At 38.2% G+C, this 139355-nt stretch overlaps 5 protein-coding genes across 15 annotated transcripts; 2 read left to right on the forward strand and 3 right to left on the reverse strand.

Moving 5' to 3' along the window:
- Positions 1-18327: 18327 nt before the first annotated feature.
- LOC149932388 (metalloprotease TIKI1-like) lies at positions 18328-93151 on the reverse strand. 2 transcript variants are annotated; one of them, XM_090155411.1, is made up of 8 exons: positions 92687-93151; positions 92148-92213; positions 55289-55885; positions 19895-20285; positions 19726-19816; positions 19494-19654; positions 19182-19404; positions 18328-19054 (listed from the first exon to the last, which is right to left on the reverse strand). In XM_090155411.1, exons 1-8 carry the CDS (start codon positions 92738-92740, stop codon positions 18853-18855), a joined length of 1785 nt encoding a protein of 594 aa, XP_090011537.1. In that variant the 5' UTR covers positions 92741-93151; the 3' UTR covers positions 18328-18852. The 2 variants fall into 2 exon arrangements, with proteins under 2 accessions (XP_090011537.1, XP_090011536.1); XM_090155410.1 differs by having other exon boundaries at positions 19494-19657.
- On the reverse strand, positions 74721-77076 carry LOC149932389 (uncharacterized). Its single transcript, XM_090156448.1, has 4 exons — positions 76916-77076; positions 76727-76841; positions 74856-76665; positions 74721-74785 (listed from the first exon to the last, which is right to left on the reverse strand). Exons 1-4 carry the CDS (start codon positions 77074-77076, stop codon positions 74721-74723), a joined length of 2151 nt encoding a protein of 716 aa, XP_090012574.1.
- Positions 79203-80488, forward strand: LOC149932390 (uncharacterized). Its single transcript, XM_090156449.1, has 3 exons — positions 79203-79266; positions 79550-79769; positions 80328-80488. Exons 1-3 carry the CDS (start codon positions 79264-79266, stop codon positions 80486-80488), a joined length of 384 nt encoding a protein of 127 aa, XP_090012575.1. The 5' UTR covers positions 79203-79263.
- An 11972-nt stretch (positions 93152-105123) lies between the features above and the next one.
- On the forward strand, positions 105124-122927 carry LOC149932391 (uncharacterized). 9 transcript variants are annotated; one of them, XR_016473131.1, is made up of 18 exons: positions 105125-105586; positions 109000-109943; positions 110489-110687; positions 110919-111063; positions 111158-111297; positions 111369-111530; positions 111598-111669; positions 115539-115625; positions 115688-115773; positions 115834-116115; positions 116186-116342; positions 116415-116592; positions 117515-117630; positions 117705-117887; positions 117961-118210; positions 118343-118416; positions 118886-119250; positions 119315-122927. XR_016473131.1 is itself a non-coding variant. In XM_090157031.1 (18 exons), the coding sequence occupies exons 2-18, from the start codon at positions 109153-109155 to the stop codon at positions 119078-119080; spliced, it is 3051 nt and encodes a 1016-aa protein (XP_090013157.1). In that variant the 5' UTR covers positions 105127-105586; positions 109000-109152; the 3' UTR covers positions 119081-122927. The 9 variants fall into 9 exon arrangements, 8 of the variants coding, with proteins under 8 accessions (XP_090013156.1, XP_090013150.1, XP_090013154.1 ...); XM_090157031.1 differs by having other exon boundaries at positions 105127-105586; positions 115834-115994; positions 116061-116115; positions 118886-122927; XM_090157032.1 differs by having other exon boundaries at positions 105127-105586; positions 110507-110687; positions 115834-115994; positions 116061-116115; positions 118886-122927.
- A 21-nt stretch (positions 122928-122948) lies between these two features.
- Rh50 (Rhesus blood group-associated glycoprotein Rh50) lies at positions 122949-132743 on the reverse strand. Of its 2 annotated transcripts, none has more exons than XM_090157033.1 (11): positions 132399-132743; positions 129118-129304; positions 128352-128502; positions 127394-127538; positions 127162-127325; positions 125771-125847; positions 125509-125569; positions 125290-125423; positions 124532-124710; positions 124332-124465; positions 122949-123963 (listed from the first exon to the last, which is right to left on the reverse strand). In XM_090157033.1, the coding sequence occupies exons 1-11, from the start codon at positions 132559-132561 to the stop codon at positions 123910-123912; spliced, it is 1449 nt and encodes a 482-aa protein (XP_090013159.1). In that variant the 5' UTR covers positions 132562-132743; the 3' UTR covers positions 122949-123909. The 2 variants fall into 2 exon arrangements, with proteins under 2 accessions (XP_090013159.1, XP_090013160.1); XM_090157034.1 differs by lacking the exon at positions 132399-132743 and adding an exon at positions 129420-129454.
- Positions 132744-139355: the final 6612 nt, after the last annotated feature.

Below are 139355 nucleotides of genomic sequence, written 5' to 3' on the forward strand. Positions count from 1 at the left end.
CCCGGGGTTTGGGGTTTGTGTCTAGGGGATGATAGGTTTCAGTGAGTAAAGAACTTAACGATCGGGTGTCCAAACCATATATTTAAATTATCAATATTAATGTAATACACAATAAAACAAGTAATGACGCTTAAAACAATACAAACAACAATATTAAATTTTCATGCAAATCATGCAATATACACTAAAATAATATAATTTTCATGTCGCCGGCTTATATTTAAAATGGGGGGGGGGGGGGGTTCTCTCTCTCTCTCTCTCTCTCTCTCTATCTCTCTCTCGGTAGATAAACAGTAGCACCATAAACGTTTAATAGCTCACCCTGTCGGTGGTCGTGCGCGTGATTTGGCTTTGACGGTGGTCCACTCGGATAATCGTGGTCTAAGAAACTTTCGCCTAATTGTACCTCTAGGTATCTTTTTCTCAGGACTTATCCGTCTCTACTCTTATTTTCCTAACTTTAGCTCCTCGCACTCGCTGTCCAAACGTCTTCCTTGACACTCGTCCTTCGACTCTTGGTTTTCTCAACAGTCGCCCTCGTGTCCCGGGTTTTTCTTCTGGGTCGAGTTTTGTTTATATTTTTTTGATTGGATAAAGTTGAAAGAACGGTATAGTAAAGATGGTTAAAGCTCTGTTGATTGGTGGGAAAATAGTGGTATGACGAAAAGCGTAGAGTTGGAAGTCGAGAGACTATGAGCTCCTTGGAGAAATATATATATTGTCGGTGGAGGACCATTTATGGGTTTTATGTTGGAAAGGCGTAAGAGTTTCTTTGAGGAAGCCGAATGTTCGACGGATATTGAGAGAGAGAGCGAGAGAGAGAATAGTTCTTTTTATAAAGTAACGTGGCCTTCTTGTTGAAATGTTGCTCTTACGTCACAGTCTCTTACTTTGACAAGCCTACGAGCGCGCGCTACAGTCGCGAGGAATATAGCTTTTTCTAGAGCGCGTGCAAATGGCTCGTGCGAGAAATACACTAATAAAGCTGGGTCTTGTGACGTAAGAGCAACATTTTAACAAGTTGGGCAAGACCACTTTTTATTTTATAAAATCAACTATTCTTTCGCGTCCAGTAGCGCAAATTGGGAGCGGGGAATTCAAATACAATGAGGGGGTACAATAAACATAGAATGCGATGGTTTGGCGTAGACACCCGCGAGGAGATGAGAAAATACAAGTGTGTGTTAACATTTAAAAATGCGATACGGGAGAACGAGAATCTTCTTTTACAGCTGGTGACTTAAAGGGAATATAACCTGCAAAGCAATCTTTATGGAAGACCCCTTCAATTTTTCAAATTTCGCTGTACAGTGGCGCCAAACATTTTTAAAGCGAAAGGCAAGAGCGGTCAGAGCTGCAAGCGTTGGTGTTCCGCACCAAATACCTGAGGTTATATTCCCTTTAATTAGGGGGGAGAGTGGGGAATGACGGACCGTGGCCTTTGGTCCTCCAAGCCACTCTTAAGGGCGACTCTGCGAAAGACCTAGGGGGCGTTATTTGCAGAGTTGGGGTCGTAAACCTGACAACCGTCATGCAGAGCGTCCAGCGCTCATACATGACGATTGATAGTTTCAAGTCGAAAATTGAGAACAAACGTTTTATTGTATTTTACTGTTTTCTTGTTATATGGTTCCGAAAATAAAAATTGCTTTAAAATTATAAAGAAAGATTTCGAAAATAAAAAATCATCGAGAAATAGAAAATTACAGTTAAACTGAAATAAAAAATAAATGCGAATAAGCTAATTAAATTGGTCCATTAAAAAAATATATATTCAATAAATGTCAACGTGACATCCAAGGGACTATTTTAAATGCGATAAATTTTTAAATGTGACAAATCCCCCGATGTATAAAATATATTTTAAATATTAAATTTAAATTTGAACCCATTTTCAATCATCTTGTACGTTAACTTAATAAAACCAAGAGGAATTGGTCGAAAATTAATATTCCTAGTTACCTGGTTTTGGAAATAAGGTAACGAAACGCAAAAACGTTAATTTAAATTAAATTTTAGACAAAACGAATTTTTCGAGTTACCTGGTTTGGAAAATAATGTAGCAAAACGCGAACGCGTTAAACTTAAGTTAATTTTTAGGCAAACTGAATTTTTCGACTTACCTGGTTTTGGAAATAATGTAGCAATGTTTTTTGGAGTTAGATGGCGCCTGTATCAATAGGTACGAAATTAAAATATCACAATAGTGCGTACGCGGGCTATGAGGTCCCGCGTATTGGCCAGAAATCTCACTTAAAATTAAAATTTCTTAATACAACCGAAAACGTAGTTCAGAAATGATCAGTACTAACTTAAAGGGGAACGGTCAAGCTTTAACCAGTTAGATATCCCTATAGCCCATTAAAAACTAAAATTTATGGCGAAAACCGCATCAAAAAATATTGAGTGGTTAATTTTTAATAAAATAAAGAAATTTCGGGAAATCGAAAAGCGCGCGTCCGCCGCGACACCTGCTGGAGACGCGAAAAATATGTTTTGCACGCACGGCGCGTTCCAGTTATAAGAGACCTAAGCCAAATTGCGCGATTTTAAAAGTTAGGATAGTTCGCAAATCACTCATACGAGGTTAGGGGCGCTGGCGGCAGCCCCTAAGATGGCGGCGAAAATTCATAACGGGCTACCAAGGGCATGATATTTCCTTTCGATTAAGATATCCCTGGCCCTTCTAAGCCTAATTCTTGGAAGGTTATGTGAAATACGGCGGCATCGGCTACACTGTACGTAGGCCCAGTACACACAAATCCCTTAGGTTGTGTGTAAAAAGGGCGCGCTCGAAGGCTCGGAATAGGGGCGAGATTTCAAGTTACACACTCCCATTTTACTTAACGATAATGTTTTGGTAGATTTACGTAAATGGCGCATTTATGCGGAATGATGGTTTTCTGGGGTTTTTCGTACCGGAATCACGTTTCAGGGGTTGAATAAATAATAAAAGAAACATTTAACGTGAGATTTCTATAAAACAATAAAAAAGTTTTTTTTCTACTCGTTCTTACCAGATCTTTAATTTATTAAAAAATTACTTCTGTATATTTTATTTTTAAACGAAAATATGTAGATGGTGTTATATTCCACTATCTGTTCATTTTGAAAAGCCTAAAATTTTAAACAGAAAATAAACACTATTTTCTACCTTAGTTTCAAAACCAGGTAACTCTATTTTTTGCAAATAGTATTACAACATTTGTTTCTAATAAAAATACGAAAAATTGCTCCAATATAGTTTTAAAGTTACCAGTTTTTTTAAACCATTTTTGAAAGCATTTAGTTGTTTGAGATACCTGATTTTAGAACTAATGTAGCTCATTGTGTTTCATTGTTACGTTTTCTTACTTGGAAAATCCTTACAGTTGAGACATAAAAATGTTATTTGCTAAATGAAAGGTTCTTTTTGCAATTTCGAGTTTTTACACTCAAAAGAATAAATCTAAGCCATAATTTGATTAAAAAAAATACTTATTATCAGTTGCAAAATAAAAATTCCTCGTCAAAACTTTAAAATCTAAAAACAACACAAATCCTCTGGGGAAATAGTTAGAATTTTCTTTAAATTTAATTTTCAATAATAGCATAAGTAACATACACACAATGTTTTAAGTTAATCATAGTTTATCACAGAGCGATCCGAAGATTTAAAAAGGAAATTCGTCACTCCGTATTGGCAGGACAGTTTCAAGTTTTGGTCCCAAATTCCAAAATAACTATACTTACAGAATAGTCAATTTTATGTTTCAAATTAATAATTCATTTCATTCTCAATTTCAATTCTCAATAGGCCTTGGTGATTTCTCAGCGAGGGGATAAAAGCTACCTTCAAATCTGAATATAGCCTTTGGTAATGCCAAATCAGTAATCAGTTACGTCATCACTTTAGTACTATCAAAGCTACTGGCTTGTACACTGATAACGGAGGAGTATCAATTCCACAGACTCGTAACAAATCAGTCGTTAGCCACGTTATGATTTATATGGTCATTGTCAAGATAAAACTATCATTTAAAAAATTTACCTTTGAAGAAAAATGATACTTATCGCTTTATGTTACTTATGATAATAAGTTTACTCTAGAAATTATATACGTAAGTTTTGCGTTTATTTTCTTGAATATAATTGTCTTATCGTTCATAGGGTTGGAAGAACAATTAATGTCAAACTTATAGATTTAAATTACTTATGATAATAATTATATTTTAGAAACTATAAAAGTAAATCTTACGTTCATTTTCTGAAATGCAATTGTCTTATTGCTTAAGCAATTAAACGAGGTAAGAGAAGTGCCAACAATGTATCGCTAGCTCATTGGTATTCCTATCTCATATTTTCAAAAATACTTTTTGAAGTTTATGGTTTAGGAAAAGTGTCACGTCAAATAACTAAATAAAATAACTAATTTTATCAATGAATTGAGTATTATCAGATGTATATAATATATTTCTTACGAGAGAAGAATCCGTCTCCTTTTTGTGCTAATGTTATTCGCTTGAAACAGGTACCTTCGCAGACTCTCGTTGATTTTTCAAAATAATTTTCTGAAAACAAATATATTGACGTATTTTATTCATGTTAAAAAGATACTTAAAGGGGAACGTTCAAGCTTTAACCAGTTAGATAGCCCTATAGCCCATTAAAAACTAAAATTTATGGCGAAAACCGCATCAAAAAATATTGAGTGGTTAATTTTTAATAAAATAAAGAAATTTCGGGAAATCGAAAAACGCGCTTCCGCCGCGACACCTGGTGAGAAATTGGTGAGACAGAAAAACAACGTAAAAGCGCGCGCTGCTGAAGACGCAAAAAATTTGTTTTTTACGCGCGGCGCGTTCCAGAGACTTAAGCCTAAATTGCGCGATTTTAAAAGTTAGGATAGTTCGCAAATCGCTCATACTGGGTTAGGGGCGCTGGCGGCAGCCCCTAAGATGGCGGCGAAAATTCAAACCCAAACCCCTGGCGTTATTTTTCGTTTCAACTTTTTGGGCCAAAAGCTATTTTTTCAAGACAAAAAAAGGTACGTGTTAGTATATTGAACGTCTTGTTAATCTTTTGATACGGAAATAAGGCCATATTTGGAAAAGCTTGGCCGTTCCCCTTTAATAATAAATAACTAAAATTATAGAAAATGCATGACGTTGAAAGTGTTTTTATTTAAAAATTATTAAAATTTACATCGTATAAATACTTTGTCAATTGTAAAAACAGAAATTTAATCTAGCCTATTTATTCACAATTCAAATTAAGAATAAAAGAGTATGACTAATGACGTTACGTTTCTTAGACGTTTTTAGAGAATAAATCTTACGTATACAACGACGTGGTCAAGCACATTTTTGATATTCCATATGAGTTAAAGCTAACCTTAATTGTCTATACATAACTTACCGAATTTTAAAATGATAATCTTTCGTCTATTTTACGTTTTATAAGTATGTTTTTCATTATACAGGGTGTTAACTAAAAAACGATACAGAGCCAATTACTCAAAATGTGTTTTATGTAAGAATTTGAAATTTGCAGGTTACATAGAGGGTGCAGGGGGACAAATGTCAATGAAAATTTTATCTCGAGAATCGTTAAGATTAGAAGAATGGTTCCAATTAGAAATGTGTTCTACGTTTAATATTAAGTCTAAACAGCTTTGACTCGATCTAATTTGACTAATGGGAAGCCGAGAAATATTAGACCGAAAACCATGAGGTCGTGTGTTGTATTCTAACTAAGGGCTTATAAATCGAAAACTACCAGATCTAATGGATCAAAATTGTCGTGAAACTCTAAACTGAGTTTTCATAGCACGTTGCTCAGTTAAGCGAGATTAAACTATCCTAAGCATTTCGCTAATGCACGTGTCTGAACATATACTACATAAGATAAAATAATTTTAACGTTAAGAGATTTCTGTGATTTTAGTTATTTATTATTAAACATTGACATAATAAAACCATTAAGGAGGGGGAAATACTTTATAAATCAGTAAATATCCCTAAGTAGTTTATTTCCTAGATGTTAAGAGGCTTGTAAATATTTAGTTGGGATACTGCGTAAACATCCCAGGTTTGCCGCGGAAATCACTCTCATTGAAAACTGCCTCGAGCTTAATTTTTATAGCCTAGATAAATGCTTCGCTCTCTGGTACTACTAATTTATTTATAACCACTTTGTTAAAACTAGGAGCCACAAACACAGCACCCCACACGAGGAAAACGCCACCCGTCAAAAGTCGTAGATTTTCTTATGTACATTTTTCATTGGTTAGACGCTTTAGCGCCTGCTGCCGTCGGAAGGGGAAAATTTGGAAATTGTCTTCCTCCTTTCCATAAAACGTTCAGCGTAAAAGTTCGTCCAATGAAATTTGTACACAACACTGCGTTAGCGTGCTTAAAGGATAGCTGCGTTCTCCTTGTGTTTGTTGCTCCTAGGTTAAAGTTTCAAAAGTTTTAGACACGAGGTAAATTTAACAAAGTTGTAAAATATTATTATTTATATACAAGCATATGGACCTACATTCTAATTAATAACTAAATCATTAATATTCATTATTTATTTATTAATTAATTACATTTCTTATAACAAATTGCGTATCGTACCCGAAACTCCCTTAATCTTTACCCCAAGGCTGGCACTAAATTTTCACCCTCATTTACATTTCCCCCTTAATTTTATACGCATTGTAAATCCCCTTGGATGAATTTCTCATTACTCTACTGACGTACACAGTTTTCAACCATCCTTTAAGCAACGCTTAAAATCGACAAAATAAATTTACATAGACCCGAGATAAATAACTGAAAAATTATTTTTGTCCCCAAAGGAAGACGGCACTCAGAATTAAAAACAACACATCTAAACGACTCGAGGAATTCGGAGTATTCTAAATTCTTTACTTTTGAGTTATAAATTCGTTATATTTCACCGCTAATGTTCCAAGTATATATATTCACGTGATGCCAGAGCGGTTAGATAGAAATTCCCTAAATACAACGAAGGGTTTAAAGGGCAAAGATGCGTGTCTAGGGGCTACCTTATATACTGTCATTATTAAATTTATATTATTTCGCTAAGAAATGGCGCCACGAAATGGGAGTGGAACGACATATCTGAAATGTTTTGAGACGTGACTTAAGCGATATAAAATTCCTCGTTGAGAATTTAATTTGCCGAGAAAGCTAACGCTGGTGCGGTTGTAAAACTAGTTTAATTCGAAAATTCAGTATCCACCCCCATCTCGCGTATAATATTTATATAAAAATAAACAATTTACTGACAATTTATAGCCTCTATAAATTAAGTTTAAGGTTACGGAACCATAATACAGTCGGAAAATATTGATCCAAAAACAAGCATTCTTATTGATCCACGCGAAAGGAACGGAGTGCCATCTGGAAACGCATTTTTCGTCAATATTGGCTTTAATGTTTTGATTTTATAAATTACCATACTTAAGAATACCTTGGAACGACTTACGCTTAATATTTTTATTAAAATAATTTGATTAAATTAAATGTATAAGTGATCGAGGATTGGAACTCAAATACATTTTAGTGATCGATAATACACCTTGACTTTAAATGATAAAATAAAATAGGCGCTTAAATAAAACATCTTCCCAGAAATTGCCAAGAAGTAATATTTTCAACAGCCAGGACTCATAAGGAGTAGAAACCGAGTATCTTTTATTGAAGCGTCCATTAGAAAGGAAAATATTTTCTATACTGATTAAATCGATTTTCTTAGACTATTGAATATAGAAAATAGAAAGTAATAGAAATTTCGTCTCGGAAAATGTTCGTGCGACTCACTTCCGGTAATGTTAAAACGTAAGTCTCGTCCATTGAATTATTAGTAACCGAACGTTTTTCACGGAAAAGCCGTAACTTTCAAAGTTCGAGATATTTTCACGTTTCCTGAACGCTACAGCTTCTATTCCTTTTCTATATTTTCTTCGCTTCGATCGGTGAAACGTTGAGAATGCCCCCTGTAGGATATGATTATTTTTCGAGGATAATTAAATATCGCAACAAATTGATATACATAAGTAATACATGTAAGTTAAATATTGCTTTAGTAATTAATTATTAACGCGTTCAATTCAATCTATTCCTTTTTGAACGTAACACGAAAGAAAGCAGTCGAGCTGGATGGACACTACTTGTATTGGGTGCAAAGAAATTTAATTTTCAGAAGCATTTAAAAATTTATTTTTTTGAAAATAAGGTATTGCGACCCTTTCGTGTAATTTAGCACTGCTATTGAGACGGCTTGTGTTGTTAATTGGTGAACGCAAGTCATGAGCTTTGATCGGAGAGCGTAGTTCGCTATTAGTAAGTGTTTACAAAATTACATTATATGTTGCGTTTACGCAGCTATTTCTTTCTATTGCTAAAAGTATGTAAGATTCTAATTAAAACTAATCAAAGTACAATATCTAGTTATTTGGCATTATCAAATCTTGGAAAGATAAAGCCTACGGAACTAGCTAACGGGTGCGGAGTTTCACAGGAGAGGTTTCGTTCAATCTATCTAAGCGCCATCTCTATGCGCTGGAGACAACTAAGGCAAAATCCCAATGTAGTGGCTTCCACCGCGTTGAGATGGCGCCAAGGTCGACTGGGCTTCCAGAAGCGAGTTCAGGAGTATCTAAAAGAGCGCAACTCGAGGGGCCGGACACTTAGAAAACATTTACGGAGTAGTAAATAATCAAACTGTATTTTTGTTTCTTCTCAAGAACTTATCGATTGTGTCTCTTGGGGTTTTTTGATTTGCGAATTTTTCAAAAATGCATCTGTATTTAAAAAATCTATGGATTTGTATTATCTAGTGGATATATTAATTTTTCTCTTATGTGAATTTTGTGAATTTCTGGATTTCTGAGTTTTTCAAAAGTCCAGCTGTATTTTTAAAAAATCTACTGTATTGTTTGTATTGTTGTATTGTTGGTGGATTTGCTTCAAGTATTTTTTGCATTAGTGAATTTTTCTCTTGTATTTTGTGAATTTCTTACTGGATTTCTGGATTTTAAAAAATCTACGGATATGGGTTTTTGGTGGATTTGTTTCGAGAATTTTGTGGATGAGGTTTTTCCTTTTGTATTTTGTGGATTTATAGATTTTGTCGAAATTTTTGGTCCATTTACGTGTTCTAGACTTCATTTAAAAGCATGTCAATAACAGTGGAAGTGGGTCAGTCCGAGACTTTCTCTATTTACTTTTGGTTTACCAAAATAGGCGCGAATACTCTCCCAATTCCCCGCGCGTATGCGAACAGGCAGTGATGATCATTTTTGTTAAATGACCACTCGCTTTTGAGCGGTGACATTTTCGCTCCTCTCTTTCCACTCTTTTTTGAGCGATAACATTTGAGCTCTTCTCTATCCGCTCTTTTTTGAGAAGTTTATTTGAGCTCCTCTCTATCCACTCTTTTTTGAACTGTAACATTTTCACTCCTCTCTTTCCGCTCTTTTTTGAGCGGTAACATTTGAGCTCTTCTCTATCCGCTCTTTTTTGAGAAGTTTATTTGAGCTCCTCTCTATCCACTCTTTTTTGAACTGTAACATTTTCACTCCTCTCTTTCCGCTCTTTTTTGAGCGGTAACATTTGAGCTCTTCTCTATCCGCTCTTTTTTGAGAAGTTTATTTGAGCTCCTCTCTATCCACTCTTTTTTGAACTGTAACATTTTCACTCCTCTCTTTCCACTCTTTTTTGAGCGGTAACATTTGAGCTCTTCTCTATCCGCTCTTTTTTGAGAAGTTTATTTGAGCTCCTCTCTATCCACTCTTTTTTGAACTGTAACATTTTCACTCCTCTCTTTCCGCTCTTTTTGAGCGGTAACATTTGAGCTCTTCTCTATCCGCTCTTTTTTGAGAAGTTTATTTGAGCTCCTCTCTATCCACTCTTTTTTGAACTGTAACATTTTCACTCCTCTCTTTCCGCTCTTTTTTGAGCGGTAACATTTGAGCTCTTCTCTATCCGCTCTTTTTTGAGAAGTTTATTTGAGCTCCTCTCTATCCACTCTTTTTTGAACTGTAACATTTTCACTCCTCTCTTTCCACTCTTTTTTGAGCGGTAACATTTGAGCTCTTCTCTATCCGCTCTTTTTTGAGAAGTTTATTTGAGCTCCTCTCTATCCACTCTTTTTTGAACTGTAACATTTTCACTCCTCTCTTTCCGCTCTTTTTTGAGCGGTAACATTTGAGCTCTTCTCTATCCGCTCTTTTTTGAGAAGTTTATTTGAGCTCCTCTCTATCCACTCTTTTTTGAACTGTAACATTTTCACTCCTCTCTTTCCGCTCTTTTTTGAGCGGTAACATTTGAGCTCTTCTCTATCCGCTCTTTTTTGAGAAGTTTATTTGAGCTCCTCTCTATCCACTCTTTTTTGAACTGTAACATTTTCACTCCTCTCTTTCCACTCTTTTTTGAGCGGTAACATTTGAGCTCTTCTCTATCCGCTCTTTTTTGAGAAGTTTATTTGAGCTCCTCTCTATCCACTCTTTTTTGAACTGTAACATTTTCACTCCTCTCTTTCCGCTCTTTTTGAGCAATGAAATTTGAGATCCTCTCTTTCCATTTTTTTTGAGTGGCAACATTTTTGCTCTTCTCTTTCCGCTCTTTTTTGAGCAATGACATTTTCGATCCTCTCTTTCCGAATTATTAACATTCTTCTATATGTACTATAGAATTTCCTACCGGATAATCAGCAACGTTCACACTTACTCATAAAATCGCTTCGTTTAGATAACTTGTTTTCAAAACTAGCGTGAGAAATCACTTCATGTTGGTTGACGCTTAAAATCACTTTCAAAAAGACAAGGCGGGGACGTAAAATTGCTTGGATATTCGAAGTAAAATTAGAAATTATATCAAATAATATTACTGTATGTATAATTTTTCGCTGTTGTACTTTACGTTTTTTGAGGGGTAACATTTTGCCCCCTCTCTTTTAAGATTTTTTGAACCATTAAATTTTCATTCCTCATTTTTAGTTTTTTTGAGCGGTGAAATTTTCGTTCCTCTCTTTTAGATTTTTCGAGCGGTTTTAAGTTTTCACTCCTCTCTTTTAGGTTTTTTTTAGCAATTAAATTTTCGCTCCTCTCTCTTTTTTTTTTTGGGTGATTAATGTTTAGTTTCTCTCTTTCGATTTGTAATCTTTTTATACTAAATTTTCAACGCTCAATTTTGCCCAAATTGACAAAGCTGCTCAAATGAGAGGAGCGAGCCCACCACTGCAAACAGGTCAGAAAACTAAAAATTCCCTGAAGGAAAATTCTAAGACATTTTCTTATAATGTAGACTCCAAAACTTCTCTTCCTCCAGCAAATACAAATACATCTTAGTATATCTTCAGGATATAATATTTGGACATTTCTATACCTCTGGGATAGCTAAAAATCCACATTTTACCACTGTAGGACGTAAACCATCGATTTCAATATCTCCATTTCATCTAAATGATTTTCAAATTGTGATATTTGGACTTTATAGAGACATATTAAAGATATTCTACTATGGCGTGAATATTTATAACAATATTTATGAAAGTTTAAAAAAAATAATTCCCTCCAATCCACTAAAAAAATTCTTAAAAATTTAGTTTTAGAAAATTACTGATTATTAGTAAATTCTTGTTTATATTATTTCATTTTTTCTAATATTTATTATTTTTGTTTTAAATTGTTAATATATATATAGGCCTATATGAATGTATACTTTTATCTTTTAATTTTTTTTGGAAATACATACATACGAGGGCTATAAGTCGCAAGATGACTTGGCCCTCGAACACCAATAAACAAAAATATGATAAATTAATAAATTGAAATTGAAATTGAAATTGAAATATCAAATCGGTAGTAAAATCCTACACTATCGTTTTGTGAAATTGGAGTTTTAATGAATATTAACTTAATTTTAATTACTTTGATATTTATTTGGCTCTTGTTTTAAATATGTCGTTTTTTGAAATATGAATATTTTGAAAAGTTATATTTCTCAAAATCATTTTTAAAACTTGGCTATGTTATGTAATTATTATTATTATTAATGCGTATCTTCTTACGACAAAATAGCGCAGTGTTAACTGTTTTTTGGAAGCATAATAAATGCATATAACATCTCATCCAAAAATAAGTATGTAGTGATTGATTATATAGCTGCCTTTGAAAAAATATCTATATACTATAACAGGAATCCATAACCCTTACTGGAATGAATAACGGCTTTGATTCCCCGCCGTTGTGGCGGATCCAGTGTGAGAAATAAGGCACTATCACAGGCCAATCACTAGTTTAAAAAATAGCTGGGCCAGTTTAAAAATTAAATGCTTGGGGTGTTAGTGGGCCTGGTGACCACTTTTTAATTCAAAGTTTTTTCCCTTCAAGATTTTAGTTCATAAAAAAATTCTATGTTAATCATTAAAATTGTTTGGTCTTTGCTTCTATGCTGTGTGCTTGGCCTTGTGTCAATTGCGTGTATGGGTGGGTGACTGGGTGTCCTGAGTCTGTCTACTCTACACTCTACACACAGTATAGAAGAAGCCAATTTAGCAGTGAGCAAAAAGAAATATAAACAGTGTCTCTCCAAAATTTTTAAAATATCCATAATAACTAACCTACTAAGCCTATGCCCTAGAACATGTTGTCAAGAATAAATAATTTGACCATAAATTATGAAAGCCTGATTTTGAAGGTTAAAAATGGTAAGTGGCCAGTGGCCAGTTTTTTAATTAAACTACCTAGGCTCTACTGGCCACAGGTCCCGTTTTAAAAAAATCCTTATTTCTCACCCTGGGCAGAACATATTAGACGGAGCTCCTCCTCTCATAAAACCACGTGACTAATGTGTCGTTTGCTCTGTCGTCTGCTTGCTAATTAGGGTCTTTGGTGGAATTGATTATAATGTTATATAGTTCTGATAAACCCATATATGAATAAGAAAAAAGTTATAAAAGAACTTAATAAACGGTTGAAAGTAGTTGTTTCGAAAATCAACATAATTTTAGAGAACGGCATTTATAATATTCCCTCCGCGCCGGTTTAAAGAGTGCCAGGAAAAGACCCAATGGTTTTAACACTTTGTGCCAAGCCCTATGGGGCTGTTCACAAATTACGTAACGCAGAAAAATCACTTTTTGGACTCCGCTATGGAATACATCTTTGAAATCCTATCTTGATAGGATTGTCTTTAATTTGTTGGATGTTATGATAACTCTCACAGGGTTTTGATAGCAATTTGTTTCTTTCTCCATGACTCCATCATGCTTCTAAATCTGAGCTGTTAGGCCTTTGTTCAGGATTTGGAGGAAAGGATCTTATCTTTACCCTCTTTTATCCATATCTTTACGGACCATTATTATCGCTCTTTTCTTTGAAGCTTGGTTACAAACTACTGTTTTTTCTAATTCATGAATTGGTTTTAATGACTCATCTATCGCGGATTCTAATACCGGAAAACATTAAATCAACTGTGGGTTCTGCCATTTTTTCCGATGATCAAAACTAGCAGACGATTAACAAAAAACTGAATATTTTTAATAACGAATCAAACGCGCGCTTTCACGTCACCGAAATTTACGTAATTTAAGGCGGTATAAGCGTTTTTGACCCAGCCCATAAAGTTCCGCCACAAAATACCACAGGGGATATGACATATGGGGAGATATTCATTCCAAGTAGCGTTATGGATTCCTGACTAAAATACCAAATTTCATGAAACTAAAGGATTGTGGGAACAATTTCATTGTTGGAAGCATTTTCAAGATTTTATTTAAAACAACGTAATTTTAAATCAAATATCTATTTCTATTTTTAAACAGTATTGGATATTGTGGATATTCTAAAGATATCTCGAGGACATGCCAATAAATACAAATTTTGATATTTCTGGTCTAGGATATTTGGGCTCTTAAGAATTTAGTTTAAGATACAATTTTAATAATTTACGTCCCTTCTGGTTTTGGGCTATTATAGTTTTAAATCGGGAATATTATCCCTTACCCAAAATAAAAACCGAAAGGTGTAGCTGTTCCTCTCCAAAACCTTAAAATCACAAATGAAACTATTGATTGAATAAAACCTGATGCTAAGATTTTTCACCCAGTGCCACAAGATGGGATCGAACCCGTCTCCTAATGCTGCGAGGCGAAAGTGCTAGCCACTCCGCCACCCCACTGATATGAGGCTTAACACAATTTTGAATGGGAGTCCCTTTTTAAATATTTTCCGAAGTTTGATTTAAGAATTGTAAATATTTATGGAAGAAACTAAACATGAGAGCACGATGCATTTATTAATAAAGTATTTTAACTAAACCATGCTTCCGTGTGCGTACTTCCTTAAATCCTTTTACAAAATATCATCGCAGGGCTCATAAAATACATGGCTATTTCGACAAACACTTAGTACAAAATAACTCGGATACATCAAATAAAGGGAAATACAGGAATTAGTTAAATAAATTCTTTGATAATTTGAAAATCATTAGGCAAAGATATTTGTATAAATATTAGTTATCTATGAGACGTTATGTATTTTGGATATTTAATTTCAATTTAATAAATATTCTTGATCTCCTCACATATTTGGACCAAAATATTAATTTGAAATTTAATAAACTGCCATGCATTTTCAATCTAAGACATTTGGTGGTTTTATCCTATTTTATAAAATCAATTCCAAATTTTATTTTTAAAAAGAAAAACGTAATACTTCGGCAGAATATATGCCTTTGGTCAGGGCGAAAATATAGAAAAATGAAGGTTACTAACCAAATTACGCCCACTCTAGTTTTTAAACTGATTGTAGGGTAATTTTGGTTCAGGAATCCAAATTGATTTGTTGCCACTCTGGAAAATGGCTAGAGCCCATTCAAATGTGATCGCCAAATTATTTTTTAAAGGTTTATCACTGTTATAGACGTAACTTTATATTTGGCACTTATTTGAACTTAGAGCGAGTCATTGCCTATCGAACGGCGTATTATACGTAATGGTGCGCCACCTATAGTTGAAATTAACCCTACGGCGGCCTTTTTTAGATTTGTTTTCCACTTCACTTATTTCTAGCTCTACAATCAAACTTGAAGGACATTTCATTTTCTATTCAAAGATACATTTTATCTTTGCGCCACCTAGCAGGGCAAATTCTGTGACAACTGCTTGCGATTGTTCTATAAAAATGCATTTATAATCTTAATCTATAAATATTTACATATTTTATAAAAATTATAGAAACTAATTTCAATTGCTTAAATTTGAATTTTCAACATTTAACAGGTTATTCGACACATATACAAAGTTAAATTTATAAAAAAAAATTACGGCTTCTTACGCATTTGGTAATGGATAAACAATTAAAATCCACCTTAGTAACGTAATAAAATGGACTTTAATTAAAATAATGAAAATGACGACTAGTTACGATTTTTGTCTAAGAAGCCGTTTAAAGCTACATCTACACCTTAAAAAAATATAATGGCGGTCACTTTTAAAGAGGGTTCTGGCCATTTGATAGAGTGGCAACAAACAAATTAGGATTTATCGACCAAAATTACCCTTAAATCAGTTTAAAAACTAGAGTTGGCGTAATTTGGTTACTTTCTTGCATTTTCGCCCTGACTTCTTCGAGGCGGTTACAAAATTAAGACTAATAAATTGAAGAATTTAAAAATATTTTAACACGCGAAATTATCGCGTTAAAAGGAACGAGACATTAAAACACAAAATAAATGGCCCAAAGGGGAATAATAAACTGCTATGCCTCCATAAATTTGGTCGAGGCGCCATTTGGAAATTTTGCGATGGGAATTTGAAAATTTTTTCGGAAATTTGAAACTGATTTTCAGATTTTAGAGTTCGAATTTCGCGTTTATTTCCCGTGTTTTAATTTTAGGTTTTCGAACTTATTTTCGGTCATATTTCTGAATTTTCAATCCAATAGGTATTTCCATAAAATACGGGAGGTCACGTGTAAATGTTTTTCTACGTCTCTAGCTATAGTTTTAGAAGATAGAGAGCACGCGCTGGAGTCGATAAAAATTTTGGAATTTGAAGTCCACGTGCGAAATGCGCGTACCAATAAAATACTAAAAAGATTAAGAGAAAAATATGTTTTACCATTAATTTTTTCATTGTTTAATTTTATGGAAACAACTATTCCAGATCTCAAAAAAAATTCTTTATGTAATGTACGGCTTTTGTTGGACTTTTCGATTTTGGTCGGTTGGCAAAATGAGGTAAAATTTCCGCAATGAATCACCTTTCTCTTAAGAAACAAAATGAAGTTGCAAAAATTAACGAAAAAGGTCTATGTAAATTTATTTCGTCGATTTTAAGCGTTGCTTAAAGGATGGTTGAAAACTGTGTACGTCAGTAGAGTAATGAGAAATTCATCCAAGGGGACTTACAATGCGTATAAAATTAAGGAGGAAATGTAAATGAGGGTGAAAATTTAGTGCCAGCCTTTGGGTAAAGATTAAGGGAGTTTCGGGCACGATACGCAATTTGTTATAAGAAATGTAATTAATTAATAAATAAATAATGAATATTAATGATTTAGTTATTAATTATAATGTAGGTCCATATGCTTGTATAAAAATAATAGTATTTTACAAGTTTGTTAAATTTGCCTCATGTCTAAAACTTTTGAAACTTTAACCTAGGCGCAACAAACACAAGGAGAACGCAGCTATCCTTTAAGCACGCTAACGCAGTGTTGTGTACAAATTTCATTGGACGAGACTTTACGCTGAACGTTTTACGGAAAGAGGGAAGACAATTTCCGAATGTTTCCCCTTCCGACGGCAGCATAAAAAATGTACGCAAGATAATGCACGTTTTTTGATGGGTTGCGTTCTCCTCGTGTGGGGTGCTGTGTTTGTTGCTCCTAGCTGACACATTGTCAAACAACTAGTGTTCAAAATTCTCAGCAGCGACCCACATTAAGCCTTATAATAATTTTTTAGGTAGCTATTCTTAAACATGTTTTGCCAAATTTATTTTCGATTTTTAAGATAAGTTTCCAAGGTGCTTGAAATAGAAAAAAAAAAGGTGAGTTTCTGACTATGACTGTGTGTCCGTGTCAAGTTCACCCTCGCTTCTTTCAGTTTTCAAGCTACACAGGAAACCTAGCTTTAGTGTTATCGCTGTCCATTATTGACAGATATATGGTCACTGACTGAGTTTACTTAAACTACGTTATAGGGCCTTTGAGACGACGCTTAAAAACCAACTTAAACTACTTTTATTAAACTAGAGTTTATTTTTTATACCGAAAAAATAAAGTTTGATTTTCTTAATTTTACTTTATGCGCTCTTTACGAAAAGAGTCTAGACCAATTCGCAAACTTCTTACAGGGAAACAAACATATAGAGCGAACTCTTTGGATTCTCAATTTTAATGCTTTTATGTACACTAGGTGGCGGCCATTTAAACTATTTAGCGGGGTTAAATTAAATATCGATTTATTACTAACACCAAGAACCCATAGACGTACTAAGAACACGTAATCATAGCTTCAGCCCGTCGTTGAGCCTCCGAATCTATATTTTCAAAATAAGCCCCGCCTTTTTATATTTTCCGCCTGTAGTAACTTACGAAACCAAAAAAATAAGAACTACTTAAACTAACTAAAAACCTACTTAAAAACCAACTCTAATTTCGCTTAATAGAGGACACTTAAAACCAACTTAGAGCCAACGTGAAACTTAATAACGACAACTTAAAGCCAACTTGAAACCAACTTAAAAATAATATGTAATTTTCTGTGTATTCTTAGAAGTAACAATAGTGGAAGAAGACTCAATAGCTCCGCCTCTTTAAAAAAAATCGATTAGGAGGCGATCCAGCAAAATGTCCTTTCCTCTGTTCTTGGTACGTCTATGGGTTCTTGCTAACACTATTATCCGCGATATTTTATGTAAAGACTAAAAAAAAATAAAATCAGGAAAAATGCGTCATAAGTTCTTAACATTTTTAAACTTTCTACGTCTTAGACTGTTGTCATCTGGTAAGACTTTAGGTATTTAAACATATGCCTACCCCTGTAAATGTATCTTTTTCCATGTCAAATTAGATAAGAGCGGGTATCTAGGAGTGTACCGTATCTCGTTAGTTAACGATAGTGATCGACCGTTATCCATTGTAGTGCTAACGATCGATATGAAAGATAGTAACGACTCTCCTTTCAAAACACAAACTGAATACCCTAAATGTTTACCTATAGACGCGAACTTCAGTCTTAAGTAAATAGAAAATGATTGAAATACGTTCCATTTTAATTTTAGTTTAGATAAACATTATCAACTAATATAAATTTTATTTACAATCGATACTTCTTTTAAAACTGTTTCCACCTTTTTTTTTACAGAGTACACGCCGGGCTCGGTAACATCGAACCATACAGAATTGAATGAAAGGATGGGGAGAAAATCTTCATTGTTGTCGTAAGAGAGCGTGGAGGGTTCGGCTTATCTTCTTCCGCCAATCTCCGAGAGTTTATATTCGGGATTCTTCGAGCGTACAAACTTATAAAATTAAAAAATATAGAACGGTCGCGGATTTATTCAATCTTCTTTCTGAGCTCCTCCCTGTAAAAGGAAGTCGCGCGTTTCAGTCGAGGCGATTTCGTATTGATTACTAAGCGATGACGGAAAACGAAAAGGAGCGAGCTAACGCCATCTGTCGGACACTAACGAGGATTAAATACTTGAGATAAAAAGTTACTGCGGAGAAGCGTTGTCTGTAATAAGCGAAACGGCTTATAGCGTATAATGGTCGGGGTTTTGTCTCTTGGTTTTTAAAAAACGTCTTTTTAGTTACGGCCATTCCTATTTTCTAGTTAATAAATATTACAAAAATCTCGAATTCGTAGTACGTATAGTCACGTAAACGCACAAGAAGATGGTGAGTGTCGTGAGACGACGCACCTCGTTGATTCGCGACCGATCACCACTGGCAATGCCGTACCAAATGCGAATGGACTTCTTGACCAGTTCCGAGTCTTCCACTTCGTCTTGAAGATATCCTTCGTGGGGTGAGGTAAATGGTTCTCTAGAAAGAAAGTTCCGCCGTTATTTTTATCTTAAATACCGCTTTACAAGTTTAAGATATTGCCAGTTATATTGAAGTTACGTGAACGTTTTATCGGATAATTTATTTACGGAATTCCGATACTAACCTTGTACTATAGCTTTCGAGCCTGACCCAGAGGTCGTTAAATTTCCTGGGGGCGGTTCTGGAAGGGGCGGAAGTGGTCCGAACTAAGTGGACGGTCGAGTGGTAGCCGAAAGGGTGGCCCGAAGGCCTTCGTTTCCAAATGCCAAAGCGCCGATTCAACGGAACGATCAAAGCCGGTTTCTTGAGAGTCGCCTCTTCCAACAGCCGTTCGTAACCTCTTCCGGCTAATTTCACCAAAGAATTCGATCAATATCGATCCCGGCAAAAGTTGTAACGCGCCAATTAAATTTAAAATACAAAGAATAATAATCACCTTGGTTTAGGAGCGAGGGTAAATGGAGCAGAGATGGCCTGGTGTAGTTTCCGCTTCGGACGCGAACGACGCCTTCGTCGGAAAATTGACCTCCGCCGCGACCCGAAGGAGATCCACCCCCGTCGACGAAACTCTCTTTACGATTGTCTTTGGACTTCTTACTACTTGGAATGTCAAAATAGCGGAAACGTTACGAAATGAAGACGTATATAAAGCTGGAGTACAATCTTACCTTCGAAGACGTCGATTTGGGGGAATCTGTTCCACCTCGTAGCCCTCGTCTTGGACAAAATCCAATACCGTGTTGTTACCCAAATAGTGACCTATTTATGATAATATAAAGAAAACGCGTCTCAATGGGATTATTGGTTCCGAAAGAATAAATTGCGCGGGTAATTTACCAGCGCCGAAAGCGAAGAAAAAGGTCTGATCCGGATAGGTTCGAAGAAGCTGAGCCACTCTTTGGGCCATTCGCTTGTTTCGCTTGTAAATGAGTTCGTCCCGGAAGTAATCGTCGATGAACCGAGCTTCCTCCTGGTCCTGGTAAGGTTGGTTGACGTTCTTGGTCGTCCAGAGAGTGGAAAGACGCGAAGAGATAGATTCGGTGCCACCGCCGCCGTTCGAGATACCCAAGGTTGGAACCTGCGTCGTGTCCCGGTTGAAGATGACAGAGTCCAAGTCGCCGCAGTTGTAATGCTTTATCAAGTCGTCAGTCGTATACGAAGACATCTTATTGTCACCGCTACGAAGACTCTCGTGTTGAGCTAGCGTTAAATTTAACGCAAATACAACCTGTAATAATATATTAAAACAAGATGGTTTAGCCAAAGAAAACAGTGTTGGTATTTATTTTTTATTTTAAATTGGATTTTTTTATATTTTATTTTATTGGTTTATTGTTTTTTGAGCAATTAATGACTCTTTTCTAGACTAACAAGGAGAGTACCCGAGGTGTTTATTGCAGAATTAGTTCAAAGTCGGGCGTAATGCAGACCTATATGAGATATTAAATTTCCCAAAAGGAGACGTTGCACTACCCATTCGATTTGCCATGGCAACCGAAAATGTTTTTGACCACTTATAACAAAAAATCTCCATTTAAAAAAGCATGGGATTTTCTCGGTTTCACAGGGTCCTAGCTACGAAAATTTAAAAAAAAAATTAAAATCACGAAATGGGTATTTTGTACCACATTTAGGTAAATTTCATCATTTTTGGGTTCATTGGAACAATTTTGAGGTAAATTTGTAACAATTTTTGGGTAAAATAAGGAAAAAATCTTATTTTTGTTTTAAGTGATCAAAGACGTTTTCGGTTGCCATGGCAAATCGAATGGGTAGTGCAACGTCTCCTTTTGGGAAATTTCATATCTCATATAGGTCTGCATTATTCCCGACTTTGAACAAAATCGGCAATAAACACCTCGGGTACTCTCCTTGTAAGTGACGAAACTTTGATTCTATAGGCTATATAATCTAAAATGAAATGTAATATTAAATCATTTTAATTACAGTTTTTCAGATTTGTTTGTATTGGAATTATTTTAGAACCTATTTGCTATTCTGGCGATTACTGTCGAACCGTTTGTGAAAAAATGGACAATGATACATGAATCGACAGCCAGTATCAAACCGTTGATTGCGCAATTGAATTTTTAGAAATCGGTTGGTCATTTGCCCATTTTAGTGATTCTTAGCGGTTTTCGTCTTGAAATCTACATACATTTCTTAAATTAGGTTCGATTGTCTTGAAAATGATATTTTTACGTAGCTCTCGTCAGTATCATATTATGTTTAAAGTGACATCAAGAAATTTAAATTTTAAATGGGATTTTTCCCCAATTCGCGAGACCCTACAGCCCACTAACGCACTATTGTGATATTTGAGTTGGGAACCGATTGAAGATTAAGAAAAACACGCCATCTATTTCCAAATATTTGGCTTTTGAGCTGTGAAATCCTAAACGGAGAGATCTACAGGCATCAATCGATTGTAAATATCCTGCCCTCGCTGTCTCAGGATCAATTCCGGGCACTAGTAGCCTCAGAATCTGTGCATTGGCTGTCCCTCCCACCTTCATGATATTTTAATTGGTATTGTAAGTTTTACAATTTATAGAATCATTGATGCTATTCTGTAATTTAAATAATATCGATATGGAATCGTTCTCATTACCTTGTGTAGACTCATTTCCTCTACGTCATAACGCCGTCTATTCAATTGGCTTCCCAAGTTTAAGGGTTGTAAAGGAAGACGACGTTACGACGTAGATGAAGTGAGTTTTCCCGAGGGGTAAGACAGTCTCAGATAATCTGTACACCGAGTTCGTGCATTTAGCACTGTTAAAGGTACATATTTTCAAGAGTTCGCGAGTTCCATTTAGCCCTGTCAAAGGTACGGCAGTGTACACCGAGTTCGCAAAGAGTGTCTTATCCCTCGAGTATTCTCAAGATAATGGAGACGGAATTTCTACCCACTGATTTTCGGATTCGATCTATTAAATGAGCTTCTATAAATAAAATAAATATTATTCAAAGCTAAACAAGGACTTCATAGGGTACGACAGTCCAGCACTAGGGAAGAAGACTATTTTTACTGTCAAGGAGCTGGTCGGAAAGTCGGAATAGAAACAAATCTTTAAACTCTGGCTCTGGGTGAATAAATAACCGAAAACGTCGGGCCCCGAAAGGTGGAGTGTCCTCCAGACGAAAACGGCGGTTGTAATAAAAATTGCGGAACGTTTCGATAAAACACGCGTGATCGATGGTCTTCCTAACTAACGCGTACCATTCGAAGACAAAATGATGATATCAGCGTTTCGGACTATTAGTCTTACTGGGCGTTTCTGATCCCCCCCCTCCGTCTTTTTTACTCTTCAATGAAGAGGGAAGAAAACTTTTAAAACTCAGTTGCCGCGAATGTGAGGAAAAAACGATTTTTGGGTCAAAATCGTTTGTAATCCATCTCCAATCGACTCCAAACGGGGAGGGTCGGCACCCTCCCACTCAGTCTGGTCCCGCTCAACCTCTCTCTCCGTCACTGCGCGGCATACTGGAGGATGAAGAGAAGGAACGAGACGGACAAAAAAATTGGGATTGAAGAGTACTTCGGGGGCGCTCCCCCCGCCACCGCGAAGGGAGAATTTTTTCGTTTCGTCGGAACGTACGTACGTAGCGACCTCAATCCAAAAGCATTGAAATTCAAATGGAAATCGTTCGTAATGTAAACGCATTTCGGAGCTTCCTCCCCGGCAAAAAAAGACGCGAAAAAAGTCGCAGTTGGCCTCTTGTATCGAAGAATAATGGGAATTATCGAACGCGCGACGTCTTACGGTCGCGATAAAAACTGTTTACAAAGACACTTTATATAGCAGGATAGTAAGAGAAATATTACGTTTCAGAACACGTTTAGAAATTAACGCTAAGCGGTGAAGTTTTGGGAAAAGCCAAGTTTTCTTTCCAAAAAGGAAAGTGTTAAGCGAGTACGTGTAAGCGGGAGAGACTCCGAATCTGTTTTCCAATCGCTTCAACAACACGGTAGCGAACTCGTTTACACGTCTTTGGGATTTGCCGAGAAACTTTGACCAAACAGAGATAAATTCTTTTTCTCGTACAGCGTTAGTAGATTTACTAACCGGAACATGGCTAAAGACTTTGAAGTCTTCCAGAAGTGAGAAAGAGAACGTGAAGCGACGGACGTTAAGCGAGACATTGGCCGGCGCCTTTATTAAAGCGTCCGTTTTATCGCGTTAATTGAAACGCTTCGGATCACTCTTTCGGCGGGATGATGGCCACGCCGGAAGACTCCTTCGAAGAGAAAGAGTTCGAGAGTGCCGGCAGAAGGTGGCCTTAGAGGAGGAGAGGGTGGTGGTGGCTGCGAAGTTTATTACGGCCCATGTTCTTCGTCGTTTACGGACGAGATTGATGGAAAATTTTCAGACGTCTTTAAAAAAGAAAAGTAGAGGCGAAATTGATACGGCAAAAGTTCCCTTTTAGCCGGCACTCTTTTCAAATCACCCCCCTCCCCGCGAAACCGGGGTGAGGAGGGGACGTCAGAATGGAAAAAGGCGACGAAGAAAAGTTTAGCGATGATTGGGAGAATCTTGTTATCTGTCTCTAAACGTCGTTCCGTAGAGCGGGCGCCAGATGGCGGCACTCTCTCGCCTTCGCTAACACCGTTCTCCCTCTCTCTCTCTTTACTCGGCGTCCTTTTTATTTGTCGCCGCCTTATATCGCTTCCATTTTACTGGCTTGTCATTCCCTACACGAATATATGAACCAGTAAAGCCTTAATATATCGTTTTCCGTTATCGGCTTAATACCTTCAAAAATTTCCGCGAATACTTTCTGCCGAACGCACACACTCTCTCCTTTGACGAAGAAAAAACACGGAGATCGATAGCTTTTTTCGACCGCGCGCCGATATTTTTCTCGCGTGGAACTGCACCGAAAAGGTCGTTCGAACCCTTTTGATTTTTTTTTATACACCCGGCGTCAAAGTGCTCCCATTTGCGCGCCATGTCAAATACCCGGGGTTCAACTGCCATCCAGCGAGCGGCTCCAAAAAAAAACGTTATCATCGTTAGAGTTTCCCATCGTTTAATTTCATTAGATAAGGCTTCTAATTGCGCGGATCTGTTCTATAAATGATTAGTCGAACTGTCGAAGGGATAAATATTCCGTATATACACTGTCTCTTATCATTACCATCTCGAACAATCAGTTATATATTTCTTGGCCTTCTCCGAAAGAAACCAAAAATAAATAAAGTAACAAGGTACAAAAACTTCCGTCTAGTAACCGCTTTTCTTTAAAACTGGTTTAAACAGTTCCCCTTCTTTCGCTTCGAGAAGGTTTTTGCTGATGCGTCTCAAATTAAATATAAAGCAACGGGAGCACGTGCGCCTTCATTTCTGTTATTACGTTAGTTCAAACATCATTAGAATTCGTAAAACGATTCCCGCAGTTTACTTACTTCGAACCATTTTCTCCGCTAAAATCGCGCGTAGAACATCATTTTGTTACGACCAAAAAAAACGTTCGCCGAAAGGATACTTTTAGGGGCCAGAATGTAAAAAGATTTACTTGAAATGGAATTTAGATAAGGAAAGTAAACACAACTGAAATTTATTAAAAGCGCCAAAATAAAAAGAGAAAACTAAATCAACTCGCTAACGATACAGTCTCTTGGTTTTATCTTCTTTTTTATTCCTCCGTGGAACCGAAAATTCAATTCGCTATTCTGTTTTAGTTTAAAAATGGCCGTCGGTGCATTCCTTTACTTAGGACGAGGGGGGAGAGGATGTACCTTTTCAGGACGGGAGGGGGGTACCTTTAAGCCAGAGGGGAACTAGGAGCCCATATATTAACGTAAGCTTATCGATGTTTAATTATGACATTTTCGGAGAAGCGCGAAGCGTGAAGATTGGTGAGGGTTAAAACGACGCGTTTTTTCTCCTCAGTCTCTTCCGCAGTTCGCCGGCATCGCCGCATCCCCGCGCGGCTCTTCGCGATATACGCTTGTAGGCCTAACCAACGAGGCAGATATTGGAATTCAATTTAGGAGGATGAGGAAACTCTTTCCCGTAGTTTTCTTCTTCCTCGCTGTTAAAACTAGCAAAGAATTAGGCGCGGGTTTTTACAAGCGCTAAAACGCCGTCGCTAGTTAGATGAATCACGGTGGCTGGGTTGGACAAAAGATGGGGTGGACGAATGAAGGTGGCTCCTAGTTGCGGCGCCAAAAGGACGAGAAAGAAAGAACTGGAAGTTGGGTACACTACGAATATGCAAATGAAGCTAGTTAAGCATCGACTTCGAGCGTCGGGAGTTCTAAAATCTTAGTTGATAAAGTAATCGAAATCAGCACGAAGATACCGTACCCTACAGACAGGATCGATTTAAACTGTCAGGTAGCGTCGGTACGCGGGTAACCCGGTTCTTCCCACACCATAAAATTAATTTCCCGCTGCGCGCGAATTAGTAGTTTAATTTTGTGGGGATAAACACCAAGGAGGGGGAGGGGGGCAATCTAGCCGGTGAGTCGGCCCAGTTAAGCTCGTATCCGACGGCGACGAAGATGAAGAAGAAGCGGCAGCAGCCGACGAAGTTTGTTTCGCGACGGCCGAAACGCCCTTTCCATTATGTTCCCGACAGATGGCGTCGCATCCGAAATTAACTTTCGACGGTCGACGAGAAGAATTACTTATCGGTCCTGTCGGCCAGTCGAGTCCTCTACCGATACCGCCTTCGCTCTTCCGAGTTTACTTGACGGACCTAGACACCCGTCTCGAGCGGACACGCGCTTCCAGTGAACTCTATAGATCCAGTGGCGATTTTCCCGCTCATTTCTTAAAAAAACTAACTAAGAAAAGCGAAAAATCGTCGTAATCAGGGAGGGCGGGGCGGGTTGGGTGGTGCGACGACGGGTCGGGTGTTCCCCGCTGCGAAATCCGCTTCTAAACGCGTCAGGCTAATTAGCCCGAACAAATGACATTATAGCTCTCGGTTTAATTCATTTCGTGGCCGAGGCGGCTTCCCAACGACAAAAGAAAAGCGACGGACCGACAGAGAATCATATGACAAGATTAAAATTCTTCCCTCTCCGAGAGATTAATGCACTCGTGACGAAATACTCGTCTATCGCGACAAAGAAATAAAGAACAATGAACGAATGCGAAATGAAACTCGCTTCTATTCTCCGGAAAAGTTATAAAAATAAATACATTTTTATTCGAAAAGATTTTTTTACATAACATTTTTCTTATTTAACGTTTATATTTGGTTATACATTCGCGTATAAATTGTTTTCTCAAAGTAGGTCAAAAATAGATCAAGCCCTGTAGAAGTGTTCCAACAGCAGCGCATCGGTGTTCAGGGAGAAGCGCGTTGGTACAGTTTGCCAAGAGAGAATTCCATAACAGAGATTAAAACCGCGGGAGACTAGAGGTGTGAGCCGGTAAATTTACCGGTAATGGTAAAATTACGGTAAATTTACCGAGTTGTTTTACCGGTAAATTTACAATTTTTTTTATAAAGCCGAAACTACCCAAAAATATTTTGTTAAACTTCAAATAAAACAATTACATTTTACATTCGACCAGAAAACCAAGTCATTTTCCTGTTAAAGACTCCGAATTTCCGGCACTGTGATTTTACGTTCCATACATTTAAATTTACCGTTTTTATTTTTACCGGTTAATTCACATCACTACTTAGGACAGAGCGCTTTTACTAGGTTTTTCGGCTAGGTACCGTTGATTTTCCGCTGTAGTTCTTAAAATAAAGGGATTTGAAATACTTTAACGCTTCTAGAATATATGCTATCCAAGTACTGGTTATGAATAACTCATATAATATGATAAGAAATTAATCTAATTGCATAAGAATTTAGTCTAATTGCATAAGAATTTAGTCTAATTGCATAAGTATGTCATCAAATTGGATAAATATGTAATCTAATTTGATAAGTATGTCATCTAATTTGATAAGTATGTCATCTAATTGAATAAGTATGTCATCTAATTGGATAAGTATGTCATCTAATTGGATAAGTATGTCATCTAATTGGATACGTAATACGTATGTAATCTAATTGGATAGGCATGTTATCTAATTGGATACGTAATACGTATGTAATCTAATTGGATAGGCATGTTATCTAATTGGATAAGCATGTTATCTAATTGGATAAGCATGTTATCTAATTGGATAAGCATGTCATCTAATTGGATAAGCATGTCATCTAATTGGATAAGCATGTCATCTAATTGGATAAGCATGTCATCTAATTGGATAAGCATGTCATCTAATTGGATAAGTATGTAATCTAATTGGATAAGTATGTAATCTAATTGGATAAGTATGTAATCTAATTGGATAAGTATGTAATCTAATTGGATAAGTATGTAATCTAATTGGATAAGTATGTAATCTAATTGGATAAGTATGTAATCTAATTGGATAAGTATGTAATCTAATTGGATAAGTATGTAATCTAATTCTATTTTTCAAATTGGATAAATATGTAATCTAATTCTATTTTTCAAATTGGATAAGTATGTAATCTAATTCTATTTTTCAAATTGGATAAGTATGTAATCTAATTCTATTTTTCAAATTGGATAAGTATGTAATCTAATTCTATTTTTCAAATTGGATAAGTATGTAATCTAATTCTATTTTTCAAATTGGATAAGTATGTAATCTAATTTTTTTCAAATTGGATAAGATACGTAAACTTTTTTTCAAATTGGATAAGATACGTAAACTTTTTTTTAAATTTGATAAGTATGTAATCTAATTGGACATAATGTAATCTAATTCTATTTTTTAAATTGGATAAGTATGTAATCTAATTGGATAGAATAAAGCTAGCACAGGAATACTAAGCACCCCTAACTATGAACATCCTTTTACGATTCACTGCGACGCGTCAAGCCTCGGCCTCGGGGCCGTCCTAAGTCAGACCGTCAACAAACAAAAAAGGGTTATTCGATACGCCAGCTGATCCTTGTCAGACGCTGAAAAAAGTACTCTGCGGTCAAGCGCGAGTGGTTTGGTTTAGTTTTCGCGGTTTGAACTCTTTACTGGCAACAGCGCCATTCGTTAGCTGCACCAGATCCAACGGGTAAATTCGCACGCTGCAACGCGCGCTTACAAGCCTTCGACTTAACGATCCACCATCTTCCGGGGAAAACAAACGTCGTAGCCGACGCATTGTCGCGCGTAGAAAATGCCCCTGGAGATATCACTGGTCAGATAGCGCCTGTTGACCCCCCCCCCCTCGAACTATCATGAAATTTGACAATGATGAAATTATAACAGCCTAAACTGCGCACACTCACGATATCGCGTGCTGAGAATCTGGGATAGATTCAAAATTTTGGTACCGCAGTCTCTAACAGCTAGGATATTATATCTTAGCCATGACATACCCTCTAGTGGGCACTTCGGTGTTAAGAAAACTACCAGGCGTATCCAAAGTTTGTATACATGGGATGGTTTAACATTAAACGTAGTTAATTATTGCCGCTCATGCAGCGTATGTTAGGCCCATAAGCCATCTAATCAAGCTCCGCCAGGGTTAATGAAGCCCGACGACATTCCCGAACCATGGGAGTTATTTCACTAGATTTAATCCTCGTTCAAAACGTGGTTTTAAATACGTCCTTGTTATTCAGGACCATCTAACAAAATGGGTCGCAATATTCCCATTGCGTAATGCTGCAGCTCCTCCCATATTTAAGCATTTGGTGGATGACGTTTTTGCTAGATTTGGCTTACCGTCAGTTATTGTAAGTGATAATGGCAAACAGTTTGTCGGTTCGTTTACGTCCGAGTGTAAAACACTACAAATTGCGCCCAGGCATACTTCAATTTATGCCTCGCAGTCAAACCTCACTGAAAGGTCTAACAAGACTATTGGTACCATGATAGAGTATTTCGTTGGTAGTGATCAACAAAATTGCGACAGCACCCTAGCCCAATACGCTATGTCCATAAGGACAGCGGTTGAAGATTCGACCGGTTTCACTCCAGCCTATCTAATGTAAAACTGCCTCCACCGTTTTAGTGGGAAAGGATTTTTGCGTCGAAAATATTTCGTCGCAGGTCTATCGTTTATCTATTCCGAAAAAAAAACTGGGACGCGTACGAAACCACCCGAGATCAAATTAAGGAAGCCCAAGCCGTGAAAAAAGCACAGTACGATAAGAATCACCGTGCATGATGCCGAATTTGAAGAGGGCGAATTAGACTTCAGGAAAGCGCATTATCTTTCCAGCGCCGTTGATCATTTTTCGGCAAAATTAGGCCCTAGATTTATTGGGCCGTTTCGCGTTTCGCACAAACACTCAAAGTTAACGTACCGACTAGAAACTTTAAATAGGAAATTGTTAACCGGTACTTTTCATATTCGGGATTTGAAACCCTAAAGAGAGAGAGAGAGAGGGCATCATAAGATAAGCGATTCAGACGTTGTCACCGTAGGTTCATTAATACCAGGGGAGGAGTCTTCAGCTAACAATAACTCTCATCGGGGGATCTTGATGTTAGAATGTAGTTCTACTGTCGATGCCCAAGGTAAAGATAAGCTAGGGCTGGAGACTCCCACTCCAAGTAATAACAGCTGCCTGGTTTTGTCCCAAGATATTGAAGAGTCAGGGGAGAAGTCTTTGACTCCAGTTAAATATGGTGGACGACGTTTAAGACCAAGGGATCTCAGCACAGAGCGGGTTAGGCGTTAAATTATTTAACGCTATCCTACTACCCTCCCATTATTTTGTTTAGCTATCGATTATTTTTTGTTTAGTGTCGACAGGCTAGTTTATTTTATTTTATCCTTTTGGACTAGTGTCCCCATATGCTTTAGTTTTACCCTTGTGAACTGTAAATATTGAGACGTCTCTGCGCTTTATACTCTCCCATTTTCATATTATCATCAGTTTGTCCAGCTTGAACTTTTAGGCACAAATCTCCTTTTCGTTCTACAATAGTTGGGTTTAGTTTTACTGCGGTCTGACAAGGACTTGAGACATTAGCCAGGGGAGGATTGTAACGTCAAATTAGGTCAAAATTAATAATTTTTCAAAATCTGAATGTGATTCATCATTACGAATTTCTTTAGTATTAAATTTAAAACTTAATTTATAGATATTTCTAGCTACTGGACTAGGCCTATTTTAGTTCTTTCTAAATGTTGGCCATTTGAAAGGGTTTTGGGCCTCCCCTTTTGAAAATTTACGCTTATCTGGCCATTACTATCAAGAATTTAACGACTTGAGAAGGAACTTCGGTTCGAAAGCTCGTCATTGTAACAATCACATTTTAGTCACGAAGTATCTTGTCTTCTAAAATTATTTTAATTAGTTTCTGTATTCTTTTGTATATGTACATGGAGTGAAGTGTTATTGTGTGTAAGTATAATGTGGTTTTACCGGAGTTCGAGTGCGCGAGAAACACACACCTGTATGGTGTTGCAATCGGCCGAAATCCCTTGTCCAACGGGAGAGGCCGTGACGTAGAGCTCTTCTAGAAAGTTGCGTAGGAAACGTAAATAGACCTTTCCATAAAATGTTCGTGAAAGCACGTAGAAATATTTTATGGAAAGGCCTATTGGGGGTAGTAATTAAAACCGAGACTGGATGGATGTTTTTGGATTGAGAGATAAAGGGAGAAGAATTAAGGTGTATTTCAACACCTTTTTAAGAAATTTTTCTGGGTCCACATTTGTTCTGTTTAGAGGTGTTTAACTATATCCGACAAACGTTTAAAAATCCCTGACCTCGGCCGTAACTGAAGTGTCGCGCGGATGTTCAAGCGAGATACTACGGCACCCTAAAATTCATCGTCGCCAATACTTTAAAAAGTGAATTTAACGTTCGCGATCATGCAAGGCGTGACCGATCATCCACGCCTCCACGCCGAATGAAATTGTTTCCTCCTGCCATGGAACTGTTCAATCCGACAGACCTTCGAGGCGGTGGCGTAGCCATGATTTTATTTCGGGGGGGGGGGGGGCACGCCATTGAAAATAAAGTAAAAAAATAAAATTATTTGTACGTACCCTGTGCCCCCCCCCCCCCCGGCCACGCCACAGCTTCGAGGACTCCAAACCTCGAGACAGCGCTCTCAACTTAAAATGATCTTCGTACAAACTTAAGTAATATCGAACAAACAATTTATAAACATTATCTACTGAATTACTTTTTTAACTAAAAGTTATTTTTTTAAATCGGTTTCTAAAAGTTAATATTTGTCTAATTTGGTTACTAAAAGTTTCTATTTTGAAATTTATTAGGTTATCTCTACGAAAAAACATTTTACCATGTTTAATTTTAGTACTGCCCATAGAAATCAGAAACGCCGTCTTTCAACAATATCCTTTATTCGTACAGAAAGGTAGGCTTTTTCAGTTACCAAACTAGCAAGAGAGGCCGCCACCGGCGGATTCCGTAGAAATGTACCAAATTATATCTACTCCTATTTGGCAGCCACAATTGTATCTCGTCTAAAAGATCGTCTGCTTATTTTATTATTATTATTTCTTAGTTACTTTAAGGTTACTATTTTGGAAGAGGTTAGTTACTATTTCCACTAAAATTAGTTATGAATTTGAGTATCAGCCCTGGTATTGCTAAACTGCGTACTTAGGCCGATAAAAATATTATCCTACGAGGAGACTTCCCATCAGCACTTCCCTCGCGTAAACCTGCGAAAAAGAGGATTTCTCTGATTGGCTGGAATTTACGGCCAACTTCGACAATTTTTTTTGCAGTCTAACGAATTCGCAATTCGCGAATCGGCAACGACGGCGAGTTTGAAGTGGTGGATTCTCCAAAGAAAAGGTTGGTTAATGTTTTTGATAAATGTAAATTAAATAGCATTTAAATAAAACAGCAAACAGATCCTCCAATTCCAATTAGACGATTCATTTGATATTTTTAACTTATAATTGACGTGTTAATCATAAGACACGTTCGCGTAAGGCCACGATTCTTGCTAAGGCTTATGTTCCCCACAAAAATACTGCAGCAGACGAAATTTGTTTTTAACGTTTATTTTATAGTTTTGATATCTGTACATAGATGGCACTGCTGTTGAACATACGTCACAGACTTACTTCCCCTTCCTACCCCCTTTCCGAAATCCTCTAGTAGTTCTTGGCTACGTTTAGTCTAGGAATATAATACTGCGGTTCAGTAGCTTGCAACAAATTAAACGTTGCAGTATTTCGGAACCGGTTTTCTACTGTACGCTTTTTTCCATTTCCGGTGTGACGTAGCGTTGCTGAACCATTGCTGAAACATTTGAACCTGCTCTTCCAGCCGGTTTCTTCGTTGTTAAACGGAATCGTGACGTCATAGCACGCGGGAAGGCTAGCTGCGGACGTCACAGCACGCGGGAAGGCTAGCTGAAATTTTACTACATTAGATATAATATATTATATATATATAAATGATACCTAGATAAATGATAATTAAGATATTAAAGAAACTTCTATCAACAAATAAGGATAAAAAAAACGTTTTTAAACATGAGTTAATATAGCTAAGTTTATTTAATCTCTTAATTATTAAATATTAGTTTTCCTGCATTTACCTATGACTTTACTAAAGTACTAACCAAAATAAATTCCCAACCCCTATAGTTAATGTGCTATGGTTAACTGCAAGATATAACCGGATGTATGAAGGTATTTTTGAGATATACATATCCCTTGTCTTGATGTCGTTAATTGGCTTAACGGTGAACCCAGCCGTACCGGAGGTTTTTAACTTTTTATCGTGGTTGGGTTTAACCTACTGGAAGTTCTATCGTATACTATATCATTATTATTTTGTAAGCTATAGTGGACGCCTTCATTTTGGGGTTGTTTTTCCTGTATATAGTTCTATTTCTTATGATTTACTAGCTTTACCAAAAAAAGTGCAATAACTGTACTAAAGTTATTTTTAGAGTGAAGGGTAATTTTAGGAGATATATAATTAATCGAAGGCAACTTAGACATACTTCTGAAATGGCAAACGATATCGATACGTCAAATGAATCGATCAATATAAATCTTTCCTTAAATTGATGGGGATCGATTAGGCTATAAGAAGACTTAGGTTTTCTCCGTATACGTCGTCCACGTAGTATCCGGGACGGCGCAGTCTATTTTCGTTCTTGGAAGATTCCGTTCGGACGAAAAACTAGCCTTTTAGAGGCCAACAAAACAATCTAGTTCGTAAAATACAACGTAACTCCATTGTGAAAGAATGTGGCAGTGAAATTCTGGAATGCTCTAAAGCTGACATTCTTTTCTTTTCTTTCGTTCAAAACAGTGAAGAAAAAAGGCAGGAAATAACCCTCGCTAGTCTTTTTAATTAGAAATTCCTAATACGATTTCAAAAACCTTTTTTTTTTCCCGGCATGCTCCGCGAGATAAAGAAAAAATTGCCTTTCTTCTTTCTCTGGAGAAAAAGAGGATTTTATACTCGTTTTGGCCCTATTCGAATAAAAAGCTAAAGCCCGAGCTAACGGACCATTTTTAAGTCTTTTTTATACACACACACATATAAAGTCGATTCTTTTGTGGCCTTTTCGCTCTGGAAATTCTTATTTTTGCGCCAACTGCGCTGAACTATTTCGTCGAGAGAAAGTTAGTCAAATTTGACAGTGACGTCATTAGTTCCGCTTCTTTCACGGTACGAACCGGTATCGGAATATAATAACGCAAGTACGACAATTTTTAGAGTAGCCGGATAAGAATTAAAGCTTAAATTTGCCAGAAAAATGCAATTTGGATTTCGGAAATGGAAGAAAAATTGATTAACCAATTAAGAAGGGGAGGGGCGGCGAGCTCGGAATTAGAAAATAGCCCGGAGCTGGAAAAACTTGAAACAACTCGGACAAAGAGCATTGTACTTCATTTTTACGTCGTATTTATCTTGTAAAACGAAAAAAGGTTTTCCAGCGCACGAAAAGCAAAACGCGACTTCTCGATATACGCGTATATGGCTCAGAGCTATACTTTTGGAACTGCAAATCGATATTTTGGGTTTGTTTTTAAGTTGCATTACTTTGGAAAAATATTTCCAACTTTTACAACAGCGAAATATGCCAACGAAAGTTTTCCGAGAAAAATGAGATAAAAAGGTTATCCTCCCTTGACGATTTGATAATCTACAAAAACTGCGCTTGTTTGTATATTTTTAAAAAAGAACAGTCAGGAAACTATACCTTAAAAGTACAGCTTGTAATAGTTCTTTTTATAAAATAACCTTGGCCATCTTGTTGAAATGTTGCCTCCCCGCTTCAGCGGTGGATCCGTTTTCTCTCCCACTAAAGAGTTTATGAACTCATTCTTAGGCATTGGCTGAACTATTCCAGGGCAACATTTCAACAAGTTGGGCAAGCGTAAAGACTTTTATAAATCAACTATTTTCGTTGATCATAGGAGATCACTGGATCGAATTATAATACAAACAATAGGTTATTATAGTGGATTCTAGATGAAAATTATTTAGAATAAAATAAAATATCATGTTTACTGTAGAGATAGTAGGTTTTTCTAGTGGATTCTAATTTTAAAATAAAATACATACAAATTTTATTAATTGGTCTAAATTTAAGCGTTTGTAATTAACTATTGATTATGGTGTGTAAACACATTATCTTAGGATTCTAAGCGAGGGGCTGATCACTCCGCGTAATCGGTGTACAGAGCCGTACCTTTGACTGTACTGATGGGACTACGCGTAATCTTTGAAGTCCCTGCCTTTGGCAGTGGTAATCTAAGCGTAATCCGGTGTACAGATTTTCTAAGAGTGGTTAGCAACTCGATTCTAAGATTATTTTAGTTTTACCCCAAGAGTAGCCGGGTTCGATCACCACACTGGTTGTAAGCTCGGACCAACTCCTGCGTTGAGTTTGCAAGTTATTCGGTTTCGACTTTCCATAATGATAAAACCTTGTAGAGGTTAACGGTAATAGTGAATGTATGCGGCTGTTTGAATGATGGGGTTTCCACCACGCATTGAAACCCTGTAACCTCATTTAGGCGGCAGTAAGTGGTTTTGTGTTTCTGGGAGAAAATAAGAGATGGCGCTGAAACAGGTCTCTCGCTGGTGTGGTCAGAAAAATATTTTTATTTCAATTTCACGTGATTTAGTTAAACTCATAGTACTGTTAAAGTTGAGAGCAGCGCGCGCGCATTTAAAAAACGTACTCGCGCTGAAATATTAGCTCGCGGAACAAAACGATACTTTAGCGCGTTACATTTGAATGTTGCTATTTTTGAAGAAAGTCGCTCATCCAGACCGTAGCGACTTCACGCGTCAGTTAGGCTAACTACTCAAAAATACGGTTTAATTGAACATTCATTTTCAATCGTAAACTAGATTTATGTCAAACCTATGGAGAGCAGTTTTAATTTTAAAAATCGGTCCACTAGTTAAGATTTTTTCAAGGCCACCAGTTTAAAATACTATAGTTTGTAAAATATTTTAAATTAAATATTAAAAAGAAATTCGAATATAAATCTTCAATCATTGACTAGTTAAGGTTTCTAACAAAATTATTCAAAAACAGAGTCTTAATATCTTAATTAATAATAATACATCTTATTTCTAGAGTTATAGCTGATCGCTAAATGACTTGGGCCGAAAGTGGTGTCTTGAGTATTACCCTAGATGATTTTTATATTTATTAGGGTAGCTATTTAGGGTTTCAGTATTTCTTGCGGTGCCATCTACGACAGTTTTTCGGAAGGAGGTACTATTTAAAGTATGTAGAAAATAGTGCTTCCAGCCTCGAAAGGTTATCTGTTATTTTGTTAGATCAGATCATATTTTTTAAACCATCTGCAGATAACAGTTAGGTGGTTGATAGTAATCTGAATAAACACACAAAAATAAAATTTCATTCGCTTTTTTTAACCAAATTTATAATCTGTTTCTTATGAGAGATATCAAATCAGAAAGTAAACGTTTTAAAAAACTTACACACACATAGCTTGAAATAAAAAACCTTTTCTAAATGATTTTATTATTTACTAACAAGACAACGTAATGTTTTTTTTTAATTTGTAGCGTATAGCTGTTTGATTAATTGATTTTTTAAATTTAAAAAGCAGATCAGTTAAAAAATTAAGATAAAGAAAACAGATTTTATCGAAGCAGATAAGATAAAGGAATCTGTGCTATTTTATCTGTATAAATCCAAGAAAATGAGAATCAAATAAAGATGTTCCCAAAGAGATAGAAATAGGAAGCACTAGTGGAAAACTAGAAAAACGGATAAAAGGGAAATACATAATAATAGTTTCTCTTTTTTGATTTTAGGTGGCGCGTCAGTCGCGGCGCATCCGACGATCGTATTAGAACTGCAGCTGTTGCGTGTGGGTGCCGCTTGTAGCCGTTAAAACCCGATAATAGAGAGGTTAAGATACCCTCTTGAAAACGTGAACGGGGGAAGTGTACAGAATAAAGAAGTTTCCCCGTTCACGTTATCAAGAGGGTGGCTTAACCTCTCAATTTAGTCTTCCCATATTTTTCGAAATCATCAATACTTTCATATCTTCCGCATAGAGGTAGACAGTGCTTCCACTTGTAGGGAATTTCTCCCTTTGTAGGGAATTTTCAACTTTAAAAATTAGAAAAGGGATTTTTATTTGAAAAAAAGTGAAAAAAAGGGAATTTCCCATTTTTCTGGAAAACAAGGTAAGTTACCCCTATTATGAGTAGAATATAGTTCATTGAAAATAAATATTGTCAAGACTTTTCTCCAACTTGAATGCTTTTTTGACTAGTAAGGGAATCAGCTGCACAGTTCCTATAGTTACTAAACACGTTGTGATTAATTACCCCACACCTGAATATCATGTCCGTCACATTGATATATAGAAGAAATTTCAGGAATACTTTTTGGACTCTTGTGGCTAAATTAGACGCTTTGAAATATTCGTCAGTAATTCTGTAACTTGTTCTTTTCGGTTTCATTTTCGTTTTTCGGAATTCGGATGTAAACTTACAAATTATTATCTTTAACATTTATAGTTTTAAAAGTCATGGTTTTGTATAACATTAAAAATAACTCAAAGAGACACGACTAAATTTGTTTTCCTTTTATTAAAAGAAATTTAAAATTATTTTGGCAAGCTTTCGGGCCGTAGCCCCTTTTTAAGCCACGTGGTCTATAATAATATAATAAATAATATATTAAATAATATAATAAATAATATATTAAATAATATAATAAATAATATATTAAATAATATAATAAATAATATATTAAATAATATAATAAATAATATATTAAATAATATAATAAATAATATATTAAATAATATAATAAATAATATATTAAATAATATAATAAATAATATATTAAATAATATAATAAATAATATATTAAATAATATAATAAATAATATATTAAATAATATAATAAATAATATATTAAATAATATAATAAATAATATATTAAATAATATAATAAATAATATATTAAATAATATAATAAATAATATATTAAATAATATAATAAATAATATATTAAATAATATAATAAATAATATATTAAATAATATAATAAATAATATATTAAATAATATAATAAATAATATAATAAATTTATCTGAAAATATTCCTTGACTTAAATATTAGGTGAAAATATTATATTTAACTCATATGTAAGAAATCAATAGGGAAATTTTGAGGGAATTTCTATCATTAAAAAGGGGAAAAAAGGGAATTTTTTGGTTACCTAATATAGAAAAACAGAATTTCAAATTTCCCAGAGTGGAAGCACTGGAGGTAGAGCATAGCGCTGATTTGATTTGGGTCGGCAGCGGCGGCGTGGTGCACCGATTTTTCTAAAATCCTAAGCGCCACGAATTGGCAAACATTTTTCCCCCTTTTGAAAATTTAAAAAAATATTACAAAATGTTTTGTTGCGTAGAAAATCTCAATAAAACAATTCGGTGGCGGGATCAAAATTTATCGGCGGCGGGCCGCGCCTAAAAGGAAATGACTCGGCGGTGGCGGCGGTTTAGCGCCAGATAAAATATCGGCGACGGCGGCGTTGGATCGGCGACGCTAAGCTCTACATAGAGGTGTTCCCAAATTTAGAGGACCAGCGGGAAACGTTATTTCCAGTAGTTAATTTCAGCATAAGTAACATAATAAACAACGATTTCAGTTAATGACAGCCACGGACGTAATCGGAAGTTTCGGAACTCCTTTCATTGAAAGCATTACTGCCAGGCTAACGTGATGGCGAGAAATACGATAAAAAAACGTGTAAGTCTCAAATTCGAAAATAAGTACCTTCTAAAACGAAGCGAGAGTTAATAATAGTAATTTTTATCTTCCAATTTATAATTTCTTTTCCAAGTAAACGTTATTTTTATTGTGGAAAGCGTTTCAATTTCCAATAAACTTCGGCGTTGATTTCTTCAGCACCATTACCCGACACTTCCAAATACTAGTGACAGCTCGCGAAATGTTCTCAGTTTTTAGCCACGTTATGATTTGTGTTCTCCTAGACGAGGCTTACGTCCTAGCATGAACTTACGATAATAGGCTTAAAGGGGAACGGTCAAGCTTTAACCAGTTAGCCAGTTAGATAGCCCTATAGCCCATTAAAAACTAAAATTTATGGTGAAAACCGCATCAAAAATATTGAGTGGTTAATTTTTAATAAAATAAAGAAATTTCGGGAAATCGAAAAGCGCGCGTCCGCCGCGACACCTGGTGAGAAGTCGGTGAGACAGAAAAACAACGTAAAAGCGCGCGCTGCTGAAGACGAAAAAAATATGTTTTGCGTGCGCGGTGCGTTCCAGTTATAAGAGACCTAAGCCTAAATTGCGCGATTTTAAAAGTTCGGATAGTTCGCAAATCGCTCATACGGGGTTAGGGGCGCTGGCGGCAGCCCCTAAGATGGCGGCGAAAATTCAAACCCAAACACCTGGCGTTATTTTTCGTTTCAACATTTTGGGCCAAAAGCTATTTTTCCAAGACAAAAAAGGTACGTGTTAGTATATTGAACGTCTTGTTAATCTTTTGATACGGAAATAAGGCCATATTTGGAAAAGCTTAGCCGTTCCCCTTTAAAGTACCGCGAGAAGATAATTCGACCGAAATGTTATTCCAGTTCTATGATTAAGTCAAATATAATGATGCGAATAGTTAATTAGATATTTATTATTAGATAGATAGAAATTGATCTAGTCTATTCGGTGTTATAGAACAATATTTAATTACCCAAAGTCTTACCAGATTGCGTCAACAGTCTGATACGGAAAAAGTTTCAAATATGTACAAATTTGAGAAAAATATTAATTCGTATTACTTTTCAATGACGCCTTTTTCCTGAGTCGACGTTTTGTTCATAGTTTTTATATAAAAAATCGCGGAAATTAGTGTCAAAACTTTTTCTAATTCATTAAAACCCTTTAGTTTCAATAAAAACATTAAAAATTGAGCTTATAAGAGCTTAGATCTATATGTCTGTTTACCCGTACGTAATTTGTAAATTGGTCTATTGTGCCAGCCATACCACAGAAACGTATAACCAAAAGCGCAGCTTATGGACTAAACAAAACGCCATTTAGGATTTTTTCCGTTTGGGAGAAGCACTAGTTTTTAGAAAATCATTTAAAACAAGATGATACAGGCCATAATAGTAGTCTCATCCTTGTAAATTCCGAAATATGTTTTCCATCAAATATATAAAATTTCTAATCACACCGAAATACACATCAAAATTTGCCTACTCTCTATTCTAGATAGTTACGTTATACATCAGAAAACTGTTAATCCCAGGCTCAAATTAATTTTGAGATATTGGGTTTTCGATATTTCCGATCGATTCATGTCTTATTGGCCATTTTTGCCCAAACTTATTCGGAGGAATAAAGAGTCCAATATTATTAGCTCCTGATTACCTATATTGATTTTGAGATCACGAAAGCTCAATATTTCCTATCGATTGATGTCTCATTTATAAATACTGCCCCGAGGATTTCGGATATATAAAAGACCCAATATTTACCGGCCCTCGATTGACCAATTTTTATATTACGAGCACGAGGGATCGATAGTTTGCTACGGATTGATGTATGATAAACATTTATTTTCCTAACAGTTCCAGAGATATCAAATGCCCAATTTTATGGGCTCCCGATTGCCCAAAGTGATATTGCTTAAGGCAGTGGCATGGTTAGACAGAGGAACCCAATGCCGTTCGAACGACTTCTCTACACCACCGACATCGACAGAAGTGAAATCATCACCCTCTTTTCTCTTTATAGCGAGATTTGTGAAGCTAAAACTAAATTGGCAGTAGCGCGTTGGGAATTTTTTTAGGGAGGTGCAAATTCATACATTACACCAAAGATAATATAACTACGTACCCTAGATTCGAAATCACTGCGTTTCTCGATAGCGTGTTTTCTCGTGAGGCTTTTACTGATTTCGCGCCGGAAGTCAGAAAAATCGGGCTCCATAGCAGGGTGAGAAATAAGGAATTTCAATGGATAACCCAAGATTATATTACTCACCTTTAGTTTTCTTTCGTTTAGAAACATTTTTAGAGCTACAGGCATGATCCATTATTGTTTTAAAACAATATAACGCAAAAATATCCGGTATCTTGAAAACCGCAAGTCAAAAACCACGGCGCAATTTTCACTTAAACTTTACGTTTTAACTAGATCTCGGTAGCCCTGCCAGCTCCATGGTGGCAGTTTTTTCCGACTTCCGCCGGGAACTCAGTAAGAGCCTGTGTTTACGTGCAAGGAGCTTGATTTCGAATCTAGGGTACGTAGTTATATTATCTTCGATTACACCAACGACTAAATATGGGAAGGAACAATGTACCCCAGGACCCTCCTATTCCTCCACGACTGCGTATTGTGTATTCTGTATTGTTCAATAAAATTTACCCAATCGGTATGCTAATACCAGTTTTTCGATATTGAAATAGGTAATGTTAACCTTTTGATACCCTAACTCAAATTAAACCATTCGTAATTTCGCCATTAATTTAAAGCTCAATTAAACTATTAATTAAAAACGTTTTCTTTGAATTATCAATAAACCGCAAATCTAGCGAAGCAAAAATGAATACTTAATTGAGAATTCGCACAGAGATTTTCCCAACCTATAACATCAGTTCTACAGTTCGTAACAATTACCATATGCCTTACATCAATAACTGAACGTGTATCGAGCTGGGCCAATAAATTATTACCACTCTCTACGTGAATTGCTCTAGATAATCGCTATATGAGAAATTAGAATGGACTGCGGTATATGGAATCATAATCTATACCTATAATAAGTTCATTAGCGAAAGCGACAGGAAGGTCCGGCTAACAGCGGGGTTCGGCCGATGTTGGAACTCGTATATAGGCGCCCTACTTTCCCGTATACTTCCGATTGCTTAGCGATTCATATTTCGCCAAATAATAATCATTTACGGCTTTAGGAATCTACGCGGACTATACAACATCGCCCGAGAACCCCTCGAAACCCAGCAGGCGCGTAAATCGATCGGTCAAATTTGTTACGAGACTGCCATAAACGAATCAACTAGCTGGCTGCAACTTGGACCCAATCGACGCCGTACCAATTCCATCCCGAGAAATGGCTGCGAAAAATGATTGGATGCGATAAATACCCTTCATATTTCTTATATAGCATACGTAACCCCCGCAGTATATACGTAATCCCTTTTCGCGTAGCAACTCTTAAGCCTTTCGAATACGATCCTATCCAGCCCTCGGTTATATTAAATCTTCGTAAACACGAGCTATTTACTAGCAAATGTAATCTTCTCAGAAAAAGCCCTTTGCTTCAAAGAAGTATATATACCGCGGAATTTAGCCTTAAAAGGAGCAATTATCTCGAGTGAAAAGTCACCGGTGCCAAAGAAAACAATTAAAAATTAAGAAAATGTTAATTAAGCGAATAGGAGCGTGTTTTCTTCCAAGCTCTCCCCCTCTCGTCCCTGTCCCCCTATCGTCCCTGTCCCCCTATTGTCCCTGTCCCAAAGCGCTTAATGAAAGAACCTCCAGGGAGGGAGGACAGACTTCCTAGCTTCCAGCAATATTTAAAACTTTGCCAGATTTAACTACGATTATACGCCTTCATACCGCGGCAAAAAGGACAGGAGAAAAGCGGAGAACATATACAGGGTGTTTCAAAAGGTTATGCAAACTTTTTAAGGAGTTGTAGGGGGTGAGTTGAGAAGTATGCCTGTTTTTTCCCCATTTTCCTACGATGAGTTAAAAGAGCGCCAGAGAGCTTCACAGTGTGGCCTACTACCCCCGGGAAGTAGGCTGCAACAAGCGCAAAACCAAGCAGCAAGTGCATGGGGTGGCGGAGTGGTTAGCACTTTCGCCTCGCAGCAAGAGGAGTCGGGTTCGATCCCAGCTTGTGGCACTGGGTGAAAACTCGGAACAACTCCTTCTGCGCAAGGGGTTGGTCACTCCGCGAACTCGGTGTACGCTGTTGTCCCTCTGACTGTGCTAATAACAGTTCGTGAACTCATAAAAATCCGTACCTTTAACAGTACTAAGTACGCGAACTCGGTGTACAGGTCATCCGAGAGTGACTTACCCCTCGCTTCTGCGTTGAGTTTGCCAGTTCTCTCCCCACTGGTTTAAGGGGTTTTCCCCTGAGCTCTTCGGTTTCCCCTTCCATAAAAACTTGTAGAGGTTAACGGTAATAGTTAGTGTAGGGAGCTGTTGGCTCGCGTGGCATGTAGGGCTTGCCACCACCCTCCTACGCATTGTAACACCTGAACTAATGGCTTTAAAAGTCGCTTGATGACTTAGGCCTAAGGTGGTGTCTTGGGTATTAGCCTAGCTGACTTTAAATACTGTTTAAGTTAACTTTTTTTACGCTGGTTACCTCTTTTTGATTACAAAGTCCTTTTTTACCTATCACACGAACCCAAACCTTAATGTTCTCGTTTCCCCGCTGCTTGGTTTGTAGCTTGTTGCAGCCTACTTCCAGGGGCTAGCAGGCCACACTTTGAAGCTCTCTGGCGCTCTTCTAACTCATCGTAGGAAAATCGGGGAAAAACAGGCATACTTCTCAACTCACCCCCTACAACTCCTTAAAATCTGTGCATAACCTTTGAAACACCCTGTATATAAAGGAGAGAGAGAGAATGAGAAGGCAAAGCGTGATGAGGCGAGCCGAACTTTGGTTGGACACGGAGGAGGCGAGCGCCAGAGTCAGAACTGAGAAAGAAAGATGGGGATGAGAAGAAGAAGGAAGAGCAGGATGGCGGCGCGAAGAAAAGAAAGAGAGAGAATAAGTATTTAGAGTCGGAGAAGAAACGCTATGCTTGAACGCCAACGAACAAGAAGTCGCGATTATACGGCAGATCCGTTTCATTCGTATTCATCGGAGCGCGTCTTCGCTACCGAGGCCCAAGCCGCACCAACGAACTGTATCCGCTACCGTCGAGGGGAAAACGCTGATAATCAAAGTAAGTTTTCAACCTCGCTTTTCAACGTACACGACGCAACGTGATAAATTGCTCCGTACAAATCTATACAACGTCTAATTTTAGTAATAGCATTTTCTTTCCGCGTCGAGCGTACGGACGTAATGGATTTACGACTGTCAGATTCTTCGTCGTGGAACGCGCTCCGATACATAACCGAAAGTTCCAGTAAACGACTTTCGACGAAATTATAAAGAAATACTGAAAGATAATTGTATCTGGTCTTTTTCTTAATGTTTCGCGAGAAACTTTATTTTAATTAACCAAGTTTCGGTGTTAAGCCTAATGGAAACTAGACCTTAAAAGTAAGTTTCCTTTAAAGCCGCAACCCCGCAGAGTTCCAACCTTAATTAAAAAGCGCGTCACGTTTTGTGTAGCCGCCTTTGAGCTTTGGTTTTTTGGAAGTCAGTCGCCGGAAAGTGGGCTATCTTTTAAAGCCTTCTCTCATAAATTGAAGCTGACAAAATTGCAACTAGGAATGGAGAAACATTTCGCGAATTTTTTAAAGAGAGTCAATTAAAGGGCTAAAGATAGCCCCCGACCCCCACGGTTAATACCTAAAAAAATCGTCGCCGAAAAAACTCTAAATCGACAGTACGTGATGAGCTAAAAGCCTTAACCACACACGCATCCGTAAAAACTTGGTATAGAATGTTACCGTTAGTTTTCGGGGTAAAAAAAAAGGTCAGAAGTCTGGTGGCCGCAAAAAAGGAGGAAAGCTAAAAAAAAATCTTTCGCGGTGACCCGAACGTTTCTGATAAATTCTTGACTGGAGGCCGTATACTAAATCGCAGGAAGTGAGAAGTCGTTAACGGTCTTCAGATAAGCAACCAACAAAAAATAATAGCGAGAGGCTAACAGTATCTATTCGCGGGAAGAAAAACAGGATCGAGAGCGAAATATGCCGGGAAGCCGCGTATTGCTCCAATGAAATGGATTTTATTTTCACCGTATATTTCTCTCGAGAGAGGGCGTTGTAAGTCAACGTCGCGGGGATTAAGGGGAAAAGGTCTAAAAGCTTCTATAGTTAAGTACGGAAGAACCGACCATTAGAGGCTCGGAGAGGTCATTTCCTGCGAATGTAAATCGAGGCCAAGAAACGAATGACCGGTACCGCGCCGTCGACACCCACTCCGAAACGCGTCCTTTCGCTCTTTTCGTCGCGCGTATGGCGAGGTTAAGACGTTGCAACGTCAATCTGCTCGGTACAAGATTGGTGGCCGGCTTCCTCGAGCTATATTTGGGCATTAAGAGGAGCTATAGGTTGTTCGCGCGCGCGTCGGTACGCGGCACCACCCTCGGCTGAAATACCGGAATCGAGTCAAACAAGGATGGTTCACTCTCCATTATACCCCGTTAGAATCGTAGTAACGCTTCCATCAAAGCTAATAGTAATGGCGCTTCAATTCGAAAAAATCTTCACTATTCGTCCGAAATAGTCTACGTTCGCCTCGATCAACTTGTTTCCGGGTCTTTTCGCGAACGGGTGCCTACGCGCGATAAAAGCATCTTCGCTCGAACGAAAACGGTCCTGTTTACGTACTTCATCCGAATGAAAAAAAGTCTCCGCTTGTTAATATTAGGGCCATCAAAAAGCTCTTTCAAAGTCGAAAGAGGGCCGCCCGCCCTCGAGAACCACTTTCGCTTAGTGCCACCCATTCTCGCTACGAGGCGCTGCCCCTAAGAAACGCGGCTATTTATTTCACACTGGAGCCCAATTAATTTTCGAAACAAACGCCCGGAATGGCCATAAAATATGACAACGGCGCAATTAGCGAGACTCGATTTTGAGAAGGCCTCCCGCCGCGTTATTGGCCGATAAAATATTAAAAAAGCGAAGCACCCGAGAAGAAAATGCCTTTTTACGACTATAAATTACATACCGTGCATAGGAAAGCCATCGACTTAAGACTAAACGTATTATCAGAAGTATATTAGACCTTTCTTGTAGAAAAGTAACCATATAAACCGTAAAAATGGACCACCATATTTTCCCCATTAAATAGCTATAAAAAAACATTAAATGACGTATTTCACCTCGCACTATTTTTTCGGCCTGAAATTCATTTTGAAAAATTAGCGGGAGCTTGCGACTGTTTAGGAGATCAATATACTATTCGCTAGTTTTGGAGTAATGTTTTAGGAAATAGCGAGCAACTTCAAAATACAGTTTGGCTGTTATAGTATGGAAGAAGATGGTAGTTTGGGGTAAAAGGTGTACTCTTTTCGTCCCAAAGCGAGCGAATAGTTTTGGCCTAATGTAACACTAACAAATAACACTATTGGGGACCCTTTGCCAAGTGGAATTTGAGGCCTCTAAAAAATTTAAGACTTCACTTTTGGACTCAATTAACGCCAAACATAAAATACCAATAGAATTACTGTATTCAAGATTTTGGGGAACTTTTTGCCGAGGGGTAAGACACTCTGGAACTCGATGTACACTGCTGTACCTTTGACAGCGCTAAATGGAACTCGCGAACTCTTGAAAATATGTACCATTAACAGTGCTAAATGCACCAACTCGGTGTACAGATTATCTGAGACTGTCTTACCCCTCGCTCTTTGCCACGGCACACTTGGCACACTAAGAAATATATTATACACTTCTGATATTAGTAAGAGAGTTCGGGTGACGTTACCTTCCTCGCCCCGTATTTATTTTACGCCGCGGCGTTAAAAGCTCGCCGAGAAACTTTCATAAAGAAGATGGGGCAATATTTTAGAATGGAAAAGACGCGAAGGAGGGCGTCGCGCATTCCAGCGAGCTAAACGACCCGAACTCGGTGCCGGTCGGGCCAAAGAGGAAAAAAATTGAGCAATAAACTTTGGTTATACGGGAAAGGATACGCGCCGAGTACTCCTATAGGCAGCTTCCAGGGACAATGACAAAGATATGGATGCGGCGAAAAACTAGGTTTAAGTCCCGACATCGAAGCCGCGTCATACGCGACCAGCCAGACTTAAGCATTTTCCCATTGTAATTTGGAAGTCTTTTGTTTAATAAAAGATGATAAGGGACGAGGAGCGAGCGTTTTAACGCCGTAAAAATAAATTGAATAAAAACGGTAGCGTTATCTGCCTATTAATAAACCACGGTTGAAATATAAGGCCGCCGTCTTCCAAAATACCAAACGCTTTAAGAGAAATTAAGTGAGCCGAAAAGACTTTAGTATAAATATATAAGGGACCGTATTATGAGTAATGTAGGCGGATTTATGGAGAATATACAACGTAAAAGGAGGCCATCCCCGCGATATGGCGGGTATCATTCAAAACCCTTTTAGCTTTATTATACGGGACGGAGATCCCATTACGCCAATTTATAAGGCCATGGGCTTCAACCGGTGGAACCGCGGCCTTAATACCTCGAATACATCGCGCGTCATAAGGTTATAATGTATGTTTCGTAAGTACGAAACTTCCTCCACTCACGCTCAAAAGTTTTACGTCGATTCTTGAACTCGCGCTTTTCTAGAATATAAAATAGCCTTTGACAAAGTTTCTCGCGTGAATAAGCATCGCGACTATAGATTCTTTTACGCGCGTATTTCATGGGAGTCGTCATTACCGTGCTACACGCGAGAGAACGGGTTTTGGGGGAAAGAACTTTCCACGGTAGAGCTACGTGCAGTACGTCTATGGCAGCTGCCTGTGGAGCAAATCGTGGGAGGGTCCTTGATGGGGGGAAAGACGCGCGTAAAAGAGAGTATAGCTCCCGTTAAAGATTTCTAGATAACAGATAAGACTTATAATTGTATGAAAATTAATTGTGATCCCCTTAAATTAACTTCTCACTGATCACCGGTGTACTGCGGGGTGGATACATTTACGGATGGTAGTAGACCAAACTTTCCAATTAAATAGGAGCAACAAACACAAGGAGAACGCAGCTAGCCTTTAAACGCAGTGTTGTGTACAAATTTCATTGGACGAGCCTTTAAGCTGAACGTTTTACGGGCGGGGGAAAGACAATTTCCGAATTTGTCCCTTTCGACGGCAGCAGGCGCTACCAATGAAAAATGTACACAAGAAAATGCACGACTTTTGACGGGTTGCGTTCTCCTTGTGTGTTTGTTGCTCCTAGCTTTCCAATAGGTGTTTCTATAAAACACGGGAGGCCATGTGATAATGTTTTGTATACGTCACTTAACTAATTAGTTAATTAATCCACGGAACAGAGCAGGCGCTGCAGTCGCGAGACCCTTCGGAATCTGAAATCCGCGTGCAAAATTCGGGTGCAAGTAAAGCACTTAAATAACTTGCGCTCGTGACGCCGATAAAAACATTTTATACTTCTAATTTTTTATTGTTTTATTTTTTAGCGACACCTATTCTGAGGTCGAAAGAATAGGCGCTAGCATAAATTCTTCGTGTCTTGTTCAACTTGTTAAAATGTTCCACGCGCTCTTTAATATTTTAGTGTAAAAGGCTCGCGCATTTTTTTAATTTCATGGAGCACGCGCAAATCGCTCGAGCCCATTTTCGCTAAAATATCAAGATGCGCGTGGAACTTTTTAATAAGGTGAATAAGACATAAATTGAGTTTATGCTAGCTAGGAGCAACAGACATAAGGAGAACGCAGCTAGCCTTTATTATTTTTTTTTTTAGAAGCTCGTTATGAGCGATTGTAACGGGTGGGACAATTCAGTCCGCTCGTCCATTTGATTAATCAGGTGCGAGATATGTGTTACGGCCACGCCAGCGGGGGGATACTTAGGGATAGGGTTGGGACACCCGTGGCGGAAGTATGACAACCACCCGTTGGGGGATTAGTGGTCGTCCTCACACGGCCATCCACAAACTCTGCCTCCCGGACGCCTGGGATTACAGGAGTAAGCCACTACTCCCGGCCAGCTAGCCTTTAAACACGCCAACACAGTGTTGCGTACAAATTTCATTGGACGAACCTTTACGCTGAAATATTTACTGGTGGGGGAAGACAATTTCCGATTTTCCCCCTTCCGGCGGCAGCAGGCGCTAAAGCGTCTAACGAACGAAAAATGTACACAATAAAATGCACGACTTTTGACGGGTTGCGTTCTCCTTGTACGGGGTGTTGTATTTGTTGCTCCTAGATGCTAGCGTCTATTCGTTTCGAAAACAGTGACCATAAACGTACGACTAGAGACGAAATATCCAAGAGATAACATCTCTCATCTCTATTAGTTCGCGACTTCGACGACCAAACTAAGTTAAAAAGTTTTAATCTGCACTACGCTACGGGTATTCCTTTTCGTAGCAAACTTTTCCCCTTTGGGTGTAAGGTTTTTTTTGCCCCTATTCGGAAGATGAGAAAAAGCAAAGTAGAGAAAGATCGGGTGAAGTTGAAACGAGTAGGCCTGTAGGGGATCAACCGACAGTTCAGCCACTTTTTCTTCTCCCCGGCTCGCTCCGAGCTCGCTCCCAGCTCGCTCCCAGCTCGGGGATAACTCTTGGCCGCGTACACCCCAGAAAGAGAGCGCCAGGAGAAACTATACGACGCGCGTAAAGAAAAAAGGAAAGCGGTGAAATTAAAAAGCAACTTCGGGGGCCTCGCGGTAAAAGAAGCGGAAGAACTAAAATATCGACTAGGAATAGCATTTATATAAAAAAGAGAGATCAATAGTTGCCTGGGAATAGGGCCAGGGGAAAGATTCATCCCGAAAGGTTTTTTCGCTCCCACGAGCATCCTCGCTTCTCTCGCGCAAGTCGGCCGAATCGACTGCAGGGACGTAGCTCCCCTCTCTCTCTCTTTTTTAGCGAAATCGACGCTTTTGGGGAAAAGGGCGAGAGAGGCTATAAAGTTACCACAATCCTTTGCCTAATACCGAGTACGACTTTCCAGATAAAAACCAAAAACAAATAGCGTTGCCTAAAAGAAAGGTACCCCTTATATAGTCAGGGAGGGTATTTGAGAAGTTTTAAAAAAAAAAGTAGTAAAAATTCCAAGCCGGCATTGCCGGAATTTAAGCGCGCAATGTATACTTTAACGACTGAACGAAAACTATTATTACTATTTATTGGAGACAAGGTCGAGTTCGTAAGCTAGCGTAAAAAAGAACGTACGTCTTAAGTACACCCGGGGTGTCTTAATACGCTTTTATTCGTTTGTTCAAAGACAAAAGAGGCCCCGATATAGACACGCCGATAGAGATCGACGAAGATTCGCGACCGAATCAGAAAAAAAACCGGTAGTTTCGAATTTTAAAACGACCAAACGAGGACCCTTATCAGGATGAGAGTACAGACGTTAAACATAGTAGCGGATGTATCCGGAGTAGGATCCGAGAAGGGTTCCGGAAAAAAAGCGAAGATGCTATACGGGACGGCGAAAGAAAAATCCAAATAAGGGCCAATTTTATCCTCGGCGCTCGCTTCGGAATTCCCGTATTGATCTATTTGAACACTACTCCCCTATTCTCTCTTTCTCGCTCTTCCCCGCTCGTCCGGAATTATAGGTTTCCCATTGCCAGAGTCCCAATCGAGAATAACAGCTTGCTAGGTTTTCAAAGAGGCTGGGGACACCCTACCTTCGAAGGCTCGAGAGGCGAAATTGCCGTAGTCATTTAAACTGGATTTACGAGATACTAAAGACAAAAATAAAGCCACGTCCGTCCGTATATAAAGAGGTTCCGATCGAACCATAATCAGTTCCTCCCCCCCGCCGAAAACCGCCCCACCCCTCCTAGAAAGGGGTATTTGTACGCTAGTTTCTTCGGAGCTTCCAACGGGACACCAACGAAGGGTCTGCGATAGTAACGAAACGCGGCTCAAAGACGACGATAAATGGAGACAACTCTTTTACGGGCGGACGCGTGGGGTGACGTTTCTGTTTTGGAAAATCTTCAACGCCTGATTAAATACGACGAATAATCAAACGCATTCGGCGTGCTGAGATTATAGAAATTAGTCACGCGGGTTCGCCCATAACGCGCTTTCGTCTCTACCCAGACTGTCCTGGTTGATATATTCAACCGTAGTGGCTCGCTGGGGTGAGGGGATTATACCCCGCGCGTCCCCCGGAGCGAGAACAGCGCCGGAGAAAACAACGGAAAGATGGGCCAAAGCAGATTGCGTCACCCGGAAACCCCTCATACATTATGGATAAGGATCGGCGCTCTTCTCAGAAATAAGGGATCGCCGAGAGCTACTAATTACAATTCGTTGAAAGACACCATTAGTAAATTAAACAACTGGGATAACAACCCTCTTCCTTACCTGATTAGCCAGAGAAGAATTTTTATTCGGAGACGCGGCGAGCGGAAGGGGCCATTAAATAACGCGCTATAAAGTATCCGTGGAAGCCCGAGGTGCTTTCGTTTGCCCACAAATTCTACCCAAACCTGTTATTTCCAACATGATACCGCCGCGACCCAAGGTTTTTTTTAATAACTGATCATTACTAGTATACTGACGTCGTCGCGTAAGACTCTATATAAGACACGCGGTTTTTTTATCTCTTCATAGTCTCCGAGGGAGTGTACAAACGTTCTCTTTTTTTCGTCCGTTTTTAATGGAGGGGTACATACGCGATACGAGAGGGTTAAGTAAATATTAGATCAAATCAGCATTTCGCGATAGTTCAAACGAGCCGGTAACAAGGTAGTTAAATAAAACATCCGCGGGATACGGTTACCATCCAGTCTCGGTTTGAGACAAATACCACTCGAAACAGTTTTCCAAAAATGAGCGATAAAATTCTAATCTCTCCAGAGATGGCGCTCGTTCCGTAGAAAGCTTGTTGAATAAGAAGAGTGGGACGAAACAGACATATAGTCGTTTTGTAGTCGGTTCGTGTTTGTATTCCGACGTTTTTCGCTCCCCTTTTTATGTTTTTCGTTTGATGTCCTTTTGCTAAATAGATTAGGTTCATTCGTCAGATTTCTTTTTCCGTATAGTGTCTCTATCGCCATCGCAGCGTGCTCCCCAAATAGTAAATCCCTCCGAATTTTGATCCCAGAGGGATTTCCTCGCTCGTATCTCGTAAAGCGAAGGATAAAGGGACAAGTAGAACAACAGACGCAAAAACTGGCGTTATTTGATTGAACGAGTAAAGTTTTTTATCTTTTCAATTTAACAAAGAAGAAAATTTATCTTTTAAGTCGAAACTTTTATAACCGCGCCGTAAACTATTTAAACTCTATAAAGTGGAAAGCTTATATTATCGTCTAAATCGATTAGCGCTATTGACAAGCTAAATTGGTCGTCAATTAATGACTTTCGTTAAAATAGAAAGCTGACGTTTACGATAAAATGGGAAGAGTATTACCCATCTTATATATAGAATCAGGGCTGGCGAAACTGCGACGCCACGGCCAAACCAGCCTTTCTAAAACGGGTGAGAGGAATCCCATTAAAGAGCTCGGAGGCAACCCTTTATGCTACCGGCTCTTTTATAGTCGGATAAGCGACTGACCTCGCAATGCGAGCCCAAACCTATCAGGAAGTGAGCTATAGTACCGAGCGACCTTTAGTTAGACTATACTGGGTGATGGCTTTGGCTGGCGCGTTTATCGCGGTTCTAACGCTATTAAAACGCGGGGATCCAGCCCGGCCTATAAAGCCTAGGCGGGACTCTAACGGGATCATTATAGAATTCCGAGCTTGATCGAGGAGAGTCCCTAATAGAAAGCGAGGTCTGCTCATCTATCAAATCGCGTTCTGCATTCTTAGCCAGCTTCCCTATCAAAACTCGAAAATAGCCGTTCTCTCTCTTCCTCTCTTCCGCTCGTTCTACTCCTTTATACCCCCTCGCCCCCACCGGTAGGCAACGGCACTGTAGGCCCGGTTCGTCTATAATAGTCCTTCCACCCTCGACCCACGCTGGCCCGAAATTCTAACGCTCTGGAAATCAGTTATTTGGAGGGAGCGGCTAGATCCATCTTGCTTCGGGTATACTGACGTAACGGCGGTCCTTATCAAAGAGAGCCGATGGCCCCGCTCGCGATATACCAATTGCAGCCTGCCAACTGCGACCCTCCACCCTCCGGGTAACAGTTCCCTGTCGGAGCCGTATATCGGTTTCCTATACAGTATCGCGCTTCTATCGCCGCGCTTAACTTTTCTAATTAGGCCTCATCCTTCATTTCGAAAGTCGGAATCGGGATCCGAGGCTATCTGGGTGCGGGGGTTTCAATTTAATCAACTCTTGACGAAGACTTATACGCCTAGGCTTAATCCGACACGGATTGCGCGTATCAAAGCGAGGGAACTACTCGTTTCCATTTCTGACATTCTCGGATCTCGATTGAGCGTGAATTCGACCATTTTCTCCAAACCAAGCCGGGTGGTCCTCGCGGCTAAATTGTCCCGGTTTACATTTCATTCCCCCGTTTATTTTTTTCCTTTATACGTATTATTCGGTATAAAGAATAGTTCTAAAAAACCGACAACAAAATCAGCGTAGCCATCGGTATTTATCCATATCCAACGGACCCCTCGTCTATTTAGCTTTTACGTTGCAGCGGTGACTTTTGAACGTCAAGTCGTCAAGTATTATCAAAATACCGCCGCGCGTTGCATTCAGAGCGCGGCCAGTACAAAAAAAAAGTCGACCAGACTTCGCGGTAGGCCTTGGACCGAGCGAAAAAGAGACAAGCGGGGGGCCTTTTAGAAAAGGAATATAAAAAAATCGCGTGTTTCTCTTTTCAGGGTGTCAGGCCTTTTAAAAAATGATAGCGGAGAATTTCACCGGGTAAAAAAAAGGGGGAATTTTTATATCTGGCATTTCGTAGCTTTTAGAGCGACGGCGAGACACATTGAACGAGAAATTTCTTTATTGGCACGTCGGCTTCTTAAAACATCAAACCGTTAGCTTTATAAAAGCTAAGAATTATACATTCTTTAGAAACTATTATCTTCCATCTCTTCCGCCTCTTTTCACAAAAAAAGTCAAAGTAGCAACCACTGGCTATGAAGGGCGAACGTATCACCAAAAGGAACCAGGGTGTGGGGGGACCCGATGCCTTTAAAAAGATCAGCCGTTACCTCCCCCCCCCCCCACCCAAAAAGCAAAAATAAAAGGATACCTCTAAATATCGTTTTCTCGAGTATTAGATATAAAAGACGAAGTTGGCCCTCTTTTTCAGTTCGTCACCCGCCATTACGCGAGGCGCCTACTCAGTGCGCCCCCCCCCCCTCGTTTTTTTCCTCAAAAGATATATTTCCTTTCTTTCCCTATCCGCTTCTCTTTTTTTGTTTAAGCTTCTCCTTTAAAGTATTTTTTCCAGTCGAACTTTGCAGAGTTTTTCCCCCACCCACCCCTGCCGTTTTCTTTTTGCAGTTTTTGCTCTTAGACTTACGGGGCCTAGGCCTTGTATGTTTTCCGCTTTTAGTAATTTATAAACCTTTCATATAAATTATAGCCGTACGAGGGAGGGGGGGGGGGGGAGAAACGGAAACCACTTTGGCCGAGTAAAAATAATATTTACAAAATGCGAGTAGAGCTGTTGACTTTTGGGATATAAATGTAACGAGCGGAAAAGTTTCAACTTAGAAGAAATTGCGGAAACAAAGAAAAATAGTAGAAAAGAGAGGAAAAAAAAGCGCGATAACGAATGGACGAAGAGAGGAAAGGGACTGTAATCAATACTAATATTAATCGTTTAATTCGGCGTTTCTATTTACCCGCGCAGAGTAGTCTTTGTCGTCCGCTGCAAGGAGCCGGATTGTCCCGAGTGCAGCGGCCGAATACGCGCGTCAACAATAAACTACAAAAAAATGGAGACACGTAATTAATGAGAAAGAAAAGATAGCGAGCAGCGAGTAAGAAGGAGATAAAAACGGTGAGCCCTTTTCGTAGGCGCCGTCTAGCGGGGGTGAGACTAAAATAAATTCATCGAGGACTCTAAAGACATTGGCTGGTGGCGATCGTCCCCGTTGGTGAGGGAAATCGGGATGAAGGACGCAAAAAGAAAGGAAGCGGATAATTCAGCGCGCCCTTCCAAAGATTTCTACCCGCGAATCGAGCGCCGCCCTTCTTTTGTCGCTCGAGCGCCGAAGATTTCGCGAAGAAGCAAAAAGGTTTCTCTCACTACTCGCCTCCTCATCCGGAGCTTCTCTTTTTCATCCACGAGCGAACCATCCCCGAATTACAACACCTCGCTCGTACGCGCTACGTTCGCGTCACTGTTACGCGGGTATACTTCTCGATGTTGAGGCAAATGAAGCGAGTCGCGACTGCGAACGTGAAAAGAAGGACGCGAAAAAAGGGGATTCTTGGGCGAAGGAGGACAGACACCCCAGGGACGGAGGAAAAGGACCATAATCCGACATAGATTCCGAAGAAAGGGGACCGACGGGAAAAAATAAGAAGGAAAGACTCGTTTTGAAAGGTCTCCTTCGCCCCCCCCCCCCCCAAGTCCCTGTCCCTGTCCCGTCCCCTCCCCGCGGAACTCCACCCGCCCCCGTTGCTCTATTAAAGAAAGAGTGGACAATGAAGACGGACCGGGATAGGAAATGAAAATGTCCTCAATGGTCGAATACGAATGGGCCCAAGCCGGCAGCGCCGATGCCAAAAAGTAATTGAGGCGAAAGAACTTTTTCTCTGACAAAAGGGAAAAGTCTTTAACGGAAATGGGCGCGCGCAAAGAGAAATAAAGAAAATATTTGGACTGGATTTAAAAAGTGACGCGACGAATTTGGAGCCGTATAGCGTAGATACAACGACGACGTTATTTCTAAATGGAGGGTTATCAACCGTAAGACTGCCATCGCGTTTTTCTTATAGGCAATATCATCTTTTTCTCTTTTTTGGAAAGCGACTTTTATAGGGCTCTATATCAAAAGCCCTTTTCTATAGCGATACTGACCTGCGAAAAGTTGAGTCCATTCAAGGGCAAACACTGTTCCTCGACCCTTTCGACGGCACCGGCTCTCTTGTTGGCTCTCTCCGCTTCTTGCGCCAGAAACAAGTCCAAGACTGGAATGCCCCGGGATTTAATGTCACTCTCGGTCAGCGAGTTGACCATCAACATGACCCAAACGGGTCGCTTCCGTTCCCAGTTGCCCGTAATGGCGTTAAAGAGGTAATCGGCGTAAAGTCCGCGACCTCGCTGGTCGGCGGTCATCCAGGTTGGCATGACCGTCTTGACGTAGTCCAAATGTCGTTTTAATCGCGAGTAAATGTCTCGAGGCAACAAGTCCACCAGGTTCTGACCTTTGGGCAACAACTGGCAATTGGCCAGAGCCGAGATGGTGCCCGGGTCCATTAAGTCCAACTCGAAGAAAACATTGTCCGCAGCTTCGAAGGCTTGCTTGGCATTGTCCGGGATGTAATCCCACACTCGCGTGTACGGAACGTGAATGGTCCCGAAGAAATAGGCCGCCGGTTCGCGTCGCACACTCCACAGAAAGGACAACGGGTCACCTTCACTCCCGCTACTATCTTGCGAAGGCTCTTGAGATTGCTAATCAAATAAACAACAACAACATTATTCCAAATTAGTGAGGCACTTCGAACGTTAAATTGAAACGCGAAGGTTTACGAAATTGTTCAATGTCAAAACTCGAAATATTATACTTAATAATAATTATTTAATATTTCCGAAATGATAAATTAAATTATTTAATTTCTTTAGGATTAAAAATTTTCAATTAAAAGTATAAATTCGACCCACGAAAGTTATTTACCATTATACGCTCTTTAAATTCAAAGATTGAAATCATAATTGAATTTTAGTAAATATCTCCGCTAGTTTAGATGGAATGAAAATAAGAAAACATTATATCTTAATATTAATACGCTTAAATGTGAAGCCATTGTCCCCGATCACTTTTTCATCTTTTTTAAAAATTCACTAACTTGTTATTTCCATAAAATTGAATAAGCAATATGGGCTTGAAAATTTAAATAATGGAAGTATAACAATCAATTAACTACAGCCCGTTCATATTTCTTTAATATTTATATTTATTCTTTGGAATACACAATTAAAATTATTACTGCGTAACTTCTGAAATAATATTAGCACTTATAATTAGGGATGCACCGATATTAACCATGTTATCTATCATAACAGTTGTGTATATGATAAAATCATTGTAAAAGACGGTTCAGTACACTTATCACTGTCATACCATTTTATTCTAATTTTTCATTAAAGGAAGTTTGCAACAGCATATCCGAATATGTTTCTTTTCATTTTACTTGACTCATATTTTCTATCACAAATCGAATTCGTTATTTTTTATTTGTTTACACTCGTAACCCCCTCATTAAAAAAAGGTATGATTTAGCTTCCGAAGTGTGGCTTACGTGGCGCGGTCAATCAAATAAAATATTATCATTAATTAGTTAGTTTATCGATAATTTTCTAATTTTTAAATGTTTTTCTGAAAATATTTTTCTGATACCGGTATCGGCCAATATCCGATATTGGCCGATAGCGATATTAGAAAAATAGGCCGATATATCGGTGCATCTCCACTTAAAATTTTTAATTTTTGTTCCTTTACGGGTTCGACCGAACTTGGGTGTAAATACACTTTCTGAAGAATGCATATATGTTATGTAAATTTTGCTTATCAAAATAAAATCTGAACAATTATCTCTATCGCCCTAAAAAAAAGTAAGATTCAGTACCACCGCAACGAAAGAGAATTCCATCGGAACAGATTCGAAGCGAAACTCCCTAATAAATAATACCAGAAATATAAGACCCTTAAAGTCCTTGAAATATCATAAGAGGGAAATGTTTAACTTAATAAGCGCACAATAAAGAGCTAAGCGCTTTCGAACGATATCACAATCAACATGTCAACATGTCCCTTTACACAATTAGCTCACTATTAATCCATTACAAGTTATTTACAACGCCATTTCAATCACCATGTCCATTTGAAACAAACTTTAAAAATTAAAAACTATACAACATACAAAAATTAATTATAAGTGAACTATAATTAACTGCTTCGTTTACGCTATATTATTCATAAAAAAAGAATAATATTTTGGTATAACATTCCTATTCTAACCTTTGGACCTTCAAAAAAAACAGGAAAAGACATTTTGCCCATTTCAATGTCGGAGATCAAATATCTGGAGATAGATGGCGCGAGTGCCTAAATATTCAACTGGCACTAGAGGTCGGCGTTCGATTAACTTTTATCCATGGATAAAATAAGTTCGGTGATATTTAAATAATACTTATTTAAATAACCAATATTTGAATAATAATTTTAAATGTTATTTAAACAAACAATTATTTAAATAAATACCATTTTAATTCAAATAAATGCTTGGTTGCGTAAAAAACATAATTAAATAAGTTAAAATGATATTCTTTTTACCAACTTTTGTTAAATAAATCGGAAATTTTGTGGATAATGAATAAACAATTTCGAGCACTAACTGGCACGAAATTCAAATAGTACCAGAGTGCATACGCGAATTGTAGAGTTACAACAACTGACTAAAGACCTTAGTTAAAATTAAATATCTTTATGCAACTACACAAAGTTTGCACCGAAGGGTTCACCCCTTCAAGGAATCTGGGCGTGAATCCTAAATCTTTCCGGAATCAAAGAATCATCTTCGGATCTGGAATCATAACCGAATCATGGAATCTTACAGGGTATCAATTTATCAAATTCTAATCATTGAATCATCTCAGGAATCTGGAATTATACCCGAATCGTGGAATCACCTCGGGAATCAAACTCTATAACGATAGAATCTGTTCCCGGTGTTCCGGTTAATCATGGAGGATATGAATCAGAATCGCGCCCGCTCGATCGCGCCACTGAATATTTGCTTCTTCGTCTAAAGATTAATAAACGGTCCTCACTATTTCTTTATTGGTTTGGTTTTCACTGGAAGTAGGCTGTATGTATATGGTTTATCATTATTTCTTTTAGTATCATTTTAAAGGGAGGTGCAATTTCATTTACAGAAAAATGGTAAAAGTTGGGTGTAGTGGGAATACGTAGTGAACGCTTTACGCTGATGCTGGTGGAGGGATACAAAACATCATTATCAGACTGATCATTTCAAATGCTGCAAAGTAGGTTGCGGATCCCTTGATATGCAAAATATTGCGTTTCCTGTTCCCTTTAAATATAAACAAAGAAATAATAATAATAAGCTAGGCTAATACTTAAGGCACCACCTTAGGCCTAAGTGCATCAAGCGAATTTTGAAGCCATTATTCAGGTGGCCGGGTTACTATGCGTAGGAGGGTGCATGTGGCAAGCCCTGCATGCCACGCGATCGAGCCAACAGCTCCCTACACTAACTATTACCGTTAAATTCAACAAGTTTTTATGGTAGGGGAAAACGAAGAGCTCGGGGGGAAACCCCTAAAGCCAGTGGGCAGAGAACCTTAATCGGAGTATGAAGGATCAAATAGGAAATACGGAATTTATGTAAAATTGTGATTATTTGGAATCTTAGCAGAATCAATAGTTTTTTGAAGGAATCCACGGAATCGAAGGTGAAATCTGAAAAATCAATTTGGAATACAAAAAATCAGAATATGGAATCATGGAATCACGGAATCAAATGGAATAAATGATTTTGGGAATCAACGAGAATCAACTCTAAGATTCCTTGATTCCGAATATTGTACGCTTTTTACACACAATCCTAAGGATTTGTGTGTATTAGTATTAGTATACAGTGTATCCGATGCCGATGCCGCCTTGTCGCGCATATCTTTTCAACTGTTAGGGTTAGAAGAGTCAATGATATCTCGTTCGAATGTACATACATCGCTATTGATAGCCTTTCATAAAGTTTTCAAATCGGAGCCCTAGAAGTTGGGCATTTGCCCAATTTACTATTTTCGGTGGTTTCGCTTTATGTGGTAGATATTTTATTTAAAATTAAGTCCGATAACATTAAAAAAATATTATTGGATAGGTTAGGATTCAGCGGAGCTATCCCTTCGGTTATATCAGTAAATATTAATGTTAACATGAATTTATTCATTTTACCCATGAATATAGAACTGTACCTTATCTGTATGGTGCTATCCCGATCCGGTAGAAGGCAGGGCTTACGAAGCTATGCCGCTACTACGTCAAATTGTTTAGCCAATTAAAAGCTAGAGGAAATGACGGACATCTCCATAGAAGAGTAGGGGTTCAAAAATCAAGTGGCTCTCCCCAATGCTTTTACTACGGGAATTTGTTTTCCTAACTGTGTTGCAATTCGGAGACTTTTTAATAATTTTAGTGTTTGTACTCAACTAGGAATTTTTCAAGTGATTGTTATAGTAAGTTTCCAGGTTTGATTTAAGACTACTTTCATAATTTTCCCTTAATTATTTCACTCGTAATCTACTTTTCAAATCGACGAAAATTTTAAGGCGAGGAAATGGATTCCCCGCCTTTGGGACCTGTATTTGTGCTAGGCCTCGGTTTTAATGTTTGGAATTTAAAAATCATTGCGCAATAATTGAAAACGGCTGGTTCGTTACTCGTTTGCTCCTATAGTGGGGTTTTAACTGTGAAATGGATTGGATATTAGGGCATTAAATGTTGTTTATGCTTTGTCTTTCACAGATGAAGAACTATATTGTATTTCCTATTTTTTCTTTGTAACCCAATTTGCAGTAAAAGAAATATTTACTATATTCAGAATTAACCGGGCTGTTCATTGCTTGAATGAAGAAGCTGCTTTTTTTAAAGCACAGCAAATAAAAAATTTTAAATTAGATTAAACTTTGATTATCAGCTCATTTTGTCTTCCATTTCACAGTTAAAACCCCACTATAGGAGCAAACGAGTAACGAACCAGCCGTTTTCAATTATTGCGCAATAGTTTTTAAATTCCAAACATTAAAACCGAGGCCTAGCACAAATACAGGTCCCAAAGGCGGGGTATCCATTTCCTCGCCTTAAAATTTTCGTCGATTTGAAAAGTAGATTACGAGTGAAATAATTAATGGAAAATTATGTAAGTAGTCTTAAATCAAACCTGGAAACTTATTAACAATCATATGAAAAATTCAAAGTTGAGTACAAACACTAAAATTATTAAAAAGTCTCCGAATTGCAACAAATTCCCGTAGTAAAAGCATTGGCAGAGCCACTTAATTTTTGAAGGCAGTATCAGTCACGTGCTTCCTCCATGGTATATCCGTCAGGTGTAAGAGGGGCTGAGGTTATAGTTCCGCCTCTTTCCGACAGAGATAGAAACATATCTAGAGCGGTTCTATATTCATGGGTAAAATGAATAAATTCATGATGTTATGTATGGTTTTCGGGGTAATTTAAGGGACCCCAATGTTCGTGGTTTTATATTTCCGCCTGAAAATCGACATAAAGTTCCTTAATTTAAGTCCGATTTTCATGAAAGTTATATTTTTGAATAGCTGTGGTTTCCATATAACCTAGAATTGCAATTAAGTTGCTTAATTTTAGTTCTAAGTTAAGGTTTTTTTGGCAGCGTATACGGACCCCCGCAATTTCCAACATTGTAAATCCCCGTGTTTATAGAGGTCTACGCGCCCGTTTCCTTCTAGCGTTTTTCAAGGCCGTTCAGAGTGCGCCGCGCTTTCAACGTATGACCAGAAGTAACAATTAAGTATGACACTGATCGACCTAGTCTTCGGTGTATGACCAGAAGAAATAAGTGTGATCAGAAGTAACAATTAGGTGTGATCAGAAGTAACAATTAGGTGTGATCAGAAGTAACAAATAGGTGTGATCAGAAGTAACAATTAGGTGTGATCATAAGTGACAATTAGGTGTGATCAGAAGTAACAATTAGGTGTGATCAGAAGTAACAAATAGGTGTGATCAGAAGTAACAATTAGGTGTGATCATAAGTGACAATTAGGTGTTATCAGAAGTAACAATTAGGTGTGATCAGAAGTAACAATTAGGTGTGATCAGAAGTAACAATTAGGTGTGATCAGAAGTACCAATTAGGTGTGATCAGAAGTAACAATTAGGTGTGATCAGAATTAACAATTAGGTGTGATCAGAAGTAACAATTAGCTGTGATCAGAAGTAACAATTAGGTGTGATTAGAAGTAACAAATAGGTGTGATCAGAAGTAACAATTAGGTGTGATCAGAAGTAACAATTAGGTGTGATCAGAAGTAACAAATAGGTGTGATCAGAAGTGACAATTAGGTGTGATCAGAAGTAACAATTAGGTGTGATCAGAAGTAACAATTAGGTGTGATCAGAAGTAACAATTAGGTGTGATCAGAAGTACCAATTAGGTGTGATCAGAAGTAACAATTAGGTGTGATCAGAATTAACAATTAGGTGTGATCAGAAGTAACAATTAGCTGTGATCAGAAGTAACAATTAGGTGTGATTAGAAGTAACAATTAGGTGTGATCAGAAGGAACAATTAATTATGACATTGATCGAACAAGTCTTTGTCATATAACCAGAAGAAATAAGTGTGACACTCAACGTCTGACCAGAAGTAACAAATAAGTGTGATCAGGAGTAAAAAATAAGAGTGACACTGATCGAAAGAATCTTCGATGCTTTCAAAGTATGACTAGAAGTAACAAATAAGTGTAAATACAATTATGTGTGGCCGTGGATATATATTGGTTGTGATACCGGCGTTGCAGGTTGCTGTGAATAGCTCAAACAAACTTAACACATTAGAAGGATTGTGTATATTCTGACCGTCGTACGTCTTGTTTCAATTACCTTCGGACCTCGGTGTCGTATAAAATGTCGATTTTAGGTCTATTTCTAATTGAACTACTAGAACAATTTTTAACAAGGCAGTTAACCATTTTTAATGTGAAACTAAATTCTTAATCATTTGAAAATTATTTAAATCCGCAAACAGACAATTGAAACTGTTAACCCTCGCGTTTTACTAAAAAAACTACACCAGCAAAATGGCGGCATTGTACGGTTCATTCTTGATCAAATTACATTTATTCTTGGTGCATATATCATTACTTGGAACTGCGTCATTGATGACGTAGGGATGCAAACTATGTATAAAAGTAGCAACAAGAGGTTATAAATATAACTATCATCAAAATCGGACTCAATTTAACAAATGTATATCGTGATTAAATCGATTTAATCACGATCAAATTTTTTGGAATACATTTATTTTTAACAGTGATTTAATCAGATTAATCGCGATTTAACCAGCTCAATCATGATTAAACCGATTTAATAACGATCTACTTTTTGGAATATATTTATTTTTAACAGTGATTTAATCAGCTTAATCGCGATTTAACCAGCTCAATCGTGATTAAACCGATTTAATAACGATCTACTTTTTGGAATACATTTATTTTTAACAGTGATTTAATCAGCTTAATCGCGATTTAACCAGCTCAATCGTGATTAAACCGATTTAATCACGATCTACTTTTTGGAATACATTTATTTTTTAACCGTGATTTAATCAGCTTAATCGCGATTTAACCAGCTCAATCGTGATTAAACCGATTTAATCACGATCTACTTTTTGGAATACATTTATTTTTTAACAGTGATTTAATCAGCTTAATCGCGATTTAACCAGCTCAATCGTGATTAAACAGATTTAATCACGATCTACTTTTTGGAATACATTTATTTTTAACAGTGATTTAATCAGCTTAATCGCGATTTAACCAGCTCAATCGTGATTAAACCGATTTAATCACGATCTACTTTTTGGAATACATTTATTTTTTAACCGTGATTTAATCAGCTTAATCGCGATTTAACCAGCTCAATCGTGATTAAACCGATTTAATCACGATCTACTTTTTGGAATACATTTATTTTTTAAAAGTGATTTAATCAGCTTAATCGCGATTTAACCAGCTCAATCGTGATTAAACAGATTTAATCACGATCTACTTTTTGGAATACATTTATTTTTTAACCGTGATTTAATCAGCTTAATCGCGATTTAATCATCTTTATCATGATTTAATCAGATTTAATCGATCAAGGGTGCAAATTTAATCATCGAAGTGAATTGCTCCTCGGTATGAACTTTAATGTTTCTGGTGGATCAACGAACTTCACTAGAGGTGATTGGCGCTATAGTTACGTTAAAAACAAACTGTAGCGCGTTCTAGCAGACGATTTTTCGAATTAATTCGAACTCCCTTTAGCCTAACGATTGGAGAGTTGTGTAGAATTCGACGGCGGCTTCGGCTACACCGTACGTGAAACAAATTGTATGTAAAAACAGTAAATAATATGTCCAAATATTTTTAGTTGAATTCTAAATACAACAACTTACATAACGAGTTAGCCGTAATAATGTTATTCTTTAAAAAGGCGACTAAAAATGAGATTTTGGAACGCGGGCTTGTGGTATGTGTGAAAACAACTCCTTCCGCTTTGAGTTTGCAAGTTCTCTCCCCACTGCAGTTTAAGGGGTTTACCCCCGAGCTCTTCGGTTTCCCCTTCCATAAAAACTTGTACAGGTTAACGGTAATAGTTAGTGTAGGGAGCTGTTGGCTCGCGTGGCATGAAGGGCTTGCCACCACTATCATTGTAACCCGGCCACCTTAATTAATGGCTTTAAAAGTCGCTTGATGACTTAAGCTATAAGGTGGTGCCTTGGTTATTAGCCTAGCTAATTATTATTATTATAAGAGGGGTCGAGGGGGCATGTTGAGCCGGGGGCCGCTCTAGAGGTCTTCTGGAGGGGAACCAAAATTATTCCAACTAAAAACGTTGCTTACAATCAAATGTTGCTAAAGGTTCTTTAGATACGTTTGACCATAAGTGTATAATATTATTATTATAATATTGTCTTGAAAGACACTTGAACGTATATCTTATCAAGTTTTATCGTACGGAATAAGTTGAAATGATGTAAACATTGATAACCTAGGCGGCGCGTGCGCGGATTCCCCGGGGGACGCGGTTAATTTGAATTTAAGATTGTTTTGACGTCATGGAATATTCGTTGTTAAAGTAGAATGGAAATATTTTTAAACTTCATTTTAATAACATTATCACGTAAGTGGTACTTAAATATGCTTGGCACTTGAACCGATCTCACGAGTATTTCTTAAAACGAATATCTCGATCGCGTTTTATCGTACGAAATAAGTGGAAATTATGTAAGTTGTATGATACTTGATAACCTAGGCAGGAAGATAGCGCGCGCGTGCACGGATTACCTGGGAGGCGCGGATTGCCCGGGGAGCGTGGTTAATTTGAATTTAAAACATGGATTTCGTCTCCGAAATAAATCATGTACCCAAAATTGGACCGCAAGTTTTTTTCTTTTTAGGGGAAGCTCTATGGGAGTTTAACATTACAATAGAGCTAATAGGTCCAGTTTGGGGTACTTTTGGTCCGAAATGAGGTACATAGGGCCGAAAATGGTGACTTTGGTCGTTTTAAGGGTACTTTTGGTCTAATTTGGTCCATTTTTGGGTACATCAGAAAAGCAGTTGGAAAAACGAAGAGCCTTTTTTTTCCACCCATCCCCAAACTCCAAAAATTTATTGCTATAATTTATTTATCGCTTCCGTAGGTATAAAATAAGATAAAAACCACTTACCTATATTTTAATTACGGTAAATTAAAAATACTTAATTAGTGTACTAAGTTACGTTTAAAAGAACCTTTTATAACAATTCCAATATGTAAATATAGGTAAAAGGATTGAAAAAATACTTAAAGTAAGTGGTTTTACTGATAAACTCTAAAGGAATTTAACTTTGAAGGGTATCTTAGATTATTGTTTTTAATTTTATTCAAGTTGAAAACGTATTAAGAGTCCTTCAAAGTACTATAAAAGGATTTTATTTACGAACTAAATTCATATTTTCTTCAAACTTTCAATTCGCTTTTATTACTATTTAAATACGGTAAAATATAATTCTTATACACAAATATAGCCAGAAAGATACTATCAAACACTAAAATTAAAATGAAATGAAATTTGTGTGGATAAGATTTGTAAATATAATTTTGAAAATAATTACTTTCACGCTTTATTTAAGTCAAGCAATTACATTTTATAAAATGAATAAAGTTAAACAATATAAAAATTTGTTTTAGTTTTACTTTGCTATTCTAGAAAATTCCAAAATTCCTTTAGAGTTTATCAGTAAAACCACTTACTTTAAGTATTTTTAATCCGTTCGGTCTAATAGTAGATTACGCACCTATAATCCATGATGTTTTCATTTAAATTCAAATTATAACGAATTGAAAGTTTGAAGAAAATATTAATTTAGTTTGTAAATGAAATCCTTTTAAAGTACTCTGAAGGGCTCTTAATACGTTTTGAACTTCCAAAATAAATTAATGTACTAAGTCACGTTTAAAAGAACCTTTTGTAACAATTCCAATATGTAAATATAGGTAAAAGGATTGAAAAATACTTCATTATCCACTCTAAAGTCTATTTTTCAGGTATTAGTAAGTATTTCATACAAACTAACTTCTAAGTTTGAAAAAAAAAATTGGATTATATAGTGAATAAAAAAATGGTCTTATATATGTTAAAAATAATAGCATGTTTCTTAAATATTTTTATTATTAGTAAAAAATATATGTTAAATTTAAACGATTAGAATTTTATTATCAATGATCGTTATCTAGTTATCTAATCTCATTGTATGCCATTTCTTATTCTGATAAGTTTACGTTTCACGGATATTTAAAATATCAATCTGTCAAAACCCGTATAATACATAGAAACGTAGAATTTCTTAGTGCCGAAAATTCTCGATAGGGGTAGCCATTATCACGTTACAACGTGGTTCTTGTTATGGAACTAATGACAATAAGGTATAAACTTGGCTTATCTTTGATAAAAACGTCTCTTATTCCAAAGAACTTGTATAATTATCGAGAATGTACTTGCCCTTTTAGATATTTTGGAGGAAAAGGCCCTCAGAAATTTATGCTTTTTTACTTAAATATTCCATTTCAATCTATCCTTAACCTAAGCAGTGTTTATCCTTTATATTTAAATATAGCATATGATGTTTTTTATATTGACAACATTCAGATTAATCAGAAGCGATGATATAAGAAAAAGGTTTTATTTGAATATCCATTTCAGAAGATCAACGCCCGTGAATGAATTAGACTAAATTTGGAATGATGTAATGAATAAGGGAATTGTACATAGCATAAAAATGAATTGTAGGAAGATACAAGGTTATATCAAATTAATGTGAAAAAATGGATGGAAGGTGCGGAATAAGTAAACGTTATCTGAAACACTTAACTTGGAAGAAAATCAAAATAGGGCTGATATTATTTCTACCCTCAGAACACACATTTCAAACTTTATATACCGACCGATTTATTTAAAAAACGTTGGTAAAAAGAATATCATTTTAACTTATTTAATTAGGTTTTTTACGTAACCAAGCATTTATTTGAATAAAAGTGGTACTTATTTAAATAATTGTTTGTTTTATTTAAATAATAGGCTTATTCACTTTCGGTTATTTAAACATTTAACAATTTTTATTCAACTATTGGTTATTTAAATAAATATTATTTAAATATAGCCGAGCTTATTTTATTCATGGATAAAAATTAATCGACTGCCGAAGACTAGAAGCAATTCTAATTTAAATACTTATATTTAAATAAATAGGGAAAAAAAATGAACGATTCGATCGGAGGCATATCATTTTTACTACCTATATTTGCATTTCAGAAATCTATTTTAACATATTGAACGCCAAGAAAAGAGGCTTTTGTAGTATTTTTCCTCCTATATTTACATATCGGAATGTAATTTAACGTATTGAAGGTAGAGTATAGAGATTTTGTAGTATTTTACTACCTATATTGGCATTTCGGAAATATATTTTAACGTGTTGAATGTAGAGTATAGAGATTGTTGTAGTATTTTTCTTCCTACGTGACTACACCGGAAACGTCTCTGTGTTATTCGCTTTAGTAATCAAGCCGACTCTGAACTTATGTTTTACTCTTTATTATACGAGGTTTTAACATACACCATTTCAGTACATTCTTAACTTATTCCATACGCTATTTAAAACATATGAGATAAAGATAACGAGGAAACAAGTTAACTCTGAACATATATGTTATGCTCTATACGTGAAGGATGTTGTAAGCTTAAATTTATAATGGTTAATGTGTAGTATTTTTCTACCTTTTTACATTTTATAGTATTTCTTTATCTATATTTGTGTATCGGAAAATTGTTTTTTTAATATTTTCTGTATATATTTGCGTATCAGAGTTGTGTGTTGTCGTATTAAAAGTAGAAAAAGGAATTTTTCATAGTGTTATTCTACCTATTTACATATCGGAAATGTATTTATATTTTATCGTATTTAAAATATAGGTAATTGTTTTTATAGTATTTTTATACCTATATTTACATATTGAAATTGTTACGCATACGTGGTTTCCATTTAATATTTGAATATTTATAGTAATAAAAGATAACTATTGTAGAAAATAAAAGATATTTTAATTAAAACATTTCTTAATTTCTTTATTGTCTAAAAATATTTACAATATTTACAAATTTTAAATTGTTTAACTTCATTCATTTTAAAAAATGTAATTGCTTGACTTAAATAAAGCGTGAAAGTAATTATTTTCAAAATTATATTTACAAATCTTATCCACACAAATTTCATTTCATTTTAATTTTAGTGTTTGATAGTATCTTTCTGGCTATATTTGTGTATAAGAATTATATTTTACCGTATTTAAATAGTAATAAAAGCGAATTGAAAGTTTGAAGAAAATATGAATTTAGTTCGTAAATAAAATCCTTTTATAGTACTTTGAAGGACTCTTAATACGTTTTCAACTTGAATAAAATTAAAAACAATAATCTAAGATACCCTTCAAAGTTAAATTCCTTTAGAGTTTATCAGTAAAACCACTTACTTTAAGTATTTTTTCAATCCTTTTACCTATATTTACATATTGGAATTGTTATAAAAGGTTCTTTTAAACGTAACTTAGTACACTAATAAAGTATTTTTAATTTACCGTAATTAAAATATAGGTAAGTGGTTTTTATCTTATTTTATACCTACGGAAGCGATAAATAAATTATAGCAATAAATTTTTGGAGTTTGGGGATGGGTGGTAAAAAAAGGCTCTTCGTTTTTCCAACTGCTTTTCTGATGTACCCAAAAATGGACCAAATTAGACCAAAAGTACCCTTAAAACGACCAAAGTCACCATTTTCGGCCCTATGTACCTCATTTCGGACCAAAAGTACCCCAAACTGGACCTATTAGCTTTATTGTAATGTTAAACTCCCATAGAGCTTCCCCTAAAAAGAAAAAAACTTGCGGTCCAATTTTGGGTACATGAATTATTTCGGAGACGAAATCCATATTTTAAATTCAAATTAACCGCGCTCCCCGGGCAATCCGCGCCTCCCAGGTAATCCGCGCCTCCCAGGTAATCCGCGCACGCGCGCGCTATCTTCCTGCCTAGGTTATCAAGTATCATACAACTTACATAATTTCCACTTATTTCGTACGATAAAACGCGATCGAGATGTTCGTTTTAAGAAATACTCGTGAGATCGGTTCAAGTGCCAAGCATATTTAAGTACCACTTACGTGATAATGTTATTAAAATGAAGTTTAAAAATATTTCCATTCTACTTTAACAACGAATATTCCATGACGTCAAAACAATCTTAAATTCAAATTAACCGCGTCCCCCGGGGAATCCGCGCACGCGTCGCCTAGGTTATCAATTTTTACATCATTTCAACTTATTCCGTACGATAAAACTTGATAAGATATACGTTCAAGTGTCTTTCAAGATAAGCGTAGATAAATGAACAAGTTGGCCTGGACACAATATGTTGATATACGGGAAAACAAATCGTCGCAAGAAATATCATAAATACATTGACTTTTGGACGATTTTACCCTTATTTCACCCATTAAATCCCGGAACCCGATCCCGAACCTGACCCCGACCCCGGGACTGATGGGTCGACCTCACTTTCCTTCTACTCAAACTTATAGAATAATATTATAGACTTATGGTTTGACGTTTCAAATAAATATGCGCGTAGAATTTAGATTTTAACGTTCTTAATGACAGAACACTGTAGAATCACTAACTCATCTCGATAATTATCAGTAGGACAAAACCAACGACTATGAATATTTAATACTCATTTTTTTTATTAATGACTTCCATCGGGGACGCCATATCAACATTTTGAACCGGGCGCGACAACACCTTGGTACGCCACTGCCAAACACGCAACGAAATTACGAGAAATAGCAAATCTTATCACGTACTGAGAAGAAAAGCGAACTTTTAACCCGTTTACCACCGATTCCTAAAAAAAGGGGCGAGATTTAAGTGAATTCCTGAGAATCCTGGCTTGGCTATAAGCTCCTATATACGTTTAGTTATTGATAGAAGCTTACTAAAATAGAGAGAGCGCGAGAGAGACAAAAAATACGTTTAGAGATTGTTTGCTCACGGAATTCGGAGGCCAAAACAATATATAAGTGTTCGAGGCTCAGTTTCAATATATTTCCCATCAACCATCGCGAGAAGATGCCCTCTCTTTTTTCCCTTCGCCTTCCAAATCCCGCGGAAGAATTTCGGGGGCGCGCGAGCTAGCCATCGGGTTACGTTTGATAAGAAACACGTTGAGGAAGGATGGCGCTAGAAACGTTATTCGCGTTTTAAAAGGGGCGGGTGAAGCCGGGTCGGTAGATTCCTTTTCACACGTCTATGGTTTATCGAAAGGGGCGTCAAAAAAGAAGAATGCCGAGAGCGGAGCGGGGCTAAGCCGGCTGATAACCAAATAATATGCTAAATAAATCAATCTTCGACGTAATCCTACACCGCGTCTTTTCTTCCTTATTGAAGTTGATAGGGGCCGCTAGTATCGTCTTCCCTTCCTACTTAGCTTAAGATGGGTTAGATCTACCTGTATCATTTCAATGGAGAGTCGTTTACGCGCCGGGTGCTAGCGAATAATTCCCCCTTATTTAACGGCATTTTCGGGAATTTCCGCGAAAAGGTCAGCCCAGACAGACGCGCGGGGTGGGTGCCGCTGATGAATAACGGTACGCCTCGCTTCAAAGTTTTTTTTAAGCCCAGAAATAAATTGCATTCGATTCCAATCCGAAGAATAGAGTGACGGAGAAATAAGAATCGCTATAGATGTCAGAATAGGGTAAAGAAATCGACCAACCTTAAGAAAAATATTAGTTTTAGGAAAGGAAATTGCGTTTACTCGAAGAAATTGAAAAGACGCGTTTGAGCGTCTATAGATATCCGACACTGGCCGATAGAACTCGAAATGGGCCGCGCGGAAATTTCGCACGTGGAGTTCGATCGAACCGACCGCAAACCCAGTCGTTTTCGCGTGTACGTTTTCTATACGCCGTTCCAGAAAGTCGTAAAATGTCTGGCGTCATTTTTCTTTTCGAGCGAGAAACGGCGAACCAAGAGCGGAGATTGTTGTACATTCTTGACCTACACGAAGAAAAGGTGAAGTCACCCCGCATTTCAAAACATATCGTTAATTCCGAGACGATTTGACGCGGGGCGAAGCGTCGGGTGGTGTGGGCTGGGCGAACGAACCTTCTTCTATTCTGACGTCGGTGGTCTCCGAGATTTAGGGCGACACGCGGAAATGGAGCGAACTGAGCTAGAGGGCCTTCTTCGGCAGCGGCAAAAAGGGTGTCCTTGAAAGGACAAGAAGGAAGAAAGCTCGCTTGTCCGAAACGTCAATGGTGATATAAAGCTAGAGACGCTCCGGCTTCGGCGGCCATATTTTCCTAAGACACTAGACCATACATCAAGTACTCGAGAAGAAAAGAAGCGAGCGGCGGCTATTTTCTGGCGTCTTGGGAGAGCGGGCGCTCTATACGCCGGAGATCTTCGCCACCCGCGAAGAAAGACCCAATACGTCCAGGCGACACCCCCGGATTTCCACGAACCAATAAGTCAGGATGGATAAAAAACCCGAGAGAAGTCCGTCGTGTCAATCGCGGCGTATAAATTACGGGGCTGGCACGTTCTGATTAGGAGGATCTCTCCCTCGAAAACTTTATTCTTATTTCATCCGCCTTCCTCTCCGCTTACGGATGATTATACCAACTATATATTGGACAAATATTACGGTGTCTAACGTCAAGGGTATACCTAAATTTGCTTTTCCCGAAAAATAAAGTTTCGTTGACTTTGGAGATTTGCTCGGGACTGCGTGTACGGTTTTCCGGGACTCGCTCTTTTGTATGAGTTTGGAAAATCGCTCTTTATTTAAGATAAAACTTAGCAGCCTACTAAAACTATAATGTTCATATTTAATTTTACTTAATTTTACTGGAAGCCTTTTAATCTAATTGTAGCTCTTGATAAAATAGCGTTTCAATGAACATTTTTCTGATTCGCTCTGTAGTCCCACCGATTAATACGTCATTTTAAATCAATTCCTTTAGGAAATTGTCGGCATATGTATCTTTAGTTTTGATAATTAAAAGCATTCGTGACGACTTTATTGTATTTTTAACTAAATTTGGAACAGTATCAATACTTTAAAATATACTGCATCACTTGACCGACTGATCTCGGGACAAATAGAACACGCCCCTGTACTTATGACATACTTATTCGTAACACAATGTATTGGTGACGATTTGGAAGTAGCGTTAGAGTGACGTTAGAATAAGTTTTAGGCCGTTGCTATTTACCCCCGATTTTCGGTGGTAAATAGCCCGTATCTATTTACCACCGAAATTCGGGGGTAAATAGACAGGGCGCTGCCGGCCTACGTTATTTTTTACTGGATGCGTTACCAGTTCCCTTACAAAAACTTTCTTTAGAAATCTTAAGAAAATCCTATAGGGTCCTATGGGGCTCTAAGGAACTTAACTAAAGGAATTTATTTCTTAAGAATTCTTAACAAAATTCTACAGCAATTTTAAAGAATAGAAAGTAAAAAAAAATATATTTTTAAAGGAAAAATGACACTTATATTTTCTTAAAGAATTCTTAGGAACACTTTTGGAGACATTCTTTAAATTTATGAAAGGAAAATATCTTAAAGCTTTTCTTAAGAAATTCTCAGGAAATTGTATGGATGCTTTCTTAATGGTTTTGAAGGAAATAGGTCCTATTCAATTTCGTAGGAGATTTGTAGTAATATCTTAGTAGGCAGCCTGTAGGATTTTCAAAGGAATATTCCTGTTACAGGTTCTTAAGTGAATCTTAAGAAAATTTAAAGACATTTAGTGAGAAATTTTATATTAAATAATATCTTTGAGAAGGTCTAAAAGCGATTATCTTTATATTATTTTATATTATATATTTCATATTAAATTTAAATTGTATATTATATGCTAGAAAAAACATTTTACGATTTTATAAAAAATATTTGAGTTGTATAGCAATATAAGGAAATAAAATGACTAAGCCAGTGAAGTGATAAGGTTCAAAGTGGACCTCTCAATGACTCAGTTTAAGAAATCTCACAGATTAATTTACTTAAAATAAATATTTGGTTTAACTGGGCCAAAAAAGTTGTTTAGATTTCACAGAACTCGTTGTTTTTCTTCACGCATAACCAGGTTTTCACCAATATTTTGGAAATAAAATAACTAAGTGAAGTGATAAGGTTCAAAGTGGACCTCTCAATGACTCAGTTTAAGAAATCTCACAGATTAATTTACTTAAAATAAATATTTGGTTTAACTGGGCCAAAAAAGTTGTTTAGATTTCAGAGAACTCGTTGTTTTTCTTCACGCTAACCAGGTTTTCACCAATATTTTGGAAATAAAATAACTAAGTGAAGTGATAAGGTTCATTTGTGGACCTCTCAATGACTCAGTTTAAGAAATCTCACAGATTAATTTACTTAAAATAAATATTTGGTTTAACTGGGCCAAAAAAGTTGTTTAGATTTCAGAGAACTCGTTGTTTTTCTTCACGCATAACCAGGTTTTCACCAATATTTTGGAAATAAAATAACTAAGTGAAGTGATAAGGTTCAAAGTGGACCTCTCAATGACTCAGTTTAAGAAATCTCACAGATTAATTTACTTAAAATAAATATTTGGTTTAACTGGGCCAAAAAAGTTGTTTAGATTTCAGAGAACTCGTTGTTTTTCTTCACGCTAACCAGGTTTTCACCAATATTTTGGAAATAAAATAACTAAGTGAAGTGATAAGGTTCATTTGTGGACCTCTCAATGACTCAGTTTAAGAAATCTCACAGATTAATTTACTTAAAATAAATATTTGGTTTAACTGGGCCAAAAAAGTTGTTTAGATTTCAGAGAACTCGTTGTTTTTCTTCACGCATAACCAGGTTTTCACCAATATTTTGGAAATAAAATAACTAAGTGAAGTGATAAGGTTCAAAGTGGACCTCTCAATGACTCAGTTTAAGAAATCTCACAGATTAATTTACTTAAAATAAATATTTGGTTTAACTGGGCCAAAAAAGTTGTTTAGATTTCAGAGAACTCGTTGTTTTTCTTCACGCTAACCAGGTTTTCACCAATATTTTGGAAATAAAATAACTAAGTGAAGTGATAAGGTTCATTTGTGGACCTCTCAATGACTCAGTTTAAGAAATCTCACAGATTAATTTACTTAAAATAAATATTTGGTTTAACTGGGCCAAAAAAGTTGTTTAGATTTCAGAGAACTCGTTGTTTTTCTTCACGCATAACCAGGTTTTCACCAATATTTTGGAAATAAAATAACTAAGTGAAGTGATAAGGTTCAAAGTGGACCTCTCAATGACTCAGTTTAAGAAATCTCACAGATTAATTTACTTAAAATAAATATTTGGTTTAACTGGGCCAAAAAAGTTGTTTAGATTTCAGAGAACTCGTTGTTTTTCTTCACGCTAACCAGGTTTTCACCAATATTTTGGAAATAAAATACAGATTATTTATACAAATGACAGGTACACTTTAAATACATTCTTTATTCCATTTATTTTGAAATTTGCAATCTGAATATCAATAAATTTCAGTGCAATTCTTTATTAAAACATGTTCGGTTTATAAGGAATATATACAAAAATTCTGATTATATTTAAATAATATAAGAGATTTAAGATAATTAGTTATCAATTGCCCTCTAAAACAAACTTAATTACAATCAAATAGTCGTTAGAATCACAATTGGTTCTAATGCATTTCGTAATGCTGCATTCTTTTAATGAAATTAGGAATAATTTATTGGTTACTTCCACCTTATGAAATATTTGGCAAAGCAGGTATTTTTTTTTTAATTCTGTTATACTAAATATTTTTAAAACTTTACCAGACATAAACACACCACCTTGATTATTGGAATAAATGTTGTATATTTTGCCATATATTACTTCTCTAGATCTTTCAACAAAAATGTAATTGTTTTCAACTTTACTACTTTTACATTTTGCGCTAAAAAAATTGCCATTTAAAGTTATGTTTTTATGAACAAGTAAAGTAGAGGGATCAAATATTTTCTGACCTAATAGAAGCTGATCATTAATCTCTTGTTTATAAATTGGATTTGATTTACCCAAAATTATTTGGTTACTTATAACATTTTTTGTTGAAGGAAATAGACTATAATACTTAGTTAACGAATTAAAAAATGATTCCAAATGCGGTTTTTTTGAGAATGCCTTATTTTCTTTAACAAGTGAAGGTAAGAACTGTAAATATTGAAATTTCTGTGTAATTTGTAACTGAACAAACTGTGTACCGTTAAACAGTTTGAGGAGACGCCCATTGTTTGATTCAAAAGGGAATGCTGAATATGACCACAAGGGCCCCCAATTTGATACACATTCCATTAAATGATTAATGAGATGCACATTATATGACATATTTTGTAAGCCATAATTCACTTCGTAGCCCAATAAGAAATCTGATGTCATTTTTCTTATTTGAAATATAATATCACTTGAAATAGTTTTTGATAGTAAGATTATCGAAAGTTCAACTAATTCAATCCAGTTGTTATAGTATGGTGGTTTAAGTATTCCTTTTAAAACAATAGGTGAGTAAATTAAGGCCCAAGATCGCCATTCGGAAGCTTTCCAGTATGCCCTTGTTTGAAACGATCTGGGTTTACGGGAAAATTCTTTTGGAACTTTAAAACTGAGAAGTTTTTGATCTAATTGGCTAACTTTGGTTCCAATATAATAATCCTCTTGGTGGTGTTTTGAATCTAACCACAAATTTGTTGTATTTTTAAATACTCCCAAACATAAACAATGCATATAGTCAACCACTACATCTTGTACAACGTCAAAATGATTCATATCTAACAGAACAGAAGGCCCCTTAACGCCATTACTATACTCTTTGGTCACAACAGATTTTTTTGCATCATTTAAAACACTTTTGTGTGTACGTTTCTCTATATTTTCATAATTTATGAATGGGTAAGATCGGACATGCCCCCCTTTAGTGCCCGTAGATACTATGACACCTGGGTGTAGACACCACGTGCACCCGTATTCTCCATTAAATTGGGTCATGTTGAGCATTTGACTTCGAGCGATTGTATCGACAGTGCAAGGCCCAGGGAAAATTTTTGATCTAACTAACACAGTGTTTTTTCTGGTCCACCTTAATCCTTCACTAGAGAGCTTGTTCATAGTCTTGACAAAAGGTTTTAAAAAACAATTCATGTTTGGTTTGTTATATCCAAACCAAAGGCCAGCAACTAAAGTATTCCGATCCCGAATTTTAATTGGTAGCTCATTAATAGTTAAATGAACTGGCCAGATGTTAAACTTAGAGGACTCGAAAACTGGTACACCGTCAGTATTCCACGTAACCGATAAATCAGTTTTTGCCGTTATTTTTTTTTTATATCTTAAAGATTGGGTTATGTCTGACACGTCGAAATGGCTTTCTTTTTGATTAAAATCTGGATTTATTAGTTCGAGCACATTTTTAATTTGGCTATATATATCAAACTCTAAAAAATAATTACCATTTTTTAAAAGAGTATCAATTTCAAGAGATGTACTACAAATATTACAAAACAAATTATCATCGTCACAAATTTGACCTAAATAATTTTCTTCACATTTCGTACAATAAAAATGTGGTTGCACGAATGAATTTGACCCCCTAAAATTTTTAAAGAATAAATACTTCGTTGTGGGGAAAGTCGTATTACAACCCATAGGCAAATGCCAGCGAATTAGTTCCAAGAGACTCGTTGTGGCTTCTTCAGATGTTCCAAATCGCAAAATGTATGCCATTATTAAAAGCAAGCTTTCTTTTTTGGTCACGTGACTGCCATCGAACAAAGGGTCATCCTAAAATGTGCAACTAAAATTAATACTTTGTAATTTAAATTTACTTAGTTTGTTTACTTACTAAATCTGTTGTAGTATTTTCTTCATTCGCATGTTCATTTTCGCAATAAAAATCTTCATTTGAATCACTTGAATCAAAATTATTATTGTCCTTGTTGCTTGTACCGTTCATCTCACTTAAAATATTTAAAATAAATATTAGGCATACGTAGAGAATATATTATTTACACAAAGTAGAAATGTTACTCACATGTCTTCCACCTTGTTATCATCAATGTTACTATTAACATAATCATTGTTTGTATCATTTTCCGAATTTGACTCTTGATCAGAGCTTGATAAATCTGATAAAGTCTGGCGTGCCGCCCTCTTTCTGTACCGCGAGAGGGATCTTTTCGGTATATCACTCATCAATTCTCCCCTTGTATTTAAATAGCCGCGATATGTCTCATTTCGTACGTAGTTATCCATTATTTTAAAAAATTATTTCGTAATATTCAACTTGATCGTTATCAAAACTTTCCCTTAGGAGCGAAATGGGAAAACCGCAAAAATAAATCCTTTCCTAAGTTCCTTTGCTTACACGTATGAAATAGAGGGTCGGAAGCCAACGCGCCAGAAGACTGACCGTCGCTTTCAATAGAGGCGTTATGAGGGGGGGGGGGGGGAAGAAAGGTTTCAACTTTTTAGCAGCACGGTACAAATGAATTTTTCCATCGTTGGAAATTCCTTCGGCTGAAAGCAAAACCCACGTAACTTTTATTACTTTGTTTTTACTTTAAAGAGTTATCTAATTTTATTAGGAGTTCTGATACAAATTGTGAAAACGCGCAGTCCAGAATCACAAATATTAGAGTAGATATATAGTTTTGAAAACGCACGTGCCTTTAATATGCGCTGCCTTTTCAAATATTTAAATCCATATTTTTCAAAATGCTCGGCTAACATTTACGTGGATTTTGCTGTTAGGCGAAGTTGTGGACTTTGCACTTTTGGGAAACCCCTTTCGAAACGACCTCGAGCAGTATAATAGTATAAAGGAAAAAATATAGTTCTTTATATTGCTATCGGGATTCGTTTCCAGTTCGTGAGGTCCGGCCATTAGTAGTGTCGTAAAATTGGTTCGTTTGCGAGTGTCGAGGAAATTAGAATTTAATTTTTATCTGCAATATGGCTAAGTCAATTCAAGGACTACACATGCTTATAAAGTGGGCTGATGGTAGCGAAACATATGATAATTATTCGGTGAGGTGTATAACAAATGGTGACCTTGCGTCGGAAATTGCTCATGCTGAGGATTTTAAGAAATTCATTAACATCGTAACGGACGTAAAGTGGAGAGATGAATCTTCGCCAGCTACTTTGTTAGCTTTCGGTAAGTTCACTTTGTTTCTAATTATATAATTTTTCCTACTTATCCCTGTTATATTTTCGCTAATTTGAAAAAAAAATTATAAAATTTTGTATAGTACAATATATTTCAAAGGAAACTGGCATAGTCATTTTTTTCAATTTATAGAAATAAAAGTTTTAAATATTAATTATCAACTATCATGTTTAGGATCCTATAATGAAATGGAAAAAAAAATACTTAAACTCATTTCTGGAGATAAAAACAGCAGGACAAAAAAAGGGAGACGACAGAAAAATTCAGCGTTGATTGAGGTAATAATAAGAAAATTTAATTAATAAATGTTTAATTATAATATGGAACTATAACCGCTTGTTCTACGTCGTATACCTTCCTATTTCTGGCTACTTCGGTGTCATACCCTCAAAATTAAGGGTTACTATTTATAAAATACTAGTTCATATTGTATCAACATTTGATAGAATACATCCATTGCTAATAATTTAATTGAATAATTAATTTATTAATTTTTGTATATTTATGAAAGTTTTTAACATTTAAAATTTTGGGGCTGTTTACTTTCGTAAAGTTTTCCAGTTATATCAAGCAACTGGTAGTAAAATATATCTATACTCTATATAAAATACTTTTTGTATTTATTATAGCATAAGTAACATAATACTCATAAGTATGACAATTAATATTAATCTAACACTATTTTAGTAGCATATCGCGAAGAATTATCATTTAATAGTGTTTGAGGGATCAACTAAAGCAATTGTTTGTCATACATTTGTTTATGATATTACTTATGATTAGAGTGATATTTTCGAGTATTAATTTTTATTCACAAAACCTTTATTTTGAATTATGACATAGCAAAACCAAATCCTAATGGAAGAAATAGAAAGTTGTCCCGAGGTGAATCCTGAAGTGTTAATGAAGAAAATTGAAAAACTGAGAGCTAAAAATATAAAACTTAAAGAAGAAAATGAAAGCTTGAAACAAATGACTGGTAATTAAAATTATTAAAAAATTATTTTACTAATTTTTTTTTAAACGTAAAACGAATCTTAATTGTCGTAAATTATTTATTTTAATTTTTAATTGTTTTTCTTGGTTTGTTTTTCTTGGTACATACAGATGTGAATGAATGGATTAAAACATTAAAAAAAATATCGAAAAAATTCGATAAGACAAATAACTCTGCAGTATCCTGTTGTGCTGACGTTGCAGAAACTGATGAAATGGTAAAGTTTTCCTATCTAATATTTAAATTAGTCTGTATATAATTTGAGATATGACTTCGATAGAACTTTAAAATATTTCATTCAATTGTCTTTAATTTTAAAATTAAAATCTTCAAAAATAATTAAGATTTTGTGCTAAAGAGGATTAAGTTATTATTTTTGTATTAACTTAAGTAAATATATTTTTTAATTTGTTGATAATTTAAGCTCTCATTGAACTCTACTAAAATATGTTAAATCTATGTAATTTATCAGCTTTATATTTACTATTATTTTAATTTAGATAAACATTGGAGACGGAGTACTTGTAAAAAAGTCTGACATCATTCAAGCGGAATTTGCTTCTAATGGCAACGGGCGTTTTTTCGCAAGAAATTTGCTGTTAAAGGTTTTTTCCGAAGTTGAAATTGTTAACACTTCACTGACCGGGAAACAATCAAATGCATATCGAAATATTCCAGCTAAAAAGCAATTGGATCCAAGAAGAGTCAAGGCCGTTCTATGTAAGATATCAAATCTCTGCTTGAACGATAACTAAAAGTTGCATAACAATAATTACTTTCCTTTAAATACTTGGATTCCCTAAATTCTAATGTCATTGTAACCAAGAATTTATTTATTTATACTCAGGGAGAATGATTATGTCGAGACAATCGTTGGGGAGCTTGATCCCCTGCCCCCATCACGCTAACGGGGGGGAAGGAAAGGAGGTGTCATTTTTTGCGTCGCTCGCGGCTGCTGTTTGCAAACGCGTCGAAAGACGTAATTTTTAGGGAACCAATGAGACTGCGGGAAAATTTGGTTTATGTTATGCGGGGAAGCATCCCCGGGGAACCGAGCCGTGGGGAAAGAGAAACGTTAAAAATAATCTCGACTTATTCATTCTTCCTGAGTATAAATAAATACATTCTTGTTGTAACATTTAATAAAAATAACTAAAAAAGGCCAGGGCCGGATTGTTTTATGTATTTGTAAACAGCCCTCTATAGTCGATCAGATAGGTTATGTTTTTATGGTTCAATATTACAGCATTTGACTAACTATATTTTTAAAACTTTCAGGCTTTGTAACAAGAAAGTTTCCGGACGTTCCGAAATCGGCAATAAAACAAACCATAGGAGATAAAATTAAAGAAATTAATGAAAAAGCTGAAGGGAAAAGAACAAAAAGAGGAAGATTTCCAGATATCGAACAAACCATAGAATGTAATGAAATTAAATAATGTTATTTTGTAAAGAGTAGTTTTAAAAATAAAAGTTTAAAAAGAAAACTGTAGAAATTAATAAAGGATTTGTGGGAATAATTGTCGTTAATAGTTAAGGAAAATGTTAGGAATATATAAGGCACTTTTAAGGAAATCTGTGGGAATTGGTAAGAAATATTTAGGCAATTTCTTAGGGGTGACTTAAGAAAACCTTTAAGAAATCTAGGGAATACATTAGGAAAGTTTAGGGAACATCTTTGGATTTGCTAAAGAAAACCTTTAAGAAATCTAGGGAAAATGTAGGGAATGGATTAGGAAAGTTTAGGGAACATCTTTGGATTTGCTAAAGAAAACTAATGATATTATAAAAATTTGTAAGGGAAATTTAAATAAATTCTTAGGGGTGGCCTAAGAAACCCTGAAGAATATCTACGTAAAATGTAAGGAATAGATAGGGAAAATGTATGCAATATCTTAGGATGGCTTAAGAAAACGTTAAGAATATTAAAGGTTTATTTTAGTAAAATATTAAGAAATGTTTTAAGTAAAGTCTAAGGATTTCCGCCAGAAAAAAAGGCCAAATTTCTTAAGAAACCTTTAAAGTTTATCTTAAGAAATTCTGTATAAATTACTTAAAAAATTTCTTCAGAATTCTTAAGAAAGTTTTTATAAGGGTTTGAAACGAGGTAGGATTCTGATAATGTATAACTCTGGCAATGAGTTTGACCCCATCTCGTTCGCGTTACCAAATTTGACGCCGACATCCACCATTAACATCCCGAACCAATCAAGCGTATAGGCAAACGGATCATTAAAAAGTAGAAGCTATCTAAAACGCCATACACGAGCGACGGGAAGTGAAACTCAACATTAACGTTCCCTCGGTAATTATCCATCAATCCGAGCCGACATAACGAACTGGCCGAGACTTAAGGAAGTGGAAAGTACGGCGGAAAGGAAAAAGAAGAAAGCGCCGGAACAAGAGGATGACTTTGGTTCCGGACTTTAAACTTGTAAAATACGGGCCGCGGAATGAAGAAAACGAAGGAAGAGGATGGAAGGAGTTTATCGGAGAAAAAAGAGACTGAGGGCTCTCGGCCCTGGCTGTTTCGTCCGCGATGGATGGAAAAAATGGGGATTCGCCGCTCCTGGAAGCTTCGATTTTCGCATCTATCTCTCTCTCTCTCTTCTCGGCCGCTTTTCCACTCGGCCTTTTCTCTCGGTCACTCTCCGCTTCCTCTTTTCGTTCATTTGGAGACGCAGCCAGTCATTGGGAGGATTGCGGGAGTTTACGCGGGGCTGTTTATCGACTCCCGTGACCCCCGAACGTTTCCCTTTAACACCTTAGACATTTCCTAAAGGGTCAGGAAATTGAATCTCCTTTTGGCACGAAGGACGAACCGCCAAAAAGAAGACGGACCAATATACAATATTCTGCGCTTATAGCGCGCTATAAAGAGGAAAGTCGCGGTGGCGCTTCGTCGGGGGACATCGTCGGAATGGCCAAAAAAGAGCGGGGCCGAGGACGGAGCCCCGCTCTCATTTCGAGCCTCCCTTTTTTATCGTCGCGCGCTTTGGGCGTCATTCGATAGATCATATATAGCTCGGGCCGGCCAACTCTTTCACGAGCCATTTCGATGGCTATCATCTTCTCTTCGCCGACCGCGCCCTCTATCAGCGCCCGATGGAGGGATAAAAAGGGGCCGCTTTATTGATATACAGAGATCCGCTTTGCCGCCAGAAAAGAGCCCGATGAAGATGGCGCGAAATTTGATGGATCGGAAGCTTCTATTAAATATTCCTCGACTCTTCTCGATTCCGGCGGCGGCGTCGCGGACATTGTGAGGAAAGCGAAAGCAATCACTCTCCCGCCGAAAACGCTCAATGCCACCGCCACGAGTCACGTCCGCGTTCACTCTATTTGACGCTTCGCTTATTTCGCCGTTCCTTCAAAGCGCGATACTCGAAGGTTAATTCCGACTACGAAACTTCTAGAAGCAATAACGCGTTATATATATTCTTAGACTATCTGGTCAAACATTTTACAAAGACTGTATGGCTCGTATATTTAATTATTCTCCGTGACGTTCTTAATCGATTGGACGGAATGTCGATTTTTAGGATTCGCGACCGAAAACTATCGCTACGCCCCCTTTGGTTCGACATTGAAAGCTAGATAGATAGCGGTTAAAGCAGACGCTATTAGTTTTTCCTCATCGTTATTCGTAGATACGACTTAATAAATATTGATACTTGCATTTTAATATAATTTTTTTCATAGTGTTTATATTTTAATAAGATAATTTAAGAAAAAACGTTCTTATGACTTTTTAATTTGTCTGTGGCAAATGATAGGCGCCACCTCAGAGAAGCTAGCGCCATTACGCCACCTAGACTCGCTTCGGTCGTGAATAAAGCAAAGGTAAATATATGGAATGTTAGTATAGAGAGCTGTTGGCTCGCGTGGAATGAAGGGCTTGCCACCTGATTTAAATGCGTCTTAGTGACATGAAATGTATCGTCTGCTACAGCTTCTTCCACTTCAAATTCTGTAACAGCATCATTTGACAATATCTCCCACTCAAACTTATAACACTCCTATTTCTTAACATTTTACGAAAACATAAAACAGCTAGTTAGCTAGCCAAATATCTCGAGTCTTCTTGACTGGTAAATATTTTTTCTTCACTTTGACATTTTTTTTTGGTTATAATAATTGAAACTATACTAGTTAAATATACTATTTTGGGAATAATAAAGTAAATAACTAGCATATAAGAATCTAAGCCTAATAACAAAGTGCTAAAATTTGAACGTTTTATCTGTAGACAAAACCACATACAATTAAAACGTAAAATTTATCGAACTTGAGTTTTTAACATTCACTTGGCAAACTTAAGGTAAGTTTGAGGTAGGGTAACAAGATTAGTTTAAAATATTTATTTATCTCCGTTAACTTCAGTCAAAATTAAAATGTACATAGAAATGACAAAATACCGTCAGATCCGTAACTCATCGGTGAGCATCTTCTGACTATTATGTTGGCTGCAAAATTATTTATACTTGACCCAATTATCTGATTTAAAAAAAACTCCAACCCTTCAGTTTTGGGTCAATTTATTGTATGACTCTTCTTTTGAGTTATTTTATAGTAACCAATTCTTGGGTAATTTCTGTTTTACCCAAGGGTGGGGGGTTAATATTTGACAGAAATTGGGTTGTTTTGACTTTTACCCAAATTTTTGGACTGGAGAAATACGGACCCAGATTCTGGGTTAAATTTGACTCAATTTGGGTCAAATTTGACCGGGTCCTCCTAATTTTCTCACTTTCTCACTTTGCTCACTCCTATAGAAATAAACAAGTGCGTCGAGAGGGGCAAACGAATTTCAGTGAGCAATATCGAATTTTTCCCACTAGATAATAAAGTTGAAATCCTAGAAATGAGATTTCAACTTTATTATCTAGTGGGAAAATTCGATATTGCTCACTGAAATTCGTTTGCCCCTCTCGACGCACTTGTTTATTTCTATAGGAGTGAGCAAAGTGAGAAAGTGATAAAGTGAGAAAGTAAGAAAATTAGGATCCCCCGGATTTCGATTAATTTTTATCCATGAATAAAATAAGCCCGGCGTTATTTAAATAATATTTATTTAAATAACCAATAGTTGAATAAAAATGATAAAAAGTTTGAATAATCGCGAGTGAATAAGCCTATTATTTAAATAAAACAAACAATTATTTAAATAAATGCCACTTTTTTCCAAATAAATGCTTGGTTGCGTAAAAACATAATTAAATAAGTCAAAATGATATCCTTTTTACCAACGTTTGTTAAATAAATCGGAAAATTTGTGAATAATGAATAAACAATTCCGAGCACTACGAGGGGCTAACCACTTCCCGTAATCGGTGTACACCCTAACTGTAATGATTACGTAATCTTCTGTAATCATTCGTAATCCCGTAATCATTTGTAATCTTCGTACTCATCTGTAATCACCCGTAATCATTATGAAATCACGCGTACTCATCTGTAATCACGTGTAATCATTTCTAATAGCGCGTAATCATCCGTAATCACGCGTATTAATTGGGATTCTCCCGTACTCAATTACACATCTGTAACAATTTTAAAGTTTTGGGTAGCCTGTGTGCTCATCCTAATCTTTCTGTACTCATCGTAATCATTCTGCACTCATCGTAATCATTCTGTACTCATCGTAATCATTCTGTACTCATCGTAATTATTCTGTACTCATCGTAATCATTCTGTAATCATCGTAATCATTCTGTAATCATCGTAATCATTCTGTACTCATCGTAATTATTCTGTACTCATTGTAATCATTCTGTAATCATCGTAATCATTCTGTAATCATCGTAATCATTCTGTAATCATCGTAATCATTATGTACTCATCGTAACAGACTCATCGTAATCATGTGTACTCATCGTAACCATTCTGTACTCATCGTAATCATGTGTACTCATCGTAATCATGTGTACTCATCGTAATCATGTGTACTCATCGTAATCATTCTGTACTCATCGTAATCATTCTGTACTCATCGTAATCATGTGTACTCATCGTAATCATTCTGTACTCATCGTAATCATGTGTACTCATCGTATTCATTCTGTACTCATCGTAATCATGTGTACTCATCGTAATCATTCTGTACTCATCGTAATCATGTGTACTCATCGTATTCATTCTGTACTCATCGTAATAATTTTGTACTCATCGTAATAATTTTGTACTCATCGTAATAATTTTGTACTCATCGTAATCATTCTGTACTCATCGTAATCATTCTGTACTCATCGTAATCATTCTGTACTCATCGTAATCATTCTGTACTCATCGTAATCATTCTGTACTCATCGTAATCATGTGTACTCATCGTAATCATGTGTACTCATCGTAATCATTCGGTACTCATCGTAATCATTCGGTACTCATCGTAATCATTCGGTACTCATCGTAATCATTCGGTACTCATCGTAATCATTCGGTACTCATCGTAATCCTGTGTACTCATTGCATAATCATCTGTACTCATTAATGATTACGTAATCGGTTAGCCCCTCGCTTAGCTATTAGCGTAGCTGATTATTAACAATCAATACACATAAAAGTGTATTTGAAAATGTAAGCATTTCCAAGATTTTCTAAACTAAATGACGTGCAAATGTGGCTCTTACGTCACAGTCGCAATGTAGCTTTTTCTATAAGCTAATAAAGCTGTGTCTTGTGACGTAAGAGCAACATATTCTATTTCTTACTTTTTATTCGTTTTATTTTATAGAAACATCTGATAAAGAACAATTTCCTTTAACTATTAAAGGTAAATATTTCCGAATAATCTTTTACGTAATTAAACTTCAACCTGGCATCGCGTGTGTTTGAAACGAAGGTAAAATAACGAATAAATCATAGTTCAAATCTTACGTAAATTAGACGATATGATATTTAAGTCTAGAATATGGTCATTTATGCCGGAGATTTTGCGGCGTATATTAAAGCTCCCGTATTCGCGGTTGATTTAAACAAAATAACCCTTAGTTATTATATTAAAAGCGCTCTGCAAACGTAATAACGAGTCTAGGTTCTTCGTTCAAAAGGGTCTTACACCGTGATTATTTGCTTGTCGAAATTTTCAGATCAATAATTCAACGAGAAAGGATCCAATCTTCGGAGAAGACGAATTACAGGCTAGAGCAGCGGTAATAGGAACCCAAACCGGTATACTAACCGTCCCAACCCGCAATGCATTCTCTCGTAATACAAACGCGAGGAAATATAATAAGAAAGTTGATGACAAAAACAAGAGACCCTCAATTTCGAGTTGACCTCTATGACCCCGCAGTCGTAATTTCGCGTTTCCATTTGTTGGCGAAGAGAGAAAAAGTTTCCCTTTAAAACGTCCGCCTCGACTGTATATATAATCTACTTGATTTTGTTTGTTCTCTATCTCGAGGGTCTTAGTTGGAAATTCGCGTGAGAGGATCTCCCTTAAAATAATACCTACCCGATATACAAACTCCGGAGACTGAGAGAGATCTGCATTTTGGCGAAAAGCGGCGGTTCCATTTCGGAAACTGCTACACGGATGAACACGCGATTTCCCTTTTAGAGCCATAATCGTTAAAAAAGGGCCGAAAGCGAGAATTTAATCGAAACTCTATACCGCACACACGAAGAGATCCACGTTTCTTCGAATAAAACCAAACAATATATATATATATGACCGGGCAACGAAAGTAACGGATCCGTGGCAGCCGCCATGAGGTTTTTACTCTATTTTACACTGGGGCTCCTTATTTTTTGGTTCCTATACTCCCTCGGTGGCCACGAATGGAAAACCGAAAGATACACACTCGAGGAGAAAATAGCGTGTATTGAGGGCGCGCCTTCCTTAGCTTCCTTTCTTTCGGGCCGTATAAACTTATTCTTACGGTTGGGTTCCTCCCGGAATATATTTGGGTCTATAAGATGGATTTGGTGGGCGGGGACGCGAGGGGTCGGGGAGACGAGCCCGCGCTGTGGCCCCCAACTTGATCAATTGTTGGGGGAACTTTGGGGACTAATTGCGTCTTTTACGGGTTTTACCGCATTAAGGGATGACACGCGACCAGCCGGGTCGAGGAAAGGAGAGTGCCGCGAGATGGCGGCAGGAGGGAGGTGGCCTAATAGAGGGGTCCTGGTTAGAGGAGTTCGAGCCACATTAACCATTTAAAAGTTGACGCGGCAACTCGTTATCGCCCGAGGAGTAATACGATGAATCTTCGCGGCCGATCATTAGTTAGGCCACGAAAATACTTCGTCAAAATCTCGTTAAAAGAGCGCTAATCAGCGGATTTCTGGCTCGAGTCCATCCCGACGATACGAGAGGCTTAGTGAGGAGCTTCTGATTTCAAGGAAAACTAAATCTGTCAGACTGCGACGGCTCTTCATCGAGAGGTCGCGAATGAGTAAACGCTCTCTTTCCGTTTCCCCAAAAAGTCGACGTCGCGCCTTGGGCAAGCGCGTCATCCCGTTTTGCTTAATTTAAAAGCAGTCCATACAAAACTAACTGACAATAGCAAACAGTCATTTTTCCAACGAGTTCATCCGCGGATTCTCTATATTGTATAAGTTTCTAATAATAAAACGCTTTCGGCCTTTCCAATAACGGGGCGCCATTAATTTCAAAATGATTGTTCCCTACGTATATAAACAGGGAGGGGGGGGGCGCTCGATCGCCGAGGATAAACAACCGCCAGTTCCCCCCCTTTGTTCGGCTGCCCGAGGACACGCGAGCGTAGCTTGTCAAAACTATATTTAATAAGCGTCGCGACAGAAATATTCCAGTCTGGATAACGTATTGGGGAAAATCGTCCGAGGCTGGTGGCGTCTAAGTAATCCCCCGCCTGTAATCCGGAAGCGCGTCGGTGGTGAGCCGCGTATCTTGGGTGAAATACGACGGACGGGGTCGACGAGACGCGCTCCTCCCCGAGGAACAATTACCCGATTGGAAGGTAATTAATATCTGGACTCCCTTTTACCCGTTAATAACCGAGTACGCCTCGCGGATATAAACGTGAGGTTGGCCCAAAGTAGAAGACAAAAGCTTCGTAAATCGAATAATGTTTATCGTTTGAACCCCTTTAATTCCGGCTTTCCTGGAAGACCGATGTTTCGGACTCGATCGGAGAGGGTCGAGAAACTAAGGCTTAATTATCTACTGGCTATTTATACCCCCTTAAACGCTCCTCCGCTATGTTTTACTCCCGAACGCTCTATAGAACAAATTATCTCTCGGCCGGAAAAGATAAACCCGGCCAGTAAAAATGTCTCAATTAGGAGCCTGAGAGCTTAACCGTTGTTCTTGGATACTTTGGAAATAACCAACCCCCGGCGGACCGGGTCTTAATGCTTCTAATATACTAAAAGATAACAAAACCTTAACAAAACTATACGGTTCTCTTTATTCTTACGAGTCGGCCGGCGCGTAGCGCACCTGCGTTACACCCGAGGTACATTTTCGGCTATTTTTCGTTTACTCTACTACGCAAAATGGTTAGCTTTTACGAAACTAAATAATAAAACGAGAACGTTTTAGCTTCGGTTTATACGCGTTTTGCGGAAAATTCTAAAAAGTTTATACGTTAACTTTCGTTTTTCTCAGTATTCTCTTACAAACACATAGGAATATTTCCGAATATATATATACTTGAAATATATTTTCTTGAAGAAATAGAATTTGCGGCGGCCGCTGTAGCAAGGTTTCGACTTTCATTTTTTGTATAACTCGAAGTTACCAAAATAAGAGAAAAATACATCCTGTTGAGGAAGGATTTAACCGCGAGGCGTTACGGGGGGAGGCTTAAGCTCTTTTTCGGCGTAGTAACGACGTACGGACGTTGGCAACGATATTTCCGACGGAAGAAAAACAGATTCCAGGTACTAAATTTCCAACAAAACGGGCCCAAAAACGAAAAGAGCGCTCAGCCACTTCAAAATGTTTGCGTTGGAACGGCGACGTTTCGGAGGAATGGCGGGCGGGTTGGGAAGGGCTCTAGCTGGCCCTCGCACTCTCCGGCCAACCGCGCAACCCCCGAACGTCAACGTCCTCATTTAAGCCGAGTAACGGAGCCACGTACGTCCGGGAGATTCGGGAAACCGCGGAAGTGGAAGAGGATTTGGGGGAAGCTAAAAGAAGTCGACGTCCGCGAGAGCCCGAGTCTTTCGCCCCCTCAAAGAGTGAAGATGACTGAAAGTTTTCTTCGCGGCCGCTTATTTTTAGGACAAAGAGCCTTTAGGGCGACACCGCCCTGCCAATTAACGTGGCTGACAGTAAACAAGGTACCCTCGGCCCGCCCTCTCTCTCGTGATGATACGGCAGGGCCGAAGTCAGATAAAGGGAGCCGCGTACGTTTCGGGGCTGGGAAAAGACCCTTTCGTCCTCTCTCTCATCGGGCGGCGATATATCCCTAAATAATAAATCGGGTTTCTTCCTCGGAATCTGCTCGGGATCCATCATCCCAGTTTGACGTCCCGCCGGCGAATTCCCTCGCCGCTGGAAAGGGATAAACGGAGAACAGGTGTACGCGAAAGACCGCGGGGAATTACGAAGGCCGCGGCGGGAAGGAGCGAAAGTTCAAAGGGCTCAAGCGCTCCGGCACGTGCAAAATCCTCTCCGCTCTTTAAAATACGGCCGCGAGAAAAGAAGGGGTTAGCGGGGACGCGCCGCGAGACGAAAGGGCTTTGACAAGACGAGCGGGCTCTCGGGGATTAGTATATAGGGCAGTTTGCCCCCATTCCGCCTCGCTCTCTTCCCTCGTCCCGCTTTTATTCCGTTTATATACGAATCTTATTTGTTATTACTGACGGCTTCCTTTGACTCCAATGAATAACATTTTCGGGGATGGAAAAGGTGACAGGCGAAAAGGAAGAGACGCGGCCTTTCAACATAGCCACGGAACAGAGCGCCTCCTAAAACATTTCGTACCGGCGGACGGTGTAAATGAAAACTTCCCGAAACCCCAGCGCGATTCCCTTTTTACTCCCAAAGTTTTCTTTTGTTATTGCAAAAGACGCGCTCAGTTGTCAAGTACGCCACGTTACCAACTTGGCAACCAACTTTTAAGAAAAAGAGACTTTTCCGGAAAACGTTATATGTTGTTGCGTCCGAAACATTACTTTCCTTACTTTTATTTATTACCGCATTTCCATATTTCCGCGCGCGACTGAGGCTTTTCTCGTAATATTTATAATATACTAGTCGAGCGCGTGCTGCGAGAACATTTTCTTCTCAACTCCGAAAAATATATAGCTTTATAAGAACGAATATAGTCGTAAGTTTCGTATATATCCGGCCCAAAACTGCCAAATTTTGACTAAGAGGGAGAAAAAACTAACCGTCTTCTCTATTATGATTCTATGAATAAATGCATAAAATACGGGCCGCCCGCGCGCGCTCGCTCCAAATACGAATTCGAGGGAACGAATACTCGAAACTGCGTAATAAACTGACTAACGGAGAAAAAATGTTGTTTAATACGGAAGACTGCCGTTAATTTTAGGGCGCGTAAACTTTACCCGCTTGATAAGATTAACGAGAGTAGCGGCTAAGTATACGGGTATTTTCTCTAAGAGTACTACGCGACTGTGATGAATGATGACGGAAAATGATTTGAAACGTAGGTAGGCCTATAGGACGTAGCGGCGTTGTTAAAGGGAGAAAAAAACACGGCGGCGTTGGCGTGCTTCGAAGATAAAAGAGGCCGAATCCCAATTACGGGTCTAGTTTTCTTAAGAAATATATACTAGCCTCCCCCCCCCCCCGTTGGGTTACGCTAACCCCGTAGGCTAAGAAAAGATTGTAACATTAGAGAGATAGGGACGATAATAAACATACCGTATACCCCGAACGCTAACCAGTATATAGCTCCACCTAGTTGAGGTTTTTGAAGACGGAAAAAAAACCGTTTTCGTAATACCAAATTGCCCTCAACAAAGAAAAATCGTGGAACCCCAATGACCTCCCCACGCTGCTAACAACACGCGGCCAAAAGATGAGACGCGCAATTTTTTTCCCGCTTATACAGGCATGATAGAGACGGTACACATATAATGTTTAACTTATACGTACTATATATATATATATATATATATATAAATATATATACCGCACCGGGCTGAGGACCATTTCGAAGGTGAAAAAAAATCTCGGTAAACTTCAAAGTGTTTTTACGGGTTCTCTACTCTCTCTTTCTCGCTCCTTCGCGGTTTCAAAAAGTGATTGGTCTTTACAAGCTGAACGGGGGGGGGGATGGCCAAGAAACGCTAATATCTTTTTCATCTTGCAAATGGGTTCGCAAAACTCGCTCATCAAGAAGAGAGCCAAAGATGACTTTCCCCCCCCCTTCCTCTTTTCTGATACACCATACTTAGATGATGCGTATAAAAATGAGATTTTTATTTATAGACGCGGCTCGAGCCAGAAATACGAATTTGGTTCTCTCTCGATATAAATTATTGGAAACTGGAAAGCTAGTATCATTATTTTATCGATAAAACTAGCGTAAAGAGCGAATGTCTTTACGGAATATGAACTGTCTATTTGAAGAGTATATGCAGTAAAGGAGTTTTGGATATCGGAATATTTTCATCAATAAAGAAATGATGAAGTCGTCCAGTTCTACGGATACGTCGAGGATAAGTTAGTGCTCGGATTTCGATTAATTTTTATCCATGAATAAAATAAGCTCGGCGATATTTAAATAACCAATAGTTGAATAAAAGTTGTAAAATGTTTAAATAATAGAAAGTGAATAAGCCTATTATTTAAATAAAACAAACAATTATTTAAATAAATGCCACTTTTATTCAAATAAATGCTTGGTTGCGTAAAAAACTTAATTGAATAAGTTAAAATGATATTCTTTTTACCAACGTTTTTTAAATAAATCGGAAATTTTTTGGATAATGAATAAACAATTCCGAGCACTAGGATAAGTCAGTCGAAAATGTATTTGCATAATTTAGTCTACCGATAAATACATCGTCGCTTTTATTCAGTTAATTAACCGTATCCGTATTTAAATTACTAACATAAATTACGTAGCGTGATATTATACCTGGATTTACTTCCCCCCCCCCCCATAAACATATCGATGAATTTCTTACCTGCGTCCTATTTTCGCAAAACCAAGGCTTCTTATGACGTTTAGCCGAAACCGCCAAAGTCCAGAGCTGTCATAAAAAAGATTATTATTAGATTTTCTAATATTTAGGTAATAAAAACTTTAATTTATACCGAAAACTTGTCATAAACACGCTAAATGACATGTATATTTCAAACCTGCCGGAAATTCCGGAGTTTATTTATATCTTCCGAGCTTTTAATACTTATTGAAATAAAACAGTCTTTCGCGTGACTAGGTCTTTCAACCTCAGCGAAATTTATTTATTTTCAGAGTGATCATAATTTTGCATTCGCCTTCCCAAAGAATTTGGCACTTTAACAAAAATAAAAGTTCTTGAAACGCGTAAAAGGCGAATATTTATGGCTGGGGAAAATCCCCGGAGAGCGCGCTCTAAAATTAGAGACGCGAAAATTCGGTGGCGAAGTAAAGAAAAAATAAACGCTTTTTTCGAAGAGGAACGCTTTTGGTAATAAACCCAACCAATCGAATAATTGAATTTAATTGAGAGAAGACGCTTACCAAGATAGTGAGTAACGGAATCATCCGGCAGTTATTAGCGCGACAGGTAGCCATAATAAATCAGGGAACGTCGGCGGATGACCATCGGCTAGCGGACGATCTTCGAGCGCGACGCTCATATTGGCGCGAGACCGTCACCGGTCTCTGCATGGTCGGGGCCCGGCGACCTCGCGGACCGTCCAAATTCCGCAAATTCGTAGTCGCAAACGCGGTAACGAGCGCGCGGAGTTCGCGACCTGTTCGGCAAAGCGCGTGTCCAGGAGTGTTTACGTCGTGGCTGGGCCTCGAACGAGCGCGTGAATCTCGACGCGTGGCATCATCTTCCGAGAAACGTCCGACAGCGGCGCTGCGCGAAAGACTTTTACGATTCTGGACGATGCGCTGGCTTCCGCTTCGGCAGCGGTAGAAGACGAGCGCGAGGCTCTGCTGGAGCCGGCCATGTCAGAGCGGCGGCGGGCTGGCACCTCCTCTCAGCGCTCGACGGCGCTCCCCAAAACGCTTCTCGGAAAACCGGCTTGAGAAAAAAAGGAAGCCGCCTCGATTCCACCAACCTCGCGGATGGCTCGCGGCACTCCATTCTCATCCCCTCTTCCTCTCGCGGGAATACATTCGCAGCGTGCCGCCATCTACTGGCCGTCGGGATACCTAGGGGATTCCGGGGAGGGGGGCAAAGATGGAGGGTCTCTCTTCTTCTCCGGGACAACGCGCGAGAGTGGAGAGAAGATCAAGTATAGTAGGAGCCCTTACGCTTTTTTTTCCACCGTCAGCGCGGACAACTTCATTTTAGCGACATTCCTAGCTTCTACAAAACTCTTCAATCCCCGGTGAGATTACTATAAAAAGCGCCGTGAAGAAATATCCTCCCAAAGGCGCTAGAGCCTCTATATTCTTCTCGAGATTACCGATACAAAAATGCAAGATTTCTCATTTCAAACCTTCCTTTTCTCTTACACTATAAAAAGGAGCCATAATCGTAAATTTCCCACCGAGAGAATCTTCGCTGCGAAACCGAAAAAGCCCTAAAACCAGGAAGAAAGTTGGAAAAATCGTCTAGTATCGGTATAGGGTTATACGTTTTGTCGTCCTGGTGGGGGCTATTTTCGCAATTTCTCGGAGAAACTGGGTCGAGACGGTGTCGAGAGGCCGCCCGGAAATTAATCACGGAGAGATTAATCTCGGTTTGATAAACGTAAAGACGCGGCTTCAGACTTCGACCGAAATTTAATATTAAATGTTCCCCTTTATCAATTGAAAAGCGCTGGCCCGTTACGTTGCTAATTCGAGAGTAAAGTTGGGCTAATTTAACAACGGCCGCTCGAAATGTCCTAATATATTTACGCGACGACCCTTTACAAATTTACTAAAATCTTACAACAATAAACCCATATTGGCCTTCGCTTTTCGTAAGACAGTTTTGAATCAATTTCATTCGATACAACAATTTTCAATAAAACAGTTCTCTATAAGTTTTCGACGCTCGTAAGTCCGAAACTATCGCTTGGTCATCTAAAATCTATATTTAACGATTGACCGTTCATTTTTCTTACTTCTTGTCATTTTTAAGCTATAGCATTTCGTACTTGAAAGAATTCTTTCGTTTGAAGTTTTTAGTGGAATTTTTGAAGTTTTGTCGATGTTATTTGGAGAAGAAAAAACTAATATATCGTTTCAAGAAACAAGAAAAATATGACGAAAAAAACGCAAAACTAAAAAAACAACGTCGGCGTCTTGGGAAAAGGGAGGGTAGGCAAAAGGAGGGGGCGCGGTGGATATAGGCTTGTGTTTCCCTATAATAGGTTTTTGATTGCGAAGGGGCCAAATGTTTTTATAAAGCGGAATGACGAAGAAAAATGGTGTCGGTTTGCGCGGTTCATGCTCGGATGATGGATCTGGGAGCCCTCTGGCGATGGCAGTTCGCAAAAGCGTCTGTCCGCACCTGTTGTCTCACCCACACTCCCCCCTCCCGCGCCGTCGAACGGCCCAATCTATAAGAACTCCGCTAGGTTCTATTTCGATTAGAAGTTAAGGAAAGTTGGCCGTTGCTAGCAGACGATGCGATCTTTCCCTTCCCTTCGCGATAACATTATATATAGGAATAGTTGATTTTAGTTGCCCTGGAATAGTTCAGCCAATGCCCAAGAATGAGTTCATAAACTCTTTAGTGGGAGAGAAAACGGATCCACAGCTGAAGCGGGGAGGCAGCATTTCAACAAGATAGCCAAGGTTATTTTATAAAAAGAACTATTGAAAATAAAATTCGAGGATCGTATAATCAAGAATGAATTTCTTTATACTTCGGGAGACGATTCCACGGCCATTATGGTCGAATCCCCCCCCCCCCCCCCAGCACCAAAGAGAGGGGGGAAGTAAAAACGTCACCGCCGACGCGTGGAACGGAACCAATAGGACAGCGGGCAAAAGTACATTCTTGGTATAATATATAGGAGGGATTTTGCAAAACGCGATGCTACCAGAGTGTCAATTTTCGTACTAACCTCAACGCCGGCGAGCAGTGTTACCAAACGACTGAATACCTCTACTTGGAATGCCAGGAATCCATACCTCTACTTGGAATGCTTATCGCGGCAGGTTTTCCTCTCGATGTGGCTGACGGTTTTTTTGAAGTCACTATGTTAACGTAACAAACAACAACGTGAGAGGGGATATTTTCTCTCGTAGGCGGGGTCAAAGCCGTCAGAGTGATCTTACCATACGCGATACGGCAGGATAAGCATTCCAAGTAGAGGTATGGATACCTGCTGAATATTATAAATCGGTTCCGATCAAACAGACGCGCCATAAAGCCACGAGAAAGCCTCGACTGGTCCAGAGGATCTTTTTGGAAGACGCAGAGGAGCGCCCTTCATTTTAATCTTTCGCGTTTCCCGTTTCTAATTTAAAAGTCCAGAATTTTGGAAGTTATTACTTTCCACATCCACTTCCTTCGAAATTTCAGTTGATTATCAAACTTTTATACTCAAAACTTTTTCAACTTTCATCGAATTACCCCGAGGCTGTAAATAGAAAATATTAAAATTGAATTTTAGGACCTTTTATACGAGTTTAAGATATTTTGATTATAAGGAATATATTTTTTACGAGCTTAGTAACAAAGAAAGGGTTTTTTGGTAAATATATAAGATTATGAATAATGAAACAAGATTGGCACCGTTCTATGAGCGTAACATCATGGTGTTGCGCAGCCTTTGGGCTATTTCGTATTTTCTCGCTAATGCGCATGCGTAACGAGGGGCAGCTCACTCCAATGATTATTAGGACACCCGCGTATGATTAAATCATAATTAGATTAAAAGTAAATCTGTAGCGTTTTCTGTACAAAAATTAGAAATGATTAAATCATGGTTATTAGGACACCTTGTAACAAAGTGATATGCCCCTCGATGTTTATTTAAAGCTAAATAAAAAATAAAATAAATAATCAGCTAGGCTAATACCCAAGGCACCACCTTAGGCCTAAGTCATCATGCGACTTTTGAAGCCCTTAATTCAGGTAGCCGGGTTACAATGCGTAGGAGGGTGGTGGCAAGCCCTGCATGCCACGAGATCGAGCCAACAGCTCCCTACACTAACTATTACCGTATCAGATTATAATCAAATCAACATCATACTATGATATTTAATTTAAAATTATCATACTCTGATATTTAATTTAAAATTATCATACTCTGATATTTAATTTAAAATTATCATACTCTGATATTTCATTTAAAATTATCATACTCTGATATTTAATTTAAAATTATCATACTCTGATATTTAATTTAAAATTATCATACTCTGATATTTAATTTAAAATTATCATACTCTGATATTTAATTTAAAATTATCATACTCTGATATTTAATTTAAAATTATCATACTCTGATATTTAATTTAAAATTATCATACTCTGATATTTAATAGAAAACCATAATAATATGATATTTAATAGGAAACCATAATACTCTGATATTTAATTGAAACTATCATACTTTGATATTTAATAGAAAAACATCATACTCTGATATTTAATAGAAAAACATCATACTCTGATATTTAATAGAAAAACATCATACTCTGATATTTAATAGAAAACCATCATAATATGATATTTAATAGAAAACCATAATACTCTGATATTTAATTTAAAATTATCATACTCTAATATTTAATAGAAAAACATCATACTCTGATATTTAATAGAAAAACGTCATACTCTGATATTTAATAGAAAACTATCATACACTGATATTTAATAGAAAACTATAATACTCTGATATTTAATAGAAAACCATCATAATTTGATATTTAATAGAAAAACATCATACTCTGATATTTAATTGAAAAACATCATACTCTGATATTTAATAGAAAAACATCATACTCTGATATTTAATAGAAAACCATCATAATATGATATTTAATAGAAAAACATCATAATATGATATTTAATAGAAAAACATCATACTCTGATATTTAATTTAAAATTATCATACTCTAATATTTAATAGAAAAACATCATACTCTGATATTTAATAGAAAACCATCATACCCGATATTTAATACTATTTCATCGGTAAAATACAGATTATTAATAGCAGATGTGGATAATGGGGGGGAGTATGAAAATAGCCCAAAATCGCGTGATATGAAAGTTCGTCGTACGAAGAAACCTTATCAAGTCGGTGAAGTTTTAAAGTCACAGTGGAGCTGCTTGACCCGCGAAAAAGTCAAATCAAGTGGGGTTTCTGGACCAGCTAGAAGACTTTACGTTAGGCATGATGGAAGCAGGGCCGTATTAAGGCATGTGCCAAGTGTGCCTAGGCACAGGGGCCCATGAGGTTAGGGGGACCCTCGTCTTCGAAATAAATGTTTCTATTAGTATTTTATGTTTATAACCACATTAACGTTGATAGAATTTTTGGGGGCCCCAAATTCTACTTTGCACAGGGCCCCCAATAGTCTTAATCCGGCCCTGGATGGAAGTAATGAAACGATCATAACAAACCCAACGAAGGACACCACCCCCAGTGTGTACCGAATTTAAACGCAAAAATTACTGGTCATTTATGGAACTTTCCAAACTTTGACTCGGTGAATCTGTATAAATAATGCTTTGAATTACCAATGGCTGAATTTGTGTATTAAACATTACCTAAAATTAATGTCGTATAAATTAGGTGATTCGTTTGAATTCTTTATATCAGAATAAAACATTATTTCCGTAAATTTCAAATATTTTTTCGCTTATCATAAAATGTCTTGCAATTTGATCGCGCGGTAAAGACCCAAACACTGAGCGGTAAAGACGCAGTTATATTATTTCCGCGCGGTATAGACCCACAATCAAAGTTTTGCCCTATTCCCTCGTTGAGCGATTTACTGCTTGTAGTATTCATACGCGGTAAAACGGTCTCAATCGTCTGCTATAATATCTGATGTTGCCTAGTTTGTCTGTTTGTCTACTCTGGGGAGACTTGGCCTTGCTTTTACATGGAAGACTGTAGTGTATTGAAACAAGGTGATTCAAGTTATAGAGGAGGAAATTAGACAACACTTTTAAAGAAAATTCATGTACTTCCGCAATGAATTTTTAAAGAATTCTTCAACTTTCCCAAGGGATAACTTGGGCCTGACAGGTCTTCTTATAATTAATTTTTAAGTTATTATGACAAAATATCTCTTAACCCATTTACGAGTACTGCCTCGAGGCATCAACCCAAGGTAATGATAACAAATGTGGATAAAAATATGGTATAGCAGCGTAAGTTAAGATTTCCTGTACTTGTCAACGTTTTTTAACTTTTGTGGCGTTAATAACTCCTATAAACATTTTAATAGTTTACAGAGAGCGGTTGCAATTAATAAATAGAGTAATTTAAATGATAGTAGTTAGTAAAATATAATTATTTTAAGAAATATATCTTTGAATGAAAGTTGAAACTAACAAATGTGTTGTAGCTTTATTACGACCAAGGCTTAAATTTACCTGAAGTTTTTCTTTGTATTTCGTCTTTTTCTTGGGGAGTTCTTCTATAATTTCGGGACAGACACAATTATGATCTCGTTTCAACAATACGTTATATTTGACAGTTGTTTGTACTAGTTTTGATTTAAGTTCTGGGCCAAACTGGGAAGAAAAAGTCGCCGTCGTTCGTACCTCCATTTTCTCAAACCCCGGCTGAAGGTCAGGCGCCACTACTTTCCCGGCTGACGTCACTAGCCGCTGCTAGTCCATAGCTCTCGAGTGGATTATGTTCTTTATGGATAAACTTTCATGTACGCGAATTTTACCTTTGACTCTTTCATACTTCCCCCTACTATACGTACTGTAAAACTGTAATTTTTACATTTCACTTCAATAAGCGAAGTAATTCGCGACCGAGATGAGCCTAGGTGGCGTAACGGCGCTAGCTTCTCTGAGGTGGCGCCTATGATCTAGCGTCTGCTACAGACAAATTAAAAAGTCAAAAGAACGTTTTTTTCTTAAATAAATCAAAATATAAGCAAACGATGCAAAAATTATATTAAAATGCAAGTATCATTATTTCTAAAGTCAAATTTGCGAATAAAAATGAGGAAAAACTAATAGCGTCTGCTTTAGCCGCTACCTATAGTTAATTTTCAATGGCGAAACAAAGGGGGCGTAGTGATAGTTTTCGATCGCGAATAGATTTTTAGCCGTGATGCAGTGTCCACATCCGCGATTTGGCGGGAAATTCGCGCCGAACGGAATTCGCGTCAAGCGAGCGAAGGTTTAATTTTAATGGCCAAGATGGATAAACTTCTGGTAAGACTTATAGTTCTAATAGGTTAAAAATACAAAACAATTCTCGAACTTTACCATTTTGTATCAAAGAAATTAAAGCATTTAGATTATTCATTCGTAAAATCCACGTGGTTTAATATGTCATATTGTTTAACAGCTGCACAATGCGAATTAGCTTAAAATATTCCTTTTAATTGCGTATCTTATTTTCCAATCCCCGAGAGTAATTTATCGCGTATTTTTACGATTAAAACCAATATCTCTCATTTTCACCAAATTGTTGTTTTAATTATGCATTTTTCAAGTGTCCAATCTAATCGATACTAGCCCCTAATTTATCAACATAATTTTCGTAATCAACCGTTCTTTTCGCAAAATTTTAATCATCACGCTGATAAACGCCACCAAGTTAAAAACACTAGGCCTGTTTTCACTAGGCTTAACTTTTTTTTTGAGTCAACGCTCACCGTTGTGGCGTGTTTGCAATAGTGAAAACCAGCCTTTACTTCGCCACAACGGTGAGCTTCGACGCGAAAAATTTCCGTCAGGCTTAATGCAATATTTTTGCGTCGACTGTCACCGTTGTGGCGTTTTTGCCCTAATGATAACCAGCCTTAACGGGGATTGTTTGCGTCAACGCTCACCGTTGTGGTGTTTTTGCCCTAGTGAAAACCAGCGTTTACTGCGCCACAACGGTGAACTTCAACGCAAAACTATTGCATTAGGCATAACGGGGATTGTTTGCGTCAAGGTTCACCGTTGTGGTGTTTTTGCCCTAGTGAAAAACAGTCTTTAATGCGCCACAAAGGCGAGCATCTACGCAAAACTATTGCATTAGGCACAGACTTGGAATTAGCGGGAGTCTTGGGGCCAATGGCTCTTAATAAAAATCAGTGGGCTCTTAAAATAAATCATTCGAACGGGGGTTGCGGGCCACCGGGGCTCTCAATTTAATTAAAAAATATTTATTAAACATTTTACGGAAATTTCTGGAACATGATTTCATGGAAGAAGAAAGCTTTCTTCTTCCATGATGATTTGTACGCCGTTTTTGAAACTATGTTTTCCTACCCTATACGAGAGCGGGATCTAGCGTTACAAATGATTATGTGTGATATTATAATATACTTGCTTGTTTTAAAGTTAATTAATGTTATTTCCTATTTTCCCTACCTAATTTTAAATTTTTACAACAATTCCCCCCCCCCCCCCCGGCTTGGGCCAGTGGCTCTTAATAAAAATAAACTTAAGGGGGGTAGGGGGCCCCCGTAAAAAATATCACTATTTCCAAGTCTGGTAACGGGGATTGTTTGCGTCAAGGTTCACCGTTGTGGCGTTTTTGCCCTAGTGAAAAACAGTCTTTAATGCGCCACAAAGGCGAGCATCTACGCAACACTATTGTATTAGGCCTAACGGGGATTTTTGCATCGACCGCGTGAAATTTAACTGGTGCGTCGCCGCCTAAACCTGCAAATTTTGTTAAGTCTATCGCCGACCATTTTCGGTCAGTTTTGGATTTATTCTACTACAAAACATGTCAATTTACATTAATAAAGGTAACTAAATGTAATATTTTCGTTTAGTTTGGTTCAATCAAAAGGAAGTGTACCAAATTTATAAAGTTTAAATATTTGGAAGTAAGTCTCGGTCTTCAAAGAAAAAGCTTATTTGTGTTTTTTCCGTTCACACCAGGTTTGAGGCATGTGTTAGTCAGTAATGTTTTGCAAAAATGTTGGCTTTACAATTATGTTACCACAAGCAACATAACTTTCCTTAATCACCTCCACCAGCTTGTTAACGATTTGACAGCAGGGCTTAACTAAATTTGTAAAGTTTTTAAATGCCCATTTAAAACACGTTTCTAGAGGTATACATTTAGAATTTGAGCCCTAAACGCTTCATGATAGTGTTTATCAACTTCAACGTACATTTTCTAATAATAACCGCAATTTATTATTAATTAATTAATATTAATTTGATTTATTTAATATTTCTTACGTATTATATTTTCTTTATTAAACCATTGCTTATGGAAAATATTGTCTATAATTCCACGAACGAAAAGTCATCGAATAATAAGTTAAAATGAATGAAAAATAAGTAACTTAGTTTGGATTTTGAATATGGAAAAGTTAATAATGTCCGCCAACCTGAACCCGCACTGCAACGCGAAACAATATAAAGTTATTTATTTTAATAAAAAGACTATATTAAGTTTTGTTCAGCTTTGACCACTGATTTACTGGACAAACCATAGGAGCATAAGCGAGGGAAAATTGGCAATGGACAATTTTTGTCCTTTGACCAGGCTTAACAACATATTTAAATTTGAAATAAATCCGTAGAAAGCCTTTTCCATCGACAGGATTCGTACAAAATTTTCGGAATTTAATTCCCTGACATTTCCAGGTTTTCCATGACCAAATTCCCAAATTTCCCCTGACCATTTTTATAGAATAAATGAATGTTTTGAGGTAAAATCTTGAAAAATATTGATTATGTTTTTTTAATACATCTTTCAAAAAATTTTGGGTCATTTTAAAATTCCTTGACTATTCTCTGACCATTTGGAATCACTTTCAAATTCCCTGACTTTTCCCTGATCTTTTGGAAACATTTTCAAATTCCCTGACTATTCCAGGTTTTCCAGATTATGGATTCCACAATCGTTCTATTAATTTGTCGTAGCGACGAAAGTTGTTGGAAAAATGCGTGAACAAGTGTCATACTTATTCAGGATTCTGTTATCTTACTTATGGTTTTAGCCCTTAAACACTGGGTTGTTATTTTGGCGCGCAATTTGGCACCTATAGTTAGATACTACAATAGGCCAAACACTAGGGAAAATTATTCCTTTCCATTTATTTTTAAAATAATACCGGCTCGAAAACTTGTGAAATGCATTTGGATAGCAAGGAATGAACGTTAAAAATTATTCTCTCGGGATATATCGTACGAATCAATTAGTAACAACAATGTTAACAGAAAAATCCAGACAAAATCATTAAAAATGCAGACTCCCCAAAAATCCGCTCAATAACGAGACGGGAAGACACAGTCACACTCGCATCGAAAATAGGGAAAGTCTCGAAGGATTTGAATCCCTGACGCGAACATATTTCGCGGAGACGCGATGAAAGAATGCGAGTCCGATAAAAGTTAATTCGGCGGCGGTGGTAGGGTTTTACCACCCTGAGTCACATTCGGTTGCTCTCGAGCTTCTCGGGAGATGGAGCGCGGGAGGGACGGAGAGAGAGATGTGGATGATGTAAGCCAGCGAAGGGAGGACGGTTCCAGGGAGCGAGAGATAAGGGATGGGATGACATCATCCTTGCCTCCGGAGAGGAGCTAGCAAATGGAATCACACGCTTCACTGGCCGGAGCAATTTATATAGCACGCTGAAAGCGGCCTGCAGACTAAACGAGCGGATAATTTATAGACTCGCGAAACAAACTTAATAAAAGGGAGAGAGGACGCGACGCTGAGAATTTATGAAGAGTCAGACTAGTCACACCACCAGCGCCACTCGGCGCCAGCGGACGAAATGTTTCCCCCCCCCCCCCTTAGAGGATATTTTTTAATCGAAACTAGACTGAAACCAGCCCGCGGGAAGCGGATTTTTCTGTATCGGAAAAGAGAAATATCATCAGGCGGTGAAAACGCGTTTAGCGACACAGCGAGGAAGGCAAATAGATATAAATTAGACTCCCAACGACTCGACTCTTCTTAAACGAACAGCTCCAGGGAAAAGTAGAGGGGGGTGAAATTCCACAAATTACTTTAATCGAGTTCTTGGTTTCCCCAAATATTTGTTCATCGGGGCAGAGAAAATTGGAAAAATTTTATTGGAATGACATTCGGTATACTCAAATACTATAACATTCGTATCGACCACCTCTCCACGCGGGATCCATGCCGCCATCTAGTTTCGGCCGATGATATTAAATTTAAAAAAATCTTCGATGAATGATTTATTTTTATGATCGTTTTGGAGGCTTAGTTTATCAAAATAAAAGATCGATAAACTGGTAACACGTTATGAAATTTAAAACGGTATATTTATATAGGTATTTCCAGATGGCGTTCATAACGGTTAAATAACGATTTGTACGGAAAAGTTTATACCGTTTTTTCGGGTAACTCAATTGTTACAAGCAAAATTTATACCCGAAGACTAAAGTCTATCAAAATTCAGACGCACGTCAATATGTACTAACAAGATATATATTATAAATATTACCGAAAAATGGCGCAATTTAGGCTATCTACACGAAGAAGCTAATCAAATTTTAAATTAGCAACGTAACAAATTTTAAACTAAAATACGAAATCACCGCTCTAAAAAATGAAATACCTAAAAATATCTATAACAAGAGCGGCTGTTGCAGAGTGAGATTCCTTTAGTGGCAGTAACGAATGTGAAAAATTAGCGATCGGCCATCATCCCGGAGGCACAATCCAAAACTTCAAAGCAACGCGGTATCTTTTCTTTTTAGCAAGGAGCTGATGGCTCTATTCAAAATCGCCGTATAATTCTTTCGTTTCCTCAAGAGAAACTGGAATGAAGGGATCTTTAAGCCTACTAAATAATGCGTTTTGACTCCCTTTGTCGAGCAGGGAGAGAGAGAGATCGATTTTTTCCCGGTGGTATCTCGAGCGCACCGTTAAGGTATACTTTAAAGGCAGCCGTTGGACGCGTCTCGCTAACGTATCCGACGAGTTGATCTACGCGTCCGAACTAATTGAGACGAAAGGCTAACGCGGAGACGTCGAGGAGAGGCGGATGGCCGAAAGCGCGGCCAGTCGCGTAAATATTTGAACGGCGGCACAGAGCGCCCAATCTAAATGATGAATTCATAATTCATCATAAATTACAGGGCGCATTAAGCGCAATAAGAGGCGAGAGTGTGAGTGGGCTATAACGCTCCTTTTCACTTTAGCAGCCCCATCTATAGTCGCTTTGCATTTTGATTACGGGCTAAATTCGCTAAATTTGCGCGGTGAATTAGAAGTAGGCCTAAGATCCCGTAAAACGCGCCTAGTGGGCTGTAATCCCTTACACGCCGCTCACGCACCCCCGCCGGGATAAATTTCGAGTTCCGCTTTGGAAAGACGCGAGCAACAAGTAGATTCGAGGTTTTCGGTATACAATCCCCCAAGCAGCAGTCGCCGACGCGGTACGCGAGGATCGAATTGCTTTCCTACAAATAGCCCTCCATTACGACCCAGTTCATTCGCGAGCCGCTTTATTCGTATACCCCGCGAAAAGTGGCTTCGCAATTTTTGCCGGGTTCTTCGAACGATACGCCAGATTTCTTATTTATTAAATTATCTTGATAGGGCAGCTCTTTTCTTTTCCAGGCGCGCCTGCCGATAAACGAAGGTGAAGAAATTGCGACGCTGCAAAGCGGCAACCCCACTTGATACTTCGCGGTGGCCTCCAAAAAATAACGGATAACCAAGGAGGAGGGATATTTATAAGGGGGGGGGGGCGAGGCTAGCTTCTCTCTTTTTTCCCTTCCTCCTCTTCTAGAGACACTTTTCACGCAACCTGTTGCCCGCATCGGGTCAAGCCTGGAGACAGATTTTCGTTGTCCTAAAAATAGCGCCTTAACAGCGGTCGCCTCCCGCTTTAACTCGAGCCCCGATCGATCGGTATCCGTCCCTCTTCCCCGGCGCGCGCGCGTCCATTCCGACTCTGTCTTCCCGTTTCTCCTCGTTCTCTCTCTCTCTCCAACGCCTGCGCCTCGCGATAGTCGTCCAGCAGCGCGTTTTCTCTCCATCGGAGTCTTTCGACGCGTCGGGGTTTGGGTCCGGCCAGCGCGTCACCCGTCGCGGCAGACCTAGAAATCATCCACCCTCTCTCGCGTGTGCATCACTCTTTTCTCTCTTTCCTCGCTGGCACAGTCGGTTCTTTCCCTTCGATCGAAGTTTACCCCCGCGACGCTTTTTTCTACGTTGACTTTTCGGAGGCGATTCCCCCCATCCCCCCTTCTCCCCGTCCACGGCCCGCTCATCACGCGTCTCCTCTTCCCACGAAACCAGCGAAATAATTAAAATGACAATCGAAGAAGCCCTCAAAGAGAGACTCCGTCGTCGGCAGCCACCAACTTCGGCGTCGCTCAAACCCGTGAGTATCCGCACCTATATATATTTTTATACGCGTAGATCTTATATTTTCTTTCAAAGTGACGTCTCGGTTTCTCCCATCAACATCGCGTTATAGAATCAAGTTTACACTCTCGTGTACGTCGAATTGGACCCCCGCAATTTCGCTTCTCCGCGTGGCTTGCCCGTTAGCGTTTAAAGAGGATATCCGGCGGTGGCACGTTAACCGTCGCGGTCAGCCGAGGGCCATTCCGTCGGTCTGCCTATACTCGATTACCAACTCCAACGCGGAAGGCTTAAGGATTTCTTTGGACCCTTTTTTTAATATAATTAAATCTACCGCAAACGCCGACTAGCGTTAACTTTTGATAACACACGGTGTTTGTTCGATCTTCGGAATCAACAGGAGGTACAAATGTTTGGATAAACATCAAGAAAAAATCGTTGTAAAAAGGTTATATTTAGAGTAGTATTGGAGTCGGGTACATTTTGAGAATTAAATAAAATGTTCATAATATAAGGAAAAATTATAAATAATACAAAACGGGAAAATGTTCGGTCTAGATTTGACCAACAAGCGCCTGTAGAAGTGTTCTAGCCTCGGTACACCGATGTTCAGGGAGAAGATGGCATTTTACTAGGCGGGCCAGAGTATCATATTGATATCGGTTCTTGTTTACTAAGACCAACTTCTAATTATAATACCATTTAATTAAGTAAGTTATGTAAATCTGAGTTTTGCCGAAAAATGTCTAAATATTATTAGATATATTATTCCAGTCTTTAAGTTAACAGGAATAATAAGAATGTTGAAAAGAATAACCCGAAAGTGGTATAGACTTAAGACTTTTCTATTTAGGACAAACAAAAAAAGGCAATCGCGAAATCTTCTTACACAGTTACTCGGATAAAATCGACTAAATGTGTCTATAACAATATAAGGTAACAAAAGAAAAACTATTAAAGAATTCGCTAGAAAGGCGGGTGCGCAATGAAAACGTTATACCACGAAAGAGAGAGGAAAAGCAGTTTTAAAGGGGGATCTTTCGACGCCCACGCACGCGCGAGGAAGGAGTAAATAATGAAGATACGCGAATTCCACCTGATTTACTCCCACGCGACATCCCCTCCACCTCCGCAACCACCTTTGTCGGAATATAGGCCTATAGGTTCCAACGGAACTCTCGTCCAAATAGGGCAAGCTATTAAACTTTTTTTTTGCCCTTTACAAGTTTAAAAGTCACGTACCGTACAACCCCAGCGGCCCACCCTTTAAAGATACGGATTTAAATTAATTACCAATATAATTTGTGAACTCAATTAAACGGGGATAACGGGTACGTCGGTTGTAGTTAAACGTTAAAATGTAGAATAACGTTGGGTTTAACTATCGAAATCGATCGTTATTTTTTGCTTTAAATGTAAAGTATCGGTAATCCCTTTGAAATATTGAGGGATCTACGTCGATTGTATAGGCGTAGTTTTCAAGGATCGAATGCGGAGGGGGAATCTAGCGAGGGGAGGGGGATGAAAACTCAGCTCCCATCTTTTTTGATCCAAAATCGAAAGCGTCGCTCGATTTCAAAATTTTGCGGGTTTCTCTTTCCTCTACGTGTATCCTCGCGCGTTCCTATAAATACGCGCGCGTTAACCGCGTCGGAACCATTACGCCGGAAACCTTTTCCTTAAAAATGCTTGAAAGGAGAGAGAGAGAGAGAGAGAGATTTGAGGAGGTAGGAGTAAAACGTTCAAGTCGATTCTGACGCAAAATCTAAACCAACACGGCAGAGCGCCTTAGGGACCGCGGAAGTCTCTGTAGGCGAATGCGGAGAGAGAGAGAGAGAGATTGGGAGAGGAGAGAGGCGTCGTGAGGAAAGGGAATGTCAAAAACGTCCAGGGATAGAAAAAATAACGCTCCGCGAAACTAGTAATAACAACTTGTCGAAAATCATCTCTCTGTCGAGCAGAAGTGTAAACTTTATACTAACTAATATCGCGGGGAAAGGAAAAAGAGAGAACTATTTCCCCTCTTCCTCGTCAACCTCCCCCGTTACTATAATAATATTACTCGAATGACGTCACGAGAGTCGTTTCACTCCGACGATTCTCGGCGGGAGTGATTTTCCATTTCCGCCTCTTAAACCGCCTTGTTGCCGCCAACTACAACCCCACCGCAGTCGGCCCTTTCGCTATCAGCGCGTATAAAAGCGGGTACGAGGGCACTCGCCCAACTGACGAAGGGATTAGTTGTTTAATAGGAGGCGATAGTATGTTTAGTAAGGAGGCGGTCGGCTTCGGGGCGGAACGGGACGAGGCGACGCGTTTTCGCTCCTTCAATATTTTCGCCTGTTTACCGTTTCGCGTGTCTGCCTGTCGTGTCCTTTTTCATTCAAAGGTGAGAGAAGGGAGGGAAGAGCTACAACCATCCACGCATTCGATTGTTCCCCGCTGGTAACAATAATGTCGGAAGGCCCCCCTCCCCCTCTCGCCTCGAAATAGAACGCCCTAATATCGCGTTAAGTGAGGATGCCGGATCGGCTCAGCTACGAGCCGCTACTTTCGTCACACTCGTTTTAAGGTTCGTCGAAGTCCGTTTCAATTATTATAAATTAAGACGCGTGGTGGCGAGTGGAAAGGTGGGTGAATGGGGGGGGGAGCTGTCTATCTTATCGATTTTTAGCGACTTGTGAAAACGGGCTTTAATTAGTTTCCCGAGTTTTTAGCTCAAGCATAGTACCGGAGCAGCCGTCTAGTATCAAAAGGCAGGGGGCATTTCCGATTTCCCTCTCCTCTCTCTCTCTCTCGCTCTCCTCTCTCTCTCTCTCTCGCTCTCTCTCTCTCTCTCTTCTCCCTTTTAATAGCTTCGTCCGAAATGCAAATGAAGCTTTCGCAACGACTCTTGTTTATCCGAACTCCGCGCTCGATCCGCTTATAGAGAGAAGCTCCTTTGATTTTCCTATTTAAACACCCCCTCCCAACCATTGTCGGCGTGGAAAAATTCCCTTACAAAATCGCGGTCCTTCCTATTCATCATTGACTAGTAATAGAATCCATTTAGCCTACTAGTAGCGTAAGTCGGGTAAGGCGTTACCGAGGTTCCAGCAGCGCCAAGCTATGAATTGACGAACAATTCCCGCGGAGTGGCGGGGAAGACAAAGATTTTCGCTATAAAAATCGCGACAGCCAACGGGGGAAATTGAATTTGGCGGCGGAAAATACGGAACTATTTTTAGCCGACTCGCTCAGGGGCGGAATGGGATGAAGGTGAAATAATATTTAAGGCTAAAAACTTTCTCGCCAAACAAAGGGATTAAGGAAGTACGTTAAACACCAGCGTTAAACGACTATTTTTAGAAGCTGTCAAAATATTAATATAAAGAGTAATCGGGCGTTTTTGGTGAAAAATGATGATGATAAAGAATGCGTATTTTTCAGGTTTCCAGCCCAGCAGTCGCGGCTGGTCTTCAGAGCGAGGACGAGACGAACGGCCGTGGCACGCGGGCAGCGATGCCATTTCGCGAAATTCCAGTTGCAACGAGCAAATAGAGAGAGAAAAGCCAAGGCTATGAATGCGGATCTGCCAAGTCAATGTCGTCACTGTGCTTTCTCTGCAAGCTACCAATCCTTAGTCACCAAAACTGGAGCGTCTGGGTGAACCCGGTGAGCCACGATGACGACGACGACTACGAAGATGGCTTGGCCTTCCGCGGACACGCGGGTGGCAAGAGCTTCTCCGATCCCGAAGAGGACGAAGAGGAAGAAAGCCCCGAGGCCGGCCGCGAAACGATTTGGCAGCGGAAGGAAGGTGATGGCCAGACGCTGGACATTACCGTCGAATCGGCGGAGGAGAGTATGGTCGGGGCACCCTACCACGACGACTGCTTGGTGTGCGAGACGTGCAAAATGCGCTTGTCCGGTACCAAGTTCCACCAAACGAGACTCTTCCAGAACCAAGTCTATTGCGGGCTTCACTACGCCGACGTTACGGGTAACAGCAGCGGGGAAGAGTTCATGCAAAAACTGCGCGAGTTCAAAATCAGCAGTTTGGGCTGCGCGGAAGCCCGACGCAAAAGTTCCACCACTCTTCAGTTCCCCGTTCCCATTCAAGCCTGCCCGGGCAGCTCTTGCGAACGATTCCCTCACTTCTGCAGAGTCACCCCCGGCTACTGGATCGAGTGCAGCGGAAGCGGAAAGGACAACCCGGAAAACGATAAAGCCAACGTTCGTTACGATCACGAGCTGACCAACTTCGAGGACGACACTTACGGAAAATATTTCTATGGAACGGAACACTGGAATTATTTTTGCAACGACGAGGCCTTGGGACCCGTTCTACTTAGCATCAAGCAGGAGAACGTCAACAACCGGGATCAGTTCAGGTTGGCTTTTACCGAGAATTAGGCGCCTAACTTCGCTCGCTTTAGGGCAGCACGCAAACACGCCTCGAACCGCAACGTTTCGTCCTTTTTCCCGCTTTGTAGAGATTGCGTCTCTCAGAATCGAACTCGCACACGCCGAAAAGAGAGTGGGTTTCGCTCCGAGCCTGTCCACTGCCGCCTCATCCTTCTTCCCCGCTTTCTCTCATCAATTCCGCCGCTTAGTCTAGGCTGCCACCGACGCGCCTCGCCCTATTCACCGCGAAACCGTTGAATTTTTTTAAAAATCGTCCTAAGCAAACCATCTCGACGGATTGGAAAATCTTCGCGCGCTAGCTAAATTGATAGATGTCTCCGAAATAGTCTCCTATAAGGAGTAGGTTGATTGGTTTAAAGCCCCCGAAATTTTGGAATATCGCGCGGAACGAGATATAAGAATGAATGGTCGGTCGTTAAAAAAATGCAACGAAATCGCGACAAAGTATCGAGGCAAAGCTTGGAAAGGGGGGTTCGGGAGATGAAGTGGTGTTTTTTCAAATAGATTGTAGGCCGACGGCTTTTTTCAGGGTCTTCTTACGAACCGTCAGCTACAACCTGCGTGGCTTGGTCCCTTCTTCCAGCATCTGCGCGAACAGATACGACCGGGAAGCCGTGGTAAAAGCTCTGTCCAACGAAGCCCAGCTGAAACCTCCACCCTTGTTGGGACAATTGCCTTCCACACCGGACGAGCTGCTCAAACTGGATCAGGTTCGGGCCATCTCCTATTTTATCTCCTTCCTCTCTATCTCTCCCTCCGATCTCTTTACTTCTTGTCCGAGAGGGAAAAGACGATGGTGTTCCCTAATAAGGATCGAATTAAAAGGCTCCGCTCTGCGGAAACCTATTAGGCCGCGCTATCGAATATCGGAGCGGAGAGATTGCCCTTTAGAAAACGGCGGTAGCGGCGGAGGTCGCTGACGCAGTCGTTTTTACAAATAGGTTTTTATTAAATCGGAGCTGAAAGTTGGCATCGTTTACGTCAAGGAAGGTCAGTCGACTGAGGAACAGATTCTGGGAAACTGCCAACATAGCCATCTCTTTGACGAATTCCTAATGGTCTTGGGAGATCGAATTTTCCTCAAAGGTTAGAAAAATAAATCTATAAAACAAACCGATATAAAACGAACGCGAAAATATAATCGAGTCGAGTCAAATATTGAACGATGTCACGCGAACAGGATTCGATAAGTACAAAGGCGGACTGGATACTGTTCACGACTTAACGGGAGTCGAATCGGTCTACACTTGCTGGAGTGGGATCGAGATCATGTTTCACGTCTCCACCCTTCTGCCGAACGAAGAGAACGATACCCAGAAGGTAAGTTGGTACGATTACCTCAAATGACGTCACGTCCGCGTGATCAGATTGAATAAAGTTTTCCGCCGCAGTTGCAAAGGAAGCGTCACATCGGAAATGATATCGTTTGCGTTGTATTTTTGGAGGCCGATAACACCAAATTCTCGCCCGCTTCTATCAAGTCTCATTTCTTGCACACGTTCATCGTCGTCAGAACCAGTCCAACTAATCGTACAAAGCCAACAACCTACCAGGTAACTCGTTAAATACTGTCAACGAGGACGAGAAAGTACGGTGAGTAATCTGCATTTCGTCTTGTAGGTCTCGGTGGTAACGAGAGACGAAGTCAGTGCCTTTAAACCCTACCTTTGGCATCGTTCTAAGTTTAAAAAAGTACGAAGGTTATTCAATTCCACCTATCATAAAATCCCCATAAGTAAAGGTCTAGCTAGGCCTTTGGTTCTACGAGAACCCGTTATTAAGCGTGATAGACTTCTCAATGAGAAACATTTTAAGTTCAGCGTATCCTTATAATATAATAAAATTAGGATTCGAGACAATTCAGGAATTTCAAATTAAAGAAACGTTTATTATTAAGTGGGGGCAATATATACAAAATGGGGACTTCAAAATAAAAACCTTACATTCAATCAACGCGTACAATATACTAACTTTAAATCTAACGGCGCACTTTATCCGTACAAAGCTACTCGCACTTTGGTTGATTTGCTTGGCTTGATGATGAATTTATAGAATTCCGCGCATAGAGGCGGCTAGGGCGATGGAGCATAGGTAAACGGGTTCGGGCTCACCCTGTGAGCTCGACCTCCTTGAAATTCACGATATTGTTTAGCCCTAAGCCCACGTTCGAAATTTGTTTTGGCAAAAAAAGCTTTAGAAGCTAGCGCGGCCTAGCGCCGTTTGGATTCCCGGGCTCAGGGCTGCCTGACCACCTCCGACTGTCTTCGATTTGTGCCAGTGATGCCGGAATGGAGCTCGAAAACACTAATTGGGCTATTTGATAAATAAATTGCGCGATGAAACAACGAGCTTCTGCTTGAGCCTTTAATAGTTTAAAAATATAGTGAGACCGAGCTCGAGGCCACAATTTTATTTGTAAGTATCTATACACTCTTGTATATCCTTATTTGTGAGAGCTGCCATTTTATTACAGGTCTGATTTCAAATAGTGCATGCAAGGCCGCTTCACGCGGTCAAGTGCACGCGACGTCTCGAGCCGATGAGCACGTGCAGGCGCCCTTGCCTGTGCTATTTTAAATTAGGCCGGTAATGAAATGGCCGACTTCATAAAAGAGTGTATAGTGAGCCTGAGCCCGAGATTACATGTCGAATTGTAGTTGTTGCGAGCCCGATTTGTATATATAGTGAGCGCGAGCCCGAGACTGCCCGTAAATTTATAACTACAGTGAGTTCGAGCCCAAGACGGTTTGTAGGTTTTAAATCTACTGAGCTCGAGACCTCACCTCGGCGCGGAAATTTAGATTTCGAGCTCGAGCCCGAGACCCGGCCAATAATTGGTGAGACCAAGGTGAGCCCGAGACCAACCTTAAGCTCATATACGAATTCAGTGAGACGAGCTCATATACGAATTCAGTGAGACGAAGCTCATATACGAATTCAGTGAGACGAGCTCATATACGAATTCAGTGAGACGAAGCTCTTATACGAATTCAGTGAGACGAGCTCGAGGCCAGCTCTTGGCTTTGACCTATGCGATGGAGTGCCAAATAATGCAGAGCAATACGGGGTAACTCGGGCCGCGTTCAGTAACAGCAAACGGCTGGACCGTTGAATGGGCATTGGCTACTGTACGACTTTTTCCACTTCCGGGATTGACGTCACGTTTGCAAACGGAGAGTCAACGAAATAAGCGGCTGGAAGAGCTGGTTATTTTGTTGATAAACGCAATCGTGACGTCACAGCACGCGGAAAGGCTAGTTGCAGACGACACGACAGACGATATTTTACAAAATTTACAACAATCGTAAAAAAGCGTTCAACAGACGTGGCGTCACGATTGCAAACGGAGATCAACGGTTAATTAACAATTTCCCCTCCGTTGAGCGTCACTAAACGCGGCCTCAGCCTTTTTTTCTCAACCAATATATTTTCAAAACGGAAGTTGGGGAATAGACCCTTCAATAAAACATCTTCAAGGAAATTACCAAGAAGTAATATATCCTAGAGCCAGGACCTTCAAGTTACTGTTTATTTGGTGCTTGTTGAAATAATGGAAACTTTTCACCGGTGCGGTACGCAAAAAGTGTTTCCTTTTAACCAGGTAGGTTTTTTTGACATATTAAGGCTTAGCAAAAACAAGATGTTCTGTTTACAGGTGAAAAGTTTCCATTATTTCAACAAGCACCAAATAAACAGTAACTTGCAGGTCGGGGACCTAGACTCCTGGCTCTCGGATATATTACTTATTGGAGATTTCCTTGAAAAAGTTTTATTGAAACGCCTATTAGAAAGTTTTTGACTTGAAATAAAATGTGAAAGTTTATGGAATATACAATAACAAATGTTACAAGTGGCAGCCATTATAAAGTGTCACTTCTTAAGTATTCCGAGGTGGAAAATGCCAGGCGGACAATAGAGTGGAAAGTAGTGGAAAATTCCGGCCTGGACAAGAGTGAATTTAGTGGCCAATCTGGCCAAAAGTGGCCAATAAATATTTTTACCACAGAAAATTATAAAATAATTTAAGAATATATTTTAACAAAGATATTTCAGATTTGGGCTACTTAAGGCAAATATATATGCATAGGAATGGTCAGTTTCTGATTAACATTAGAATATTTAGATAATTTTTTTGGAATAATTAATTCTGACAATATTTTAACAATGAACTTCTTAAAAATTTTATTCCAATTACTTTTTAGGCTTGGAAATACAATTTTTCTTTATTAGCCACTATTGGTCACTTGTTGCCAATTTTCCACTATTTGCCTCTGGCCTGGACTTTTCTCCAAAAAGGTGGCTTTTTAGGAACACTGATTTTTGACAACAACAGCGCCAACGAACTTACCGTCGCGTATAACTACCGGAAAAATGCCGAAGAAATCTGCACCGTCAACATATCAACATGATAGCCGAGGCTTATAGTAAATTGAAACGCTTTCAGAGTTAAAATTAACACTTACCTTGGAACAATAGTGATGAATTATTCAATCGGCAGTTTAAAAGGCCTGTTAGAAGAAATAGTGACGTTTCTGAAGGTAGTTATTTTGCAAATTTGAGACCTAAACTAAACGACTTTTATGTGGCATTTATCAGCCTCTAGCTAACCTTTTTTTTTGAAGCTCGTTATGAGCGATTGTGACGGGTGGGACAATTCAGTCCGCTCGTCCATCTGAGATATGTGTTACGGCCACGCCAACAGGAGGATACTTGGGGATAGGAACGGGACACCCGTGGCGGAAGTATGACAACCACAGCCATCCACAAACTCTGCCTCCCAGAAGCTTGGGATTACAGTAGTACGCCACTACTCCCGGCCAGGCCCGTCTTAAGACCTTTTGGGGCTAGGGGCTAAATTATTTCTTAAGACCTTTGCGATCCACAACGGTCAGCCTTTGTATGTCAGTTGTCTAAATTCAACCACACAATTCAAACCAAAACTTTTAATTTTAAAATTATAACATAGGTCTACTGAAAATAAGATTTTTACTGACAGTGACTCGCTGTTAGGTTTTAGAAATGGTAGGTACCGTATGACACACGATGTGGCAATGAGTCTTTGTTTTTAGACGTAACTAAAGGATATATAATATTAAATGAGCCTATATAATATTTAACCCTAGAGTAGAGGCTCTATGGCTGGCCTGTCCGGGGCCCCAAAACTGGCTGGGGCCCTGGGCTGTAGCCCACTTAGCCCATGCCTTAAGACGGCCATGCTCCAGGCTCTAGCTAACCTGGTTATTCTACCAAGTACAAGACTTCATTCAGAGCGGAAATTTTTAAACCGAAGATGGCGCTACTAACATATTGTAGTACATTTAATTTCTTCTCGCGTGGATGATGCTTTTAACATAGGGTCGTATGCTAGGGCTTTACTTTGAGGGACCTTTTGATAAGCTTATCATTCAACATTAATGGTTTCTGGTGTTGTTAATATTCCGGAAAAATACGGAAAATTTTCCGGAAAAAGACCTCAGTCATTTTCCGGAATATTTTCCACGGAAATTGTTTTCACTTACACCACTGGTGGTTTCCAAATAAAAATCTTTTATTTATGAAAGGACGCTTCATTTCGAGATTGGCTGTTGACCAAGATAGTCAATGGAGAGAGAGCCAGTTATTCAGCGCCAAAATTTGCCAGAATGCAGGCACGTTGCCTATCGAAGACGTAGAGAATGCGCGATTAATAGTGGGTTTTTTCCCCATAAAGGATCGAACTAGAAGTCAGTTGTTGGAAGACATCGTGACGAACCTCCAGAATTATATCGAAACGGGTCAAATGCCCAAACCCTACAGGTAACTTCCAGATTTTCCGAAGAAGTAATTAGCGGAAGAAGACTAATGAAAATCCCGCAGGCGAGGATCTTGGAGACCCATCGGACACATGAGACCCTCGAGTCCCCTCTTGGACAGCGTCCGAGACACGTTCGAAGGATTCGAACAGTTATCGAAAGATTTCATGAAAAGTTTCAATTCAGCACCTCACCTCTGCGATATAGTCTTTAACGTTGGACAAGGTAAATCCGGGGTAAAACAATTACGGGGTAAAACTTACTTTATTACGTTCATTTCTGGTTCAAAAGGAAAAAAGAAAGCCAAAATTTACGCGGTTAGAGCCATCTTGGGTGTCCGGAGTAGGTAATATCTCAAACGAACCGTTCTCCTTCAAACCAGCGCCATTCGAGGCTGCCCTAACTATTTTCAATAGGGTCTTTTTGGAAATGCTGTACGGTTTCTCTAGTACGGGTCTTCATATGGGTCAGCTAACTTCAAAAACGGACCCAGTAGCCAGCGGCACGATGACCACCACTTTCACTATGGAAGTACCCAAAGCGAATGTCCGAAAAACTAGTAACTTTTTGCAGGTAGGTTCGATCATTTGAGCGACTAATTTTTATGGGTAACCTTCGTTACCATTAAACTGGAAATTCGCGCAGGTTCCCGACATGAACGAAAGATTGCCCAACCGAAGCCAGCCTTCCAGCCCTATCGTCTTCCGCGCTTTTTCTCGGCTAGGGAACTGGGCCGGCTGGGGAATTGGAAACAAACGACGAGAAAGCGACTACTTCTCGGATCCGAAGGATAAAATTAAACGTTGGCAGAGTGAGTTCAATTGTAAGTGACGTTGACATGAGTTAGCAACCTTTGGGTTTTTAAAATAAAAGGTTTTTACATTTAATCTTTTACCGTTTTACCATTTTTGCAGTTTTAAGGTGTTTATACCGCACGACAGCATGACACTTAACACTAGTACACGCGCGTGTTCTTTCGATTGCACCGCGCGAGTTTTATTTTAACCATCGACAAACTACCCCCAGATAGGAAATTGTAATCAGGTATTTTTATTACTCTAGGTGGGTGATACGAAATTGCAATCGCCGCCATCTGGTGCCACTCAAAGAATTTAGAAACTGAAGGCCACTTGGCCTCATTGTCGAGGGTTGAACGTGCTCTTACGAACGCTCGAGGCCTATTTCGAAATTTACACGGAGAGTCCTTCGTGGGGTAGTTTGTCCATGTCTTAGCGCACATCTTCGACACGAACTTATATATATATATATATATTACACATTTATACGGAAAATACTTACGCTGTAGAAGTTATTACTTTTGTACGTATAGAGGTGTTGGCATGGTCTGGATTTCACTTGTATAACCGATTTCGGAGACCGAGCGAAGAAACGTTTATCGCGTTCGCTAGCGCCGATTCTTCCGGAAACGTTTCAAAGTGTCCGTCTCCGAGACCCATTTTGTGGCATTACGCAATGGATTTTCAGAATAACGTTATTTTCCACTCACTGCTCGGTTATTTCGTTTATTCGTTTAGATGTCGTTCACCGCGTCGTTTACAATAGGCTCGAAATTTCTGGTCGCCAGCTCGCCTGCAGTGGGCAAATCTCCGTCGCGAAAACGGTTCCGACGAAAGAGTCGAAGCGTAACGGGCCTTTATAGGGCGAGCGGACACTATCATACGAAATTTCGAGCCGTGTCGTAGATATCTAACCTTCGCTTTCTGTTTGCAACGCGCGTCCAACAGGCAAAGAGAAGGCCGAAAAGGAAAAGGGTAGCCTCGACAGCGCGCATGGAACGCTCACTTTAAGCGTCTGCGCTGACGTCCAGAAAATAGATAAAAATAAACTGTGCCAAACCGAGGTAAGCCAATCACGTCTCATAACTCTCGCGGAATGATTCGTTAAGTGGGCTCGTAATGGCTTCCCCGCCTCTAGTTCAATATCATCGAGTTCGACAGCGAGACTTTCCAGCTGATCATCGAGTACCTTCACAGCGGATGCTGCCCCATCAGTTGCGAAACGGTTCCCAGTCTCATCTGCGCCGCGGAACATTTCGACCTCCCCGAACTATTGCAAGCCTGTTTTCACCATGCCAAACAATACCTCAGCATATCCAAAGTAACTTTCGTTCGGGTATCGTCCCAATAACGTTTTCCTCTCGTTCTCATTTTTTTGTTTACGTACGAAATAGGTTTGCCCAATGTTAAACATTCTGGAAAACTACTACTGGCGCTACACTTCCGCTTCGGAGCTAGTGAACACGATCATGCAATACATTGACCTCCACCCCAAGCAATTCTTCAACAGTCCCGATTACTTCACCCTTTCCGAATCCGTTTTCCAAATGATCATCGGCCGAGAACTCAACATCCCCGAACTCTACAAGTTCCAAGTTATGTTGAAGTGGGCTACCAAGAAATGCAACCAGCCTTCTGACCCAGGTGCGCCCCCATTGACTTCTATTACGCTTACCGAGCCAATTACTAGTCTAGAGAAACTAACTTAAAACGCTACATATATAATTGGACATATTTATCACCCACGCAAAAGTTTATCGAACTTGTTTTATCTAGATTTGAGTCTCATTATGAACAGGCTGTCTCGAGACCTTAAGCTTTACAAAATTCCACCGCAAGATCTTATTAAAGTAAGTTCCAATTCGGTACTTACAGAAATTATTCGTTAGTTGTTTACCGCGTTCTTACAAATAACATCCAAGACGAAAGGTCGATCGGGGCTCGACTCCGTAAGCTAAAGGCGGATGTACACATAGCCTTCGCGCGCGAAATTTCGCTGGCAAATCGCGTCGCGTCCCTTAAATAGAATGGAAGGCATGGCGCATGGGCGCGTGCGCGAAAATCGCAGGCGAAATCGCTTGCAAACCGTGTGTGTTTGGCCCTTTAGTTTCTACTAGCACGCGTAAAGGCTCGAATTTCAATTTTGGCACGTACAAACGTTGTTACGCGAGTCCAGAAAAATACATTATTAAGCGATCTAGTCAAAACTACGCTTTAGAGACTACGTCGAAGTGGCGTGAAAGATCCGAGTTTAATATTAAATAGATTTTTCGGTAAGCCTCATTATAAAAGTTTTTTCAAACGCTTAACAATTCCTAGGTAGTTCTACCGTCCAAAACAATAAGTAACGAGCGAATTCTGGAGACTTTGTTGTACCAGGCCGATACGGGAATGTATCGAATCCACGCTTCGTATCTGGATCAGTGCCAAAACGGAAGCCGCTTGAGGGTTCTCGAGGACGGTCCCGACTTTAACGAGGAGGGCCATGACGAACAGGAAACGGAACCCGAATGAAGACTCTCTTCCAACCGCGTCCATCCCTTTGACTTTCGATTCTAAAGCCAGCCCCTTCTTTTTTGAACGCCCCGCTGAACTCTTTTTACCGTGCCGTCTTCGAAACGACGCCGAGAATTTGGGAAATTTCCAAAATAATGAAAAGGCCGCTATATTACTTAAATCGCGAGGTATATTATCGTTCCGCCTTTGAAGGGATGGGGGAAAAATGAATAATTCTTCTTTTCGCCACAGTTGGGATTGCAGCTGATGGCTCGTTCATCTCGCGTGGTTTTAATTGTAGTCTGACAATCAGCGCGTGCTATCTTTCACACTTTCATTTTCCTGGCACTCAACCAAAGAAAACGAAGCGACACCGACGATTTCAAATCCGCGTTCTTCGTTGTTTCCCCACTTTTATATCGCAAATGACTCCTTGTAAATCGTGGAAGCCTAACCAGCACCGCCACTTTCTCGTTCCGTTATCAGACTGACGTTGCGAGCCGTTCAAAATATAACGCTTTGTAACGAGCCAAAAATAACCAATATTTGTACATAAAGTAGTTTAAATGTGAAGTTATTTGAAGAAAAAAAAGCAAAATAACAAGAGCCTTAGCGTTGTTAAAAACGTAAATGTCGTTAAAAAGTTATCATATTAGGGCACGGGGTTATTTTTTATACGAGCGTTTAATACTGGGGTTGAACTCCCCAAATTATTCTAGTCTTCGCCCCAAGATCTTTTTCGTTAAAAAAAAACGGGACACGACCTTGGTACCCGTCGGTCTTCCTAATTCTCAAATTCGCCAAATTTAATATTTTACCTCGACATTTCTCAACTTCTCCAGCTTAAGCACCGCTAACATTCCGCCATCAACAATCGTGAATGTTTTTGAGAGTGGCATTATTAAGAAGGGACCCTAAGAGCCCTATCCACTTACTCAACCCGATTCGAGCGGATTCATTCAACACTTCCAATAGGCCCAGACATATTGAAGAATTCGCTGATAACATCAACTAATTTCGCGGTATAATTTTATCGTTGCCTTGAGTTAAAAACGATTTCCTAAACTGGTGTTTTGGTCTTTTCCACGGGTGCTTCGGTGCTGGAAAAGTGAAATATTAATTTAATTAATTAAATTATTAAAAACAATAATAATTTAAATGCTGGAAATTCATAATTTCGTGCCAAATGCGTTGGACAGAGCTATTAGGGACTGAATTTCCCTTTATATTAAAAATAAAACTCGGGGTTTTCAACACTAGACATTATCGCAGTACACCACCGCAACAAAAAAGTACAAACATAATTTTCAAACTCTTTTTCGGAAACACTTTACAGAATTCAATGTTGCACTAGATAGGACCTATATATACGGTGTTTTATTATTGTTTGAAGTTTATATACACGTATATATGGAAGATCGTAGTGAATTATTACGCCGTAGTCCTATATCTAAGGGGAATAAAAGCCTTGTTTAAGCCAATCTTACTCGTCGAAAAGTCGATCGCAATTAAGTACGTACGATTGATCGTTTCAGCGTTTTTGCACTCATCAAACCCCACCGAATCATAATACATAATGAATGTGCACCTTCATAACGTAGACTTAGCGCCTTAGTTTGTATAGGGTCTAACAGCGAGCTAAATAGTTATTATCGTATTCAAAACACTCCGAGTCATTCGTGTAAGAGTGAAAGAAAAATATTATATATATATAGAAAAAAATTAAATATAAAAATTGCCATATTTGTATTGGCAATGGAAAATGTATAATATTGTTATTATATTACAGTAGACCAAAAGGTGTGCCTCATAGGCCTTTGGAAGAAAAAAAAATTAGAATAGAAAAAAATTAGCACCGCGTCTTAGTAAAACAATTTAAAAATAGCAAAAAAAACCTGTTAAGGTGAGATTATCCACGGATGTTGATATATTTAAGCGTGTATCACACTTCGCGGGATCTACATGTTCAAACTTGTAAAGCCTATAGATGAAAATAATCAATTTGTCGTGATAATTATATATATATATAAAGAGGAAAAAAGTAGTCTATACTATGTTAAAATGGGAAACGCGGATGTGCAAAAAAAAGAACGGGGGGTTTTGTTGTCCGTGAATTGTGAAATATCGTTTTCCCCGTCGAGCTATACATTCACCGCAAAGTTTTCCGAGTTAATCACGCGCTTACGCTATAGTTATTAGGTGGAACAGCGACCAGTAAAAGATTGTCGAATAAATAATAGTAATACGTTAACAATACCGCAAATAGAAAAGCCTAAATTTAATGTAAATAACCCAAAAAAACAGCTCGAATTGTCCGCATATGTACAAATCTATAAGAGTTACGCGCGCAACAAATAAATGGTTGTTAATTATTATGCAAAACAAATTGAGACAAATTATAATCGGTCCTATCTCTCTCTTTCTCTCCCTCCAAACGCGTCCGACTGTTTTCACATTACCGGCCCTTACAATTTTTAGTTGTTTTAAATTTAGTGGTTCTCGGTCAGTGGTTCAATAGAATTTGTCACTATTTGAATTATATTTATTTTTATAATTTGGTGAACTTGGACCTGGATTCGATCTCCAAATATTGAGCCAAAGCTCCCCATTACATTATCTACGGTTGACGAATAGGCTTAGTAAGAGCATTAGCGAGCGACTGTACGTCTAGGATACAACTTTTGAAAAAATTTAGATAATTTGGAGTGCAGCGTAGAAAAAATAATAATCAGCTAGGTTGTTAAATTAAAATAAATCTTAGCTTAATCTTGGTCGGAAATTTTTTAAATAGAACAAACTGAAACTCTCCTAGATTTCCGACGTACACGTTGCCGTTTATGAGTATAATTCTAAACATCTATCCCATCCTACAACCGCGTTACTTTGAGTAAAATGAAATAGTAAACCACTGCCAAATGCAAACAAAAACGGTGATAGCTATCCAGTTATTTTGGTGGGACGTCGGACGCTCCTATTCCCCGCATTAAGACCTTTTCCAGTTCTTTCGGAAGTTGCGGAATCATGAGACTTCGAGTGCCTTATTTTCCCTTTCTTTTCAACGCAAAAACCCACACTTCCCACTGAGTGTCGTCGCGTACGAACCTTTTTACTTTTCCCGGAAATAAAACAAAAAGCAAAGCCCTGTCGTAAATGTAATTCGGTAAAAAATGTTAAAAGGAAAATTTGTAATATTTACCTTCATAATTTCAGTTCACATTCGACTCTCTTCTTGAGTTTTAAAAACAAAATAAGGAATCGTAGCGTAGCTGGAATGATTTTCCGAGTCTCAATTTCACCCGTTTCCGCGATACAAAACCTGACGGAAATCCCGAAAAAAATCCTTAACAAAAAAAAAGAGTAAAAAAATAAATAAAACTTTAAAAAATGGAAACGTAGTATATATGCATATTTTTGTTATATGCCAATGTTGCTCTGGTTGAGATTTCATATTCTACTGACCAAAGAAACGTCTATAACAGTGTAATGAATAATGCCGTTCAAAATAAAAACGGAAATCATGATCATCTGCGCGCAGATGTTATTTTGTAAAAATGTGATAAAATTTATTTAGATATATATTTCGTAATAAGTTAAACCCGGAGAAAACGTTATATTCGGACTGTAACGATATTTATGAAAATATTGTTATATAATATTAATCAATATTAATAAAATTATTAACGGTGATATCGTTGGAATATATCGTACAATCCGGTCGCACTACTCTCGTGATGTTTCGGTAAATGGGCGCGATTCTATAGCACGGGGCGTGTTTTACACACATGTTAGCCGTTGTCCAAACAAATATATTGTCGAGATTATCGCTAAATTGTATTCGTAAAAAGAATAAAACAAAAGATTGTTATAAGACACAAAAAGTCTCCATTTTTATTTTATTTCATTTAACTATCTTAAATTTCGCATCGTTTCACGCGAATTACGTTATTTGCGGTTTTCAAACACAAGAAAAACAAGAATTCAAAATTCGAATGAATATCGTCCATGAGGCGTACATCCAACTTTGGAATGCTTAATTCACCATTTACCTCTCGATATTTTGGTTGAAACTTAACCTATATTTTCACTGCAGATAAATTTCACGCTATACCGACGAGTACTTCGAGTACTTCGTTGTTTATTTAAGCTTATTTAACAGAAATTAAACGTTAAATATAAATAACTATAAATTAGGCCATAAGCCTATCATAAGGTCCCCATAAGCCAAGGTTAAGGCCAAATTTGTGACGGTCACATACCCGTTATTAAGAGGTAGGTATTCAAAATCTGCACCTCCTAGTGGTTATGTTCTCAATTATGCATTTCTGAAATAAAATCCGCGAAATGCATTATGAATGCGCGCAAGCCGTGCGCGAACGTTAAAAAACTTAGAACCACGCGGGAGAAAACTCCGCCTCGAGCCCTTAGCACCTTAGCCAAGGCTTATCCACAATTTTATCGCTTTAAAACTTAAAATTAACACTTATCGTTGGAAAATTATTCATCAGAACCTAAATCTGGCTATTAGAAATAAGAGTGTTTCTGAAGATATTAATTTTTCAAATAAGAGATTTAGACGCGTTTTGTGGCATTTATCAACCCGAGCGTGGCTGATCTACCAAAGTAAGAGAATATTTTAGATGTAGAAATTTTGAAAAGAAGATGTCGCTACTGCCCTATCGTCGTGCGTTCGAGACTGAGGAAATCGGTCCATTAAACATTCCACGTTGGAATGAACGATATATCGTGATAAAAAGGATGAAAATGATCTAAGGCTTTACAAAATACAATAAAAACAAAGAGGGTAGCGCGGTAATAGTGACGTCACAGAGTCACGTAATATATGGGTTTTACCGTGTTTGCAGTTCGAGCTCTGTCGGGGCTTGTAGAGGTTGCGTTAATTCCTGTAAAAATCATGTACCAGTTAACTTTATACAATCACGACGAAGAATCTACGCAATAATACCAAAAATAGAAAGAAAGTATGAGTTAATGTAACAGGGTATTCCCGTAGCAACTATTTTAGTGATAGATACATTTAGCGAATAGCGGAAAGGCACCAGAAGACGTCGAAAAATGGCGAGGTTACCAAGTCCCTCTCAGTTTGTAAAAAGATACAGACAAGCGTTTCGGTTATCATTTAGCAGAAGTCCAAAGAATATTAAAAACAATTAGCATTTGATATGGTTAGAAAGCGAACATCAATTTTCGAGAACGGAATAGAGAATGATCGAGCCATCTCTCCTTAACTAAGACGCGCGTTTCGTTAGACCTTAGTGTCGTCTTCTTTGCGGAAGTAGGGTTTCACGTGTCCTTCGTCCTCCGACGGCAGTTCCCAGTAATCGGTGTCGTCGTATAGTTGCTCGAAGGTGGGAGGGTCGAAAAAAGGTAACCTCAGAAGCAAACCTAGACATTCGAACGATTTACGACGCCACGTTTGGTCTTAGTTAAAGGGAAAAGTCAAGTACGAACCGGTAGCGAGACCTCCTCCGACGGCGATGACCATCGTAACAGCCAGAGCTATCAATTGGTACACGGCTTGAGAGGACGCGGTTCTTCCCTCACCAGCCAGAACCTCGGGTAAGTCTAGTTGAATGTCGGTCAACTCCGTCGAGTTCACGGGGGCTCGAGCGGGAAACAGAAGGTACAGGCTGACGAAAATGCGAAATCAGTGAAGGTAAACGAGTTTTGGTACAAAACGCGTCTGGTGGCGAAAAAACGCGCCAAAGCAAAATATCTAAAGAAAGTCGAACTACAGCTGGATCGATAATCTTTTGATTTATATATATGGAAGGAAAGTAAAATTTGGTCTTTCAAAATAAAAAACCCGAGATTGAGTTAAAAAAAAACAAGATTATATCCGAGTGTACGGAGAATATGCGAGCAGCACCGTGGCAGCAACTTTTTCATCTCGTGATTTCTGGAAGATAAACTACGCCCCTCAGCCTTTCCTCGTGTAATATTTCCCCCTTTCTGTCGGTAAGGGGGGAAGATACTCCAGTAGGATCGCTGAATTTATCTCCGTGTGGGTGGAGAGTGTTTTCCGGGATTCATGAAAATAAAAGCTACGATTACGACTACATATTCTCTGTTAACCACAATACAATTCTTGATAAAACGTATAAAAAGGGGAAGAAGGGGAGGGGGGAATAACTTTTTAAGATGACGCTCGCGTATAGCTCGAATTTGTCTATCTCAAACTACAAGCGCTACTTATGCGAAAACAATACCTTCGTCCGTATTGGCTTTCTGTAGCGCTAAAAGACAAAATGGCGCTGATCAAAGCGGCGAGTACTCCGGGCATTCCATGCAAGTTGTTCACTCCGCAAGAGTCGTGAAGGCGACATCGACGTACGAGAATGGGCTGTTTACAAATCAACGAGACACGAAATATTGAAATATTTTTCTTCTTCGGAAAATCATAAATACGAGTGAAAAAAAGACATTACGCCTAGGTACGTGTATCCAACCACTGACAACACTCCAGAAAGGCCTCCGATGATCAAGGCTCTGATCGAAGGCGAACAAAGAGAAGCGTTACGAATTTCATTAATATCGATATAGCCGAAGATAGAGATTCTACCCAACCATCGCGCTAATACAAAGCCGTAATCTATTTTCTATACGGGTTTCATACCCGAGAAAAGGGATTCCAACTAAAGAAGTCTACATAAGGGACGTCGATGATTGGATAGGAAGAGAAAATATTACCCGAAAGGATTGGACATCATGTTGGCGGTGGCTCCAATCGCGACACCTCCCGCGAGCGTGGCATTTTGAATGTGAACCTGTCAACGACAATAGTATTTAATTAAAAAAGCGTCTACGCATTCGTGGGGCTTTTTTTGGCGTTAGCCCAAAAGCCAGGTGCTAAAAATTGCTCATTCTCATTGTTCATCAAATGTTATCTTCGGTGTATACCAGGGTTGGCCCAATTTTTCCAAGGGTGGAAAAACCGGGTGGAAAAAACTAGATTTTTCCGCGGGTTTTTCCACCTATTGTTTTCATGTTAAAAACCGTATGGAAAATCGTACTTCCGTGGTTTTTCCACCTCTAGTGGCAAAATTCAATATAAAATAAATAATAAAAGCAGTATATTCTTCTATTCTATTCACTCTTTTTTCATCTCTCCTATTAGCAATGGCCAAATTAGTCACTTAATAGATATATCAATGTTTAATTTAGAATGAAAAGAGTTTTTTCCACTTTTTCCCACATGTCCAACCCTGGTGTATACATATTTCACCTACCAATTATAATATATAAAAATATAAAAATATTTTAAACTGAATTTCGAATTTTTAAGCGTACAAAATGACCGCGTTAGTCTTATTAACAATTTATCTCCGAATATCCGAGGGCAATATGAGAAAAAGGTTTATGAAAATTTAAACGAAATCATAGATAGTCAATAAATTGCGCTGAGGTCTATTTCGATGTTTGCTCTATACGGAACGGCTCTTTGGAAATTTTGGAGAGAATAAGAAGTTAAGAACGTTTCCGATTTCCCCAAATTTCAACCGGATCCCTCTCCCAGTCGTCGCTCCCCTTTACAAACAGGACATTATTGCAAAGTCGGTTACTAGGGAAACGAGATAAGCTCCCTAAAAGCGCGGAGTCTCCGATTATTGCTTTATCGAAATTGAAGGCAGCCGGAAAAAGAAGGGCATTGAAAATGAAACTAGGGACTGACTCTCTGTCCGATCAATGCAAAATGAACGCTAGCTGACGGACAGCTCGGGCTCCTATTTCGATCCTTGTTTCAATTGAGAAAAGTTGGCCATACTTTTCCTGATATCACCGTGTATAAGACTAACGACCACCGTACATTTTCGATATTACCCACAGAGCTTTCTCGCAATTTGTAAACAAGGTTTTCTTACGCTGCACCTGCCTCTCGTTGCGGGAGAGGAATATCTTCCGTTTGCGGACATTGCCGGAACATATCATATTCCTATCAATATTTAGCATTAACGAGTAAAACAATGACGCGTACATTGGGGGCTAAGACTGGTTTTGGATCAATATTTGAATATATACTCTTTCTATTTGTCTATCGCGTATGTGTTTGACAGTAAAATTGGTAATAAAGAAGACTATACCATATTAAGTTTGCTTCTAGGGCTGACCAGAGACGAGGCGACGAAGGAGAAGACGCAACTCGCCGTAATGGAGAGGTAAGTGTTGATGACTGCCCTGTGTCGGAAATGCTCGTCGCCCATGATGGAGTTAAAACTGGGCCAAAACATCCACAGGAACAGAGTTCCTGAAAGAAATAGCATTCGTTAGTCCATAAATTTCGTTCAGCGTGATTATTGAAAACACTTGTTTCACCTATCATGGAGAAAATGTCGGAATGGTAATTGGATCCGGTTTTTTCGTGACCTTGGTATTCCTTTCGATACAGGACGAAAGCGACTGCCAGGCCAAAATAAGCGCCAAAAGTGTGGAGGAAGATCGAACCGCCAATATCAACCGCCTGAGGTGGTTGTAGAGTGATGGTTTTGCGTGTTAAAGAGAATAAAGGGCGTACAAAAATTACGAAGGGAGAACATGTACAGTATTCATATTCAAAAATTCTTTAATTTTGACCTACTCTTAGATCAGTGGCGTCACTAAGGGCGGTAACTCAAATTGTCACTCTCTGAACCACATTTATACCAGACCATAAATGAAGATCAATAGTATGCTACCGATGTCAATTGTGTCATTTGTTATTTTCAAATAACAACTTTCGGATAATAACGCTGAATATAGTATAGTTATAGCATAAGTGTATAATATTGTTACATAAGTGTGACACTTATTAAAAGTTTTACTGACAATTTGAGAGCTATTCACAAGACAGACTGCATTACGGGCAGTTTTGTGTCCACTCGCTCCCGCGTCACACGTAGCCTTCGACAGCGCCTCGCTAGGGGGCGATTTTCTTCTTGTGATGACGTCACTTCGTTACTAGCTCTCAGTAAAATATTCCCCAAAGTGACAAACTTATGGAACAACATTATAGACTTAGCAATTTTAGTATTCAGTTTATTTAGTGATATACCTTCAACGTGTGCTTACTCAAAAAAGAAATAACAATAATTAAATAAAGACGAACGAATTTATTACGAAGAGAGTGTGAAAACCGGTGCAGTCCCCCTCCCCTCCCTAGTGAAGCCACAATCTTAGATTATCCGAAAGAAATTACACTATACAATTTTGAACCATTAGGCAGCGCCAACGAGTAATGTTCTCCGTACAAGTTTTATCGTGAGCTTATTCTGTATCTTCGTTGTTTGGAACGTACCTGGAAGACGCGAATACCCAAATGTTCGTTGCACGCGAATATGGTAATTTCGATGAGGCCCATGACCACTAGCTGCAAATGGCTCACTTTGCCCAGTAAAGCGCCGTACGATATCAGAACTGTGGCACTCGCAAATTCGGCTGTTATTAAACTGTAAATTAAACGAATTACTATATTAAAACGACCAAACTATATAAATGTTCGTGATTGAATATTATGGAGCAATTGGCGTTCAAATCCACCATTCTTTGAAAGTGGTTGTTAATACGGATAAATGTGTAACTCGCTTATCTGTATACTAGTACACTTCGGGATAAGGCTGAAAATGTCGACTATTTGAGGGAAAGTTTCCTAAAGGGATCGATAGCTTAATTACTAATTAGCGTCGATTACAACCCCATCTCCATCCCGTATACAATCGTAAAGGTGAAGTCACTGATAAGCAATTTCGCGCGAAAGGTTTTTTTAGATAAATGTTTCCAAAAACACGCGTTGGGATAGTTTATAGAAAAAGCGAGAACACGTTACGCTTGCCTTTCGAATCCCCGTCTAATTATAAAAAGAACTTTGAACGCCTATCATGAGCTTTAGGTTAATTGCCTAATATCACTCACATCAACATACCGCGGTTAACGTATCACCACATGTTGTATAAACTAATTAAACTTACCACCTATACACGACATACGTGATCCTAGAATACTGATAGCTCTTATAACTTAATCAGCTTGACAATTTTTGACAAATGTCTGAAGTCGTATATTACCTCGTAATACTGAGATGTATTTTTCCATCTTCTGACGTTTCCCAAAAGTTTTGCATAATGATGGCCCATTGGACGGCCAGACAAGCCAGAAGGAAGTTAAATCCGACAGCGCTGAAGCCGTACTTCTTCAGAAAGGTCATCAAAAGGCCAAAGCCAAAGAATATCATAACATTCACATCTTGGAACACTGAAATACAGTTAAGCCGTTAATATCGGAACGAGATGAATCTACGCGTAGTTATTTATTATAAACAAACAGAGCTCGATTACATCGAAATAAAACGTATATATAGGCTTGTTACGTATAATTAGGAGACATCCGCTTTTCAACCTCGAAGATAAGAATCTAGTTTCCGCTAACAGAGAAAATATTTTCCCCAATCACGACGTAGACATTCATTCCGACGAGATACGAATGTCTGGAATAATTGGAACGTGAAAGAAAAGACTTCGCACTATTTTCTAGGAAGAATGTTGGTCTCTCCGCGCGACCACCAACCCCCCCAAATGCCAGGATCGTTCGACCTATACAAACAGCTTGACAACATTTTATATTTATAAATATAACTATATTTCTTCGTTTTGGTCGGTAATTACCAGATTCGGAACCTTGGGAGCCTAACTATATTTTTAGAGAGCCGGTGAAAATTTTTGAGGGAAAACTAACGGTGCGACGCAAAAAATTAGAACGTGCTCTCGGATTTAAGCCACCCTCGAGTAACTAAAAATAGTTTTTTTTTAAATCCAAAAAAAATCGTTACTCTGAACTGAGAAATGTGTTACTAAGTTTTTTAGCCAAATTTATTCGAGAAATCGTGACGCGCGAGATAACAAGCGAATTAGTTAGAAAATATCATTAGCGTAATTGGAATTAAATCTTTATTGCTAAGGGGAATTCATAGAATGTTAAACGCCAAAATATTGCGTCCGACTTAATTGCAATTAGATAGGAGTTGTGCGCAAAATATTTTGCGATCGAGCGAATATGTTCAAACGCCGCTGCGCACAGAAAGTAAAAAATATTCAACGTGTGACGGAGACCATGCATAGATTCTGCAAGTCCGAAATACTGTATGTAAACAAAACTCATGTTTACAATTATATTTGCAAAAGGAAAGTTTTGGCTGGTACTGAAACCTCTCATATTGCTTTACTTTTTTCTATAATTGTTTTTCGTAAATGTTACAATCTACCAATAAAATAAATTATATAAATATTTTCATTTTGTAAATTAAAGTATACTTTTGCGTTCAACGTTTATGAATTTCCCCAGCGGCGCGTACCTAAATTGTCACTCTTTTGTACAGGGAACGTCACTCTGGGAACTAGAGACCATATCAGTTTCCTTCTTATGTCTAATAATTCGCACTTCGACCTAAAGTAGGAAACCAGTATCGGGTAAAAGATCCTTTAGAAAAACAGAAATATTATAGGGTTCGCTAACGCTCCGAAGGAAATCACGCTAAGCTCGTTGCATTACAATGTCGTTACATATGGCACGCCATCCAGGACGAAATTCGCAGAAAATATAGGGCTACCTTTTAGAAATATAGGTCTACCTTCTTTAAAAATATAGCCCTACCTTCAGAAATATAGGCCTACCTTGTTTAAAAATATTGGCCTACCTTGTTTAAAAATATTGGCCTACCTTGTTTAAAAATATTGGCCCACCTTGTTTAAAAATATAGGCCTACCTTGTTTAAAAATATAGGCCTACCTTGTTTAAAAATATAGGCCTACCTTCTTTAAAATTATGGGGTTGTCTTTTCGGTCGCTCAAAGCGGCACAAAATCTCAGAATATAATAAACTATAGTAGGATTGTACTATAGTGTCACTATTTAAGGATAAATTGTTGCAGAAGTATATAATATTCCCAAAAGTCTTCATCTCCGAGGGTGCACTCGAAAATAACGGAAGTGTACAATATTACCAGGAAAATTCCTGTAAAATTACAGGAATTTTTTCTTGTAAACGTAGCGAGGCTGCAAGTAAAAACCTGTTCTAGACACGATAAATATAAAGTACAATTAACAGTAAATTTTAAATTTCATGTTGTAATATTGTACACCTCCGTTATTTTCGAGTGCAGACTCGGAGATGAATCGGATATGAAGACTTTTGTGAATATTATATACTTCTGCAACAATTTATCCTTAAATAGTGACACAATAGTAGAATTCTACTATAGTTTATTATATTCTGAGATTTTGCGATGTGCCGCTTTGAGCGACCGAAAAGATAACCCCATATTTTTAAACCAGGCAGGCCTATATTTTTAAACAAGGCAGGCCTATATTTTTAAACAAGGTAGACCTTTATTTTTAAACAAGGTAGGCCTATATTTCTGAAGGTAGGTCTATATTTTTAAAGAACGTAGACCTATATTTCTGAGGGTAGGCCTATATTTCTACAAGGTAGCCCTATATTTCTACAAGGTAGCCCTATATTTCTACAAAATAGCCTTATATTTTCTGCGAATTTTGTCCTGGATGGCGTGCCATAGTTACATTCATAGTACGATGCCTTCCCTCAATGATATAACGGCAGAAAGAATGTTTTTATTAGAAGAGTAAATGTGCGAAGGGGACCGAGGGGCCCCACGGCACATAATTATTGGCCTTCGAGGATGGTTGGGATACCGCGTTTTATATCTATACTTAGAGCCAATTAATAAATACTGACAGTATCAGAAGTATATAATATCTCTTACGACAAAAGTGTCCATCTAGGCTATAAATAGGAAACGTGTACCTTCGCCGGCTCGAGGCAGCTAGTTTTTAATGGGCGGAAATTCCCGCCAAACAGCGAAAGCATACCCCGCATCACGGTTCAGAATTTAAGGCGTGTATTACTCCCCCTGACGGTGAAAAATATACAAATTACACTGCCGAACGATAATAACTTATTAATAAATAATATTTTATATTATGTAAGTTTAAAAAAAATTATTACGTGATGTCCTTCACAACGCATTCTAAACTGATTTTGGAAAACCAACCGGTGAAAGCGAAAGCACGTTATTCAAGCGAAGGACGACTTATCTCGTAAAAAAATATATAATATACTTCTAATAATACGCGCTGCAGCCTCTCGTTCTTATACGATATCTAAATTTTTTAAACACTTTTAAAAATTGAATAAAAAGTAAATTTTAACTTAGTTGATATGAAAACTACAAAATTTGTTTTAACCCCAATAAACCTTTTTGCGCATTAGTTGAAACTATAAAAACGTAACTACGAAACATACCGTCAACCAGAATTAAATAATACAAACTTACTAGAGTAGTAATATTCCAAATTTTTCTTAGTTGGGTCATTCTTGAGGGTGACGGCGAGTTTTGCATCGGCCACTTTGTCATAGCGTACAAAAATTGCGAAGATGATGATATAAATGACCTGTATGGTTAGCACCACCAAGGAAAACTTTCCCCTGGTCCACATGGTCGCGACCGAACCTGCTATCAACCGGATGAAGTACTTTTGGCAGTTAGATTTTATTTTTGGGCGTCAGCTTCCTCAAAGATGATTTCGGAGGGGAGATAAATTAAACTTTTTTAGCCGTATATTTTTATGCGCGTGGTCTTGAAGGGAACGACAAGAAAAATGGGTCGCTCTTGGAAGCGAGACGAATATTGAAGGGGAAAGCGACGGAGAGAGAGAGAGAGTGATCCTAGCACCGCCACTCGTAATCGAGCTCCTATTTTTTTTAGCTCAGGCGGCTTATTAATGGGATGTTGAAACGGACCGGAGAACAGCGCTTGATACGGCAAAAACGAACAAATGTCAAAGACATTTCGTATTGCAAACATCGCTCTATTCATTTTACAGTTGGATTTTGCTCTTTAACAACTACTCTTTCTACCTTTTAGGTTTTAACGGCGTGGTTGTCAGGATTCGGATAACCTTAATAAATGACCAAACACTGGGGGAATATTTATAAACCTTCTAACACTAAACTTTAGTTTAAATTGCAAAAATCTCGGTGAAAGCTCGGGGGAAACTCGACCCAAACTCAATTTGAGTGTGAAGAAATGATCAATTAAAAATTTTAGGAAAATCAGTGAAAACGAAGAGATAATTTCTAAATATTTCGGTGAAATTTCATTTTCAAAATAACCCGGGTAGAAAAGGTGGTAGGATAGGAAGGCGGGCATCCATCGCGGCATCGGAATTTACCTTCTATTTTTGACATTTTGCACTAGTTAATCCGCGCGTTTATCTTTACATAAAACGCCGCGTCGCGGTCTCCCTATATTTGGGCTAAGCAACCCGAGAAACCGGGGATTTTGAGAATTATAGGGTGCCAAATTTAACTCAGCAAAATGTTTATGGTTTTTTTTGCTTAACGCGCGGTATTAACACCGAGTCGAATACTATAAGGAATCTTAATGCCGTAATTGCTTTTCGTTTATTAACTCCGCATTTTCTATTCCATCCAATTTTGATAGCGCCTACATGTTTTGGCAACGTTTCTTTCAAAGAAATTCATCCTGAAAGTTTCTCACGCAGAAACGAACAAAAATAAGAATTTAAAACAAAAAAGTCACGAAAGAATTACTTGTGTCATTGAAATTTGGCGTTCCAAGAGCCTATCTCGTCTACCATTAAACGTTATATCTCGATTTTTGGCAGGTCTGTATTAATCGCGGTTACTCGTGTCGCCAAAAATGTATAAGACCCTATTAATTATAAATCCAGAAAGTCAAAGCTAATTGCATTTATCGTTAAGATAGCGCGGGCCGCGACTGTTACGAAGATATCGAAAATCTTCAGATAATGACTGATGTGCCCAATGAGAGTAGAACCTAGGGATATGTTTCGCTCGCGGAATCAAAAAAGTAAAAAAAAATTATCAGGGTCATTCCATACCAGTGATGTCACCATGGATAAACAGGTTCCTTTACTTCAAATTATGTCTAACGAGTTTGTGGTGATGCTATTTACGTGACTGGGTGGCTGCTACAAAATTAGCATCTGCAGACCAATAATACTATCAAGCTGTAATACATTTCTTTAGTAAAAGTTAACATGGACTGCTATTCAATATTCTGTGACTGTGATATTAAGAAAAAATACATAAATCTCCCGATTTTTTCATTTGTTGTAATATTATTTTGCAAATAAAGAATTGCCATTTAATATTTTCAAGTACACCACAAAAATGGAAGCGACCAGTTCGGTGCACTAGTTTAGGTATACAAAAGATAATATAACTACGTACCCTAGATTCGAAATCTCGACGTTTCTCGATAGCCCGTTTTCTCGTGAGGCTTTTACTGAGTTCGCGCCGGAAGTCGGAAAAATCGGGCTCCATAGCAGGGTGAGAAATAAGGAATTTCAATAGATAACCCAAGATTATATTACTCACCTTTAGTTTTCTTTCGTTTAGAAATATTTTTAGAGCTACAGGCAGGATCCATTATTGTTTTAAAACAATATAACGCAAAAATATCTGGTATCTTGAAAACTGCAAGTCAAAAACCACGGCGCAATTTTCACTAAAACTTTACGTTTTAACTATATGTCGGTAGCCCTGCCAGCTCCATGGAGGCAGTTTTTTCCGACTTCTGCCGTGAACTCAGTAAGAGCCTGCGTTACGTGCAAGGAGCTTGATTTCCAATCTAGGGTACGTAGTTATATTATCTTTGGGTATACGCTTTTAGAAATTCATGTACCTAAAGTAACATAACATAAATTTTTCCCAGATTCTTCTTAAATTTCTTAGCATTGTCTCATAAAAAAGAGTAATAACATGAATGTATTCATTTCTATCAACAGCATTAGGTACCTAGTCTGATCACTGAGTCAGACCATAGACAGTATATATCCCTAAGGGGACGAGAAATCGCCTACCTTCCACTGCATTAACGTCGCTGTTTCTCTCACTGACGTTCTGTTATTGAAAGAGGGGGGAAAACTCGTAAGCTTCTAAGCACTTCAAATGACCTTGAAAGTTCCCGTTTTTAAAGTACGGCCGTCTTTATTCAGTTGGGGCCCTAGCATCGACACGAACTCTTGCAGCTGGCCGCAAAGCGACTGTGATGGGGTCTAAAAATCAGAGCGTATTCTCGTCCCCTTAGGGATATATACTGTCTATGGTCAGACATGGTGGTGGCTTCATTGCCGTAACGTTGGTAAAGGGATTTTGATTTGAAACCATTGAGTTGGGAATAAATAGAGGTACAACTAAATCTGGCTGGCGCGGGACCAGTTTCGTTCAATAAGGAGACTTATTCAACTTTATCGTTCTACCGTGGCGGCATCTGTCTCTAGTGGTGGAAACTATATTGCAATTGAATTTTTTCGCGAATCTGACGCGAAATTGAAATGTATGATTTCTCCTAACAAACAAACCTTGGAAGTTGTTTAAAAATAATTTTATTATGTCAACACGATCCTTTTTAACTCAAGTTACGGTGAGTTAGCTAATAATTATTTATTTTCAGCCATGTAACTTTACAAAATATAGATGGCGCTACCACCTAATTATAAAGATGAATTTCGTACAGTCTTCGTAATTGTAATTCTAGCAGTATTATTCCCAATTCAATGTTTGAAACCTTAAAATCTTTATTGCCAAGGCTTAACGGCTAATTTTATATCGTGAACGTGTGATACCTATTTTTCTAGACAACCAAAATAAATTAAAATATTAAAACTACACATCTTGGTTAATGATATGTAACAAATTTTGTTCATATTCAGACAATTTTCTAAGGCTACCAAGCAAATTTCTTCGCCGGTTAACGAGCGAAAACAATGGAACCTTTCGAGGAACAAAATATTTTTTCAGCCTACGTATTCGTGTCCATAGGTCAACGCCTAGAGCTGGGCTCGAGCAGCTCACCTCACTGAACGGATTGTCTCGGGCTCACCTTGGTCTCACCTTGGACGAATAATTACTGGACTCGAAACCTAAGCAAAATACCCTGTTCCCCAATCTGCATCGCCAGTCAGCGCTCCTACCGAGATAATCGCAAAATATTTATATCCAAATACAAAACACGTGCGTGAAAATGTCAGATGACCTGCATTCCGTCGTCTGCTTTGCTGTTTTAAATAGAAGTGAGGTTTTTGGAATTTTAATAAGTTTGCTGTGATGTTTTTGCATATATAGTTTGTGTGAATGTTTAATTAGATTATAAATTTAAAAAGGCTTAGTCAAAACGGAAATAAAGGTGTAAGGTTTGACGACAGTGACGAGCTAAGAACGCTAGGCCTAACGTCGCCCACTAATATTGGGCACGTGTTTAGTATTTGGATAGAAATCTTTTCAATTCTTGACACTACGGCGCTACAAGCGGAGCTGCCGTAAAAGCACCAAGCGCGCCATTAGGTTTCGGGTCCAGTATTTATTCGTCCCACCAATTATGGGCCGGGTCTTGGGCTCGAGCTCGCAATCTAAATTTCTCCGCCGACGTGAAGTCTCGAGCTTAGTAGAATTAAAACCAACAAACCGTCTCGGGTTTGGACTCACGGTAGTTATAAATATACGGGCAGTCTCGTGATCACACTCACTATATTTACAAACCGACGGTTGGTCTCGGGCTCAGGCTTACTATAGATACTTACAAATAAAATGGTGGCCTCGAGCTTGGTCTCACTATGTTTTAAAACTACTAAAGGCTCAAGATTGAGCTCAATGATTCAAAATACACAGACAAGCTCAATCTCGTTATCAATATATTGTAGCTCTGCTCAACATGATATAATTAAACCCTTTCGACAGCTCTGGACTCTTAGAGTTGCTCAAGCCGCTCAACCCGATTTTTCATCACACAATTTATTTATCAAATAGCCCAATTAGTTTTTTCTAGCTCCATACCGGAATCACTGGCACACCTGGAAGACAGTCGGAGGCGGTCAGGCACTCCTGAGCCCGGGAATCCAAACGGCGCTAGGCTGCGCTAGCTTCTAACGCTTTTTTTGCCAAAATAAATTTCGAGCGTGGGCTTAGGGCTAAACGACAACGCGAATTGGAAGGAGATTGAGCTCATCCTCAGATACGAAAACAAAAAAATGTACGCAAAGTTTATCCAGAATAAACTCTATAAATGTTAAGAGATTAAATACAAAATTAAAGAGTGGAAAAATAACTATGACGTGCGATTCGAATCGCTCTTCATAATTATTTTTCCACTCTTTAATTTTGTATTTAATCTCTTAACATTTATAGAGTTTATTCTGGATAAACTTTGCGTACATTTTTTGTTATGATTTTTCGTAAAAACATTAATTCTAAATTTATTTTAATGTCTGTCCCTTCTTAGCCGTAACACTTACAAGAATAAACACGGTTTTTTCAGTTCGAAGAACTGGTTTTTGTATAATGTATGTCCCTTTTTCAGAAGGAGAAAAAATATTAAATGGAACGTAATAATATTTATTTAGGTGAAACCAAATTGGTTTCATATGGAAACACTGTTTAGAACAGCTAAGACTTAACGAAGTATTTGAATTGGAAGCGTATTTAGTGTTTTTACTTGGCTTAAATTTTATTACCTTATTTAGTTGAACTGGGGTATCCTTTTAATGAAGTAAAACGAAAGTTAAGCGAATTACCGAATTTAAAACTAATTATTTCATTAAAATGAAGCGACAGCTAAGCGTATATGCAAGGACGGACAAAACTGAAACTAAAAAAACGACGGTACTAGATTTTTATGAATCGTGTACTTTAGTGTCGTCCATGTGAGTGGGTTTGTATGTGTGTGTGGGTGGGTATGTGTGTGTGATCGGGTATGATTGGGAACGCGAAAAAACGTAGCCAAGCGGGGAAAATTCCTCTTAGTCTGCGTTGTGTAAATCATCAAGAGCGCTATACAACATATGGCCAATTGACGTGGCAACACAGGTTGAAGTATATTCGTTTCACCAGTGGGCGCATGCGTTTTTCGCCTTCCTGGCTAGAAATGAAATATAAAAAATACGGCCGAACGACGTCGAGAAAATACGAGCATTCAGGCAACACGGGTTTCATTTCTAGTCAAATTTAAAGAAAATTCATAAATAATACAAAATCTAGTTGCAAATTGAGTTTGTGCAATAAAATAATTAGCGATTTGACCTGTATGTAATTGTAATTTTGTTATTTCTGGCTATTTCGTTCTCAATTAATCATTAAGACTGAGACGCTTTTGTATATATACGCATTTTGCTTTTTGAACTATTCTCACAGCGAAGAGGCCGGTAAATGGTTAAGGACGCACGCTTAAAGCTAACAGGCGTGAGTTCGAATCTCGCTTCCGCATATATCTCTTATTAATTTTTTCATTTTAATTTTACTTTCAGTTTGAACATTTTCTCTGCTTTTTATATCAAATAATTTATATTACTTAAATTCCTCTAATAATATTACTTAAATTCCTCTAATAATATTACTTAAATTCCTCTAATAATATTACTTAAATTCCTCTAATAATATTACTTAAATTCCTCTAATAATATTACTTAAATTCCTCTAATAATATTACTTAAATTCCTCTAATAATATTACTTAAATTCCTCTAATAATATTACTTAAATTCCTCTAATAATATTACTTAAATTCCTCTAATAATATTACTTAAATTCCTCTAATAATATTACTTAAATTCCTCTAATAATATTACTTAAATTCCTCTAATAATATTACTTAAATTCCTCTAATAATATTACTTAAATTCCTCTAATAATATTACTTAAATTCCTCTAATAATATTACTTAAATTCCTCTAATAATATTACTTAAATTCCTCTAATAATATTACTTAAATTCCTCTAATAATATTACTTAAATTCCTCTAATAATATTACTTAAATTCCTCTAATAATATTACTTAAAATCCTCTAATAATATTACTTAAATTCCTCTAATAATATTACTTAAATTCCTCTAATAATATTACTTAAATTCCTCTAATAATATTACTTAAATTCCTCTAATAATATTACTTAAATTCCTCTAATAATATTACTTAAATTCCTCTAATAATATTACTTAAATTCCTCTAATAATATTACTTAAATTCCTCTAATAATATTACTTAAATTCCTCTAATAATATTACTTAAATTCCTCGAATTCATTATCTTGTCATTTTAATTCATTTTGGGCTCCCAACGCCATCTCGTTACAAAAAAAATTACTAAGAATTTTGGAATTGCTGTATTTTTCACTTATAGTTATTTATAATAGTATTTAATTTCGGTAGTATTTCCAAAACTACTGTTAAAAATATGAAATTCCACTCTTTT

Source organism: Leiobunum rupestre, chromosome 8, assembly GCF_980474605.1.
Source record: "Leiobunum rupestre chromosome 8, qqLeiRupe1.1.hap1, whole genome shotgun sequence".
Taxonomy (NCBI): Eukaryota; Metazoa; Arthropoda; class Arachnida; order Opiliones; family Sclerosomatidae; genus Leiobunum; species Leiobunum rupestre.

Bases quoted from the DNA above. Each gene is read 5' to 3' on its own strand.
- LOC149932389 (XM_090156448.1), bottom strand. From the start codon at position 77,076: ATGAGTGATATACCGAAAAGATCCCTCTCGCGGTACAGAAAGAGGGCG. The intron at 76,842-76,915 runs GTGAGTAACATT...AAATATTTTAAG, and splicing joins GATAACAAGGTGGAAGACAT to TGAGATGAACGGTACAAGCA. The intron at 76,666-76,726 runs GTAAGTAAACAA...TGCACATTTTAG, and splicing joins AAAATACTACAACAGATTTA to GATGACCCTTTGTTCGATGG.
- LOC149932390 (XM_090156449.1), top strand. The intron at 79,770-80,327 runs GTAAGATATCAA...TAAAACTTTCAG, and splicing joins AAGAGTCAAGGCCGTTCTAT to GCTTTGTAACAAGAAAGTTT.
- LOC149932388 (XM_090155410.1), bottom strand. From the start codon at position 92,740: ATGGCTACCTGTCGCGCTAATAACTGCCGGATGATTCCGTTACTCACT. The intron at 20,286-55,288 runs GTCAGTATCGCT...ATATTATTACAG, and splicing joins ATGGACTCAACTTTTCGCAG to GTTGTATTTGCGTTAAATTT. The intron at 19,817-19,894 runs GTAAATTACCCG...TATCATAAATAG, and splicing joins TTTCTTCGCTTTCGGCGCTG to GTCACTATTTGGGTAACAAC.
- LOC149932391 (XM_090157024.1), top strand. From the start codon at position 109,153: ATGTCGTCACTGTGCTTTCTCTGCAAGCTACCAATCCTTAGTCACCAA. The intron at 116,593-117,514 runs GTAAGTGACGTT...CGCGTCCAACAG, and splicing joins TTGGCAGAGTGAGTTCAATT to GCAAAGAGAAGGCCGAAAAG. The intron at 117,631-117,704 runs GTAAGCCAATCA...CCCCGCCTCTAG, and splicing joins ATAAACTGTGCCAAACCGAG to TTCAATATCATCGAGTTCGA.
- Rh50 (XM_090157033.1), bottom strand. From the start codon at position 132,561: ATGTGGACCAGGGGAAAGTTTTCCTTGGTGGTGCTAACCATACAGGTC. The intron at 127,326-127,393 runs GTGAAACAAGTG...TATTTCTTTCAG, and splicing joins CGACATTTTCTCCATGATAG to GAACTCTGTTCCTGTGGATG. The intron at 125,848-127,161 runs GTATAGTCTTCT...TGTCGTTGACAG, and splicing joins CTAGAAGCAAACTTAATATG to GTTCACATTCAAAATGCCAC.